This window comes from Anticarsia gemmatalis, chromosome 7, assembly GCF_050436995.1.
Source record: "Anticarsia gemmatalis isolate Benzon Research Colony breed Stoneville strain chromosome 7, ilAntGemm2 primary, whole genome shotgun sequence".
Classification (NCBI taxonomy): domain Eukaryota; kingdom Metazoa; phylum Arthropoda; class Insecta; order Lepidoptera; family Erebidae; genus Anticarsia; species Anticarsia gemmatalis.
This window is the reverse complement of record NC_134751.1, coordinates 10,604,871-10,712,614: the sequence shown is the minus strand read 5'-3', so window position 1 is coordinate 10,712,614 and position 107,744 is coordinate 10,604,871. Positions and strand designations below refer to the sequence as shown.

The window sequence follows — 107,744 nt, the reverse complement described above, 5'->3', positions numbered from 1 at the left end:
CGGAGGATACTTACAACAATTTGGACATGTCTTATCTTTTCCAATAGTCCTATGTTACCTTGGTATCGCGCTATTACTTGAAGATTTTGAGAATCTGTACCAAAATTCCACGATCCGCCTAGCACGCATTCTGCCGTCAACAAGACGATGCAAGCGCTTAAAATTGTATGAAGCCCCATTGTACTACAGGAAGAAAGCAAGTGTTATACCGCATATCGCAACGAGAATTTACATTTATATACGTCCAGTATAATGATCCCATAATGATGTTGTTATGGTACAATTGTTATTTCGATTAGATGCAATTACAAGCATTACGCCGAGCAAATTAATTCGTTCTGGATCCATGTGTCGTTAAATATTTTAATATAGAAATCTGCTATCTTTTGCGTACGTATATGGTAGTTAAAATTATTTGTACTATTGGGTTTTCTTTCTACGATATTGTTCAGAACACAAAACTTGATCTAATATCAATGTAACTCAAGGTAGTTAAGCACGTAACGATTGAAAACATAAATCCTGAATATGGTGATCATAGGAAATTGTGGTAAGCTGAGGGGCTATAGGTTTAAAATTACTATTTACTCGGAGAGTCTAATCAAAATATCCCTGTTTTAATTTACTGAGTAAATTTCTGATCAAGTATGATAATTGCAAGGCTATGAAATTAAATATTGTCGTGTTACTCAAATATTGACATAATTATGTTTTTTAACATTATTAAATTAAAATTCGATTTCAACTGGAATGTGGCAATAATTTCTGTGAAATTACATATTACATTTATAATGCGACTAAATAAATTATACTGGATCATAATTGCCTGTAATTATAACAAGTAAAAAGCTGTAAATTTAAATTAAATCAATAGTAAACAAATTGATATTTATTTTAAAAAGTATGAAGAGTAGATGAGCTAAACAAATATGGCTTATATAATCTGAGTTTTCTCTCTGTAGAAAGAAGAAGAATTTCCTTAACGGAAAAATCCAGGGACGGGGCATAACTCTGATTTCAAACCCGAAGGATCTGTGTAGCACAGAAGCAACATCAAACTGTATATGCGTATTAGCATACTAGAACTACAGCGTATTAGCGTAACTACCTACTTCACATTTGATGTGGGTAAATATCTACAGAAGAGTCAGTTATTTTATATGGACATCTCTGTTCAATAATCTTGTCGAATATTAAAACCTACAGCACTTTTTATAAGCGTCGACAAGTCATGATAATAAAAAAAACTTCCGGTAGACGATATTCAAATAGCCTTCAAATCGCTCGAATGACTTTTGTTGTCAGAAAATATTATTAAAATTCTACCATCGTATTTTTATAATATTGTCAAAAACTGTTAAAAATACTTTTTAGAATGAGAAGCAGTGGTTTGGTATTGTTCTCCTGTGCAGGACTCCTTCTCGTAAGTTCAACGCAAAACAAACCGACTTCGACATTCGTTATCGTATAATTACCCCTAGGTTTTTTGCGCAAATGTAAAAACTTGAACCAAGATATTTTGTCATCTACTCCACTGTCGTAAAGTTCAATGTGTTAACGCAAACATCTTTGCGAGATACTTAAAATTATTTTTGTCCTTAACTAAAAAAAAATCCGTTCTCACATTTGATTCGTAAATCAGAATCAAAACCATTTAGAATTTGTATGAATTATTTCTGTAATAATCAGAGTGGTGGCACGATCCTCGGTGGCACTGTGGCATGGAGCCTGCTCCGCATGTCGTATTACTTCTGGACGTCGGACCTGGGCGTGGAGCTCAGCACGAGCGTCCTGTTCATGGCTGGCTCGCTGCTCTGTCTGCCCACCTGCTGGCTGTCCACACTCGTGCCTTATCACAACAAGTCCATGGCTATGAGTGCCACGGTAAGATGTGTTTGAAATGTTGGGTCTACTTTAGTGGATATGTCCACTACATGTGTCCTACGATACATTTCGTTTATTTATTCATAGCCATCTACCCCATACGGTACAAGGCTCAAGGGAACTATAGAAAATTACCATTATTTTTGCCTGACTGACAGCTATTTAGGTGCAAATCCATGGCTTATTTTGCAGTGGTTACGGTATTGAAAATGAATCGAATGAACTTAGAAGTTTAGAACTAGGGCACACAACAGTTTTCAGCGTTACCCGTTGTGAGATAACCTTATCGTTGAATAAAATTGGTTATAATGGTTTTGTGTGTATTACTAACGTTCTTATATTGTGATTTTTTTTATCAAAACCTGCTTTAAAAATATTGATTGTTGGGCACACAGCTGATGGGCTTGTTAAGCGTGGCGATGTTACTCCTGTCTCTGGGCATGTCATCGATGAGTTCCCTGTCGCGTGCTGTACGTGATCCAGCCACGCTCAACTCCAGCATGCTACGCGCTATGTCCATTGACGCTTTTGACCCCGCAGTACGGAGTTCATTCGCCGCTATGCAAATGGAGGTACTGTCTCATTCACTTTAACGACGCGTAGGGCAGAACTTATTGCTGGTAGAACAGCTTTAAAGTTGGAAATATTATCATAAGATTTTTAGACAGGCTGTAGAAGAAACCTGGGACTTGATATGTCGTATAATATGTCGGCATATCAATTGCTATTGCTTAAAAAACTAGGTAGCTACTGAATATTTCCAATAGGAAAACCCCTCTAGCTCAAGAATTTCCATCAATCATCATGGTCAATCGCCATGGTAAGTTAGCTGCTTTAGTGTAATCTTCATATTTTACAGTTTAATTTTTATGGGTTTGGTAAGTGATTGTATAAATAGCTTATATTGTAGCCAATTACAGCTAATGACAGTCTGAGCGTATCTGAAACTAAGTTATAGGTGTGAGTAATTTTATTTATTTATACGCGAGTATAATCGCGATCGTTAATGTTTCGTTCTCTATAGTTGAGGTGCTGTGGCGTAGAGTCTTACTTCGACTGGTACCGACACCGTCGTTCGCTACCACCTGCCTGTTGTGGTCGTGCTTGGAACGGAAAAGTAAGTCATTTCCACAAATTGACATATTGTGCGAGGGCAATCGGTTAACTGATCTACTACTCGGGCGATTGAAGTTTAATAGCTCCCGCCGTCGCGCCCTGCCCTTCTCTCAAAGCGGACCTAAAGTTATAAGATGTAGCGTAATGTTTTAACTGTTTGGAGTAGCATTGTACTTTGCTTGTACCGTGAATACCGTTATTTTATTCTACAAACTGGGCGCTTAGGTTTACTGTATGTTTATATGTGTGTGTGTGTGCAGCGTGGGGACATTTGCGATGTGCCGCTGTTCAGCATGGGCTGTCTCCGTCCTGCGCTGGTTGAGCTTCGCTATTTCACCAACACTCTCTCCGCACTCTCGTCGGCACTCGTCATCGTTATGGTAAGCATAACATTTAATTCATACATACACTAGAAACCAGGTGCGAACAGGCATACGGCGTAAACATGCAGATGTCGCTACTGCTGGGGCGGTAGCGGATTACGTTAAATATCTAAACAGGCGGTAATAAATAATTTTGCTAAGCATACATATTTAGCTGTGTGATGCCATCTTTAGTTGTTTTATATGGCAACGATATTTAATTCAGGCGGTGACGTTGTTCGCGGCGGCGTACATGCTGGTGACCGATGAGGTGGAGCGAGCCAAGGCGCGCGCGTACAAGTTGTCCCCGTCGCCGCTGCGCATCGGCATCGCGTGCCTCACGCCGCCCGTGCACGCGCCGCCGCCGCCGCGCGCCTCCTACATCGAGCCGGTCATGCCGCCGCCCGTCGGTAACGTCATCTAAAGGCAACCACTTCTACGTCCCGGTCGATACTGATCGCCGTCCGTCCGGTCCTTGTGAGCTCACGTAACGGCGTTATAAAATTTACTGCAAAAATTTGACGTTCATGATAATTCACAAAAAAAATTAAAAGTCAATACATGTCTGTGAAAATGTCGTCTCTAGCTTATTTTTATCTACCTTGTTTTGATGCTCCCCTATACTCGTAATATAGCTACCGGGCTATTTTGTAATAAGGTTGGGTAATTAAATTAAAGAAAACGTTTCGAGGATATCTTTTTAATCGTAATTTTTTGAACACAATACAACATGCAAGCATCAAAATGCTTTATGAAAATTAAGAAACAATCATATCTTTTTCTATATTTGGTACCTATTTTTGGTTACTTTCAAATTATACAAGAAAAAACGATCTCTATATAAAGACAAACAAAAACTATAATATATTATGAAAAATTTCGTACAACAGGGCGCGGGCGCGGGCGGGCCGGAGCGAGCCGCTAACGCTATACTCACATTACGCTCGGGCCTGGGGCGCACTACGATTACACCTACGTAACATAATCATACTCTATACAAACGTACGTACTAATGATTTTACAGTCGTCCACTACGAACTTCGTTAGGCAAATATTAGGCGCATTTACATGAATACTGGTCGGACGTGCGCCCCGGCGACCCGGCCCGGCCGCGCCGCTCGCTACACAATATACAGTCTCGCGCGGCGCCGGGCCCGCCCGCCAAACGCCAAGCGCCGCTCCTATTTACAACAAGAGCTAAATAGTTCCGGTACTAGGATAATAATTGAAGCGATCGACGTACGCTCTCGGCACACTAGCTACTTTTTGCCTGTACACGCGTTTCAGCGAGCCTTCGCGCAAAGTCGCGATATCACTATCGTTCCACTACAAAAACAAGCTCACACCCCGCGAGACCGAGCGTCGTGACCGGAACGACCGGCGTCAATCCCGGTCGCGCCCGGCCGCGAGCGATTCACCTTTACGCCCATCGCGACACTACAGTCTCGCCAAATCACGCCCGAAAAAGTAGCTAATATGCAAAGGTTCTTATATTTTAAAATTTAGAATGGAAGGTGCGGCGATGTCTCGCTCGGGCGGGCGGCTCGGGGCCGTAACATTAGATCTATCTAGAATAAATATGTTCTGGCGGAGCGAGGCTCAGGGCGGCTCTAGCGCCGCGCGCCGCGGTGCTTGCGGTGCGCCGCGCGCCCGCGCCCCCACCACGCCGCCGCCAGGCACAGCGCCAGCGCCCACGCCCGCGGCCTGCGACACACACCGTCACACCACATAGCACACGCGCACGCACACGCGCACGCACACGCGCACTGCGCCGCCACCGACTCCCACTTATATGTACACCTTTACCACTCACTATCAATCTCGGTTCGGCGCAGTGCGGGCGGCATATAAATCCTTTCTTAGATTTTAATTACTCTGATAAAATTATATCTACGACTAGCACTACCTGTACAAATATGATACAGATAACTTAGTTACTTATCATTCAGGATCAACAATTTCCAAAAACTTCGGACTACGATGGAGTAAATTAAATCTTTAATAGTAATAACTAGGTCCTATAATCTAGTGGGGGAATGTGATAGAATAACTGAAAGGCGAGATTTTCATTCTTTGAATGGAAAATTTCAAGGCAAATTAAAACTTGAGCATGCTGAAGTAATCGATCGATATTAAAGCATAGAGAGAATAAGAGATGATAATGATTAAAGGATAAAACATGCAACATAAAAATGATATCTAGAATGATAATGTCCTCGACTTAACGATTATATATGGAACTAGACGTAAACAGTTGATACTTTCATTTAATCTACAAAGAAACTCGTCAAAGTCATCAGACGATGACAGGAATTGATGGTTTTAGAAGTTTAAACCGAGGACGAAAGCATTCAAATAAACACGTGTTAATATAGCAAATGAATGAATGAATAAGAAGAGTGGGGATGGTTACCGATGCACACAACACGCGAGATTGCTCACCAAAGTAGCACACTGCCCGCCCTGCAACAAGCGTAAACGATGCATTCACACACGGACCGCGCGGTCGCGCCAAGCGTCGGGTTAACGCCACACTCGTAGCAACATATTAATACAAGCACCCACACGGCGCAGGACCTACACAGAGCTCGATGCGCTTTCTCCAAGCTATATAATGAATCGTTCTAGCTTATTCATTGATCACCAATTTCATGGAGATGGCAATTCAAAACAGTGAATCTTTGCGTCGTGAGGTTTTAAGAGAGAGGGATTGAATCTCGATTGCAGCTATCTTCGCCTAATGGAAATTAGGGCTGATTAGCGCAGGCGGTAAGTAAGTGGTAGTAGGAGCTCTGTGTTCCCGCGCGTGTGTGTATGTGTGTGGCACGTACCGAGCAGAGGCAGTGCGGCGGCGCGCAGGCCGCCAGCTCCAGGCGGCGCGGCGGCGCCAGCGCGCCGTGCTCCCCCGCGCCCCCCACACCCCCCGCGCCGCAGCACCCGGCGCCCCCGTCTGACCCACACTCGGGCTCCCAACAATCTACCTCACCCAGCTGAAAATATCACAATATAATTATTATGCACTTTAAATAATTACACTACGCAAATAACTCGGTGATTCACTTCGTAACGTAAGGCTTTTTACGCCATCAATCATAAAATTATATAAAAAGATATATCGGTATGGAATTGGGAACGAATTGTCTATCAGGTTTAACAGTTGCGAAACAATTTAAAAGATTTCCTGGATGGTTTGTTACCGAGACTTATCTATAGTCAAGGTCAAACCGCGGGTATTGTACAGGGTATAATTTTGTGTCCACATTTAAGATTCTCTTTACATTTTGTATACTCACGAGGCACTCGCAAATCTGGCACTGGTAGAGCCAGCGCTCGCCACTGCGGAAGGTGACATGGTGCATCTCCTGGTGGCGGCAGTGATAGCGCGGCTCGCAGTGCGGACAGCACGATGCGGGGGCCACGCCCGCCGATACCGTGCTTTGTAACTGGAAACATGAACATAAAACGTTTCTTAGTTGCTATTCACACGTAGAATTTTAAATAGAAATTATTCCGTAAAAACTGGAAACTTCAAAAGCGCCATTGAAATACCCAGTGCGTCGTAGTGAAGATAGGAAAACTATTGAATACTTCGAGAGTTGAGAAGAAGTTCAAGATGACTTTGAACACAAAACGGGCTGTGATAAGAAATAAGCTGCTGTTATGTGTGTATGTACCGCAGTGGTGTGGTTGTCGTGCAGATCGCAGGCGCAGGGCGCGCGCGCACACGTGGCCACGCCCCGCGTGCACGAGCACACGCGGCACCCTCCCGCCTCCGACCACGACTCTCCATCAGCCATTATACCTCCTTGCCATGAACAACCTACAAAATAAACAAGATACCATCTTAAATATGAACATTTGTTAACTCTTCTATGTTTGGCTGAAACTTTGTGTCAACAATACATTGGCTGTTAACTTTCGCCACACGGTCAAATATCTTCAAAAATGACTAAAAATACAATATACTACACATACATGCCCTAAAAGACACATATTTAACATGCAACATAGGATGCGAGATTGACCAGTTACATTTTATCTACAACACAACGTAGATGGTCTTAAATTTAAAACCTTACCCGTCCAAATGTAAATCAGATTTTAGAAAACGAATTTTCTTAGCTATTGAAACTATGCAAAAACCTATGCTAAAGTAAATAACCCTTGTAAGACGACCGTAATGGCTTTCTTTGGCTTCGGCATAACATAGATAAAGTGGAAACTCACTTAATTCACATTCATGGTCGTCTGGATCACATTCACACGTGAAACCACCATCGACGTTAACGCAGCGCGCGCTGTGGTGACACGTGTGGAAACCTTCAGCGCACTCGTCGATATCTGGAAATAGAGTTTTATATGGCATTTAATTAATATTTTCCGCACAGGGATACATCGAATTTGATACTTGTTGGAGTCATAGCGGCAACTTATCATCTGGGTAGTAATGATGATGATAAATATGAGGCGCTCTAGATAGCATATAGCCGCTGTCGCTACATAGGGAAGATGTCACGGTATTTAAGCCTTACTTTAAAATGAAGATAAATTGCTCGGTTACGATTGAACTATAAGGATGCAGTATCGTGCTTACCCTGGCAGGCATCGAGCAGCGCGTCCCGGCGGTACCCGGCGGCGCACACGCAGTAGAAGGAGCCGGGCGTGTTGACGCACAGCGCGCGCGGCGGACACGCGGGCGTGCGCGGCGCGCGGCACTCGTCCACGTCGCGCTCGCAGCGTGCGCCGCCGAACCCGCCCGCGCACGCGCACTGCTCGCGCGACACGCACGCGCCTCCGTTCAGGCACCCGCCCGTGCAGATCGCTGCGCATACATACTTTTCATCAACATGTATCCTAATATTGTGAGTAAGCGCTTGTACACAGAACCGCGAATAGTTTATGATTCGCAACGCAAACATGGAGAACGAAATCGCTGTGATGCTATTTCATGCTGCATGACGTTACCCTTCTATGTGATGACCATTCATTCGTAATTTTTAGCGATGCGTGCGTCTATGCTCGTAGACTTTTACGATGCGACGTCGCAGCACAGTTTTGTCTACAAGCGTATAGCTTATGACGAAATGGCTAATTCCAATGGGTATATTACACAAAATACTACCCGACATGTATAGCATCCGTAAGAAAACGCAATAACTACTAAGCAGAGGTAACATACGTGTGCATTCATATCCATCGCCGGTGTATCCCTCTCGACACCGGCACGTGTAGGAGCCGGGCGTGTTGGTGCACACGGCGTGCGCGTGGCAGCCGTGCGTCTCGCCCAGGCATTCGTCCACCTGCACGTGATAAGAATTTGTTAAACCAAATAAATAGATTTATCACCACGATCTTAAATAACCGATTACAATTATATTTTCGAGTTTTAAAAATGAAGTTTGGACTACTTACTTCTACACAGTTAAATTTGTCTCTCCGCGTGTATCCCGGCAGACACTGGCACACATAGCCGCCCACCACGTTGACGCACCGCGTGTTCGAGTGACAGTGGTGCCCATCCAATCCACCCGCCCTTTGGCATTCGTCTACGTCTGAAAAGTAAGTTGGTTACACTTGAGCAAATAAGTTGTTATAGAAATTGTCTTTTAGAATTTGAGTTCTTTTTAATATTTAATAGACTGTTGGAAATTCAACAGGAAGACTTTGTTCTTTATCTAGTTATACTTTAAATTAAAATGTTACCTTGACAAGAGAGGCCATCGCCCTGGAAGCCCTGGTTGCACTTGCACGTGTATTTCGTGTTGAGATTCATGCACGTCGCGTTTTCGTCGCACGAGTGCCCCATACTGCAGTAGTCCACACCTGACAATATATAAACACCATAATAGTAATAAAAAACGTTAGCAGATCGAGCAGGAGAGGTCAAAAATAAGAGTCAAAACAGTAATCAATTGTACTACAAAAAGCAAAGAGCTTATTTGGCAAGCACTCGGCGAATGGGTATTTATCCAAACTTGAGAATATAAGAAAAAACGTTTACGTGACAATTTCACAATTTAATATAACAAGCAATTATCGTAGGTGTAAAGTGGCCGGCATTGTCGCACGGCATTAATTGACACGCCACCTCAGGAGTCGAGTGAACTTTAGTTTGCAATGGCATATGGCACTGACCTGGACAGAACTTGCAGCACTCTCCGGGCACGGTGAACTGGTCGGCGACGTCACAAGGTAGCGGCGGACACGCCGCCTCCGGGTCTACCCTCGTACATTGCATGTTGCCGTCGTGACAAACGCACTCGGCACATTCTTTCGGCGCGAACCGCTCCCCGTGTTCGTACAAAGTCCCCTTCAAGAGACATTGCCCTAAAATCGTAACAATTACAAATGTATATCAATATTATAACTTACAAAAAATCTTAGTTTAACTTAAATTTCTTATCATGATTCGGTGACTTCTAACATATTGGAAAACAAACAATCGTTTTTTTGTCTTTACTTACTTAAACATGTCGGACAGCATTCTCCCGGATGCAATACCGGATTCTTACACTCAGCTCTATCGCACTCGACTGGCCTGCACGTTATCTCACCGTGCTGGAATTTAAAATACCTATATTAGTAGGTACACGTGTCATATGTAGAGCATGCACAATGTCTACAATATAAACAATATTCTTACCACACAGGAGCAGCGATTACAGTCTCTTTGCCAGGTGGCACCGTCAGCGTGGACTGTGCCGTTAGAGTAGCACGACTTCTGGCAGTCACACTGTTCGAGTCGTGCTAGTCTCGCTTCCGTACCAACCAACTGCAATAATTAAACATACTCAATATTTAAAACTGTTAGTTTAGGGTACTTTTTAATTTAAGCTTTATGAATGCTATATGCACCTTGAGTGAAAGGTCATGGATATGTGTAGTGAGCTCCTGAACAGTTGCCTGCAGCAGAGCAAATTGGCCGCACGTGGGACATTCCGAGTCGAGACCCGGACATTGTGCCAAGTAGCCGTGCGGCCCGCTTACCAGTCTTACTTCCTGAAGAGTACCCTGAAATCATAATTACCATAACATTTATGTATATGATGATAATCAACCAAATTAATACGTCTCACTGTTCTTTCTTGTGTTATGTAAATTGTACCTTAAATAAAGAATGCTTGCTATTCCTTTGCCCAACCCATAGTGCGAGCTGTGGTTGCGTGAAGTTCCTGTCAGGCGGTGGGATGAGTCGCCTGTAGAGTGGATGGCAGTCGACGAGTAGCGTGGCCTGCGCGCCTGACACTGCGAGCGCCAAGCGGTGCCAGGCGCCGTCAGCGAGCCGGAACGGGAAGGTTTCGACGCGCGCTGCGCTGGCGCCAGCCGCCACGTAGTGCAGCCGCACCTCGTCGCGCCGCCCGCTCGACTGCACCTCCAGGTACCTGCGCACCGCCACACTGATGCACTACACATCGCACACCGACCCCGCGCTCGCCGGGCCCTCGCAAACTGTTCCGAGGTACACAATAAACAAAGCAAACAACACATACATTCGAAGGGCGACGGGGGACGGGACCGGCCGCGAGCGGACCTCGGCTCGCTCTACATCTCAATATCGCTCGGCCAGGATGGGGGACCATGTACCTCGGAACGAATTGCGTTCGGTGTCGACAGAGACGCTATGGTGTCTGATGATAAGTCGCTCCGGGCGCCGCGCGAAGGGGCCCAGTGCCCGTTCGCGTGACGCCGAACGCCGCAGCGTGTCCGCTTTCGCAGTTTATTTTAAGGGAGTTTCGTCACCGAACGTTAAGTACGACTCCGCGAGCGGCGTGGAGCCGACAGGAGCGCCGAGCGAGGCGATAGACACAATACGAGACAGTAAGGATTCCCATGTCGCTTGGAATGCAAGTGCGGACGAGCTCGGCGGTGTCCCCTCGGTGTGAGCGCGAACCTGCGTTGCGGACGGCCGCACGACTAACATCAACATCCAGTGAGAGAACATCGAGAGACGGATTGTGAGGGGGCGGTCGGACATATACAGAACACAACACGTCAAGACACAGAACACAAGACGGACGGCGGTGGACGAGGCGCGGGGAGCGCATGCAAGCCGGCCCGTCCGCGCACACATACATCCATGCAGAGGTGACAGTGAGCGCAATCAGGTCAACGGATGGATCGAGGAGGACATTCCGAGGCACAGGACATTCCAAGATACATGATTCTCCCCTAAGCGCGCGCACGCATGCCGCCGGCGCCGGCGGGCGGGATGCGTGCGCGCGCAGCGATGTTGAGATCTAGAACTCACCGTGCGGTGTGGAGGCGCGCCGATCAGCGCCGGCCGCGCGCCGTCCCCGCTTCCTCGCACACGTCGCGAACGCCAGTGGCTTGTCGTTCCACTACTCGATACCAGATGAATATATAATTAAGTCGTGAAATCGTAACTTTAACAATATAATTATCGAAATGTCAAGAAGTGTTATCGGTATAAAATTGTGCTACGCGGCGTAGCTGTTGCTACGAATAATGCTACGCAGGATAATATTGACCCTTTTCATTTCATCTTCTTGTTCATTAAATATATTTTAATAACAGTTACGTTTTACTTCATTTAAACGACAAAATTACATCCGTATCATAAATAGTAATATATAAATAACACATAAGCAAAATCGTGCGGCAAACTTAAAATTATCTAAAATAAAATAAATACATCGAGTTGACATGTGCGAGCTACTCTCATACCTGTTGTATCCATGTGAAAATGACAAGATGGTGCCCGAGTTAGCGGGCTCCTGCCTGAGCGCGGCGAGCACTGTGAATTCTGGCGAGCGTCGCAGGAGCTCCGCAGCACGCTCAAATGCGACGCCTTCTACTTGCAGCGATCGAGATTCTCCTGCGGTAACCATCATACAAATACAGGCTTAGTAAGACTACGCAATGGTACATTAACATATTTTAAATATTAAAATACTTAGAATTTTTATTTTCTAGGCGTGTAAATATATGATAAGTCCTATTACACTACAATTATATAACGGTTGACCCTAATTAAATTTAAATGTAAATATAACCTGAGGTCAGCATAGTTAAAACGGTATAATATTCGGTACTGCAGTAAAATAAATCAGGCAACAATCAGCTGGTATGGTGCCTACTGCCTATGTGGTATCGTGATCTCGAAGTCCTTGACTGGTAACGATCGTAGCGCGTTGGCAGCCTTCCAACTTTATTATCTTAATTTACTGATTTCTTCGGCTGATTTCATTGCATTCCACGAATTTTCTCTACACATACAATTCCACTAATTTTGTATTATTTCTCCCGTACTCTACATGAAATTTCGGAATAATATAAATGCCATTATTTTTTTCAGTCTGTATTCGTCATATAACTTTCGATGAAATTAAACAGAATATCATGCAAGCATGTTGTATGAATGTCAAAAACTTTTGTTTACATCGTTTCTAGACACTTCAAACACATCATATATTCAAATTAGGTATAATATCGCAATAGATTTTTTAATTCAAGTAGCCTAGGTTATTTCTCGCTGTCTACGAAATGGTTTGTAGCTATATTCAGACACGAAATGTTAACTGGCGCATACTATACGATGAGTCCGATTAAGTCAAACGTATTTCATGAATAACTGTCTTTTAGCATAAGTATACGGGATAAGTATATACTTATATAGTATCACCTAGTTTGACACTATTAATAGCTCCAGACCCGGAAAAAAACATTTATCATCATAGTGCCGCGCGACGATTTTTCATATTTTGACACCTTAATCGCATTTCAAGCAATTTAGTGATTCACCATACACTATTTAAAGAAAATTTATAGAAAACTGGCGGATCGACCCGACTTCGTCCGGGTATAGTACAATTTTATCCCGAATTTCGATCTCATCGATCCCATAGAAACCTTGTCCCGACAGTCACAAACATATTAAAAAAGTATTATCCAGTTTGGTTTAGTTGTTCAAAAGTTATGCACAAACCGATTTCGGTGATTCATTCTTTTAAAAGTAGATATAGATTACTGCAATACAGAAGAAATTAGTTTTAAATATAGTTACAATCGCCCCCTCGTATAATTTCCTGAAGAGGATTCGTGAAGGGGTAGCGTGGACAACGGGGTGGATAAAAAATGATTTGATAATTATGGCTCGGTTGTACGTTGACTCATCCCTCTAATTAAATTAAAGCATTTTTTTTATACTAATGCCACTATTTCCGCTAACAAGACAGACCAGTCACAGACATGACAAAAATCATAGAAGACAAATAAAAATATAATATCGATAGGATCTGATTTTTCCAGTGTATAGTCCTTGAAGGTTCGATCACGCCCAAGTGTATTCTTATTTACTTTATATATTATTTAAAGTGTAACGTATTTTGTAAGAAAATGACTTTCGACCTATACGGTTTTTGGCCATTAGAACGGATTGTGTGAGAAATTCTATTATTTTCATCTACATATATAGTAACCGTCATTGAAACATTAAGCACATACATTAGGGAGATAAGGGGTACATAAAACGTTTATATCACTTATCGGTTATCTCAATATTCGATTTAGCTGTTATTATATAACCAAATGCTGCAATAAGTCAATCGTATGGAATGCTCTAGATCTTGCCAAATACGAGTTTATCTGAGTTTAGTGACTGAATTTCCAAATGCATTAGCTGCATTGCAGTACAAAGCTCTACGATATAATCTACTTCAATTCTATAGAGAGAAATTTGGTTCTCTCGAAGTCTATTTTAAATTTAAATAAAATGCTGCAATCGGTAATACGTTTACCAAGATTAACGTTTAATATTTTCATTGCTTTATTCCATCCATTTTTATTTTGCAAAATAAGAAACCAGTTTTCAGAAAAATTCCCCCATACAGAATGGGGTAGATAAAATCAATTGATTACATTTATTTATGCTTTGCTTAGTTTTATTTGATGTTATGTGTCAGCAATAAACTGCAGACATCACGAGCGGAAAATAAAGTGCGCAACACAGTGAGATTTAAATCACAGAGGGTCGAATAAGATGACGAAATAATATCTCGAATGAATGACGTGATAGCCCCCTGCGGTGAGGGTAAATCGTGCGGAAGGGAAGCCCGCACCGGAGGCACGCGACTCACCCAACAAATATATATTTTACAGGCGTATCAACCGAGACTTCAAACTAATAAATCTGTCATTCAAAACGTCTTTGGTCTACTAATGCAATAACTTTATACGATTCCATTATGATCAAGTCTATATTTTTTCATTACACTAATAACAGTTATACAGCAACGGCAAGACAGATAAGTACAAAACGTAGTTTTTTCTTGTTCTCCTTTGTTAACAAATGGCTGTCGCGGAGCACAATGCGTGAGGGTCGCGACGTGCCGGCCGGTCACGTGACCGACTTGTCACGAAGATGTCAAACAGCCGGGGGTGGGTTGTGTAGAGGGAGTTTTAACAAGCAAGCGTGTCGCATATTCGTAAAACATGAGTTTCATCATCCTTATAAATCAATCCCCTTCAATATCAGTGCTTTGCAGCATCATGCGATCATAAAGAACTGTTTTATACCAATCGCATCTAATAAAACAATTTAGAATTCGGTGCCTTTCATGGTTATCATATTTAAAGTATATTCAGGGCATGACGGAATATTCAATGCGGTGAACAAGTTTTCAATCTCCATATCTTGAGAAGAAGAGACGATAAAAGCGAAACTTTCCGACTAGCTGGCGAGTTCGATGACTCGGCGCGCCCGCACCGCCCACACGTTATCCCTGAGACACACCTACGTTATCCCCGCTAATACACTCGTGTTATTGTACAAGATTGAATGAAAACAATTACAGAGGGAGACAATTCTCTGAATTCACTGAACAAGCTGAGATTACGTAAGCCTTTGAGAAATTGTGCTTATGAATTCGCAAATCTAAGTGGATTGAATGCTTAATGTGTTTCAGTGTTCATTGAATTGATTTCGCTTTAATAAATCTGTCTTAATACTATAATATTCCACGCCAAAATCCTCTATGATATAAAACATTTTCAAAGCAGCCGATACTCACTCAAAGTGGTTGGGGATAAATTAAAATGAAACGAAGTGTCTTTCGAAAAAAAGAAGTTTCTTGATTTGATGAAATGGGGATGTTCAAGATCGATTTACTTCTTTCTGTTATCAAATAAACCCTATTTTTTTCTTATGTAACTTCTTTAAATCTATCCTAAATATCGTCGGTCTTATTCTAAATATTCAATTTTATAATAATAATATACTAAATACACTTGCGTAAGATACCTCCGGTCCTATAAAAACAAAGATGGAAAACATCTGTTTCGTGCAGGTTCGTTTTCTATGAAAATAATGAATAATGTATAACCTCTCCGGGCTTTGTCCCATCTCCCCTTGCCTAAATTATTATTTAATATCAATTAGCTCACGCTGCTCCAGTCAATAGACAGTTGAAAAATCAACCAGTTTGGTTAGAGCCTTAGATTTGTTTACCATGTAAGGCAACGTTCGAATTCTCAAAGCTCTGATTATATTGGTGCTTACAACCCTAGGTTGACTTAGCGAGGGGTAAGTGAATCTTATAAAACTGCTTCATATTTCATTCGCCGGTTGCTGAAATAACATAAGGGGCGATGCTGTATTATGCAAAAACTTGTGATATCCTTGTTGGTTTATGAAAATTATTGAAAAATATCTTCCTTCGCGGTTTCTCATGAGCACTATTATGCTTATGATGTTAAAACATAAAAATCCGTAGCATTTTTCACCGAACAATTTAAAAAGTAAGTCGCATTTTCATTGACTTTGGTGTCTTAGTTTACGCTTTACTTTTAAATACCTAAGTAAGGATCAGAATTCGTACCATAGAGAACACGTTACCTAAGTCGATACACACTCATACCTCTACACTGGCGCACGGCAGTAAAGTAATAAAGCTATATTACTTACGAGACTGCTCGTATTTCATTCCATTTACTACATATTGCGAGAAAGATAAATAGGTCTCTACGTTTTCCGTTTACAAATAAATAATTTGTATTTTTGTTACAATTGGAAAGAAACATCATCGTAGGTATGTTCGAGGATAAAATATATTATTATACGCGAATGAGTGAACTTAGTTGATATATATTTAATATCATTTAAAACGTAGAAGATAGAGAGTCAGGTACTGTCTCTGGATAAAAAAAGTCACATTCATACCGTTGGTATAATGCCTAGCTGGTAATATACAGTGTAATGATATACATTTTATAAACATACAGCAACGCCAACGGCAATAAAATTAAATAATAACGTGATCAGTTACAAATATTTTAAATTACCTAAAACTAATAGGCATGTAACGCAATAAACCTGTCACAGGACTGTTGTGGTTTAATTATAAATCACGCGACGGTCGGCAGATATCATTCCGGCCGCACAAATATTTACAGCTCTTTGTGTAAACACTCATTGTGTCGTCCCCCGCGACACAGCGGTGGTGCAGTGGATATATTTTATTGCCAATCGTTTCGCACTTCCTCACACGTGCCCCTGTCTATATACGCATAGAATAAATATCATGGCACACTTTCAAATTTTAATCAAATTTATGATAACATTGTCCTTAATGTTGTACTTGATCACATTTTATTAAAATCGTACGATTACTATTAGCAATTTTGCTATTACTGTACATTTTTGAAGCCATCGTTGGTGTAAGCAAAAAGGTAAAGTAGAGTTTCTTAATATTGATTTGAACATGTCAAGTTTCTTAACACTACCAACACTTCCCATGGATTATAGAGCAGCGTTTCATGCGGGTCAAACAAACTGTAAGTTATTAGTAACTCTATACTACGGCAGAGGGTTGTTTATCATTACTAAATAAGCTAATCACCCCCAACACTTTGGGATTATGTCAGCCCGCTTTTGTTAAACCAAAAATCTCGTCACTTCAATATATCTACATATTATTATATGTTCAATAACATTCCTCAATTCGTCTTCGCGGCGTATGAAAAAAAAAGACTAATATATGTATAAAAACAAACGTTTTTCAACGATTTCCAAAATGATGACAACATTATTTTCATGTTTCTATTAATTAATAAAAATAAAGGTGTTGAAGCGGGTCGTTACTATCATAAGTTAAATTAATTACTTATTTTTACATTAACGTCCATTATAACAGCGTGGACAATTAACTATAACGACAAAGAACTTTCTAAAAAATATATTTATTAAAATATACGACATATTCAACCCCCAGAGAAAGTAGATACTCGTATAACGATATACGAATTAATTATAAATACGTACGATATTTTTCAATTAACTTTCCTAAAAAATACAAAAGTAATTATGGTCTACGAAAAACAAACTGAAAATAACTTTAACACTTTACAATTTTCACTCCACATAGGAATGTTACCTAATGAGTATTTCTTAAAACTTCAGAGTATTCACGCAGTGTGGGCGCCCGCGCCGTGCTGTAATTATATCTTGACCTGTACACGCAAACCGTATGATTTAACATCACGGTTATATCTACATTGAGTACTTTAGATTATTAAAACTTTTTGACTCAAATATAGTTAATGACTCGTTAGGCATTCCAAGTGGTCAATTAATAAAATTAAAAGAAAGCACTTTAAATCACGTTAATAAAACGCAGTTAAGGTTACAAAAGTATTTTTTTAGAAAGAAACGATAGCGGGGTGACTTACAAAAAGTTGGGTTAACTTGATAACATAAATAAGTAAATCACATCAACAAAAAGCTATAGATCAGTTATCGGGTATTCATTGCCAATATCAATAAAATTGTCTAATTTAAAATAGTATAATTGACCTTAAACATATATTAATTTTAAAGTAACACCTGTATCAAGTCTCCCTGTTCAATTGTATTTAAAACACTTTTACATTTCACATCTGCGCTTTCATTTTGAAGGTACTTTATTTATGCCTATATATATTTATATGTATGTTATGTTATTCAACTTTGGAGATTGAAATGATAATGTTTTCTTAACTACAATTAATACAATTCGTGTTGGTCGGTTCATTTAAGTAACAATTAAATAAAAGTGTTTTTCTTTCGTATTTCTGTTTGTATGCAGTAGACTGATTGTTAGTTTTGTGGGCACTATTCCAAATTTAGTTTGGTATGCCACAAATCCACAGAGAAAATCTTAAAAATCGTTTAATGCAGGGTACCTATTGTACCTAATGACCTGGACAACACAATTGTATTCTTTTAACTACAAAACAAGTGACCAATTCTAGGTAATTTAACGATACTGCAGTATAAACTACACTGTAAAGCGTATACAAAATATATTTTTCTGAAGATATAATTCTTTACTATATAAAAATCGTAGTAATCAAACAAATTCAATGTACAACAAGCAACGTAACTTACTCACGCGTACTAACTAGTCTAACTACTAGATACTCGTAGGAGGCGTATGCGTAAACTCGGTGAAGGGCGCCTCATTTGCTCTACGCAACGAGTGTGTATGTTCTTACGAATAAGAGTCAATACACCTGATGTAATCAGGGATGGAGGAGGACTAATCTGAATTCCTGGATCCGTGAATAATGTTGATGTTCCTTTGGCCTAATTATTTATATCCAGAAATATAAGTTAACTGTACATTTTTCTTACTGTAATTGTACATCTTGCTGGTCATGGTATTTATGAAGAAGAAGGAATAGAATGTAGGTACTCAATGTACGGTCATCGATAAATTTTGAATGCGACGTACAAGTTATTATTAACTTTCATTTTAGTAACTTCATTTTCATAATGTAGGCATCGTTAAAGTTTGATCAACATCTAATTTGATGGCTAACGATCGACTACAGAAATAAACTTGTTTTGGTAGCCAAACCTGTCCATTAAATTGAAGGGTCGTTATTTCATAGAGAATGTGTTAAGAAGTAGGTTAACCTATAGCCATCCCTTGTCAACGGTGATGATTTCAAACGAACCGAAAAATACTTTGCTTTCTTAGCCTAGATTTGTTGCTAGAATATGTATGTGCTACGGGGACGCCTAACCTTCTAGTTCACGAAATGTGGTTTAGTTAACTAATTTTAGGGACCTTTTATTATAGAATTGAATACCAGCCTCGTTAGTTCATCAACAGTAACTCGTACTCGAAATAGAAAAATAAAATTAGTAGCATAAGGATTTCACGATTACAACATTTACAATATGTATTCACAAATTTACTTAACGAATCGGAAAACACCTAAACTTACTGAATTTTGTGACAAATTGATAGATTATCGATCTTTGACAAATCCATTTCACATGCACCCTTTTAAACTTTACACTCTTACCATGAAACTTCACAGAAAGCTCATGGTCAATGTATGAATTAAAAATAACGAATGTAAGTTCAAATGGCGGGCCGTATTATGAGAGTGGGCACGCAAAGTGAAATTTTCGCGTGATTACGTTTCTGTCGCGCCGCACGATCGGTTCATTGGGCAAATGAAGATCACTGCACATCAGTGACGTGTATTTAAATTATATTATAAACAATAGAAAATTGTTCGGTTATATCACTAAGGATTGGAAGGCGTGCAGATCTGCCGTAATATTTTCTTATTTTTTTTTTATAAGTAGGTACTAACTATTAAACATCAACACAAGACTTTAATGTTTTTTATAAATACAAATCTGTTTTTCTTTCCAGGAATATACAAACCGTTAGTTATAAGCGCGATAAACAACGTTAAAATAGTTAGAAGTCATCAGATTAATAATGTAAACGATGAATATAGTCTGAGCATGCTATTCCCCGCAGCTATCAACAACGATGCATGCATTATGTCATGTGTCGCTTCCACAACAATCCGGGTTATTCATTAGCGCTGTCACTGTCCTTGACACCGACGATGCTCCGAGCCGTTAGACATGCTCGTCGCTAATCCTACCATTACGCCGACTGTCCGCCCCAGAACACTGCCTCTGATTGAGCCTTTGTGTTCACACAAATTTCTATTTTCGTAAAGGCTATTAACTAAAAAAACTAATGTCATCTCTCGCGATGTTGTTTATACTGCGGATTACTTTTTTATCCTAATGTAACATTTAGTCAATGAGCCAAAGTGTTTTCATGAATGGTTCGTATTTCGCAACAATGTCGAGCGTCCCTAATCCCAGCGCTTTTGGCGTTTGACACTTGAACCAGATCGTCGAGACAATATGGCCCCGTCGGTGATCCCCACAAATTAGGGTGAACACCCTTCGACAATTACACCATTGCACGCAACTTGCTTAATGGTGAGGATTAGGTTACCCGTAAGTGAAATGCGAAAACGGTCCCCAAAATCGTAGGGCTGCTAGAGAATGCATTGTGACACATAAATTAGAAAATCGTATTTGTAACATTATATTCATATAGGAAACTGATCTATAAAGGGAGTGTTTTATTACCGTTACAGCAATACGGGGATATAATTTATTTATATAGCTAAGTAAACACTATTTGTATGCATCGTTTAGTTGAAAAAATAAAAGAAAATGCTTACATTACTTTATAAATTCTATTAATTAACAAACGTCTCCATAGATAGATGAATTCTTATCAGCGTATATTAAATGACAGCCCTATAGAGTTGTGACAGAATTCAAGGCGATTTAGAGGCAAGTTAATCACTATCCGCGGTGAGGGATGGTGGAATATTTGCCGGCTGGATTACTGGCCCGTCGCCGATAATGGACTCGCTCGAGCGGGGACGGCTCTACGACAATACGCCTCTACGCCACTACGCCACTACGCCACGCTCTACGGATTACAATCAATTTACATCGTCAACTTCAAACGCTGTGATTCGCTTTGGGACCATTAGAAATAAAAGGCGAAGGGTTCTTTTCCTTTATGTTTACAGAAATTTCTAATTTGAAACTTTCCTTGGCATTCTTATCGGACTTAATATGATTTTGAATCAAGTATGTTTTAATGAATACAACCCCATAAAGAACCCTCAGTAACAAATTTCAAACTTTTATTACGTAACATTCCATAACCAAACTTCAAATAATATGAGCATGGGGTTTCATAAACATTATTCCCCTAACTCATATTTTGTTAGAGAAACATGTTTTCAAGCAAAGATTTTTGCCAGTCAAACATCCGATCAATCTCGAAACTCTCATCTAAAAAATGACAGGGGAAGTACAATAGACTGTTCCCCTAACAATAACACAGCTTTGCGGAAGTGGGATCAATCGTACACATTTGAAACATTATTCTACATCGCTTCTACAGTTCAAAAGTTCAAGAAAACTGCATTTTCCATTACGTAGAGCAATTTACTGTCAAACTGAGGTTCGAGTCCCGATAAGATTCGTCACGAACTAGTAATCAAATTAAAACTTTGCGATACGATATCGCGAGTGATACGTAAGACTTATTACGTAGAACATTAAAATGTAAAGAGGCGCGCCACGGGCTTCGCTAATGGACGACTCGTCTAAGTGCAATGGAATGGAATTGCACCTGAATGTATTGCATTCACACGACTGCCAATGTTTATAGTCCATTAACGTACAGTTCGATACTGCTAGTCTTATAAGAACTACGTTTAATTGTATTTACAAGTTTATTTGGTACCAAATGAGAGTATTTTGGGAAATATTAACTATTTATATAATCTGTAGCCTGAGCGGCCATTATAAGATCACCGAATCGAGTATTACTGACTTATAACAATGGATATTTTCACACATAAAGACTAAATGTATTTACAGCACAAATGTATGAAACAGCTTAATAACTCGTTTGTAATGAAAGTATGTTACTATTGTTTACCTTCCGACCCTCCTTTATTTGTCTTGTTCTACGCTTAATGGGAACATGGCGACCATTACTAAAGCCTTAATACCAACAGTTAAATAATCTGCACTTGATGACGTCCTTTTACACGTGAATTATGCATGCACTATAAATATAAGTAGCTATTATGGCTGCCAAAAGTCGGAGTCATAATTCAAAGAAAAGGCTAAATTTTGCTTGAAAAATTCTGTATAAATTAACCTAATTTTAATCCGTCCATAAAATTTATACGTAAAAAAAGAGAGGAAGCCATATTCTTGACTATAAAACTAGTTACAAATGTAGATTATTTAGTAGATTAGTAGACAGAGTTTTTAATTGTTCTGAGTGAGTTGGACATTTTGATTGATCTAGACTTCTTCATAAAACTGTTGAATTTTTATAAGTTTTACTAATTATTCAGTTTTTAACCAAAATATGAAAGTTTTATTACTTGTAGCTAGTAGCTAGGAACTCCCCAAATAAGTCTTAGCCATTTTAGAAGCCGACCCACGTCAAGAAAAGTACTATCGTACATAAGAAACGAAACATCGTTTTACATTTAATTCCAGTAATTTACAACATCTATGATGAATAATTAAACGCAGTTAAAGCTTGAGAGACATTGAGGCCGGACACAACGAAGTAGCTACTACTGAACATGTAGATAGCTGCAGTCGCTGACACGAGTGTCTCTACCAAGTCAAGATACGAACGAAACACAAATAAATGTGTGAAATATTCACGTTTGAAAACACCACAACTGTAGAATGCAGCAATAAATCTACGTGTAGTATTTTGACAGCCACTACTAGCATGTTTTTAGTATTATTTGCATTAACATCAGCGTTTAACACCCTTATGTTAAGATGGTTGCCAACAATGCGGAGCATAACATCAGCAAAATTGGGGAATACATTATACAATAAAAAGCAAAATAAGTCCTTTGCTAAAAGAGTTATCACGCACTGTAGACTATCCCGCAGTAGCTTTAAACCGAAGTGAATTGTCTAGTAACTTAGTTAATTAACTTGTTCGCCAGTCGACAGTGTTTAATGGCTCTAATAGTGTCTTCTTCTTCTTATCGTATGGTTAGTGGTCAACCTAGTGTCAAAGTTGTTCAAGCCGCCCGGAGGCCTTTGACGTGGCTTTACGACTGTTATCTTAATTGACAACAACCGGGACCTACTTTTTACGTGCCCTCCGAAGCACGGAGACGCCTAGTTCAAATACCACTATGCGGTCACCCATCTATAGAATGACGGCGCCAAGGTTTGCTTAACCCATCGTTTAACGACTGGTGAGCGCAACTGGCTATGGGCGCCTCACCCTAATAGTGTCGTAGGGTAATAAGAAAGATGAAGTTACCTTGTAACGTGTATGCGGTGCGCTGCGGCTGCATGCCCGGCGTGACGGTGACGCCGGCGCGCGACGTGTTGTGCAGCGACAGTGCGCCCAGCAAGTCTAGCTCGGTGGCTGGGGAAATACACATAATATTAACAATTGCAAAACATAAATAAAATATTGTAACCGATAATTTAAACCTACAGTTCTACACGTTTGAACATTGGACACCCACAAAACTAATATTAAATGTTCCCAACTTCGTGAGTGCTCACGGAAAAGAATATCTCTCGTTACGGTAAACGAAGAGAAGAGAAAACCCTATGCTTCGCTTTGCTTTTAAGCACCTTGTTCAATATACAGCAGATAATGACCAACATTTTATGTTTAGTGGACTGTTAGTAAAGGAAAAGAACAACCGTATTTTTTACCGTAAGATGAAGAAATCATTGAAAGGTTTTTTAAACGATTTTTACTAATAGTTAGTACTATTTTCAGAGTTAGTTTTAGTATTATGTAATATGTTGAGGTAAGCGCGGTGTAAACTGGGCGAAGACATTCCGCTAGTTGTCTATAAAACAAATGTTGGATAATCATTTTGGGTTCAAAAGTTCAACATAACAGATTTATTCTTACTTAAATTTATTCCCGGCACCCTATAAAGTCTCGACTAAATGTTGTAATAGATCAATATAAGTCAAAGTATTGTTTTCTGTATGTAATGAAAATTTACGACCTAATAAAAATGTAGTGGCCTACATTCGTACAATCAATATACATATAGCCCAGTGGAACATTCCAAAAATCGGAGAAAGCCGCAGCCTCGACCGTATCGATCTGTATAAATACCGACCTATTACAATACGTTTGCTTATTAAAACTCTAAAACATCCATGTAATTCTGTGCCCTTAAAATGAATGGCCCACAATACCCATGAATTTACGACTTTGACAGGTCAATGCCATTTGGCAGATCCAAGAAAATTTATGCTAATTTATATTGCGATAACAGTATTGGTTTTGAGATGAATATTAAATAACTAAAGTATTTTATACACGTAAGTGTGTGAAGTACCATCTATCACAAGTAACCCGGTCACGTAGCTCGCTACAGCTCGTAGCCACCGCGCGCCGACGTGAGCTACAACTAGGCTACGAAACATTTTGGCTTACATAAACTACTATAAAATTAAGCCACAATGTTGCCAAGTTTGTTTTATATTTCGTGGCATCTAAAATACCGACTCTACGCTAGATTTAAGCTATAAATTTTAACCTGATTTTTAGAAATAAAACACACGAACCATATAATTTGAATTCAGTTTTGTGAACGCGTTGCGACTTCTAAATTTACAAGTAGTGAAAACATTTAAGCTTTACACGATGAAAACGCTGTGTAACCTTGAAAATCTCTGAGGCTGTAAATGTGAAAAGTTTAATCAACGGAAATGGAGTCTACGTTGCGAATTAGCGGCATAACGCTCGCAGCTTTTCAGTTCCGCTCTATACGAAATGGCTATTGACGGAGCGTAGTTATGAGTTAGCTCATTGTTTCCTTCTTGTTGTCATATTAATAAAAAATCTTTATGTTTTGTGATACGTTATATATTTAAGCTAATTGTTTTATAGTTTTAGGAAATATCTAATAAATTTTGATTTTATAAATATCTATGCATTTAGTCCCTACCAGTTTCACAAAATCTGAATACCATATTTTTAAATGCCTAGGGTGATTTCTGATCCTTGTTTAATTGTTGAAACTGGCCTCGGGTATCTTTTTAAATGTTTAGAAGGCTACTACTCTAACAACCACATTACACTAACTGGTATAAAATTATGACCACTTCTGTCTTTTTTACCAATAAAAAACATTTCAAAGTGCATAAATGGTTAAAATGTAAAGCACCGCGTTATATGAATAAAAATTTCGCGCTCTTAATTTCCACTTTAATTAAGAAGCTCCACAGATTGTGTCAAGAACTCTTGTGTAGCAGCACAAGCTCCAATTTGCGACGCCTATGTTACAGAGTTTATGTTAGGGGTGAACTTAGAAAAATATTGACTCAAGTTTTTAATAAATAGAAGAACTAATAAAATAAATGCAAGAAAAAATACAAATTACTGACTCCACATTTTTTCAGACTGTTTTTGCCATCACAAATTCTTATAAATCAATCTTCTCAAGTAGCGTGTAGTAAAAATAATGATCTGCTAATATCTATTAATTAGTATGAAAAAGAAATAAATCGGGTTCTTATCTGCAAGATGAGCACAGAGTGATGGCAGCCCTAGACGGGAGCGAGGGTTGGAGGCGCCGGCGCGTCGCGTTGACGCCGACACGTCTGCCCTCCTCCCGTCACAGATACGGCTTACAACATAAAAAGAGATGCTCCAGATTGCCTCGTAAACTGTCTCTCTGTAGTCTTTCCGTGTTTGCAGTCGACCCATAACTATCATTTAGATTTATTTAGCTATCTGCTTCGTTTGATATACCTCTTCTTTATCAATGTATTATGCAAGCACTCCGGATTGCTGACTTTTCACTTCACAATTCAAAACCTAAATCTTGCAATGATACTATTATGTACATAAAAACGCTATTTTTCAGAAGTTGGCGCTCTGCCAGAAAACGCGAAGATGTGCCTTCTGGGCTTCTGTTTCATTAAATTTTCATTGTCGGGGAACGTGTAATTACAACGTATGGCTCTCTGTTGGCTGGTTAGACATAGTACGTACTCCTTCGGGAATGCCCTGGAGCGAAGTATAGGCCTATTTAATTTATAATATGGCGTATATAAGGTATAAATTACTCTTACGGAATTATATTTTGTGTATCAACAAAAATAGGTCCCACCATTAAAATTTCTAAAAGACACGATATGTTAGATACTTTGTCGTATGACGAAAAGACTGTCTGTCTGTTAGTAAGACAACTTCAAGACTTAAACTAATTTCTTCATTGTAACGATCTGTCATCAAGTTAAGCAGTTCCTCGCAGTGCATTATTTGCAAAACATTTTATAAGTTTTTAACTAAAATAAAATACATACAGGGATTGCTGAGAGTCCTTGAATTCAAGTCCCGCTTGTTGCCACCAGGAATCAGTAAGGCCGGTATAAAGGAGAATAAAAAGGGGTTCACGGCTAACAATCAATCAAGGACAAAAACCGGTCCGAGTTCATGGAAATGAACATAAAAGATTAAACTAATCGTCTCAACATGTGTAATGCTCCAATCAAACCAGAAATGTACAACTTTATATCAAATGACTATCGTCTATCCGGCTATCTATCGAGCTCCATCCATTTGGTTACTGCCTGAAAGCCGTAAAACGTATTTTCCACGCGATCGTAAACACTTCTACTCCCACACTATTCGGTTTAATAGTACATCGCTACTAGATACCATAACGACTAGATAATGTTGCATTAGTTTTGTAGAAACAAAACACGCCTATGCAATCCTCGACCCTATTGTAACGCGTCAAGGACGACTTTAGGAAACCCAAATATGCTTTTAAGAGAAATGCAGTTTCAGTGCAATTTATGACTCGGAAATTGCGATAACCATTAGTATACTGAACGATAACATTTTAATATACTTCAAATTATGAGTCGTTTGTTGCTAACTAATCGAAAATTCAACGATATATGGGAACGACTAACAGGCATTTGATGTAGAATGGTTACGTGGAAAGGCGATCATTACGGGCGCGTTCGAGCTTTTCAACGTTTTATTAACTCGGACTAATTGCTCGTGTAATTTATCAAAACAGTTTGAAAGGTTGGTGGTAATTTGCGATACATTAGACTGTAAGGATCCTCAAAACAAAAAGTTTATCTAGGCGGAAAAGAGCCGTCTTACGGCGACTGGTGATCAAATTAATTAACAAAGTTTTTATGAATACAGTTTCAGTCGAAGCGGCCCGGTATGCGAAACAACGTAATAATACAATAATATTTTAGTAATATACGAAGATGTTATTTTTTGGTATCTAGAAAATATCAGTTGAAAATGACTGAAGTCAAATAATATCACGCAAAAAAATTATTGACATTCAAACCTTTTTCTAACAATAAAATTGTAATAATTTTTAAATATATTTTATTAATGCTTATCTCGATAGTTGTCTAAAGTCCCCTCACAAATAATAGAATATTTTGTATGTGTCCTCATGCTTGGTACCTAGGAATAAAACGGTCTTCTAACCTTATACGAGCTGTTCATAATAAAAATCTTTTTATTAAAAACGAACGGTAACCAGTGTGCACTGGCCATAAATAGTCGAAAAACTGCGTACACCAGCCATTAAGTTTATTTTTTATTAACTTTTTCACCGTCTAATGGCATTTATGAATTTTTTTATCAAATAAGCTCCAGACTATTAAAAAATTGAGAAGTATTTATACAATAGTAAAAAAATCTGATATGAAATTAAAATATTTGTTTGTTTATCATCTTGTAAGCAATACAATACATTAGTGCAACTTAACATAAAATCCTTATTTTCGATTAAAACATAAATTTAAGAGTTTTGTTATTGTAATTTAACACCGTGTTATTAATAAAACCACTCGATTGGAAGGTGATCAGTGTGCAAGGGCTAATAACAATTAATTGAAGTCCCTTGTAACATGAGACGGCACGCGTAGGAAACCTGCCGTGTTGGCAAAACGACCATATGGAGGTGGCAACTTAATGATAGTAATTTTATGTAAAACCTCAAAACACAAGGGGTCAGCTTAAGTAGCCATTTAATACACGCTTCTTGGAATACGACGCAAACAGTAGTAGCACGGAATAAGGATAGGGTTATGAGTCGTTTAAACGAAAATATACATTTTATTTTCACCAAGAGACATTCTAACTCCCCTATTCCAGTATTCAACGGTATTCTAACCTTGACTTGCGTTCCAGTGAAAGTACCGTTGCGATTCGTACTAATAAAACTTGGATCATTTTGCCAAAATTAAGTAGCTAGAGAAATACCATTAGGCCGTAGTAATTACCAATTCAGTGAAATAGAAAGCTCTTTAACAAATTAATAGGAACAGAATTTGACCTGAACTTAACTAGTTGAATTTTAACGCAAATAAGTCTAAATTACGTTACCGGCTTTCTATAAAAACTGTAAGCTAATAGCGCCCACTGATGTAAAAAAAGGGCTGCCGGCAGCCGTGCGGCGGGAGCGGTAGTGTGACATATGTCAGCCGCGCGTGCCTACCCTGCGTGTCTACTCAAACCTCCAGTGTTATATGTAAGTTACACTACTTAGTTCAACATGAGTACTTAAGACGTCTCTTTATCCTGCCAGTAACACGCCTCAGACATGCGTAATCCCGGATTAATTCAAGGACGAGCAAATATTTTCTGTACGAAAATTCTTACTTAAGACTCGGCGGCACTGGAATCTTGCCAGGTAGTCACGGGGTGGATTGCCTCATACCACAATGGAACCTTAAAACTTTGAGCGACCCAGGTGTTCAGCCCACCGTTATGGGTATTCCTTTCCACGGAGCAGAGCCGTGACAGACAGATATTATTAATACATTGCGAGTAATCATGTTTGCCGACGGCAGCGTTAACACGCTAAACCTAAATAAAAGTAGGTTGTACATAACTCTTTATAAGACTGAAACAACCTTGACATTTAGTTTCGTATAATTATTGATTACATTGTACAGCGTATGTAGTAACAATCTATATCTATTCTATTTTGAAAATGTTTCTTGTCATTGGAAATTTATTAGTAAAGAAAAAAATATGTAGATAATTGTCAAAAATCCAAAATACAGCAAGTATTGAACAAAATATTGATCTGTCCCAGATTGATAACCTGTAGATGTTGTGTTGACATGTCTAAGCAAAACAAATATTGTGCATGTGAGGTGTAAAATGACAATCACGCGATACATGTTACGAAAATTACAACGAATCTCAGGGCTTCCCCATCAGCAATACTAAACATCGTACGATGCCGCCACTCGCGCAACAATGCTGACTGTTGCAGAACTCGACACTAACGTCGTACAAACACTTGTATTCTTTTAAATTGTTACCTCATACAGATAATTAGCCGTGTCAACTGTTGCAGCAGATGTCGATCCACGTCCGACAAATCATACGATACTGCATTTTTCTTAGAAATTGTTCTGTCTGACACCAATAGCCTTTTTGCCTAAATCTTGATCATGGAGAACTAAAACGGCATTTTTCTACCTACAGTTATGTTACTAAAGTGCTTGATTATTTTAGTAAAACTCACAATATATTTTTTCATCGTGATGAAAGTACGTATTACCAAAATTGAACCTTCATCATCCAAATTAAAAGCACAGCTAAATGAAAATCTGTTCGGCTAATTTAATGCATTATGCATGTATGTTGTTGGATTTTGGAATACACGTTCGGTTAATAAGGTGGTAGCGGGCGGCGGCGGTCGTGGGGTGGCCGGGAATCGAACCGGTGCGCTGACAGGTGGCGGACACGCGCCGCTGGCCGCCACCCGCTATAGACCACGCGCCTCGTGCCGTATCGTCGCTCCGAAACGACTCTAGGTGCCACCAATATCTTTTTGTATGACATGGCAACTTCATAAAGATATTTTGACTAGGAAATTTCATCGTAATTTTCACGCTAACGGCTCACTATTACTTGGTCACATATGGTTCACGGTCACATGTCAACCATTGAGATATTGTTTTTTTTTGCATCAACATATTTTAATCATAATACGGCATTGAATAAATGCAATACTACAAGACTGAGATATTACTTCGTTCGTAGGTACTTGAATACATTGGGTCGTTCATAATTCAAAAGCGTTTCTTTCGTGACAATTCTAACGCCTTATTTGAAATTCTGATATCTTGTGTCCTTCGCGTACCCTTTGCAGTTATGTACTCAACTGCTTGCAAAAAACATCCGGTGGAATAAGCGAGTATTTACAATAAACGTGTCGTAGGTATATCTCGTCTAAACGTTGATCCATATTACATAGTGTAGACAGGATTAGATATGCACCGCTTCAATCGCACACTACAGCTATACATATGTATACTGTACTTCACTGTAGGCTAGGAATCCTTACTACTTATGCAGGTTATCGTAGAACTGTATTGAAAGAAAGACGTTCACGAATATAATCGAATGTTTAATACACTCGAATTGCAATATGCACGATAAAGACAAATAAACATCGGATAAATAAGAAATTAAAGATGCTTGAAATATAGCCCAAATCTTAGAGGCCAATACAATAAGTATAGTAGGTACATGGAATATTTATATTCCAGACCTTGTCTTTTTGATGATTTGTGAGTAGCTGAGCCAGCTTTCTTAGTTGTATAAACACAATGTATTTACATAACATATAAGTTCTCAGACTTACTCACCGCACTTCAGAAAATGTGTCACCTAATAGGACTTTAATTAGTTCCCAACAAATTGATATTGTACGAAAAAGTTCTGTTCCTTACAAAATTATAAAATAAAACATTAACTCCGGTTTCTGAGGTACATTTAACGGTAGTTTATCTATTCAATAGCGTCAAAACTCATACAAAAAAAGGCTATTAAAAAGCTAAACTACCGTTAAATGTACCCAGAAACCGGGGGTAAGTATTTAGATACAGTCAATATGATACACCCACGTAGCACCGGTAATTCTGTGAAGGGTTAAATGTGTACTACAATGTAATACGCCTTGAACTTTGTTTAGTCATAACCTTCTATAATTCGACTAGGAGTGTCTTTGACATTTTGAACTTGACAGTGGACAATGCGGCTAGCTGGGCGCGCGTCTAATCCTGAACAAACAGCACGAGAGATAACACCCGATATCGTCGCACGTGTGTACAAACCACTATTATATGATATTGTACACATTCGTCGCTTCCTGCACCTTGAGACGCGACATATTGGACACTCCATTCAATACCTTGCGACTGTATTTACTTTCGGTAATATAAATGTATAACTCTATCTCACATTGTATCACGCAGCATAGGATAATATATTGCTTAAAAATGTTATGACATATCTAATAAGTATGCAAGTGAAAGTCATCTACGTTTATCAAAAGAAGTCATGCTTTTCAGTCAAAATAACAATTGTTAATGTGAATTATATGAAACATCGCGTGGGAGTAAGCAATAAAAGAAAAATGTAGCACCTCAGCAACAGCAAATAAAATAACGTTTTGGACAAAGATCGATATTATAAGTTCAATGTTACCGAGCAACAAAATTTGCAATTTATGTAGGATCATCGCTTCAGACAGGATCTAAAACAACATTTTTCGTCTGATAGACTATATTTGAATAAATTTATAGACCCCAGTCGCGAATTAAATCATGAGACGGCATTATAAGGTGTGGGGATTGATTGCACGTCAAATAAAATGATAGTGGTGTATTGAGTAAACAGCGTGCGATATCTACGAGGTAAGGAACGTGGGTAATGCGGCGGTTGTTTAGTGTGGGGTGGCGACAACCTGTCGGTGTCGGTACCAACAACCCTCTCTGAATACATTCCGACCCTCGCTCGTGGACAATTGGCCGACCTCATTGCACTGTTCGTAAAACAAAATTTACAAGTGTAATAAATCTGTTCGCTACAATTGCAGTCATTAATGCCGTGCTTCCCTCAATATCTGCAAAGTAATTTATTTTCATCACTTCGACGAAATATCGATTTGCAATGCAATAACTTTCGTAGTTTTATTTTTTCAAGGAATAACGTTTACATTTTATGGTTATGTAGGTATGTAGTAAGACAATGCTGAACATTGACAGTCGGTATAAGGGAAAGAACTAACACGAAACAGTTAAAAATGTCATTTCGAATACGCTAGCATTCTGCTGGCAGACGTCAGGTGCTTATCTAACAGTTCATCGCAAGACGACCGCGGGAAACGACTATGTGGCGCTCGAAAGAGAATTAACAAGCTTAGTCGTTAATTATGAATTAACACTACATGTTATAATAATAAGTCGCAACATTTATTCACGTTCTTCAATCAGCTGACATGATGATCAGAGTTCATTGCAGAAAAAAAATCCACTGTTATATTTTATAACCACCCGAAAGTTACTCTAATATCACAGTTTTACTGTAACCAGAAGCCAGATAATCCAAAAATTAAATTAATTTCAAGTTTATTAAAGTTAAAGAACGAATTTCTTGATGCAATAAAAAAAAATAACAAAGAGTATTTCAGGGAATGCTACTGAAATAACAATTAGTTTGTTATGCAGCAAACATGTAATAAGTACCATATTTTCCTTTCATATGAACTACACTTGAATTTTAATTACGTCAACACGCAGTTCGTAACCATAACGCGCTATAACCGAACAAACGTTTCCATAAAGTAATAAAACACTATGCTACGTTGTTTTATACAGCAAACCTATACCTAGAAACTAGAAACGTTGGAACAACACTAGTCATTTCACTCCAGACCGATATAGCGATGACGATACACCGATAAAATGATAGCTACGCACCGGCAATATTACATTAGAATGAGACACATCAGGGAATAGGAAACCCGGCCTTGAACCCTCTGGGGAGCAAAATTCGTTCCATTTAGCGGACACCCGCCGATAAGCGATTCAATTTTGTCAAACGAACACTTCGCGGATAATAATATCGATCGCGTGATGCGACGTGATGTCATAATTGATAAGATTAGCATTAGGGAGCTTTTAGGATAAGATTTAGTGCTGTTCATTCACAGGTATTGCAATATTTTTGTTGAAGTGGAACGTGCGCGAAAGTAAACTACAAATTTACTACACGCGTGAAAGACGAAAATGAAGCTTTTATTATAAAGTCATTTCATAAATAAATAGGGTTTTGTAAATAATGGTAAGTGAGGTAAACAAGCGAGGCGAGTAAAGACGACCTAATTGTGGTTCGTAGCCATCCATAATTTACATGGACGTGGTCTACGATTTACGTAGTGGTGGTAGTGAGGTAGTACGATGTGTGTATGTTCGGGGCATACGCTTAATTATGTCTGATCGATATTTGTACTTTTCGGTAGCTGCTGTCGCCCGGTAACGGGACCACAGTAAAAACATACTTTTTTCCAATAACAATATAGCGGATCTAAATAGGTAATTCTAATGATAATTTAGATCAAACAAATTCATAGGATTTCATTTAAAGATCTTTTAAAAGATTTTAGGTCTTGTACACATAAAGTAGACTTTAGCTTTTATACACATTAAAAAAAAACAAAGAGAGAGAAACGAGAGCGAACATCGTATATAATTATCGAAATAAGTTTTAGTTAATATGTAGATTAGATATGTTATGTAAGCTCTCGCAATAAATCTTAAAGAAATTGCTACATAGAGTTAGTTAGTTCAACTTTAAAATCGAACGATAATCGAGCGACATAATATATTACAAGTGTTAACAGTTTTCAGAATTATTAATCTGATCGCTACTATTGTTTTATAAGTTTGAATGCCAAGTTGCTAAGATTTTTAAAAGTTTTAACTTATTTTCAAGTGTGGCCGTGAACTGGGACGAAACTAGATTTAGTGGAAGCGCCGCATTGCGCTCAATGCGACACCTGCAATCTCTCGCTGCGTTATCTTACTGCCAAATTATAAAAGAGCATCATGTTATGTTACATAAATACAAAACATCTCAATGCCAAACGCAAAGAAAATAAGCTTTATTTAATAGAACGACAGAGGTTAAGCGACAGACATGATTACAGCACTTGAAGGAGCATTCAATATGCATGTAAATTGGTGCAGTTAACTTGTGGTGAGTAGCGAAGGTTCCGCGCTGACACCTGTCCGTAGTGTCCATATCGCCCTGGAAATAGATCGCATTTACGTCACCGACAGATTTACAAAGAAAATTGTATTCACCGTGATTTTTCATGGAAATGAAACGCAAGGCGCCGGTATATCATGAAATATTTAAAAGCAGGTTCGCTACACTTGTCAGTGTCATTGCCAATGATTGAATAAAATATACCATTTTAAAATGCTTTGAATTAGGCATGTAGACGATTCAAATTCAATACGATATACTACCATTTTCATTATGCGGTACTGTTTATAATTCAGGCTGAGTGGAAAACACGAAATATATATTTAAAGATTTATTGCAGCGTACATTGCTAGCATATACCGTAAGGCAATTTGATAAAATATAATAATTATTTTCTTCAATGCTGAAAGCACCAATTTACTTATGTTTGGCTATTAAGTAAGCTTGTCATAACATGTGGTCCAAATAACTATTAAAATGTATATTTGATTGATTGATAATATACATTACATGCACGCACAATTCCGACTTAAACCTTGCGTGACCCATTTTATGTTTGAGAAGCGTGTCAATCATAAGTTTGTGAGAATTGTCGTAAAACTAGTGTAATATTCGACTACAACTGATAATAAAGTCATGAAGGTAACATAGACGCACAGTACATCTAGCAAGTAGAACGAAATTGTCAAACTTGCGTAACAACTTCAGGAATTATAGTTGGTAACTTTGGGAATGTACAGTTTGCGCATATAGGCACGGTCGACCTCTGAATATTTTACTGGCTTTGTTCCACCAAACTATGTACAAATATATTTTCATGTTACACACAGCACTATTTTCCGCTAAATAAAAGTTGAGGCATGGACTATTTCACCTTTGAAATTTATAAAGAGCACCTCTACAAAGTGCGCATTGTTGCCGCGTCAAGCTACGCAGTATTTCATAATGTTACTTTTATAATGCTGCAGACAATTAAATTTAAATTCATGGCTAAAATATATATTTATTTATGGTTTCTAGCCCTAATCTTATAATATGCAGGAAAATAATAGTTTATACGAATTTTCTGAAATTGTAACTGATACCTTACACTCTAGGTATAAGCTTGATCTAACATCATTTTATACAAATAAGATGGTATTCCATGTCTGCACTCTTCAGTTCTACATCTACATGTAATTCATAAGTCAGTAGAAGTGATAAGAATATAAATACGAACATCTGTAGCTTATCATAATGGTTTTATTTTACATATTTGAGTAATGCAACCGTTCATAGGGAATATAGAACACGACTGTTGTACATGTAGTAGTTACGTTTGAAAGTAAAGGTCCCAGACATCCCCGCAGCGGCGCAGCGAGGGCGGGCGGCACGCGATCTCTGCTTTTAATTTTATTATTCCAGTACAACGAACGATGAACTTTTAAGATTTTACTTTCTTTTTCTGCTATTTATTATGAAACTATGACGCATGACAACGAAGACGACTTAACTAAGTTTGCATTTGTATAAATTTAACTTAGTTACGTCATCATTTTTAGATTAGATACTGCATATTCTACAAATGCTATTTCAAGATGGAGCACGAGTTAATTTCAAAACAAAATTATTTTACAATTTGGATAAATTTTAGCCATAACAGTTTAGCGATTTCGTGCAGTCGAACTAGGCAGATAGGTAAATTAAAAACAGCTTGGTAACAGGTACACTCAGTGTTTCTTGCAGATATTCTCAAACATCTCAGTTATACAAACACATATATCTACAAGCAAATATACTTTACGTCTTATGGCAGCAATAAAAAGACATGGCGATCCCGAATTTATTGCTGAACGATCATTCAAATCGATTATGTTTGTTTTACTGTGTTTTATTACTACAATAAAGAAATTATTATATAAAAAAAGATACGTTTTATTTTCCTAACGTTGCGTTTTTGTAATAAATTAACAATGTGGCAATTTTGAGTTCGTCTATAAATTTGATTTGTTATATAATGAACTCTCTGTAACTGTATTTTGCAATAAATCTCATAGGATCTGTTTAAAATAGATCAACGGTTTTTTTAGTATACATACTTATTATTAACTAACCTTATATTAACTATAAATTGGTGCGATATCTACTAAATGCCAAATCATCAAGACTGTGTGTACTCTCATAAGATACAGTTCCTATATTAGAATAGTGAGGCAAACCTAGTTTTATAATTTCCGTATTCAGGCTGTTTTTCTCTCTCCATTTGTTTGCTTACTAATCTAACCACAATACATGTCATCACATCATACGAAAAGATTATCACAATAATTCTTTAAAAAATTTAATCCCTTTCAAGTAAAAGAGGGTGCCGAATATGCCAAAAAAAATATTTTGTTCGACCGCACGTTCACATTTACATAAATTTGTTTCACGAAACATGAATTTCCGGCGAACCAACGCAAATTATATTGATGTGGCTTTAGCAACAGCAAACATTGATCCTCCGCCCCTTTTAGCAAAGCGTGATAATTTAAACCCTCTACAATTACCGGGGTCTTTAAATTGTAACCGTGAAAGCTCGATTAAAATCTGTCTCATTAGTTTAGAATTATAGTTTGGTATGGGAAATACGAAATAATTTATTTTACGTTACTAGGTACATTGATTGAATAATAGTTGAGTTTCCCGGGATACATAATAATCCGTATAGTAGAACACATTAGCGTTAGTGGTTCAAAGCCAGTCGTCCCATATTTAGTCCGAGGGGAGTGACGAGTCATCTGTCAATAACTCGAGAGCGGTCAGTCCCGATATTTGTGTATTTGTTCCAACGAAACTTTCCCACGCCGAAAGCTTTCCAAGAAATTATTATCTGGATACAAAGTTACAAACTTCGATTTAAGTTAAACAATAAGCAAGGAAAATTTAATATTTTGAACAACGTTTATTTGATATACAGTAAACAGTGATCTACTTCATATGATTAATTCTACCTATACCTACTCGTAATAGTAGCGTATTAAACATTGAATGCTTTTTCTATTAATGGATGGAACATGTTTGCTGAAAAGATGAATTGAAAAGCTGACTCACGTTCATATGAACCGGAATGAATGAAAACTTCTTTATATACATAATGCTGTATCAGTGTTTAATAAACATCGTACTCTCGCATGCATTTTGTTTAAGACTAATACTTAATGTATGTAGGTACAATTTAATAAGTAAACTTCTAAGATAAACATGACTCATGTCGTTGACTTCAATCTATAGAGCGAGAACCTCATCGTTGTGAGAGCAACGATGGTGATCCTAGCCATTCTTTAAACCATTTCCACGAAGACAACGCCCGAATAAAAACTTATTTTTACTTGGTAGAACAGAAAGTTTTCGAGAAGTAATCAATAGACTACATCGAATAAGTTGGTGGTTCGCTACTCTATTCTTCGTGGAAATTGAAAATCAGTTATGCAATTCTGGTTCATGAACTAGTCCTAACAAGAATTAAGTATTTTACAAATTGGCAATGTAGTTTCAATGTCCCTTCTTGCATTTATGTCTCATTCACGGTTCTCAAATACTTGAACATTATGTAAAGTATGCGATAAAGGCAGCTCAATGTTTATATGTCACCTGTTTGCGGCAAAGTACAATACGGTTATCTACCAAAGGATTATTCTCTTCAAACAGATTTAGACGATAAGATATGTTTGCACATTAATAACAGTAAGTACTCCTGCAATATGGCTTCTTGATAAAATTAACATACGCTTCTAATACATCGACTACTGAACATACTACGATAATTTCGTGATATTATATTTATTAGATTCCTTCTATGCGTGTAGGTTTAGAATTTAACATCAAAGATTTTCCAGTGCCAGCTAATTACCTTTTTTTAATACAGTTTAGTATTGTTTAATTCGTAAATTTTTGATTATAAGTTATTATCTGATTTATTAAGATAAGATTTAACTGATTATGCATACTAAAGTTTTGTTGAAACTAATGTGACATCATAAAAATATAGTGATCGCGTAGCAACAATACCATTAAACAATAAAAAAAACTATTAAGTATCCAGATCCTTAAATTCTAATCCAATTTATGATAGCGTGACACACATATCCTTGCCAAAAGTTTTTAAAGGCATTATAAAAGCGTATTTCATTTCGTAGACTTCGTTATATCATAAACGTTAGCCAAGAAATATAGTAGATATATTTATTTCAGCAGAATCAAGGCTCACAAATACATCTTACTTCAGTAAGATCTTGATTGTACTGGCTCTAACAGAATAATCCGAGATTGTAATCCTGTAAAGTTAGCAACAGTGTAAAATTTGAATGAGACGAGCGCAGAGCGAGCCGAGATAATGAAACTTCAATGAGCCTCCTTCGTAACAGCAAACTGCGAAACGTATGTATACTCAAGGTAATGTTAGAACAAGTATCTTCACACCAATCTTAATTTTTAATAAGGTTGCTGAACACATCTCATATTATAGCAGCACTTTCACAACATACGGCGCGGTGGGGTCTATTTTTGAGTGGAAAAGTTTTTTAAGTAATTGATATAAGCTTTAAGTAACAGTTACCTTATTTAGTGGTTACTTAAAAAAAAATAAGCTGACTTAAATCTTCATTTCATTCAATTTAAAAACGAGTTTGATATCGAATCCGCAGTATAAAAATGATCCATCAAAATTATATTACATTCCACAACGCAAGAAAAGAATAAAGATATTTTATAACTATGCGGCCTGAAAAATATCAATTCATGTAGTTCGTTGATAAACGAGCAAAGGAAATGACAACCTGTCTCTGGCTGCCCTGCTAGTCGCGAGACAGATGCTCCAGTTTGATTTTACAAAGTAACGCTATTAGTTCATGCCAGAAAAATGTTGGAAATGTTATTCAACTGCACTTTATTTAAAATATTCACAGCTTCAAAAAATGTATAGTAATTTACTTCAATAAAAGCGCAATTTTGACCGATGGGCTTATTTCCTTCATGTCTTGCCTAGTTCCCGTGTCAAAAACATAGCAAACGTTCTTGCAAATAGGTTTGATATTTCTTGAGATATCAAGCAAAGAGATCAGGCGCGTATTACTCGTAACCGGCGGTCCTGTACGACAAGATGTATGGATGTGAATGGAGTATGGAAAGTTTGTAAAGATCATACCAAGTAGGGTTCGCTGGTCTTTGCCTACCCCTATGGAGAAAAGGATGAATTTTATGTACGTTACGTATGCATGTCTACTAGTACTCTCATTTGAATACACTTTTTTTAAATAAACGATGTATGTGATTGATTGATAGTAACTCATAGGCATAATTATTATATGTAGTGAACACATTAATAATGATGCCTATGAGTTATTTTACCAATGAAAAAATATCGTAAAATTTAATTAATTTAAAGCCTATATCAAAGTATATATCAAAGATGAGGCGCAGATGATGGATGACGATCGATTGGACTTCAAAGACTTCCTTCGTCAATGTACAAAAGCTTTTAAACTATGACCAACAACAAAATGGAACTTTTTCGTATCTCCATCGCCCTTTGGATATATTACATATAATCATTAACGTGTTATCAAAACTGACGCAGCGTGGAAAATCCTTATAAAACACAAATGTATCAATATTTAAATGGTATTTGTTATCGGTAACCCTACTGATTGAGGATAAAGATAAAATTATGTTTTAATCCAATTAAGCAACGTAGTAGTCAAGTAGTAGTAGGAAGTGGGATATACGTTAGTTATTTCCACGATAAATTACCCATTACAATATCATTTGAAATATTAGGTAAGTATGTCAGGCTTTTATTTGAACTTGATATTATATTCATTGTTATATATTAATGTCATATCAACGATACATAATATTATACTCAAAAAGAGTTAATCGCTTAAAACTAAATAAAAATAATTCAGAATTGTAAATCATTTATCACGATAATACGCGTTGAGAAAATGATAATGTCCTAAAATTGTAATTAACACTGCAGCGCGTTGAAGTCTTTTAAAAGAGATCGAAATTTAAACTTGTTAGACTTAACAAAAAACGGAATTAAACATTCAAGCATCATTTGGAACTAATATTTGACAATTAAATTTGTGATAACTATAAGACATTCATATTAGTTCTACTAGAATAAATTATGACACAAAATAAAACATCCCTAAAATACTGTTTGATATTGACGTAATGCAGAGAACTAAGTAGAGATCGGTGTGTTGGAAGATATCGGCAGGTGTTGCCGGTGTTATGCATGCTTGCACTGTAATCCTGACTTCCTTAAGCCACAGTGGCGTGATTATGATCAATATTTACGCAGATGTGTCACTATTACGGTGCTCGTATTACGTAATAATATCAACGTTTGTTTAGCTATTGGTCGAAGCAAGGACGACCTACGGCCTGCTGAATAGTGCCGGTTGGTGACAACCCCGAGCGCACTGCATGCGACACTCCACTCTGAACAATTATATAATATCTTAATGAAACTGATATTTAGCGCCGCCGGTCAACAATAATAATACTTCAAGTGTCACCTGTACTAGATTCCAATACTACTTATTTATAAAAAGCATAGTAAATTTTCAATATCTGGTCAATATTCATGGAAAATTTATAAGTAAAATACAAATTAAGTTACAGACGATCTTTATAATGTGTAAATAGTATGCGATTAATGAATAACTAACAAAACTACCTCGTATTTATGAATATGCTACGAAAAGCATGTAACGTTCGCGAGACCGGGGGAAAATCGTGAAAAGTCATGTGTCGGCCAAATCAGCCGTTCTGGAGGTCACGCCATGTGAATCAGCTGATCGGGTGAATATTCGACGAGAACATAGACGGAAAGATAGGATATAGCGTACTCACCGGCTGCGGTAATCAGCCACCACCAGCAGCAGCAGGCGGCCACGAGCGCCCGAGCGCCGGCCATCTCAGCGGCAGCGCATGACACGCGCGCTCTCGCCGGCCGCCCCGGCGGACTGAGCGCCGCCCCGCACGATCGATGCTCGCTCGCGCCTCTGCCACACGCACCCTCCTGGCGGCCCCACCCCGCGCCGAGCCCCCGCTACCATTTTCCGAGTTTCCTTAGAGAGCGCGCGCGCTGCCCTCTTTTCTGGCGGATCGCTGACCGCCCCTAATTGATTGGGCCCGTTCACTTGCCGAACATGTTTTAGGTCAGTTCAGCCGCAGAGCCTTTGCGCCCGACTCTTCGGATACCCAGATAGAAAGATCGGAACTAAGTAGCGCACTCTATGTAGGTGCATTGCATTATGAATTAATAACAATAACTATCAAAATGAAAAATACATTTAATCTAATTTAAATACTTCAATACCGGCCTCTTTCCGTCATTCGCTTAAGTTTAAAGTGTACCTAAACATTTTTTTAACTTAGGTGAAACTTTGCTCGAGTTAAACTTTCAAAACTTTGCGTTGATTACCGTGATATCAAACATAAATCTGAAACTTTTTCTTTACCGTTTTATTCGTATGGATTGCAAACAAAACTATAAATTTATCAAGGCTCTAAGGATTTATAATTAAAACTATAACTATAATAGTTCTAGAGGTAATTTTTAGATCCGTACTCGTATTTACAATAAATTAATTTTGATAGTTAATGTGAATTATGTTGATGCACGTCGATCTGTGGCGGCGAAGTAGTTTCACACTGAAGCCTTCTTTCAGAACTTTCGGTCTTTTCTGAGCGTAATTCTGGATTGGATATTAATAATTACGAAGGTTGATAGAACAAATAAATTACATGACGAAACTTTGTACCGATGTCTGAGATCTGTTGAAACAATCGTCATGGGATTTGAACGGATGCTATTTTTTTATAACTTATTTAAATTAGTTAGTTATTGCTAGACCTGAACCCAAAAGAAGCTTCTGCCTGGAATTAAAATCGTTAATCGTACCCTTGATGGGCCCTAACAATAGTAATTAAACTGATTTTTGCAATTAAATGTTTTCAAAATATTGTGCTGATAAATGTTCATATTGCATTCTTATGGAAAGAGTGCGAACATTGGACGGAGTGATGCCGGGTCGTTGGGCTTTGCAATTTTTATTACAACTAATGTTGTATAAACGGATAGTACAGAAAAGGAAGCGATTGGCAGATTACAATTGTATTTATATAACTTGACTCAACAATTCTTGCCGACAAAACACCTGTTTTATGTGGCTGCTCTAAATAATTTATATTATGACTACAGTGTTATCTAAAATAACAATGTTTCAAAGATTGTTTAAAAACGTAATGTATGTGTCAAAATGACGTAACTATCTGACATTTGTGACAGTTTATTTCGCGTAAGGTGTCAGGGAGCCTTATTCAATCAAAAACAATAACAAAATTTAAACATATACGTTATCTGCCATGATATTTAAAGAGTAATAAGTTTAACATTAGGACAGTAAAAATATATATTCCTTATTGAATATTATGCTTACGTAAATATATAATTTGGCTTTAGACCCTTGAAGATTTCTACTAAGTTTAAGTAGTTGACATTAGAATCACAACAAACAAGCAAATGAAAGTAAAGCGTGGTTATTACGACGTTTTTGTAAAAACGTGTGCCAAATATCCCTCAAGTGTTGCAGTCAGACACTACGATGATGGAGTCTATAAAAATTACACTTACTCCGAACTGTATGGAGTGTGTGAATACATATCTCAAAATCTTCAACAACTAAAATGTAACAAAGGCGTAATTGGATTAGTATCTGAGAGAAATATTATTATACCATGTATGATCGCAGCGTAAGTATCTATGGGTTAATACAGCTACAATTAAAAACTATCTTTTCTACATTTGTTTCTTCTAATGTTCCACAGAGCTCACAAATGTTGCACTACCTTCATGTTTGTCGACCCTGCTCAGAATATAGAGGATATAGCGAGAGAAGTCGACTTTACCATAATAATAACCATCAAGGACACCACAGATGAGGCTACTGCTGAACTATTTGGTAAAAAGCCAGAGAGAACAGTGTCAGTATTTAACATGACCATTAACTTTTATAGCTGTAGTTTCCCTCTTGATTCAAGCAGCAAACATGTGCCACAGCATTCCTTTATAGCTATGACATCTGGAAGCACAGGGGAACCTAAGCACATACAAGTTCCTATACAATGCATCCAACCAAATATTGATGATTTGACCAAAATGTTTAACATAACACCACATGATGTAATATTTTTCTCAACACCACTTACATTTGACCCCTCTATGGTTGAAATATTGTTAGCATGCATGAATGGAGCATCACTCCTCATTGCACCAAACTCTGTTGATATATTATTCCCAGAAAACAAGCAACATTCTATTACATTTTGGCAAACAACACCATCAAACTTCCTGCAGTTTTCTAACTCAGATATCAAAAATAAAATATTATCAGCAAACTCTACGCTGAAGATACTGGCTCTTGGTGGTGAACCACTGAATAGTATAAAGAGACTGAAGGAATTGAAGAACAAAGACAATAAAACTAGAATATTTACTTTATATGGAGTTACTGAGATGTCCTGCTGGGCATGTGTCACAGAACTTGATCTTGATAAAATTAATTCAGACAGAGAGGTTCCCCTTGGCACTTGTCTTTCAGAGACACAGCTCGTTATTGATAGTGGGAAAGAAAATAAAAATACTGGTAAAATTATATTAGGTAAGTGAATTATAACAATAAAGAAATTCTAGTCAAAAATGTATTTTGATTGTCTGAACCTTATCCTAATTTTCTCTTATTCTATTCCAGTTAGCAAAACTAGACAATGTATTATTTTAAACAAAACAAAAGGCAATGATGAAGAAAATTCTCTTAAGTTTGTGGACACTGGTGACATTGGCGAAAATAAGAGTGGTACCATTTATTACAGGGGTCGTAGAGATGATGTTATCAAACGGTTTGGTAATAAGGTAAATCTACAAAGTATAGAGACAACTATCATGCAATGTCCAAGAGTGAAGGCATGTGCGTGTGTTTGGCTTCCTAAGCCATCGCTTCTTGTTGTATATTTTTCATCAGAAATCCTGAACTGTCAAGAATTGTCTGACTTTTTAAAATGTAAACTTGATGATAAACATTGGCCAGACAAAATTATAAGGGTAGACAATCTGCCAACAAATAGTCACGGCAAAATTTCAAGGCAACTGCTATGTAAGATGTACGAAAAAACTACTGGAATACCCCAGACACTAGATTCTTTGAAAGTTATGTTGTTAGCTGAGTTGAAAGAAATACTTAATAAATACTTTACATATGATCAGATAAAAAATAAGACATTTTTCGCTATTGGGGGAACGTCTTTCTCGGCAGTAACAATGTGCAATAAATTATCAATAACATATCCACCATTTGGAAAGCTGATATTACCCCACTTGATGTCGCAACGTAATACAATCGATGATATAATGCAAATAGCTCAAAAAGAAATATTTAGTGATGAATCAAAGCCAAAGCGACGCATTAAAAGAAGTAGATCTGACAGTGAGGCAGCTTTGATGTTATCTAACGTGGACACTGCAGCTCCCAAAAAACCTAATATGGATTCGCCTAGATCCATTGAGTTTATCAAAATGTGGACATATGATACGGGAAAATGTGTTGATGCGTCACCAACATTGTTTAAAACGCAATTGTAAGTACCTATATAATTCTCATTGTTTTCAGTCAATTAGTACCTACCTACTTAAATGTAGTTAATTGCACGTTACATGCTTGTTTAATATGACTGAGGGTTCAACGCGTCAAACAGTTTGATGACCACAGCCAGTTGATTGCTATCTAATATCTGCACCGAAACGTTAATAATTAATATGCTATTTGGCTTGAAGGCTTAATTTTACCTGTTGTATTACCTTCTGTGATCACCCGTAGCCAGTTGCGCTCACCGTTCAGTAAACGACCTGTGGGTTAAGCAACCGTTGTCGCGGTCATTTCATAGATGGGTGACCGCATAGTGGTATTTGAACTGGGCATCTCCGTGCTTCGGAGGGCACGTAAAAAGTCGGTCCCGGATGTCGTATACTAAGATAACAGTCGTTAAGCCGCGTCAAAGGCCTCTTGGGCGGCTTGAACAACTTTGACACTAGGTTGACCACTAACCATACGACAAACAAACAAACAATCACTGCCGATTTGGGGTATCGGTAGAGTATTCGAATGTCGCTGAGAGGTCACGGATTCGAATCCCAGGTCTGGTCAAATAGTAGTTTATGAGTTTTTCTGACATTAAATTGTCAATGATTAATGTTTACCCGAAATTAGGAAGTCTATTCTTAAGAAGTCTACCTTTTTAATAGCTTAAGCAACCAAACTAAAACCAGTTCTTATTTCAGTAATCTGTATGTTGCTGTGGGAAGTCACTCTGGTAAAATCATCGTGGTGGATGCATTGAGCGGCGAGTTACAGGGTCTAGTGGATGTAAAATCCCGCATAGAGGCTTCGATACTGTGTTGTAGCGATAACTACGGCGTGGTAGGCGCCTACAACGGCACTGTCGTTTGTTTCTCAGTCGACGGCGTTAAAGAAATGTGGAGAGTCAATATCGAGTCTATGGTCAAAAGTAAAGGAGTGTATCGCGATGGATGTGTGTACATCGCATCCTATGATGGGAATGTCCGGTGTATTGAGATTAAGGTAAAAGTATATAATAGATACTTGTGTAATACACTTGTTACAGTAAAAGTACACTAGCTATATAAGTAATCTTTATGAAAATTGCTGCAAAGCATTTTGTAAGCCTTCAACAATAACTTGTTATGCATATGTAGTGGTAGGCAAAGACCAAAGAAAGCGTCTGCCATGATCTGTAGAAATAGGTAGGTACCTACCTACTTATAATACATTATAGGTACCTACCTTAAAACTAACTATATTTTTATTATATACCTAGGGTATATAATAAAAATATAGTTAACGAAATTAACAACTCTGCTTGTATATCGAGCCCGGATCTCCCGGTACGCATTCCTCCTGACCAGTTAGATAGTCCGCAATTATGTTAATTATTTAGTAGATAATGTCTAGCTTTACTTATTGCTGGAATAGAACATGATGCTGATACTCTGATTTTAATACTATACTGATATAAGTAGGTACTTTAAAAACATTATCTCTTTTCAGACTGGTACCGTAATGAAGACGATAAACATTTGCGAGCAAGGCATATCAGCGGACCTGGTGCTAGCTAAAAATGAGTATGTTCTGTTGGGCACGTTATCAGGCGTATGCGCAAGCATACACGTTGATACGAATGTGGTGACGTGGCGCGGGACACTCTCTAGCCCTGTGTTCGCCAGCCCTGCCCTCTACGATGAAGACAAATACGTTGTATTTGCCGAAGTTGGCGGCGATATTCACTGCAGGACTGTTGAGAAGGGTATCAAGGTCAGTATCGAGTTGAAAGCGATTTTCAGTCTAACTCTAGATAGCCGGGAGTTAGTCACGCATCAAAATTTATTATTATCATCAACTTCGTTATAAGTACATTACAGATAAGCAAATTAATGAGTTGTGATACTAACTTTTAAAAATATATCTTTTAAACAAAACATAATGATATCATAGCGAAACAGTTCACGAATCGTATAATATAAATTTGTTACAGATCTGGAGGTATCAAGGGGCAAAAGGAAATATATTTTCGTCACTGTACATAAAACGAGTAGATAAGATTAAATGGCAAATTGTGTTTGGATGCCACGACAAGATGGTGTATAGTCTCTGCATAAAGAATTTTCAACCAACTTTGCTATGGAAAGCTCAACTCGCATCTCCTGTTTACTCCACTCCATGTAGTTTGGACGACAAACATTTACTGGCTGCTTCAAATAGTGGAAAATTATGTGTCATTGATTCAGAAACTGGCAATGTAATAGAAGAGTATCAATTACCAAATGAGACCTTTTCATCTCCAGTAGCATATGGTGATTACTTTTTTATTGGATGCAGAAATGATCATTTGTTTGCAATTCAGTATGTTTTGAGTTGGTAAATTTGATTCATGGCTCTAGTCAATATAAATTGTTGTTATTAAACAGAACTACTATATTAATGTTAAAAATATGAGAAATGTTCCATTATTTACCTAATAGTTTGTTTGAAAATAAAACCCAATTTATAATTATAACTTTTATTCATGATCTTACACAACATATAGGTATAATGAGCATTCATAAATTTTGACATATTATTACAAGTATGATATGGTTACAGAATCAAACAATTACCAAATTGGAATGCATAACATCTGGTACAATAACCTACCACTTGTGCAGATCATATAGCTTTATTTTTTTAAAAGCAGCCTTAAATAAAGTATAAATTCCTTTAAATAATTATAATTTTTTTGGCAATAAAATGCATAAATCATTTTTGGAACCACTGGGAGCATTGTACATACATTATTTATTAATACTTGATCTACTGCTGATACATCTAAGCTCTTAAAAATCATTAACCCAACTTCCCTATAGAATATTGTTATTGTTGCCAGAACAGTTCTTAAACAAATATAAAATTAACAAGCAATGTACATAAATATGACATAATATTATCATTATTCATTGTTCTTCCTCTCCAAGTTCAACTTTAACTTTGGAGAAGTCAAAGTCTTCTCCTGTGCCATACTTGTATATTTTAATCACATCTAAGCAAGTAGTCTCAAAATGTGTAGTAGCATCATATGACTCAGATACAAAGATTTGGCTCTGAGTGCCATCATCAATGGGTTCATAGTAGTCTGTGACAGAAACAAACTTCTGCCTGATGGGGCCTAGAAGATCTAGACCAGGCTTAATTTCAGATTCAGGATCCTTAGTCTCAACAGTTGTAGACACCATAGCAATAAACCAGCCTTTAGCAGCAACTTGGTGAGTGTAGGAAACCACCGATATATAGATATCAGAATGCCTGCCTACTTGCTTCTGAGGAATGATGATCTGAGTAGATAAAGCATCTTTTGTGTTAGGTATGGGATGATCCAACAAACAGATGCAGCGGATCACCTGACCCTTCTTGCGGACACGGTCAGGAACATAGCTAGGGTCACAGTACACTTGCTTACACTTAGCTACTTCATTACCTGAGCGCACTCCAACAACCTTTCCTCCTTCTCCAAGAACAATTTCATCAATAGGTTTGTCCAACATGTAAGTGCCTCCATAGATAGCAGACAGGCGAGCAAAGCCTTGGGGCAATTCACCTAAACCATACATGGGATATAAGTAAGGAGACTTTCCATATCTAGCAAGAGAGTCAGAGTACAGTTTGATACGCCGGATAGTTTGGATGGCAGGTTGCTGGAGGTAGTTATCATTGAGGTACAGGGCCAAAGCATGCCCAGTGAAATCTTGAGTGTTCTTATCTAGACCAAATTTGTCATAGAGGGACTGCATGTTGGCCTGGCTTGGGTCAAAGTCTTTCCAGGTCTTAGCGTCATCCTCCTGGAAGTCTTGAACGTAAATTAGGAAGTTACGGAACCGCCTCTTCTCAAACATGCCCATGAGATCAGATGCCAGGGCCTCCTTTTGATCGACAGGAACCTTAGAGATTTTTCCACCCTTGTAGACATAGCTACCTTCCACCGACTTGAACTCCAAATATCGGGTCACACCCGTGTGAATCAGTAACTTCACGAGAAGGCCATTGGCCATCAGCAGTTTAGGAATTAAATCTACATTCCAGTCGCGGCCTCGACCGTATGTTTCATCCGGGGCCGGAGCGTTGAACTTTGCGAACAATTCTTCTAACGGGGTAATTGACGCAGATTCTCCACCGTAGTACTTATTACGATCAATGTGCAATACCTTTTTCCCGGATACGGAAAGCATTCCACTGAGAATGCACTCCTTCAAACCAGTTCCAAGAACTATCGCGTCGTATTCTTCATCCATGTTGAAAATTACAAGGAAAGATTTTCCAATACGAATTCACAAACCGGGAGGTAAATGTCAAAATGTCGGAAAGAATATGGCCGACACGATGACGTCGACGTGTGAGCTAGAGATATTGTAGTTTGTTACTAAATAAGATTATCGACTAAGACCAATTGTTGAAAGTTTGACGTGTATTACTAATTATTATAGGTAACAATCTTCTACAAAGCATCATATTATTATTACAAATTGTTATCGATGGAACAGAAGCATGTTACTGTGAACGTAGAGTTCAAGTAAAAAACCTTCCCAAAAGCGGCAAAAAAGAATAGGTATTTCTTTTTCCAGGTACCTACCTACAATAAGAGACTATTGAGTGTAGCCAAGGAGTTAAACTAAGTCGATCATTCTGTAGGTATTATAGATTCGATCATTTGCAGTCCATATCTCATTGTGAATTCTTCCAATTACCAATATTAAATAAAAAGGTACCTATCTGGTTCATCTATTTTGATATAGTAAAAAACAAAATTATTTTAAAAGTTTGCTTAAATAAATGCAATTTATAATCATTTGATTTAATAGAAAAATTAGTTTAAATTGTTTGTCAGGACCCTTAAATTAAATATCTAGTGCCAGCTGACAAGTGACACGTACAGACATTTAATTACTTGGCAACTCGGTAATAAAAATAAAGGTGTTGTCAACAGCACACTATTTTGGTATTTATTCGAAAAATAATCTGTACCAAAATTATGATCAAAATCGGCCTTAAACAGTTTAAATGTTTTGTGTTATAGCCAGGACATATACTTGGCAGGAGTTAAAAATAATTCAACTTTGGAATTATTGTAAATTAAACTTATATAAATAACAATCTTTTGTTTAATATATTACTACCTACGTGTCTGGTATGGCCAAAAGGGATTGCGGCTGTAAAGCAGAGGTTTGCAGTTCGGGCCTCAGGTTTTGTCAAAAATATTCCTGGGTTTTTGGTCAAGAAATGTTATGTGAATTGTAGCGATATGGGAAGTGGCTTGTTGTCGCATCAGTTTAACGCCTAACTTCTAGCTTCCTCCTACCTCCATACGACCTACCGGGTTATGAAATTGTACTCAAACCGGAACACCATAATCATAAGTTATACGTCATAAGTCCTGAACAGTAACCTGATTTGAATAAATCGGCCACTGTAGACAAATATTAGCGCAGCGATTTTTTCTTAACTGTAGCTGTTGTTGTACTTAAGTTGAGAGTAAAATAAAGAATAGTCAAAATTTTACCCAAGTTTATTATTCATAAAGATAAGAATAGGAATCGTATATGATTGCTATCTAAAAACAATTAATTCAAAAACCCAAAAAAATACTACTAAGTACTAACCGAATTACTTTTTTTGCTCGAGAACACTGAGCGCAAGGCAAGCAAAGCAATGAACAAATGTCAGTCATTGAGTTCAGTCAGTCATTCGTCTCGTCTTTTTTTGCTTGTTTTTGAGTTCCGTACTCTGTCGTGTTTATAAGCACTGTGGTGATAAATTATTAACAAAATTACTTTTGAAAGTTCTGAGAATGTCCACACAATTCATTTCAAAATTTTACCTTACATGTTGTGTTTTTTGCAAATAAGTATGTTAGTGATGTGTGAATCTGTGAACAGGTGACTTCCTACCATATGTTTCAATTCGTACGGCACATTCTTCTTCAATTACTATTTACGAATAAATCCATACGCGGCGTGGCAAAGGAGCAGTTTTAAATGAACGGTAGAAGAAGTGGGGTGAACACCGTTCAAATGAATAAAAATGTCAACAGAAGGAAGCGGAGAGACTCCCACTGTGCCATGTTTACCCGGGGCACCAGAGCAGACTTACCTATTTCCCAAAGCGAGCAAAGGGCACTCGAGATCTATAAGTCATGGAGGAACTCCTATGCTGGCGGGGAACCCGACAACCGCTCGACCGCCGCTCAAATCTGCCTTGCGAGGCCATCAGCGCGCGCTGTCGCACGGTCAGATCGGCGAGGGTGGGCGGCCTGCGTCCGGGCCCGGCCACAGCCGCACCGGGAGCAGAACAGACTTCATTCTGCCGCCCGGCCACCGCGAGCCGACCGTCGCCAGCGCACAGCCGCGGCTGGGCTCCGTACGCGTACATCAGCACTCTCGTCAAGCTTCTCGTTCAGAATCCATCTACACAATTCGCCGCAACTCTGTAGCGAGTCCATGGATGAAAGCCGCCTTTTGGTTGTTGCGACGGCCGCCACCAGCTGTTGACAACCGTCATCTTTTGATTACGCCTAATCACCTGGTGCCAGACAAAACACCACTTAAAGACCATCCAAATGGACATAGATGCGACAATAAAGTTAGAACTACTAAATACACACTGCTGTCATTCCTACCTAAGAACTTATTTGAACAATTTCATAGGATTGCAAATGTGTACTTTATATTCATAGTGTTATTGAACTGGGTGCCAGCCATCAATGCATTTGGTAAAGAGGTGGCAATGCTGCCAGTGTTGTTTGTGCTTGCTGTGACTGCCATTAAAGACTTGTTTGAAGACCGCAGAAGAAATCTCTCAGATAAAAGAATCAACAACTCCTTTTGTAGAGTGTATAAAAAGTAAGTACCTACATATTATTCATGATTATAGTGTAAGACTTGAATGAAGGACAATTTGTTTGCTAGAGGAACCTCTGCTGTTGAATAATTGGATATTAAAAGGCTAAACCTTAAACCCTTGGATATTGAAAGTAGTAAGACACTACAATATATAATACTAAATTACTGGTTATTCTTTTCGGAAATAGAATAATCGCAAGTAACAATCAACATTGTAGTAAGCCCCTACCTAGACAGTTTAAAACTAGAAAATGTAATGAGCATAAAATGACATTTTAATACATTATCTTGATAATGTAGGTAGGTTACACACCTAGCTTATTCTGGAAATTTCATTGTTTTCTAATGTTAACTTTTCTAATGGTGTATTTTAAATCTGAAGCTAAATCGGAAATTCTACATTACTGCTGGTACCATAGTATTTCTTTCGACACTTTTAAAACTATCAATTGTAATTTGTTTTCATCAATGTGACAATCTAATTACTTAATTCCAAACAAAAACATTATTTTGAAGACTCGCGTTGATAATGATGATAAACCTGACAATCGGAGACAGGTCCCATTAAATAAATTGTAGTTGGTTATAATCTAAACTGTAAAAATAATAAAGATATCAAGATATGCCTAAACGGAATAACAACATGTTCACTTGAAATTTCTATAAATTATATTCAATCATACTAGCATAAAGGTAGTATGTAGGTCAGCACATTATAACAGTAGTAGGTATCACTTTCCTCATTCGTTGAACTATATAGGTATTCTTTCTCTCATCTTTTGAACAAAACTATAAAAAAGGCAGTCATTGTTCTCTGATCTTTCAACAATCACTAAACTATGACATGTATATCTATCAGTGGCACATTTTACCCAAATCACAATATTGTCAAAACATTTTTGCCCATTCAATAAAACGGATATGGGGAATCCCCAAGTTGTTATTATAAAGATAAGATTACAGTTTCTTCTTATTCAATGTAACAATATTATTTACCCTCTATGGAATGTGCTTTATTCAATTACATCTCCTAATGACATATTAATATTATTAGGTTTATACCTAACTTAATATATTGCAGTCTTGAAGTAATATAACAATTCTATAAGTAGGTACATACTTAGTTGTCTGTCTGTCACAAAATTTAATTGTGATAGTAAAGTCTTATGCATAAATAAAAACTAAAATTTTACTGCAACTGCACTCATATTTCATATTTCATTTGACAACTAGTATCTATACGTCAATTTCATAGCCACTATGCAGTACATTACTGCTTTGACGATCAGTATTAATTACGACAATTTAGGGAAAAGAACAATGTACAGCACCGTAGCTTTCAAACAGTTGTCGACTGAGATAAACAATAGCCCCCCGATATGATACCTATTTACGAAGCGTATTTAGTCCTTGAGGGATGAAATCACAGCTGATGGAATTTCTAAGTATAAAATCCGTTTTCGTCCCCTTCAACTACATTTCTATAACCTATAAAAGGGTTCCAATGGGTCAAGAACGATGTTCACAAAGTAAAATATCACGCACGAAGGTAATCTAGTATGGTCACATAAGTAATTCATATGGTGTACAGTAAATTTCTTATGATGTTGTACTACACGAAGTAGAGGGGCGTTTGACCAAGCCACTAATAAATTACTCGTTTATTTACTATAAGCACACACTGAAAAGATCAAACTTGAAATTAAAATAAATAGAGCTTTAAACATGGTGGTTTTACTTTGAGATATACAAGTCCAATACATTAGTTACCTACCTATATTAAATTTAGATGCTAACTGTTTCAATTTAATTAATTGTCTTCTTCCATTTTCCGTTCTTTTCTTTCCATCTCATGGAGCGCCCGTCTGCACAGATCGAGTAGGGTACCTACCTTCGTTTTATACTTTTAACAGTTCTGTCCGGAGCAATCGGAACTTGTTAGCCTTCGTTAGACACAAGTTATAGGAACTTGGTGCCGACTGCCGACCGGCATCAGCTGCCTGTGTAGTAACCAAGTCTACGCAAATGCGCGATGACGAATGACAATCAAAATTAGTTTCTGATACAACTAAGAGAACAAGATATTAAACTTGGGTTCGATTATTTAAGTACTTCTTATGCAAACTTTGCTGCTTACATCTTCCTAACTATCCTAACATAATGTTGAGGTGTGTAATGTTGCACAACGCAGACACCGAACTAGTTTCTAATGCAGTGACTCATGGTCTATTCAAACTAATAACCATGACCTACGCGGCCTCTGACATTATAACATCACGAGAAAGCCCTAACTATCGTATCGTTCTTACTATATGAGAAAAACTTTAATTCTGTCTATTCGCCGATCACCAAAAAAAAGGCATGAAAAGTTAAGTTGATTTTTGGTTAGATCTTTGCTACTTCCATCTCAGTTATAAAACTTACGTAATGTATTTGTTGTCATGCATTAGGTACTACTAATCAATTTTTGAATATTATCGATGATTGATAAAGACTTGTAGTTTTGTCGACAAAGACTTGTCCTCGAACTTCAAACCAGCTTTCACACCAAATCTCGACTGTGATACAATTGATTGGATTGAGATTGTAGAAATAATGACGGCCGCAAGGTCGAACCACAAACTATTGTATGTATTTCAAATATAAGTCCAACCATTGTATGTAACTACGGTTTCCTGGTTTTACGAACTCGACTCCACTAAAGTTCTATAATTGTCGATTTTGTTGCGCAGTTGCAGTTCAAGGAAATAAAACATTTAAATCGGTGGTACGGGTACATAATTTTTGGATATAAGTGTAATGTAATCATGGCTAGTTATCGTCCCGTGCGTAGTGGCACTTTCATACCTCTCTGTCTGGTTGAAGCGTCGCGCTCGCGCAGCGCCAGTCTCATTACAAAAAACAAAGCGTACAATTACATTGTATCAATTGAACACAACTAACTCATAATACTTTCACACTTACATAGTACGTGACGACTATCGGCCGAGTTAATTGTTATTGACACGCAAATATTGTTTTAAACAGACGCGGGGCATTTGACACGCACTCACGGTCAAGAAAATATCCTGTGCAGTAAACCGTAAACATCAATACCTATGTTGAAAAACACCTTGAATAGAAAATCCTTGATTAGAATATTCTAACCACTTGTTATTAGTATTACATTAAATGATACTAATTTTCTAAGTCACGTTAATTACTCTCTTGCCTCAGCGAATCTGCTTGTTTTATTCCATAAAATTGTTCATTATTGGTCTTAACGGCCAATCTTTGGCTTATTTGATACAATAAAGTTGCAAAACAAGCGCAATGTGCGTAGATTTAATATACTATGCTACTGTGTCTTATACCACAGTAATGCTATTATAAAAGTGTGAGAAGGATCATTTTCTGAAATACAGGAAAGTGTATTGTAAGGAAATATTAGCAGCATATCAAAGTTAAGGCTGTTCAGAAATACTTTTTATTTTGTAATAGTATAAACAGAAGTAACAATAAGGAATATTTTATGACACTAACATTTGTATGACTGAACCATTCATGAATGGCCATTAGCGAGGGACAGTGATTACGGTCCGAATGAATATGTAATGAGGGTAGTGTGGGGTAGACTGCTGGCTCCGTAGAACTGGGTCATTGGTCAAGGTCCATCATACAGTGTCTGTCCAAAAGTCCTGAATAAAAACGTCGCGTGCATGTCACATTTAAATTACAGTAAAATAGGACATATCGTTATAACTAGATATATTTTATACATTGTATAAGTATACGTCGTGCTAACCTAACAATGCTGTAATTAATTTCCAGTTTTTTTTTATGACGGCGTGCTCGTGAAGATTATATTTAAGGTTATTCAACACAAGAATTAACTAAAATTGTTTTTTTTTTAACTTTATACTAAAATGCTTATATGACATAGTTAGGATCCATCCATTCATTCTACATAAGATGTAGTAGGCTTATAAGTGCGTAGGAATTTGGATAGTACATAAGATTATATTATATTAAGAATGAATAGCATAAGCAAAAAAACGCTAGATGGCGCTCAAACTGTAAACATTGCCCTTTATTCGTTCTGTTATTTTTTTGATTAATAAATTAGTAAATAGACGTTAAGTGTTGTAATTTGTGCTGGAATCTGGTTACTAGCTCGAGTTATACAAGTGACAGTGTGGAACACGTTATAACTGCTGTTAAACCATTAATAAAGTGACCTAAAGACATTCACCTACGTAGTGTTGTGTGAACTAATTTACATAGTATTCGCAAAGTGAAGTACGGTAATAACCAGACAAATACAATAATCTTGAAGTGACAGTGAACAAAAACCAAATACAAACTAAATAACTAAAAAAACATTATCTATAAAATTGTGAACCATAAATGTCCGTTTTTTATTCAAATATAGAAGATACTACAATAGCCACCTAGTGGAAAATAGACACGCCGCTAATAACAGATCAACTGGAATATTTATGTTAATACTGCTATTCATCCATAGAGGTCTCTGTCAAGGAAAAAAGTATAAAGTAAACAAACAATATGGATCACTTACGCGACACCTCCAACTCATCTCCCATCACAACAAGTCCAAATTCGCCAGATACTGCTCAGAAGAATATAACTATCCGTAGACATAAAATGAATATCCCAACTAACAATTCGTTTGATGGTCTCCCGGAAGAATGCGATGAAAGTGAAGATTTACTATACTCTTCCTTAAATTCATCACCAACTCGCGAACTAAATAGAAGCACTCCCGTAATTTCAGCCAACATTATAGAAGACATAAGCGAAATGAGAAATAAATTATCTGTGCTCCAAGAAAAATTATTAAGCGCGGAAAACGAGATAGAGAACTTACTTCTAGAAAATACGAAACAAGCAAAGCAAATAAGTGAATACAAGTTAAAAATTGATCAATTAACACACATATGCAAGCAAACTTCAACTAAAAAACCAAACACACAACAGCGCAGGCTACTACATAAAACTAGACTGGACTTCTCCGATACCGACCATGAACTGATTTACCGACATAACCAACATGATACAACAATAACGCCATCTAGTAATAAATGTGAAAAACCACAGGACTTCGTTCGATACTCAAAGCCAAACAGCTTCATAGGACAAACTCTCGGTTCCCCAAAACCAGATGGCGTAACCTGTAATGAGATGGAGACTAAATCTGACGAAAATATACAATCTCAAAATTTTACTAAAGATCAACGCAAGAGACCAAAAGTATGTATATTAAGTAATAGCCCCTCACATAGTTCATTAAAATTTGTGGATAACATGTTCAGTCAATGTGATTGTATTCGTTATATCTTGCCAAATTGTAACACAAAACATTTGCTTCAAAACATAAATAACAAGTTGCATAATTATGATATGAGCGACTATTGTTTTATTATGTTAGGTGAAAAAGATTTTAAAACTAGTACATGTAACTACTCAGATTTGATTACAATTATAAGGGAATCCCTACTCCATGTTGTAAAAACAAATATAATTATACTTACTCCCACCTATGTATGTGGTGCTCCAATATACAATTACAAAATTGAATTGTTTAATAACCTATTGTATTTAGAACTCCAGCAAAATACATATGCTTTCTTCTATGATACAAATCTAAATGTTTCCTTGGACATGTTCTCAGTAAACACTGGAAAGTTGACTGCTTTTGGAATAAGACATATATATAACAACATTTTGTACAACATCAACAATGATTATATGCATTTTTATGGATACCCGGTAGTTACCCCCTTCCCGACTTCTTCCTAATGATATGCAGTCTACGTTTTTTCTTAAATAGTAACCCTTCAAAAAACAATAAAAAAACGACAGGAGTTACTAAAAATAAAGCCAATAGTAACAAAAAAAAACGAATCAAACGAATAATGCTGTATTATCAGAATGTACGTGGTCTTCGATCGAAAACTGCTATGTTTTACAACAATATGAGAACAATATCTAGTGATTTTATAATTCTCACAGAAACTTTTCTGAATAGTTCGGTCAACGACGCGGAACTATTTCCACCTGAATATGTGGTTCAACGAAAGGACCGCGAAGGCGATGTCGGATGGGGCGGTGTTCTATTGGCCGTAAAAAATTCTTATACTGTGAAAAGAATTACTAATGTTGATAATCTATCTAATGATAAAGAAATAATATTTGCTACCGTTACGTGTAAAAAAATTAAATTGTTTGTTTGTGTGGTTTATTTGCCGCCAAGTTACAGTGATCAACAATATCTAGATGTGTTATCATGCATGGAAAATGCTATTTCTGACTACAGTGAATACTCATGCTTAATAGTTGGTGATTTCAACTTGAAGTCGTGCAGTAAGAATGTTACAACTCAATTTAATAGTTTTTTAGAATTTTGTAAGTTGCGACAGTGTAATCATGTGTGCAATAAGTATGGAGGCATCCTGGATTTTGTACTAACTACTCTTAATTCAAGCAATATTGATGTTAATTCTGAAACTGAGCCTTTAGTACCTATTGACGCCTATCATCCTGCTTTAGAGATATTTCTCAAATTACCTATAAACGTAATGAACAATAGCTCTATATCTCCAGGTCACCAATTAGCTACGGAATGGAACTTTCGTAAAGCAGATCTTATTGGACTTTACACTGATCTTGCAGGCATAGACTGGACAGAGCTAACGGATCAGCAGAATTTGGAATTGAATGTAGCTGTAGATATATTTTATAATAAGCTCAACGATGCTATCAGCATGCGGGTGCCCCTAAAATCAATAAACCATTTAAATAAATATATATATCCACATTGGTACACTAAAGAGATAATTCATTATATAAAGTTAAAATATTTTAATTTGAAAAAATATAAATGTTTGGGTTTACAATTCAACAAAGAATTATTTAAATACTACAGAACTAAAGTGAAGCATCTTATACATACCTCCTATCAAAGTTATATGCATAATGTTGAGAATAATATAATTAATAACTCATCTACTTTTTGGCAATTTGTTAAAGATAAACGGTCCGATAGGAATCAGCTTAAGGAATTTGTATACAATGATAAGATAGTAGAAGGCCAAGACGCCGTTGATGCGTTCGCACATCATTTTGCTTCCGTTTTCCATAAGGAAACCCCATTATTAGATCCAAAGATAGCTGAGCGTAACAGTAGAGACATTGGTTTTTCAACACAAATAAATATCGACCAGATAGGTATAGATGAAATAAGAAAAGCTGTACGTCGCTTAAGAACATCTGCTGCCTATGGACCCGATAATATACCCGCTTTTATAGTTAAAGACTGCCTTTCTGCACTAGAGGAACCACTTCTTTACATATTTAATCTCTCTCTCCACAATAGTTGCTATCCTAGTCGATGGAAAGTTTCAAGAGTAATACCAATACCCAAGACCGGAACATCGGCTGAGATTTCGAATTTTAGACCCATTGCAGTCCTTTCCGTGTTTGGTAAACTTTTCGAATCTGTTGTTAATGATAATATATTTAAACAGGTCAGTACTCGCCTAGATAACTCACAGCATGGATTTAGACCCGCACGTTCTACCTTAACTAACCTTACTAATTTTGTTGATTTTATAAATACCAGAATGACCGCCGGATGTCAGATCGACGCTGCATATTTTGATTTTAAAAAAGCATTTGATTTAGTTGATAATGATGTCCTTCTCACAAAATTTAGCTCGATTGGATTTAGTTTCCAATTGCTTACGTTTATGGCTGACTATCTCAGAGATAGGAAGCAGTATGTAAAGTTGGGCAATTTTGTATCGCAGGAGTACTACACTCGATCGGGGGTTAGTCAGGGCAGTACCCTGGGACCAACGCAATTCTTGATAATGATAAATGATCTGCCCAAATGTGTTACAAGATCAGAATGCCTGATGTTCGCTGACGATCTAAAGTTGTACACAGCCGTCTGCGACACCAGTGATTGTCGAAACTTACAGGATGATATTGACGCTATCGCCGAGTGGGGTTTGGCGAACAAATTATCATTCAACATTTCTAAATGTAAGACAATAACTTTTACTCGTTCCCGTACTCCCATAAAAGTCACTTACGAACTGGCCGGTGAACCGCTCGAACGCGTCACTACAATACGAGACTTAGGACTGACTCTCGATTCTAAACTTAACTTCCATGAACACGTAAAGAAAATCTGTAAAGAGGCGAATAAGTCGTTAGGTTTTATAATGAGAACTTCATCTCAATTTCAAAATGTTCACGCAATAAAACTACTCTACAATGCATACGTACGCAGTAAACTAGAGTATAACGCAATAGTATGGAATCCACATGAAAAATTGTATAGTGTCATGATAGAAAAAATCCAGCGTAAATTTGCCCGCTATGTTTATAAACGTGTGCATGGATATTACCCATATTTGTATCCCTCGATGTTCGTTTCAGGAATGGTTGGCATGGAAACTCTAGAGCTTAGGCGTAAATTTGCTCATATGATGCATTATTTCTTGTTGTTAAATAACAAGATAGACAATCCATCGGTACGTGAGTCAATTCACTTTAATGTGCCCGATCAGTACATGCGAGGTGTAGGAAGACGCCAGCATCGTCTATTCGCCTGTCCGCCATCATGGCGCTCGGCACATGCCACCAACAGTCCTACAGGGATGGCTATAACTCTATTAAATGCATTCCTACAAACCAATCCAAATGCAGACATATTTGCTGACAGCAATACGAGAATGATCTCAAGTATATCTATATATTTAAATAATAATATTATATAAGTTGTGATAATATATTTTAAGTCTGATTTATGGTGTGTGTATTGTTTATAAGGTATTGTTATTTTTGATTTGTTATTGTTTGTGCTACTTAGTATTGTATATTATAAAATGTTGTATGTAACTTAGAATAACATATAAGCGCTTTGGTGAACACTGTAAGCTTGTACTGTTTAATAAATAAATAAATAATAATAATAAATAATAAGCATGACGTATAAGCTGATAACGGTATCAAGCGATGATGAACAACATAGATTATCTCATTGAGTTGATTTGACGCATGTATCGGTATCTTATCTACGTACCTTCTACGTTGTGTGCTGACGCACTCAAGCTCTTAACTGTACTTATATAAAAATTAGCTGATTCTTGTCTAATAGTCATAAAGAAATTTGTCGTTATTTGCTTGACCGACTTATTAGTGAACAAGATGAACACGTTATCTCTATTAGTCCGACACAAATCTCTTAATCACTTCATTACATCCACAATATTGAATCGTAATATAGAATTTACGCTTATCGTGTCCTCAGACAATCATTGTCCACCATTCGAGTCATGCAAGTACATTTACTTGCTTGACGTGTAAGAAATACTGGTTCTTAAGACTATAATAAATCGATGACGTAGAGGTTCGGGCACGTAAAAAAGAATCGTGCAGAGAAAGTATTACTATAACTACTAATTATAATAAAAAATGGAAATAGCCGTAATCCAATAAAATGAGAGTTTTAAAAACTAACCAAACTGTTTATTCCCTTAATCACGTGTGTCAATAAAAACAGTAAATGCATTTTAGAGTAATATATTACAAACCTGACTGGAATATTTCAGTCGTATACTCGTGGCTTCTTTTTATTATCGAGTTACATGTAAATGTTAATTACCATGACGTCGGAATACAACCATATTGTTATAAATATTCGTGCATAAGGGCCCTGGGCCAGAATGATTCGTCGAAATACGAACTACGTTTCTATGTCAGCCGATCGTTTCCTTACTTCCAAGAAATCGTTAAAAGTGGCACGCCGGGTAATACCATACCTGCACACTGCAACTTATGAATATAATATATTTATAGTAAAAAACGATCAAACAATGATTGGAAAGCTTATTATTACTACCAGGTATGGAACTATGGAAGCTGTGACAGTTTTATAACAATATCTAGTAATCAATTGTGAGAATGAATGGCAAAGCTTTTGGTCTTACAAACAAACTGTCTTAAGGTCAAACTAAGTATGACGAAGATAAAAAAATAATTAGAAACTTTTATCAATTTACCTATGTAAAATTTAAATTGAATGAATCACACTGACAAGGCAACTGCAGTTAGATACGCCGAATAACTGCAATATTTAAAAACTCATAACAAAGGAGCTATATCTAGCTGAATAATGCTTAGCTGGTCAAAAATCCGAGAACTCCGTGTAGAACCATCACACGTAGACATCGTCATTGAAAAATATTTGCATGTAAAAATTTTAATGACGGTATAAATTGCACTCTATCGGTGTACCTAGGTTATATTCGTTTTGTAAAATTCCGCTGTGGCACGAAGGTCTCAATCACATAAGTAGGTGGTGTAGTAGTAAAGTCCAGACAAGATACCATAAAAGTTTTATTTGCACCGCAATTTCGCTTTGCCATATAGACTTAAATTGCGTAGTATAACAAACGCTCTGTTCGTTCGGTTCTTGACACCTACGCTGCTTTTGTTGTGTATTGTTTTTAAAGTTAATTAAGTTAATTTGTTTATGCCTAAGCTGTCAATGCCGTCTGAACTAAGATAGATCATCTCCGCGGCTTTGGGCTTGTTTAGGGATAAGGAACTAAACCAGTCATTAGAAATGAAGGCTCAACTATACCGATAGCTATGGTTATGACTATTGCAGTAGGCGAAAAAAATGGAGACTTATTCCAATGACATTAAAAAATGGCTTGATCTATCGAATAAATTACCTATAGATTGAATTTGTTATAGGTCAGGACTATAGATTGGTAAACTATTGTAGCTTAGTACAATATACGCGTTACTTGGCTACGAATGAGGAAAATACAGCTTACTACAAGGAAAATATGAACACGTTTTGAAAAATATCAATACATTGGCACACGCGAATCCAGAACTAAATAAAAGAGCTTAGTAATAAAAGTCACTCATTTTGAGGGCAGTTCACCTTGACGATTACTATTTAAATAATTTAATTGGCGACTAAAAGATATTTTTTTGGTATAGCCTAACAAAAAAAAATACCTTTATTATTATGAAAAGGAAGAACTTCTACTTACATTATTTTCGTTTTATGTATTTATGATTAGATTTGCATGTTTCAACTGAAAATTCCAAAAACAGAGGTTTTCAAGCTATATTATTATTATTACTGATAGTATACAACATAACACTTGTGTAAACTTTACGGTCGTCAGAATTAAAAATACGACCCATGTTTTCATTATGTACTCAGCCTATGCAAAATGTTCTACTACCAATAAGAATGTATAGCTCTCGCGAATGTTTTTAGTACATAGTACAGTTCAGAAACAAACCAGTGCAATATTACAGTTACGTGTGTATATCTTTTTGCATGCGATAGAGATACCTAGTTCGAAAAGTTTTTTATGATATGGAGCTTATGATTACGAGACAAAATTGTAAATGCATTAAAAAACTATTTAAATCTTATGAATTATTAGTTTATAAAAATATGTCGTGTTCAATAGGCAAATATTAGCAAGAAAGTTTTGGATTTAGGTAGCGAACTTTATTTTAGATCTTTTCAATTTACCAATGACGATTAATGCGTTAGAAGTGGTTTCACGTTAGCGGCTAATGGTAAAATTTATCTTTTTGAAGTAAATAAAATACCCCAGTAAATGTAATATTTACGAGTGTGTGCTACGAGGTTTTGTTTTTAATTAAGAACTGAGGACAAAGACTGACCATGTTTGTCGATGCTTTACGTTTTTTTTATAGTGCGATCGTAATTTCACTGTGACTTGACGAAACGTAGCGTCGTTACCATGAAAAATTACTGAACACACAAATCTATAATGTGTTTATTGTTAGATTAAGGGCACTTTTTCAATTCTTACTACGATCCTATTGATTTACGTCCAATTTAGAAATTCCTTTTCTATATAACTAAGCTATTACTGAAGGCAAGGGTAGGTAATGTACATACTTGCCATAATACCTATTTAATAATGTAATAGGTACATTATTATAATATGCGAATAACTAGGTATGTAAACGTAAACACAATAGACACTCTCATTGGAATCAGCGTAAAATAAAAATGTGTTAAATAAGTAAACATTTCAACTTACAAACGCTCTGAATTTTCCTTTTCATGTCACTTCCTAATATAAATGTTTTTGGCCTTTCAATATTTGATGTTAAACACATAAATGCTTAAATATTTAATTTGAATTTATCAACCTAAAATATCAACGTACACGTAATATTTAATAAACATAAATTTACCTTACTGTAAAGTACATAGATCGGTAGGTATAATGCTAAGCTACGTGGTTTGTGGCCAACTTTACTTATCAAATATGGCGATGATTATTTGGTTTTCCTTAAAGGAAATTTTGATTATAAGTTTCAATATTTTAATTGAACATCTTGACATGTTTTACATAAAAATGACTTATCGTAATGTGCTTCAATGTACTGCATTTTAATGGCATCATGTGCACTATTTTACTTTTATACACTTGTAAAGTAATGTATCATTTTAATAATTCGCCTATAAGGATTATCTTAAAAAATGTTAGAAGTACTTCGCATTAAAACATTGATATTTATCTTCTTCTAGTCCTTACCCTGACCACAATAGAGATTTTGTGCCGTGTATGACGACAGTTGGCGACCTTTTAATGTTCAGTCAATGCCTCGCTAGCCTTCCATCAAACCTTGGGTTTTCACACAAGGCCTGGGGCTACCCTAAAATGGCGTTCATGTATATTTTTGTATAGAAACAGGTGCTAATGACCTAGACATAATATGTAATATATATCAATACATAGTAAATGCTTTACTATACCTATCCACGTATACTTGGTCAGTTTTTATTCAAAGTGACCTCTATATCATTCATATTAAAGTCGGTTACCTCGATACCCAGATGCTTTATGCGTATTTTTTATAAAACTGGTTATGTTAACGTTGCATTTTCTAGAAATGCAAATAAGAATACTGAGAAGTCGGACTTCTACTTAATGATTTTAATATTGCTATTATCTGCTTAATATTAACATTTTGATGAAAGAATGCTTGGGCGGTGTTAATATGAAGCCTAACTAATGAAACCACTAATTGCGTGCTTCACATTGGCCTTGACGATACGACCTTACACGGCCTACGAAGTAAGGACATTGCCATTTCGGAGTTGTTCAACGAAATATTTACCATTTCTAGGAAACACCCATGTTTTACCGTTTTCATGAAAATAAATATTATATCCAAAGTAAACTTTGCTACTCTACCTACACCTTTCACCAACGCTAACCGTTGCATTAAAAATGTATTATTTGTTTTTCTTTTATTTTGGCATTGTCGAGCAAGCAAGTCAAAAAGCCTGAATATATACAAATCTACAATAATAACTTTAGTCCTTTTCAATCTTACAGATTTATGTTATTTTAACAAAAAAAATGCAAGCACTAAACCTTTGTGAAGACCCCTAACAAATTTTCGGAACTCAACGAGTACATAACATTTTTACAGACGAGCTATTATACAGTGGCATTCATGTAGGTGTATTATGTGTATTCGTGGATGAGTTTTATTCGGTACAATTATTACAATAAATTATATTTGATACACCAATTATTAACAATTGTTCTTTCATTGGGTACATTAAAATGGACTCAAGAAACGTCACTTTAGTATAGTCTGTTGAATATGTATTTTTATAGCAAGTCGTTTAGCTTGTTTGTTAGACGAGCCTGGGCATTTCCTCATATTGAATAATAGACGTTATTTTTACTTAGCGCTAATTGTGTATTGACTGTAACGATAATTGTTTCCACTCGCTTCTGCTAATCACTTCGCATTCCCATAATATCTCTACGTCAAACTTGTTTCTTTACTCACAAATTAGTGTGGGCGCATGCACGAGCTTATCTTTAAGTAATTTCTGATGTGATGTGTAAACTAGGAGGTGCAGTTTTATATCCAAAAGATTGAAACTACTTTCAAATATGCGTCATCTTTATGTTGTCATTCGTTTAAATCAAGATATGTCTAACGTCCAAGTTAGAATGTGAAAAAAAGCGGTAACTACCACTCCCTTTTTCCTTACATGACCATCGAAGTTGCGGTAAACTTTACTAAGTCTGGGATTTATATTTAAAAAAAAGGTATTTCTTGTGTAGAAAAGCCCTGAATTTAAAGTTGTTGTTTGTTACGTTTCCGAAATTCTGTCCTATCCCTCGTATAAATACTTACCTATTATATTACGTACGTTTTACTTATTGTTCTACTCAATCTACATTAATTCGGCTCAAACTCGACATATAAATGCTGAAAGGGAACAATCCGATCATTCAATAATCACCCAGCCTTCAGTTAGAATATATCTAGTCCCCTTGCCTGTAAACGAAGCGCTCGCTTCTTGCTCGTTTGAACAATTTGAATTATCAAAAATAATTAACATAGGTGTTTCATTTATTTATTCACTCTCCGTTAGAACGCACGCCTTACACGTGGGGACACTTTTGTGGAAGAACATTAGCCTTAAATTAAAACGAAGGATATCTTTGCCGACTATTAAGAATTTTGTTCCTTACAATTTTGTTTGTCTCGCGTCATCTTACATGTTGTCTTTCCCATTCATATATCGTGATGTATAACCAACTCCTTTTCAATTAATGTACCAAATAGTAAGTGAATTAGTAAATTTAATTAATATCCTTTGCTTAGCCCCACCTAGCTGGGCCATGCCCCCATTGTTTGGGAAAACTAGACCTTGACTGAAGTCGGACATTCGACGTAATTGTTATTTTTTCCGTGACTGTACTTTATGAACAATTGATTAGCGCTTGATTGGCTTTCTATCGACTCATCAGCTGTAGGCGGTGTAGCACGCTATAATAAACAATGTATCTGCTCATTTCTTTTCCATTAGACCTGTATTTGTAAATAAATCAATTTCGTATTTACTTTATCGTTTCTAGAAGAAATAATAAAATATGAATCTGGGTGTCTCAGTAAGATCACTTACTGAACTTAATTCTGAAATTTTTAAATTTCAAAGCTACAGACAAATTTGTTTTGTACTTATCTACAATCATACATCATCATGTCATCATTGGCCGGATAAGAGACTCACCTAAACTCATTGAGGAGCTTCACCGATATTTTTTTTGATCCTCTAGGACTTAACGACGTAGTAATCGAACAATTGAACAGCATTGCCCTAGAGTTGTATAGGAACAATCCAAGTTAAATCCTAGGTTTAAATTTATACTAAGTAGGAGTATAAGTACATTCAGGACTCTCCACTGAACTTGGCCCTTGATTAGATATCAGTTTTTAGTCAGTTACTAACTTTGGCTCTCATTTAACATTGATGTTTTAGTGGAATTGATTTTAGTTTGGCTAGTGCTAGGCAAACAATCTTCGACTATCGAAACAGATGCGTCGTACTCCACTGATTTACCAGAAACTAGTTTAAAACGGTGATCTCCATTATGTTGCAATTGTTTTGCTAGAATATTCATGACAATCGTCGCATGCGGCAAAGTGAATGGTGACCACGAATTACGATGCACGGTCAATGTCAATCGATGCAGTTGGCGTGCGAAGCGTACCCTAGCGACGTGTCCACTGTCCAGGTCACCTATAAATTTTTCTTCGTTCCGGTAGCAACTATCTAGAATCGATAATAATGTGACGAAAACCATTACAATACCGCCATTGGCTATCAAAAATGTTATAAAGAAGCCTCGTTCTCGTTCAACAGACAATTTTGCCGTTTTGCTCGTTTCGCTACTCAAGAATAGGTGTTCCACTTTCGCTAAACAGCTGTTTTATAACGGTTTTCAATCAGTGTCGGATAATAAATTAATCTAATCATCACTTCAGTAGCAATGAAGTGAATAATTAAACCAAGTTTATATTTTTTTTATTATAAGTCGCCTTGAATCGTGGTCCGAATTAAGAATTGACGCAAGAATCAGGACAAATTACTTACTTTAGTGTTCAAATTGGTCTTTAAATGACAAATGTTATGATGGAATATTAACGAGCTGAATGGTCGACGAAGGTCTTTCGAACCCGTGGCGACACCGGCACCGGGGCAAAGTAATAAAATTTATATTGATGCTTATGTTTATGAGCTCCGCGCTATTGGTACTGATTTTGCTGTAGCGTACGACCTTCAAATGAGACTTCGAATATTTGGAAAATACGGAGGTGCACATATTGTCTATGCCGATGTCGTATCAACAAAAACAATATTGGCGCATTTCCAATATTGGACGAAAAAGTTGCTCCATCTTTATGCAGATTTATCATTCCTACTTTCCTAGCGCTAGAGTCCAAATACCTCCACTCACCAATGCAAATAATGTTTTGATATCAACATTTTATCAAGTTTATAACCAGTATTTCAAATTAAAGCGACATCATAGACGTAAATAAGCTGTACTTTTGTAGATTTCAGCAAAAACCGTGTCGCGAAGTAGTTAAATTGTCATTGTTACATTTATAACATAATCTCTATTGTAATAGTCGGAACTAGTTCCAAGTCCCTGAAGTGACTGAAGGTTACTTAGCATCCGGTTTTAAAACTCGAGGCACAATAAGTCTCGCGAGGCGCGGGCTTGTCGTTTTTGCCCGCAAGTGTGACTTTGTGCTTCGATGCGAGGCCGGTTGAGATCTCGAGCGGCCTGTCACTTCCTGCTGATTACTACTACTAGAAATATATATTACTGTACTACCAGAGACTTCATTTAATATATCAAATAACTTTATCACGGTACATTGGTAGTTCTCTACATCCTAAAAATATAGGTAATAACTAGCTCATAACAAAAATGATCGTACGTAACATTGAGCGCTTCAAGTTCACTGCTAACTACCGGGCTGAAAATAAAGCACAGTATTAAATCGTTTTTAAATCACATTACAGATTTTTTAATTCCTAGCCCTGCTTTACATTGACATAAGTAATATTGTGTAGTGCCCCCTTGTTTTATACTAATTCGAAACCAACGAACTAGTAGTACTACTAGAAGTAGGTCCGCAAGTTATGGGTAGCTTACTATATATCAGATGGTAATAATTTTCTATGGTAAATCCATCTCAATCATTGAATTGTCATTAACAGTCGCTATAAAACTACGCTTTAGCTATTGTTCTTACGTTTGCCTGAATGCCTGTGTGTTCCCAATACTTTTTTCTGACTTTCCATTTCATTTTAATACTGTGCGTAGGTATGTCGTTATAAGTAACTATAATACTTATTTATTTCATTTTGCCTATACGTAAGTACGCACCAATTTATCGAAATCGGAAACGCTATTTACTATCGTAATTGCGTTGTGGGTTTATAGTCTTTATATTACCATTATAAGATATAGTAGTACTTTTACTTACTTACATTTCGTTTGCAAGATATAACCAATTGCAACCCAAACTCGGGCAATAAGGTTGACCTATAGCAGATAGGTGTGATTCTCATTTAGCACTTAATAGAAAATATACTAGTGAGACCATGTTTTCGATTCAGTAACATTTTATTTACAACCAAAAGCTTAAGTCAAACTGGTATATGTGAGGCAGTAGCTATAGTACGTCTCGCGTTTTAGTTGTGTAATATTAACACACATACATAAAGGTAGTTCCTTCATTCATCGTGTTGATCTTCCGCGAAATCGTTCCGCATACGATTGGATCATGGATTTCTCCACTGCGCACGCGCCCCAGCACTCGACAGAAAAGAAAGCGAATAGGTAACGGTACTGTGCGACTCAGCATAATTACTTGTATTTTGTATAACCGCGACTTGACTGCCGTGTACTTTGCTACTAAATGTTTCAAGTTCTACTAACCTTATAGTTTCACTATCACTAGTGCTGTCGGCAATGCCCTGCTCTTTGATAGCACATTCAAATGTTTGATTACTTGCAATGGTTGGATTCGTAACAAATAAATATTCTATAATATTTTCATTAACTCTATCAAGTCTATTTATGTTCAACTATGAACGTGGGTTTTAAACAAATCACGCCATCTAAGTATATTTTCAAGGTGCATTATATCCAGTGAGAAGTCAGTGCGTGGGAAGGAGGTTAATGTGATCCAATATCAGTTATGTCACATAATTTAATCAAGTGTACTTACCTAGGACTTAAGTACTTACGTTTATATGGGTTGTGCATCATGCGATACACGTAAGTCAGATAAGTAGTATTAATTATCAATCAAAGATCGCGATGATAACAGAAATATCCACCGAACGATCTAGCAATCAATCCAATACAAAATATACGATGTGTAGAAGCCCGTCTTTTGATATTAAATGGTTTGTGAGTCTGCGTGTATAAAATATTAACCCCTTACGATCATATCATTTTTGCTAGAATAGTTAAATAGAGAGTTTTAACTTCCACGGCGCGGATCATTCTGGTGGCCTGACTTTGGAGGAATATAGTGTAAAAATATAGCAATTTCCGTCGTAGATAAGAGTATCCTTAAAACAACTCCTTTCATGAAGGAAACAAAGGTAAAGCCACTACCTTTTAGCTTTACCAACACCAACCTCAGAATAATACTCTAAATAAAATAGTTTTAAAGCGCCTTGCATACACTTCTACTACAAATTATCTTATCTTATCTTATCTTATCTTATCTGGGTCGTTCTAAGTTATGAGGTAATTTCAATGTCAATGAATTTTTTTATATTTTTAATTGATAATTTATTTAAAATAAAGCTGTGAGATTATCAAAGTCAGTATCTTCTGTAAGGTCACTAAAATTCACCGATGAAATGTTTTTAATTTAGTCACAAAAACGCCTTAAACATGAAAAATTTATCTCCCCTGGTCTGTCCTTTAACCGATCATGTTAATAAATTAGTATTTTTAACTATCTTTAAATTATTAAATAAATTAAATTGTGTATTATTTAAAAACTAGACAAACTAAATTAAAGCAATGAAAAAAATAAAAAAGGTAACATTTAGATATTCATAAAATGTTTAATATTGAAATTTGTCCCTCATATATAGCATCTCTTCCCCTGGCGTTTTGTTTTCATTAAAAACTCACGACTTTTAATTTCGCCGCGTAAATTCTGACCTTGAGCACAAAGTTACTAACGTGAAGTTGACAGCAAGCCGTCGGCGCGAATGCGCCCGCCATATGGTTCGCTATTACACAGACGCCACTTGGTGAAAACTGTCGTGGTTCAGTGAGTGTGTTCTTTCCCCTGGTAAGATTTTATTCTTTATTATAAGCATAAATATTTTACTTTCTTCCTAGAATTACTGTAATGTATGCAAAGAATCGTAATCTTCCCGTCTAATAACTTGTTACAAATATTTAGACTTTTATATCGATATTTCGTCGAAATAGTATCTCCCCTGTCTTCTTTCCCCTGCCGCTTAAGGTACCAGGGGAGATACTTACTGCTCAGGGGAGATAACTGCTTCCTGCTTATGATGCAGTTATCCATTATTTAGTATCCGAGTGTATTTACCTAGTCTGGTTTTAGTTTAAACATAAATCTTGTTATTTTAAATGTCGATTGTACGAGTGTTTATCGTCGCTTTCATCCTAAATATCTCATACCAGGTAGTGTTCCTCGAAACTCTTATTGTTTTTGTAATAAGTAAAGGAGCAGTCCTTTTTAACCCGGTTACCTTATAGAAAAACGTCGATGCCAAGTTACCATATTTTGGTTACAGATTATGGCGGCACGAAAAAAAATTACGCGTAAAGAACGCTTAGAAAAAAAACGTGTAGCGGAAAGACTGAGATAACAAAAAATAAAAAATGACCCTGTGAAATATGAACAGCAAAAGATTAAAGAGCAAAAGAAATATGATAAGAAAAAAGAAGGACTAATTAAAACTGTGAATGAAATGACACCTAGTGAACAAACAAATTGATTTTCGTATAATGTCATGTTTTTGTTGCTTTGTAGGAATGAAAGATTATTTTATAGTGAAGTCTGATGGCTGTTGAAATTAAGTCTGATTAATATTAAATAAAAATGAAGTTGATTCTCAAACTACCACTGTTATTTATTTCATAACACAACATAAATGTCGCTCCCCTGTCCTCAGTATCTCCCCTGGTCAGTTATAAAATGGTAAAAAATTAAGATTTTGTCTGGCTGTTGTCTGGATATGAAGATAATAAGTGTTTTGGTAAGAAAATACTGATACTACATTAATTTTTTATCATTTTTGTCATGCCGCCTCTTCTAACATCATATTACCTCTTAACTGAGAATGACCCATCTACACATTACACATATAGGATGAAGTTTGATCTATTTAACGGGCGTCATGTATCCAGGTTGCGATGTAAAATATCAGCAATAATTATTGTAGAATTATAAACTATTTATATCGAAATAAACAGCTCTATCGTTTACAATATCACGACTCCTATAATCAAAGCGGTCAAATGAGTAAAAATAAATGATTGTCTCCAGGCATGACTTGATGTTTGCGTGTTGATGTAGAATACGTGAATGTCAACAGTATAAAAAATACACCGATTTATTGCTCGGCTATTTGTCACTTATAAACTCTTTATATTATTGAATAAAGCTTGCATAAAATATAATTACGATACGGCCTATAAGTGAGTAACCGAGGAATCTATCGGTATCACGTTTACAAATAAACTCATGCGGTAACAGTGTGTCTTTGTTTAGGCATAATAAATAATTTTAATTAATGTCATTTTGTATAGTATAATAAGTATGTATCATTGAAATGTGGTACGCATGTGTTTTTATACATCTTCCTGAATTTAAATAAAATAAATGTTAAATAGGTGAGTACTTTTTGCGTCATAACAAATATTAACATGGCAATATGATGCCCACATGGTGTTTGACATTAATAATATGTAAATTAAATACTATGAAAATCATTTAATTCTTAAAGCAGTTGTATTATAAATTATATTATGTGACATGTCTTTGCCACCATCATTGCGATTGTTTTAACTGCACATAAATCTATCCTTCTCGTTCGGAACAAATTAAATATTCTATGGTATAAATAAAAACACATTTTGCTCTTAAAGCGTTCAATGCAGACAATATAATGAAGCATAGAGTGATAGAACATGTAGTTGCTTAGCAGATATAATGATATGATTATTGATTTTACTGAGATTTTAATTTGTAAGGTACAAACACACATATCACATCAAAGTAGTGTACGGTAGTCGTTGCATCATATAATTACTGGAGCGTTTTCTTGATTGGCCTGCAGATAATGTTTTACCGGCAATCTACAATTGTCTATTGAAACTCAATTCCGCTAATAGACTACACGTTCTGTGGAGATGTACTGATTCATTCTTTAACAGGCTTGATTGGACATATTTTTTGTGCCATCTTTTATAATAAATGTGCTCTTTGTGAATGTTATGAACGTCTTGAATGCTATCACACAATTCTACTGAAGCTATTTATTTTATGGGCTGAATGTTCTAGTATTAATCTGGCCATTAAGTAATTTATGTGTTGTGGGATTTGAGCTTTTTTGTGCCAATGCTAAAAACATAACATATTGTCGAATCGTTGAGTGCCCAATGATCAGCAATATTCACATTTTGATATTATCACCCGCTCCTTCGTATTCCCCAGCGAGATCATTTTCTTATTTTTCGTAACCTTCGAGTGAGAGGTAAATTGAACCGTGTTTGATACAATTCCAAGAATTGATCGTAATAGAATGTAATGTACACGTAGACTAGCAGAAGTACCTAATCGAGACAAGAGCAGTGAACGACAAACGTCGTAGTGTGGTTGATAAAATCAAATGGGTGCGTTGTATTGTTCTTCACAATGTTTAATTTACATGTCCTTGCCAAATCTCGATATTTGATAACAATTTACTGCCACATTTTCATGTGTTTTACGTAAACGTATAACTACTGTATCGAATATTAAAAGTATTCGTCGGATAAGCGTTTCATATTTGTAAAAAAAATATGTAGGTATGTACGTAGTGTTTATAGAGTTTTTTTTTCTTTAATTAAAGCAACTTCAGTATAAATTTATACATACTTATTATACTAATATTATGTAAAAAGAGCACTCTCTATGAATACGTAACGACATACTAAAAGTTGTGATACTAACTTAACACAAGCTTAAACGAATATGTGAAACTGACCGAGATTAAAACACCTGAATGTGAATACTCATTTACCATTAAATGTTATTGACGTTGCGATGTTGCGAATTAATGGAAGTATCGATTTAAACATTGCATTAAATATTTGTTGTTGAAATTCGCCATTATTCACGGCTGCGTTGACGGAAAACCTTGATTTCTAAACAACTAAATGTTGATTAGAATCGGCAGGAACTTAATAGTATAGTCGAACTACAAATAGCGCCGAATATTCACGACCTCTTGCAATTTGTTAGGATTTAAACAAACATCTATTTTGTATCAATGTCTAATGATTCTGTAAATATTATGATTATATTACATTCAATTTTTGTTAAAATTGTATGACTCCAACGGCTGTTTGAAAAGTTGCCAATATAAACATATTGTAGAATTATAAAATGTTGCTAACTTCTACAGATTAGCGCTTATTTGTTCGAGCGGCATATTTTTTACGTAAAAGCTCATTTTAATGTGAAATAGGCCATAATTATAAGGTAAATGATATACTCAAAGTGTATAATAACATGGATGGCATATTACTGCATTCTGATAATTATAGCGGGCGATATGAAAGTGTATGTTATAGCAGCCATTAAAAAGCATGTGGTTTATCGACCATCATGTCTGTATTGACGGCTACTATTTTCCATAAGTGCTTCTACTATGTATAAATCAACGAGTTGGTTGTTAAAACTCGTTAAAAATATATTGTACCTCCACAATATAACTAAATAATAAATAGCCACTCAGTGAGTACAAATAAGTAATACATGTTCAAGTTATGCAAATGTCTCACTCACTGACTATATTTTGTAATTAGTTGGAAACAATAACCTTATCCATAAACAGACTTTTGTATTAAAAATAACAGATGAACGCTAATTAATGTAAATGCTCCTAATTAGCGTAGGTATTTGCTATTTTAAAACGTTTTGATTTTTTCATAATCAATCAACCAAAACTTGACAACGTGCAATGTTGCTTTTTTGGTTGAATTTTATAAAAAAATGGCAACAGTTGCTAGTCTGAATAAATCTTTAGAAGTGATCAAAGTGTAAATATAGAGACATTGATCGGTCGGCATTGAATTTACAACTCGACCGAGGCCGCTTTCTTATCAAAATATAGGAAGTTATGACGCAGACTTGGTATTGACGGCGAACAATGCCCGAGGGGTAAATTGTACACGTGCAATCTCATGAAATAAATTGGCAAGTTGTGATTTCAACACTTCGATGATGTGGACGTCAGATGAAATAAATTTAGCCTTAGCTCTAACTTGCGTTTGTAACGTAGCTAGGATTTAAAATTGTCCATGTACACTTTATTCATTCTTAGACTGCAACAATGGTAGTCCAGCGCCTAATTATTTATTTAATTAAAGTATTAATCGACACGCTGCATTATACGTAACCAATCTGAACTCTACGCCGGTCTTATCCATTTATTAATGGTTGAGGAAAACAACCAAATGACTGGTTTTGTACATAATAAAGCTATGTTAGGAAAGGAGATTCCAAGAGTATTTTCAGGCCGCCACTTGTCGATGCTGAAATGCTATCTTGTTTCATTCAACATTCGTTGATAAGATAGATCTTTGACGGCAAATCGTATTAATCTGACAAATCCCAATGGGTAAATCCGTCGCAAGTTTAGAACAGATTAGTATGGTCAAGATCTGGATCTTATTCGTTATAATCCAAGAGATTGGTGACGTATAACTATTGTTTTGAGATGTTTTACAAAACTAAGTGACATCATTTTGGAGACTACGCGTTTTGTAATTACGCGAGATTACCAACAGGTTGCTAAGGCCAATAGTGAACGTTTCGACCTTCACATTGCCAGCACCGGCCAGATCCATGTCGTCACTACTTCACTGCTTTCGCGCTACTACAATTATTTACCGAACACTGGAATCTTAAAACTAGATATAGTGTATTAAGATCGTGAATACCTTGCTCTAGAAAATATTAGAAAACAAATCGGCCTAGGACATCACCGGTGACGCAAAATACAACATACAAAGTTACAATAACAAATAAACAATTTAAAATTATTGTATTTAACATACCCCAACTACAATTCATTTCTGGCTTATCCCGGTAGGAAACCCGTGTTTCATGTAATAAACTCGACATTATCCCTATAGCTTTTTAATTAACCTGATAATATAAAGCTAGTTCTGTTATGATAATAAATCTTATGAAACATAACATAATCGACTGTTGTATGTCCGTCTAACCGATAAGAAAGAAAGAAATAATATATTTACTTATATTATAAATATTCTGAACACTTGTTTCTTGTAAACCTTACCTTGGTGTATCATAATTATTCATCACAACAACAGTCGCAGAAGACAAAAGAATCCTAAGAATTCGTAACACTGTTCATTTAATATGTGATAAAAAATCACTAAAACAAACAGTTCTATCAATTGTACGTTACCACTGCTGGCCCATATGTATATAGATCTCAGGCCGGATTTGCAGTTAGCTACGAGCCGTCTCAACAAAAAGATAAATTACACCTCGTACGAGCTGCGCCGGCGCACACGCTGTTCCATCTCATTGATATGATTAAGCTGTTATACAATCATTTTTATTATCTTTACTGAAGCATTTTCCTCTATAAATAAAAGTGTATTATCTTCACATTTGTTTTTGAACTTTATCATACATATGATTTGAAGAGGATTTACTATGATGACTGTGATCATGTTTTCTTGTTAAACATGTGTCTTACATACTTAACATCGTATTTTTCTTATCATTTTTCAAGCTATGACCTTAGTCGTTAAAAGTAAATGATTGTACCCATCAATAGTTAATCGTTTGATTGGATCTGTATTTAATATAGCTTATCAGTTATTGTTTCAAGTCATTTACCATCTAATTTATTGGGCTGTTATCGATATATCATTATATACTGCCTAATATCTGTGTCACTCTTTGATTAAATTCCAGTAGATACAGATAGGTATTATTTCCTGGGAAGTGTTTTATCAATTTTTAATGATAGCCGATCTAGTGATTCTGGAATAACTCTATTTACTGTTACCTTGGTCCGTATCTTGGCTTTACCTCTATTTTCACAGAACATCCAAATGCAGCGGCCTCAATAATGATCTCTAGTCTTCTTGCTGACTAACAGGATCGGATTGGATATCTATTAAAATTTGTTCTTAATGCTTTAGTCTCGTATCTACTAGTCGAGTGCATTTGATAGTGAAGAGCATTTAGTAAAAAAAAAACCGAGAACGCACGCTCTATGTTAATTTCAACTTACCGTAAGCTATCGGTAAATAGTAACATTTATCAGTCTAAGGATCAAGCGGTATTCAAACTTTTTAATAACAATATGTAGAATTGTAGATCATATCAGCTCGTTTGTTGATGGCTTTTCAAATATGATTTATCTATATTCTAGACACATTGTTTTCCAGTGTTTTTGAAGCTGTTCAAACACTTATTGGAGTAATTTTTGTTCGATGATTCATGGTACTTTTAATAGGTTTACAAATCGTTTGTCGAACGTCTTACATCATCAACCGATGAGACAATATATCTGTAAACAAATAATTTTATAACTTCCTGATATCAATAGCTAAAGTTAATAAATATTTTTTCTTTTTCTAGAAAGCCAGATTTATGGCTTTAATTAAAAGTCACTAGAACATCGCGCTTAATTACGGACGACGATGTTTTTAATTGTAGTCTACGATTTACACGTATCGTATTTCATAATGTGTCCATTGCTCTAGTGACAGGTTGATGTCAGCATTTATTATGTTTCTCTGCCATTTTGTACTATTAGTATACGTGGGGAATTGTTAGATATTTTACCAGTTTGTTTTAACAGATATGTCCATCGGATATGTATCTGAAATATTTATTTTTCTTTTGATTTATAGCAATGAGTATCATAGTCACATCGTGAAATAAAATACGCATCTTATCGGTCACAAAACACATATCAACTAAATTCGTTAAGAATATAGGTACGAATATATAACTAGTAAGTAAAGGTGCAGTTTATTCGAAATTAAACCTCGAACGCTCTACTAGAGACGTATATTTAAAAAAAGCGAAACAATAGGCCAGTGTTTAAATTGCAAGTAGTTTATTGTTCGTACGAAATTAAAAGTAAGCAAGTATTATATTATGTTTGGAAACACGTCAACTGCTTTGTTTTATCTTAGTTTATTTAGGTGTTCGATCAAGTTAATGACTTTCGTCATTTGCCTGCGATAACTTGACGAGTTTTGTTCGATGACGCTTGAGCAAACCATTAAATTCACAATAGATTATTACATACTCTCGTGTTCTTTGATTAAATCAGTGGCGCTGTTATTGCAAGACCTTGGTCCGTCTCTGTCTATGACCTATTAAAATCACTCGCAGAGAGAGATGAAGTATTTACAAAGTCAATAGTGTGTTTTGCACAAGGTAACGCAAAATTGCATCGAGGACCATTTATCTAAACCATAATAACGTGTCATTTTATTGGTTAAATAAATATAAACTGCGGCTAATAGTTGTTGCATTGTCTGTGACACAGATTCTCAGCCATCATTCGTCAGTCGACTGACTCGAGCCGTGCTTAAAATATTGTTTATCTTTCACAGTATTGTTTTAATTCCATTATGATTTCGAAGAACTGAATGTTTGGGAATATTTTATTTATCACCGTAGAATAACAAACAAGCATACATATTTAATGAAAACATAGGCATCTCGTATTCTTTGCCGTTAATTTAAATTAGGTACAACTTACGAAAACATTTGGTGCGAGTTTGGTAGGCTTTAACACTAAGTGTTGCGCAATTTCTGTTAGTTTAACGACAGTTAGGACTGCTTGTATTTAGCATTGTTTTGGCGATTACTCATACAACACAGTCACACAGGTCACGACGGAATTCGGCACACTTTCCAATGTTACTTCATTGTTTTTTAGTCACAGCATCCGAACTCAGGTGATTACCACAACTGATTTATTATAAAAATAAACCGCTATTTTTGTTATGGCTGTATGAAATACTAATAGCTCCATATTATCTATTTGCAATCATTTTTATTGTTTGCGATTTTGCATATTGATTTTGTTTTGCATTTAATACCATTCGATGAACAAGAATTTGCGTGACTCAAAAAGTCGGTAGGTCCTCAAAGACAAATGTACATTATGAAAAATGTGGGAAAACTGTCAATTTGTCGCGATATAATCGCATCAGTCTGACTCGTCGGTTACTCAAAACATAGAAAGTCAAGCCTCGGGCAGATATCGTTCTACAATCTTTATTCTTGACCTGTTGCTTTTACTCACGAATTATTTGTCGTAGCCGTGAACAAACTACAATGGCGTTCTAGCGATAACGTCGCCGTTGTCGAAGATTATCGTGCTTTTATAACATATGTGTAGAGAGAGTTTATATGAAACACGCATATCTATGTTAACTGCCATAGTTAAACAAGTGTGAGTGTGTGACGTAGTCTCACCACTTTTCTGACGTAGGTACACGTAATATCCTCATTTCTTGGCTGTCTCGCTGTCGCCATATACCTACGTTAAGTCTTTTATTGCATAATAAGGGATACGACGAACAATCAATGGGAAGTCAATTTTCACACGATGTGGCTTATACTTGCCTGTCATGATTTGTCATGGTGATTATGCAACTACTGTTGAAATAGTACCTCTCTCTGGAATATTGTAAAACATTGACAAGACGAAATAGATATTTGAATAGTTCTTTGTGATAAAGAAGTTTGAAAAGTATTCGAGGGGACTTTTAAATAATAAACGTTTTAAGGGACTATATGCCGCCGTAACAAAATCGTAAAGATAGAAGATAGCGAGAGGGACTCGCTGTAAGAGTGTATTTGGTCGAGAAACATAAGACTCTTTCTAATATCGTGGACGTGTCTGTTATAATAATAGTTAATTGGTCTTTCCTAATATAGTCGAAGATATTTCGATACTGGTCAACACTGAAACAGCTTGACTCAGTGCATAATAATGTGGTAGAGCACGTGGCGTGCACTCATTACTATAACGTGACTTATACGTGCACGAAAATCTGTTAAGCTGTTAATAAATCTCGATTATTGATTGTTTCTATTTCTGTCTCGCAGATCAGCGGAGCGATACGTACGAGTGAAATGGAGAGATGTGCGCGTCGGAGATCTAGTCCACTTATCGAACAACGAGGCGGTGCCCGCCGACATGGTGCTGTTGCAGTCATCGAATCCCCTCGGCATATGCTACCTCGACACCTGCAACTTAGATGGAGAGACCAATTTAAAACAAAGAAGTGTTGCACCAGGGTTTAAAGAAAAGGTAATTGAAGAATAACCATTGTTGAACTTCTTAACTAAGTTACTGGATTAATAATGTAGTTGACCTACCATCACAATGCTGTTGTTTTTAGTTTTTGTTTACGGTGCGTGCAAACGCGAAACACTACAAAAAAGCAGAGCGTGGGAACACTTTCTCCAATAATTGTAAAATTTAAACACAATTGACGTTGTAGAACCGCGACCCACTTCGTTAAATTGTTTGTATTTCAACTAACACAGATGATATCTGTTTTGTTTTACAGCAACAGGAATTTAGTCCAGTAAAATTCAGAAGTATCGTAGAGGTAGAACGACCGTCGACCAAAATATATCGATTCACGGGAAGTATAACTCACCCCAATGGCGCACGAGTGACTTTGAATTCTGAAAACCTTCTATTGAGGGACTGCACTATCAAAAACACTGACTATGTAGAGGGTATCGTAGTGTACGCGGGACATGAGACCAAAGCGATGCTCAATAATGGTGGACCAAGATATAAGGCTTCAGCTTTAGAAAAAAGAATGAACACTGATGTGATATGGTGTGTCTTAGTACTACTTTTTCTTTGTTGTGCCGGTGCGGTCGGCTGCAAAATCTGGTTGGACCAATTTTACAACGTGGATTACAAATATGCACCCTTCATTACTAATGTAAGTAAACCGGCGTACGAGGGATTGCTCATATTCTGGACGTACATCATCACGCTGCAGGTCATGATACCGGTGTCATTGTACGTCACGATAGAGATGACTAAACTGCTACAAGTGTACCACATACACCAGGACGTCGAAATGTACGACCCCGAAACGAATACGCGAACTGAATGTCGAGCGTTAAATATTACCGAGGAGTTGGGCCAAATTAATTATTTATTCAGCGACAAAACAGGGACACTGACGGAAAACAAGATGGTGTTCAGGAGGTGTACTGTCAACGGCGTAGACTACGATCATCCACCGGGTCCGCCTGCAGAACCTTCCGTCGAACTACCTCCAATCGTCACTCCTATAACTAACGTGTCGCCAAACAGACGAATGCTTCAACATGTACTCGATAGTAACGATGCACAACATACACAGAAGGTATTGACCGATTATACATCATTTTTTGGTATTTATCAGCGTTGTTTAGTGATATGGTTTCAATAATGTGACAATGTTACAGGTGCGTGAATTCTTGCTCATCCTGGCTCTATGTAACACAGTTGTAGTAAGTCAGCCTCACGTGGATTCGATGCAGTTATCGGTATCAACATCTGGTGAACAATTTGGCAACGACAAACCTTCGCGTTCAAATGGAACGTTACGATCAAACGACAAGTAAGTACACCTGTTGCGTTACTTTTATTAAAAGCTATTGATGATTACAGTATCGGTTATTTATAAACTGTTGTGAACATTTCACTTACTACCGGATATCATGCGATATCGATAAAAACGTTACTCAGATACTTGAAAATGGATAGATTATAGCTGGAATCATAATCAGATAACGCGATAGGAACCATCGTAAAAAGATTTGCCGGAATATTATGAATCAAATGCAAAAGAGTGTTTTATTTTAAACTTCTGACAATCGATTAGGAATGTATGTTAATAGAGGTATTTTTATGGGTAGGTACGCCCGCCTGACAGAATCTCGTTCAACGACGCCGTCGCCGCCCCCGACGGCTTCTCCACTGAGGATAAGACTGCCAAAGTTACCGTTTGGACATCGAGAGGACACGGCCAGCACCAGCGAACCGAGCACATCGGCTGAACCAACGGTTTGTAAACTAAATACTTACTCAATGTACCACTACTGACACAGACCAGACTACATACAAATTAAGTGGCATTACTATGACAGTCACTACGCAATTCAATTTAAAACAGTCAATTTCCGCACAAACGAGACTTTGTGTTTAGGCACTTCAACTTCACTTCTACACATCCAGTTAAGCTAATGTTTATGGTATTACGAAAATAAAGTTGAATATTTTTATTTGTATCCTATAGCCCTCACGTTATGAAGCGGAAAGTCCAGACGAGTTAGCACTAGCGGAAGCTGCTCTTGCATACGGTTACGAACTCCGCTCTCGTGCACCTGATGAAGTGGAACTGGGCATTCGCGGCGAAGTCACTAAACTGAAGGTGTTGAGGGTCCAGCAGTTCGACGCCACAAGGAAATGCATGTCCATCGCTGTACGACTACCCACGGGACAGGTGAGAATATAATACCGATGCCTACCTCGTTTAATTAATAATAAAATGTTTATTTCATATAACGTAAAGTAGTTCGTATATATTTTTCAAGGTTCAATTTACTTTTACGAGCGTTTTTAATGTCCATGTTCCCGGAGGTCCAATACTCTGACGTCTCAAACGGCCTTAAGGGCAGTTATGTTAAATTATAAAATTGCTTATATTGTTTATACTGCTGGTGACAGTATAAACAATATAAGCAATTTTATAATTTTTATCATAATTTTTTTGTTAGTTGATTACGTAAACCATTGGAAGTAATTCCTCATAGTAAACATAAAAAATTTGAGTGACAGCTCTAACTAGCCTTTATTTTATGAGTATTGAATGTCTAAAATCTACAATTTTATCTATATCCATTCTAAATGATAACATTCATATGTTGCACAATTTGTTACATCCTATATCTGTACAGATAATGTAGATAAGTTGCACAATTCCCGTTTTATAAAATTATTTATATATTTTCGTAGGTGGTGTTGTATGTAAAGGGGGCTGATAGTACGGTACTAAATGCTTTGGCACCAGCCCTCCCTGGGTCAGCGGAGGCGTCCGCTTTAGAAAGAACTCGGTCGTTGTTGTCCGAGTATTCGCGGGCGGGTCTACGGACGTTGGTGATGGCGAAGAGAACCATGCAACCAGCGCTGTGGGAGGAATGGCTCGCTGGACATGTGCGCGCTGCTGAGAGCCTTGAAGGTAATTTGCGTTTTAACTTTAAACTACACGCACAAGTTTATCTTTTTTAATTTATAGGATAATCTTTTGGGTGTTTAAAGTTTATAGACTTAACGATTAAATAATTCATATCTCTTAGCAAATAGTCTCGTAAAGTAAGTATTTTTTGTTGAATCACTATGACAATGAGATGCGTCATGATTACAGGTTTGTCAATCTTTACAAACCTTTCGAGAAGTTACAATTCTATAGCTCCGGCTTAACTTATCGAAGTGCAGGCTTCCGACTCCGATAGTCTCGATAAATCAGCTAGAATTACGCAAAATTGTTCAAATACAATGTTGATTATAATCTAAACACAGTTATATTGTGCTCTTTCTCTCTCTAAGATATAGCGCACGCGCGCGAACTGATAAATTTCATGATGGCACTTTAAAGAAATAATAAATCTTTGATTATTATTTTCTTAAAAAAGCAGTGTCATAATGACCAATCCATGCAACACACCATACATCATGAATTATCTGGTTATTTTTTATTGAGAGTATAAATATAACAATATTTTGATTCGCCATATGCATTCGCTAATTGAATTGATAGTCTGTTTTTTGTAGCAAAATCATAAACAAAATTATGTTATTGTAGTATTAACACATGGATCACAATTACCGTTCAAGCAAATTATACCATTATGAGATTATTAATTGTATTATTTTTTCCAGCGGGTCGTGATAAACGTCTCCGGGATTCTTTAGCACGCTTAGAGAGTGCATTGACCCTGATCGGAGCGACTGGGGTTGAGGATAGGTTGCAAGAAGCCGTGCCTCGTACCGTCCGCGCGCTCTTAGACGCCGGCATCGTGGTGTGGGTGCTGACTGGCGACAAACCCGAGACCGCCATCAATATCGCGTACTCCGCCGCTCTGTTCTCACAAAGTGATCGGTTGCTGTACCTCATGTCCAAGGATAAGGTAAGAGACTTTGTTACTCTTCTTTTATTAAGTTTCCTTAGACTAATTTTCGAAATTTTCTATAGATTGATCTGACATTTAAAATTTTTGTTAAATTTATGTCCTGTGACATAAACATTGACTTTTTAGTCCTATATTTTTCATAAATCATATTACGAAGAACCGCGTAGACAACTTATTAGACTAGCAAACTTTCTTTATCTCTTTCTATATTTTCTTATTCTTGCAACCGTAAGAATTTGTGAGAACAAGTGAAGTAAGAATGTGGTGAAACCCGCAGGAGCACGCGGAGTCGACGATCAAGAACTACCTGGAGGGGCGCGCCAGCATCGGGCCGAGCGGGCGCGCGCTGGTGGTGGACGGGCGCACGCTCACGTACATCCTGGACCGGCGCTCGGGGCTCGTCACGCCCTTCCTGTCGCTGGCGCGCCGCTGCTCCGCCGTGCTGTGCTGCCGCGCCACGCCGCTGCAGAAGGCTTACATCGTCAAGGTTCATACCATTTTTTTTTAATAATTCGAATATTGTGGCTGACTAACACCTCTCTTATTGAGGAGACCTTTGCCCAACATTCGGATATTAATGTGTTAAATTGGTTTTTATTATCTAGATTTAATAAATTATGTTACGACTTACTTTTTATTCCTTTTTTGTTTTTCAGTATTAAAACTGTTCCGTTGATATTTATATAGCAGTTAAAAAAAAATATACTAAGCCTATTATTTATAAGCACAGATTGTGGCTCTAGTGGGAAAGTTTAGGCCATAAATCTACTCCGTCAGCCATGAACAAATTGAAGACATTACATCTCGTAGTGAAAGATCTATCAAAATGAGATCTAGTTTTGAACGTTACAAATGAACAAATATTTTTTTACTGATTTATTTTAGGCAGTGAAAGAAGAACTGGGCGTGACTACGCTGGCGATCGGGGACGGCGCCAACGACGTGTCCATGATACAAACTGCCGATGTTGGCGTCGGTACGTATTCCTCTAAACTTTCATATCTACAGACAAGGACAGAAAATGTTGCATCTTTTCTGGGGTAAAAACCAAAATCTGAACGGCTTTGTACTGTTTATATGAATAAAATAAATGTAAACCATCTAATCTATGAATACAAGATTTGATATCGCTAATTAAAGAACTCATACGCTCGTTATTTTATAGCCACATAATCCATCATCATTTTATTGTATTGACATCGCTCGTTTAATCTACTTATATTATTATTGTCTTGTATAATTGAGGATGTTATTATGCGATAACAAACCGTGTCAACAACAAATTCAATAATTGTCAGAGATACGTAAAACTATTAATAATATGTCCTTAGAGTGTTCTTTTTTAATGACGTCATTCTATGATGACGTTGACCTTTTGATTTGGCACATCAGATAGAAACGAGAGATATACAATATTGTTTGATGTGCGTGTTGTTAGTGATACATAATAACATAAATTAATAAGATAAAAACAATCGCATCGTTGACTCATCACGCATCGAGCTTTTGTATTAAAATAGCAATTAGTAATTAAATCAAAACATGCGATTCGTGTCGCTTTTGTTGTGAAAATATTGTTTATGAGACGTTTTTGTTTTGTATAAATAATACTTGAAATAGAGAATAAATCAAAATAAATGAGTGAATTATGAAGTAACTCTGAACATTTACTACAAATGAAGTCTTTGTCGTGAACAAAATTGCTGTTTATTTGATGACGCTTAGAAAAAGCCATGGTTTATTCTGCCTAATGTATTGGCAGGCTACATATTTCATCATCAGCCTAGTTTTTTTCCAAACTATGGTGGAGTCGGCTTCCAGTCTCACCAGATGCAGCTGAATACCAGTGTTTGACATGGAGCGACATGGCAGGCTACATATTTGAAGATAATAAATAAACTCATAAGCTTGAAATGGTTCTCATCACATTTTCCTTCAATTTAATCCTTAACCTCAATCGTGGGAGGCTAATGGTTATAGTTGCTATCTACTTTTGATGAGGGAGATAAGTTTTATGACATAGGCATTTAATGCATTTTTGATACTGCCTAGGTGGTCGAGAATATTTCGGTATATATAAGATCTTCATAGTTTATGAGTTTTAGTTTAAGAAATGAGAATGATGGGATTAAAAAAATATACTTAAATCGAAATGGGGGCTTGCGTATTCTGTTGCAACTGTGGGTTTCTTAATAACTTAGTAAAATTCCCAAAAATAAATAACCTGCAGTCTGTAAAATTGAATTATCCACCTCCTTAAAAGTAAATAACATAGTTTAATTTGTCATTTGTCGATTTTGTCGCAGGTCTATCGGGTCAGGAAGGTATGCAGGCGGTGATGGCTTCAGACTTCGCGCTGTCGAGGTTCAAGTACATCGAGCGACTGCTGCTCGTGCACGGACATTGGTGCTACGATCGTCTTGCCAGAATGATATTATACTTTTTCCTTAAAAATGCCGTAAGTGACACCTTTTTCCTAACCTAGGGAGCAACCGTCAGAAAAAAAATCTTTCGAATGAACTCCTTAACTTAATAACTGTGTGTTTCGCCGTTGTGTTTAAACGATAACAACTGGACCGATTATATTATTAAGGACACATGACAGAAAATCAATATTGTTATGAATATGAAGCATTGATTTAGCTAATTCGCTTCTTATATTATGTTGAGGAAACAACAAAACGTGCTGCGATTTGTGTGGCTTCCCCTCGTTTAAAGCTAAGTAGGGATCACGCGATACGCGTTGACACTGTTGACTCATTCGTCACCGCTGCCCACTCGCTCGGTATTCCTATAACCCTCGCGCAATGTCGCCGGCTGTGGCGCAAAGGTTAAGGTAACCGCCACCCTTCTACAAAGGGTATCGTCAATACCATTACCACACTTAAAATCATTGAGATTTTTTATTTATAAGGTACAGACATTTCTTACGGCCAATTTCTTCATTAAAAGTAACAGCCGCAATATAGGTAAAAATGACAATCAAATTTGTTTTTTCACGAATTGACCGATAGTTCTATGATGAAATTGTCAAATAAAAGTCAATGGCTGTAACGGTCCGTTAGTGAGTTATAAATCATATTACTAAGAAGTTCGTTCTCTATCTTAGCAAAATTGATCAAAATCATTTTATAACCTCATAAAAAGAAAGTAAATTGTAACTAAAAGCTAAGCACGGCACAAAGTTGACAATCGATCGTTCAATAAATATTGTATGCAGTTTTACGGTGCTTTCGATTCCTGTAATCGCTGACGGAGGTATTCATTAATTCATCGCCAGTTGTTTACAATGTCAACAAATGTTATGATGGCGTGTTGTGTACCTATCTACTGCTCAAATGATTGTTTTGTAGTAATTGGACAATTTATTTTATGTACTATCGAACAAACTGAATCATGACCCACCATGTGCTCATTTTCTAAAACACGTATATATACGTGTAGGTCGAAATTGGCTTGAACCTACGTTTCCTTGGTAATGAATTTGTTATCTGTCATTATTGCGACAAATCTTTGTGCGCCAATACAATAATGCTTTGCTACCGTTTTCAACAGGCTACGTGGCGTAGTGGGTTGATGTTACGACTGCGACGCGTCAGGAGAGGGTTCGATACCTGCTCAGGACATGGTTTATTCGGCCTTTATAGGAAATAATGTAACTATAAAAATTAAAATAATATAGGGTAACCAGCATAGTTATTACCCGGTTAAGGAATTGATACACAATTTTGGTCAATAGTATCTTTATTTAGTAAAACATTGACTTAAACTCTATTATAAACGCAACTTTAATATTCTTTCTAAAAGAACATCAATCCTTTGTTTCAATTACTTTATACTAATTCAATATAAAACACTTAAAAACCAGAAATACTAGCGAATACCGTTAATTCAAATGTGTTATCCTTAACAAATATTGCAACAAACTTACTTTTTCTTTTCGAACTACACAGTCTACACACCTATCGCACAAACGTCGGACATGAGTTCTATAAATTAAAAATGTTACCAATATTCTAAAAGTGACATATATCGCAATTAATTTGAACTGTTTACTTTAGAAATAAAAATAAACGTATTATTCCTTAACATTGGCAATCACTGTATGATGGGCAATGACTATAGTGGTTACCCTAATCGTTTCACAGATTTCTAAATGACGTGCTATTTGATATTTGACACAAATAGGTTTTTTCGTAGTGAAAAGAGTTTAAACTATTTACATTCTAGATTCAAATTAAGAGTGATTTATCGAAAACGTATCTACGTACTGTAATAACAAAGGTCAAAGTTGTCTGTAGTCGTAGATACATAATAACACAGTCGTATGCATGTTTAAAATGTTGTAAGTGCAACTTTGACGTTAAAGATGAAATTCTTACTGTTTTGACGGTGTCAAGCGAATTATCGACAAAATGGGTCATGATTCAGTTGGTTCGATAGTACGTTCACTTTTATAAAAACGTGGTTCTTTAGCTAATGTCATGATAAGGTATGCATGAAAATTGTATGTAAAGACCAAAATAATGGAAGTTAACTTCCAATGCTATTAGTCTATAGTCTGCTACTTTGTATTTCTACAATTTATTAATAACGAAAACTACTTTTTAAATTCCTTGAACATCTGTTCCTTGAATGTAGTCTTTTAATAAAATTACACTTTCTGGTATGAGTATAGTAATCGTTACTGAACTAACAGCCCAGCGTGTGTATTATGGTGTTAATCATAATGTCTATAATAATAAGGTAATAAGTATGTGGTTTTAATGTAACTATGTAACCTCCGTGCTCTTTCTTGTACAGTCACCTGAATTGTATGTGCATTTGGTTAACCGTTTATTTCCACAAAAAATGTTCAGACCGTAAAATAATAAAAGTAACGATAAAAAAAATATCGAATTTGTACAAATATTCATTAAAATGTCGTGTTGTGGTCAATATTCCTTAACCTCTTACATATAAATTGATTCATATGTAATTCCTCTGCCTACTGGGAAAAAATATATTTTATTTTTAAGGGGTTTTTGAAAGTATGTAACCAGTAAGGTATCAGTAAAAACATATTTATCAAATAGGGTTTCTGCATTTTTAATACAAACCACATTTAACCAGAAACACATTTTTTAGAAAAACCTCTACCATAGCTTTTTTGGACGGAAAGTTAGTTTGTATTTACAAACTAGCATAGGGACTATATTTCTATGATTTAGATAATCGTTTGAAGTGTGGTTAACGAACATGCATCCATACTAACATACAAACTTTCGCATTTATAAAATATGACTAGCTAAGCTTCTGCCCGCGACCTCGTTCTAAATCTCGGTTAAAGCAATCTATTTGTAAATCTAGTTTTTACCTATCCATATATCAAATTTCATTAGATCCGTTTAGCAGTTTTTTCATTCCAGAGTATAAAACATACATACATCCATCTTCACAAACTTTCGCATTTATATTATAATTAGGAAGGAAGTAAAATAAGTATACATTTTTAGAGGCATTATTTCCTTGTTTTTTCAGACATTCGTGTTCCTAATATTCTGGTTTCAATTATACTGCGGGTTCTCGTCCATGGTGATGATCGACCAGTTACACCTGATGGCGTACAACCTCATGTTCACGGCGCTGCCACCTATCGTCATCGGTGAGTACCATCATATCACTGACCAGTATTCATCCATTGCAGATGATCCAAGTGACTTGAAATAAACTGCAGTGGTTCTTAACTAGTGGTCCGGAAATCAAAATATGGTCGGCGAATGATGTTTAAATTTTCGGGATGATTATTACACTTTATTTTTAATATACTTACATTAGTGGTCCCTGCTAACAAGAATAAAATAAAAGTGGTCCCATACTAAGAAAAAGTTGGGAACCCCTGAGATAAAGGAATACCTCTAGTGAAGGAACATCTTCGCTTGTAGAATAGACATTTGCAGGAATCACAAGTGCGACCGCATTTTTGGCAGATGTTAGAGCCTGTGTGCGATGGAGGGTTTTATGGAGTTTTGAGCCGTTTTTGAGTCAAGTTGACGAACCAAGCGGTGTAGTGAGTAGAAATGACATCAGCTGGTGTACTTTTCCATTTATTACATTGAGTATTCAAGTACATTATTAAAAGCTATCTAGATATGCTGGCGTATGATCGAGTAGTTGATGCTTTCAACTGACAGATAGATTCAAACAAATTGAAAGTGTGAAAGTGATTTATTAAGGAGTAGGTGTTTTAGGCATGCGTTTGGTTAAAAATAGTTCTGTGAAGCCAGAAAATTTAAGAAAATGTGCGATGAAGATGTAGGTACCTATTACTTAATACAGATAATAACATTTTTAATATTACTTAAAAGTTATTTAGACTTTAAAATATATGAAACTGTCTAGAATAATAAATGATTTCCTATTTGATTAGTCACAAGTATTCTAATTAACTAAAATACCCGGTTAGCTAAATTGTCATAAAAATATGCAATAACAATGTAGAAATGACTAATACAAAGTGACTACGACTTTGTTCATAAATGTTTATTAACGAGTATGGCGTTTCATCGATATTATGGAGGTTTTTGTATTAGAAATTTCAATTTATAAGGTAATACTTATCCAATTAATGTGCAATTATACTTTAATCTATTAACCAGCCTAGATAACAGGTAATGCTGGTATATTACATTAACTTATTTCAACAGCATTTTGGTTTTGTATTTCGGCAAAATTCACTACACTACCTTTCGATAGCGTATACGGGCATGCACGTTGACAACAAAACGCACAGTTAAAACAGTCAAAACGTCGATATATTTATGTATGCAAGCAACTTCTCACACTCTTTCTTTGTACCCACAGGCGCATACGACCGAATAGCTCCGGCAGCCTTACTAATAGAACGCCCAGGGCTGTACAGTTCGTCACGGCGCGGGCTCGCGTACCGCACCCACTCGTACTGGCTAGTACTGCTGGAGTCCGTGTACATCAGCGTCGTGATCTTCTTCACGGCGTACTACGCCTACTGGGACACCAGCGTCGACCTGTGGAGCTTCGGCATTTGTTGCATGACGTGCTGTCTCGTCATCATGTTGCTGTATGTCGCCATTGAAACTAGGAGCTGGGTAAGTTCCACTTTTATTCTGTAGTATAAGATGGACTAGTGGATCCGACAGAGTTATGGAAGCTAGTAGTCCTTTGCCAAAAGGCGTATTGAATTCAGACACCTATTATAAAAATCCCACGGAAAGGAAATAAAGGACAAATAGACATTATTATTATCGTGTAGTGTGAACTATGTCATGAATGTATCATGACACATATGCTACAAGACTGAAGACTAAAGTGACTGGATTTGGGTCTAAAGTCAGATGCAATATCGAGACGAAATGTTTGGACTGTTTTAAAGAAAAATGTTTTTTGCATTTCATAAACCTTGACAAATAATTACTGTTACTTAATGATTAAAATATTTTAATGTTAATATCTTCTGCATATAAAATGTTTATTATAAAATGTACAAGGAAGTTGGATGTCTAGCACGTTAATATTATTATATAAGCACGTATTTATTAAATATTTTTATCCCATTACTTTATTTTAAACTAAACTTATATATGAATTCATCAATGGTTTACATGCAGCTTTTTTATTTAAAACTTGTAAGTGGCTGTAACAGGATATTGCATGGAATGAGTTTTCATTATATCTATTTATATTTTGTTGATGTATTCACTGTGACGATTGTTTTAATGCACAGTGTGTTTGGAGGTACGCAAATATAAAAATAATTAGTTTTTTCGTGAGTACCAGTAAGTACGTATCGACATGTTCGTATAATTTCCTTATACTAAATTCGTTTATCAACGTTTCTGGGGAAAAATATAATACTTTTACAAAGTGGATATTATTAAATAAAAATCCCATATTAGGCATTATATCGCGAGTTCGATACTAACGAAGTTATTAGTGTCGTGATGACCTCAATCTTCAGTAGTAAACTAGTAAAATGTGCGTATTTAAAAAATATTCAGGGTGGATATGCAGGTTTAGCCGGCTAACTAAATGTTAATATTACCAGGCAGTGTGGTGTTAATTAAATGAACAGTATAGCTGATAATTAACGAATAAATATGCATTGTAAAAATTAAAGGTTTATAAAAATTCAAGAACTACTGATACATATTATAATTAAAATAATTCAAGATATTTGCTATTCATTTATTATCAGCTATTATTTCACCTATCACCACTTTCAAGGAGGATTACAGAAGACTGTATATTGTTCTATTACTAGCACTTAACGCTTATGCAAATGACATTATCACCTTCATAGCACAAACGCAAATTAGATTGTGTGAAATGTGCCATTACATAGAACGTTTTAGTACTATGAAACATTTTACAAGCACTGAGTATACTGAGACGGATTTCGTTGCTTGATTTGCAGATTTTAAAACTTATTTCGATGTAATATCAAAGAACGATGACGAATGTCGATACGATAATATCGATGTCCTGTCGTCCAAGTGTCAAACATTTGTACAGTTTGACATTTTACGTGTGGGTTACCAACTCGATGATCATCGATTGGTCCACATCGGTATGCGGAATCCGTCTGTGTACAAAAGTGCAGTCTTGAATAACAGTGTTCCGTAGATGCATACGGCAAGAGTGATCTAGATTAGCACATCACTGTTTTATAGCGGAATTAAAAATATTTAAGACACTTACTCAAATTAGGTAGATAAACCGAAGAAAGCGCCCTACTTCATTACCCAATCAGTAACATAACTGATTGGGTAATGAACGGATTTTATTTTGAACAAAATTATGTTTAAAAATAGTACAGCTAACAGAACATTAAATAAATGGATATCGGGTCATAACACGTAATAAAATGATGTCAATGTTGTATACTTGTAGACGGTGATCCACATGCTGGCGCTGACGGGCTCGCTGATCTCGTTCTTCATCCTGACGCTGATGTACCAGTCCATCTGCGTGGTGTGTCTCGGGCTGCCGTCCACCTACCACGTGATGCAGAACGCGCTCGGCGACCCCATCTACTGGCTCGTCGTTATCGTTTCCTCCGTCGCCGCGCTCGCGCCCAGGTACAACCCTACACCTTTCCTTTCCATCTGTCACGTCAATCTTAAGACCTACCCACATTATACTAAAATTATTTGACAATTAATAAAGAGGCTGTGAGTTTCTCACTAGTTATTTCATTCGATGTATTAAGTATATAAACGATTCTTCAACTGTCAAATGTCATTATTTGATTCGGTGAAATTTTAATTCGTGTCGCACCAATTAATAGTAACGATAAGAGCGAGTTAATTGATCGTCAATGAAAAAGCAATTATTTTATCAAATCAAATCAAATCAAATCATTTATTCATTTAGGTCAAGTGCTGACGCTTATGATAGTCAATGATACAGAGAGTGAATTTACCGCCAGTTCGGAAGGTAGGGCCAATGAGAAGAGCTGGCAAGAAACTCCTGGCCACTCTTTTTAATCGCCAAATGATTTTAACAATATTTATGCTGGTATAAAACATTGATGATGTAAGTAGCTGCTACCTACCAACACTACCGAACACACTTTGGTCATAACATAAATTAAATCAATATATTAAGGTGCTAATCAACAAGATATAAATAGTATTGGAAGCATGATGGGAGCATCTACCCACATAATAATATAAATGAAATCATAAGAGGCATTTCAAGAGCATACTGTGGTAAAGGAAGTAGAGTTAGTGAAACGTAGTTGCTTAAAAAAGAAATTATGGCAGTCACCACACCCAGGACGACCAGTCACCCCAAGCAGCACCCGTTCACGAGTATGACGCGTGGACCAGCCATCACCCCCTTCGCACATATTAGAGGGAAGGGGGTGACCCGGCACACGACGCCGCCGCAAGCAATGACATTTTAGTGAGCATGACGAACCTTGGCATGGGAGCCCACCATTTCAATGAAAAAAAAGAAAAATGAATACCACTGAGACTCGTGCAATACCTCTCTGTTACAGAGTTGAAATGACTGATTAATGTTTATACAATGCAAAGATGTATATATAAATATATAGATATTTAATCTCGATTTCTGTAGAACGCGTAACTAACTAATCCCATGTTTTCTTATCCATTAAGTAATCGTCAACCTTATAATAACCCCTTTTAATAAGATGATCTTTAACAACTACTTTGAATTTTTGTTGGGGAAGATCCATAACACTGCTAGGGAGTTTGTTATACAACCGAACACCAAGACCTGCAAATGAGTTGTGTACTTTTTGCAATCTATTGCAGGGACCTACTAATTTGTGCTTATTTCTGGTATTAATGTTATGAATGTCACTATTCTTAGCAAACGAATTTATGTTTTGTTTGATGAACATCAAATTCGCAAAAATATACTGTGATGCCACCGTCAGTATGCCTATTTTCCCAAATACATCCCGCAGAGAGTCCCGCGCTCCTAAGCCGTAAATAGCGCGAATTGCTCTTTTTTGAATTACGAAAATTGTGTCTATATCAGCAGCTCTGCCCCAAAGTAGAATACCGTAGGACAAAACGCTGTGAAAATAACCAAAGTAAACCAGTCTTGCCGCATCTACACCAGCAAACTGTCTTACTTTTCTTATCGCATAGGCTGCGGAGCTGAGCCTGCCCGCGAGCTTTGTTATTTGGGTGCCCCATTGAAGCTTATTATCTAAATCTATACCTAGGAAGGTTGCGGAATTGACCATTTCTAATACCTCACCATTTAGAACTACGTTCGTACCTAGATTCCTAGCGTTGGGCATGGTAAATCTAATGCATTTGGTTTTCCTTGAATTTAACAACAAATTGTTGGCTGTAAACCAATTGAGAACCTGTGTAAGAGCACCATTTACATCGTCAAAATCAGTTTTCTTACGATCTACTTTAAATATAAGCGACGTATCATCAGCAAATAGTACGATATCACACAGATCCTGTACCTGATGTGGCAAATCATTAATATAAACCAGAAAAAGGAACGGACCAAGGATAGAGCCCTGTGGTACCCCGAGACTAACCGCAGATCCAGTGGATCTTGACCCATTTATGTCTGTATAATGCACTCTCTCAGACAAGTAGGATGCAAGTAAGTCAAGTGCAACATCCCCAATTCCATAGTACTTAAGTTTATATAAAAGAGTATTGTGGTCAACACAATCAAACGCTTTGGAGAGATCGCAAAATACCCCAATAGCATCCTGCGACATCCCCCAAGCATCGAAAATATGCCTAATAAGTGTGACCCCTGCATCGATGGTAGATCGACCCTTTGTAAAGCCAAACTGTTTGCTGTGGAGTAAATTATACAAACTGAAATGGCTTTCTAGTTGCTCTAATATAGCCCTTTCAAATATTTTGCTAATAGCAGGCAAGATGGATATTGGCCTAAAGTTACTGGGCTCAGTTTTACATCCGTTTTTAAACAGGGGAATTATCTTACTGTGCTTCATTAAATTAGGAAACACACCTACAACTACACATCGATTAAAAGTTGCAGCTAAATGAGGTGCTATTTCAGCGATAATACTCTCAAGTAACTTGACAGAAATACCCCACAAGTCCGCAGTATTTTTGGAATTAAGCGACTTGAATACTCTGATTACGTCAGAGGGGTTTATATACTTAAAATAAAATGAGACATTGCACTGACTCACATTGCTCCTAAGTAATGATTCTGCTTTAGCGGTAGAGGAATTTAAGGAACTAGTCGTAATGACTGGTATGTCAGAAAAATAATTATTAAATGTTTGAGCTACGCCTAGGCTATCTGTAATAACCCGATTGTTAACATTTAACTCGAAGTTGTGATTGGGTGGTGTTGATCGTCCTGTTTCATTATTAATAATATTCCAAGTTGTTCTTATTTTGTTGTTGGAATTTTTAATCTTGTTGCTTAAATACAAAGACTTAGCAGCAGCACAAGATTTTTTAAAAATTTTTGAATAATTCCTAACATATTCAAGAAAACCTGGATTGAAATTGTATTGTTTCATGGCATACAGCTCATACATCCTAGCTCTACTTTTGTAAATTCCTACAGTCGCCCAATCGCAAAATTTCAGTTTTGTATTTTCCTTAGCGATCGTTTTTTCTTTAAAAATCGTATTAAACTGAGATTCAATAACGCTAAACAAAGATTTATAAAGATCGTCTGGGTCATTCTGAGTAATATCAATGTTGGAAATCTTGGCGGCTACCTCATGATTAAACAATGTCAAGCGGTTGTGTGTAATAGGTCTAAAAGTTATCGTGTTAGATTTGATAACATTAGATTTGATAACATTCTTCCTAGAGAAGACTGCGTTCAGCCCACAGTGGTCTGACGTTAAATCGTTAACTATGACCCTGTCTAGACATACGCAGTTGCTAAACATATTGTCCAAGCATGTGGCCGAATGTTCGGTAATTCTAGTTGGATTATTAAAAAGATGTTTTAGATTAAATGATTTGAAAAGAGTAATCAGTCTGGTGGTAGTGATGGACTGCTCCAATATGTTAACATTAAAATCACCACAGACAACCACATACTTGTTACTAACACTTAAACGCTTTAATATATCTTCAACTATAGTTTCAAACAAACTGAAGTCACTCATTGGTGGACGGTATATGCATACTATAACATGCTGCTCGAGTTCTACACAAGATACTTCGGCAGTGCGTTCTACTGACAAGCTAACTATATCCTTACGTTCTTTGCATTTTATGTCGTTGCTAACTAAGATCATTGACCCTCCATGTATTGCCTTCTTCCTACTGAATGCACTTGTCATAGAATAATATTGATTATTAAATATCAATTGGTGCGACAACAACCAATGTTCGGTGACACAAAATACGTGTGTGTCATGTTTTTTCAAAAATAATTCTATCTCTAATTCTTTGCCGGATAAACCTTGTATATTTTGGTGTACTACGTTCAGAAAACCTGCCTGTTTATCCGTTGTCTTGCTTAAGCGTTTAAATTATTGTTGTGCTTTGTTACATTATGCGTAACAGTGTCCTTACAAACTAAATTATCAATAATATTAATCACAGTATTGTTAGTAAAGCGACTAGACAATACTGTTTCGTCCTTAAACCTAGGTTGTGTTATATTGCCTATAACTAAGTTAATATTATATGCTAACAAACTAGCAATTATATGTCGATTTTTACAAGAAAGAAACATTCTTTCTTTAGTTAAATAAAAATTACTAATAAATTTATTAGTATCAAAAAACAATAGTCTATCACTATGATGACTTGTTATCAAATGTAAGATAGCATTCAACTTGTGAATTTGTCGGTTCTCATTCTCAGATAGTGAGTCAGAGTAGGGGAATGCACATATTATTATTTTTCCTGAATTAATTTCTAATAAGCTACTAATACTATGTATAATGTCCGCCTTTCTTAAACCTAAACTATTACCAATCATAAGAATGATTGGAGTGTCTACATCTAAATTCATTGTTTGGATTTTTTCCACTATTCTGCCTAACTTAAGGTTTTGGTAGCAGTGGTTGGTCACTTTATAGTTAATATTGTTATTTAAAAGTGATCCAAAACCAATACCTATCCTATCTGAGAACATTAATGCTCTGCTTGACTTAAAACTATTCTGGTTTGGCCTAAAACTCAACTTATGTTTTAGTGTTGCACCACTAGTCATATGTTGGGACTGCTTAGTACAGGGCTGTGACTCTAAATCACTAGTAAGTGAAGTGGCCTGAGAACATTGTGAACAGCGAGAACTATTATACAATGACAAGACACGTTCTAAGTTTTCCTTGCCAACCTTTGCAATCTCATCATATTTGAGTATATAGTCTCTAGTCTCCTGTTCATAGTCTAGTGTCATTTGAGATAACCTATCCTGTAAAGTGGTGATTGATGTCTTCAAGTCCTGAGTGTGTTTTTCATACAACACTTTACTTGAAATAAGTTGTTCGCTACAGGTGTCTAACTCTAATAATAAATCCCTACGTTCATTTGTCAATTCATTGTTATTATTGATCAATGATTTGATTTTATTGTTGTACCTATTGAGATTAAATTTAATTTTCTTAATCAACCTACAGACTTTTGAATATTTCTTTAGTTTATTATGGCTCCTAATCTTTAAAAGAAGATTTTTTGAGCGTTTTACACCTATCAATGACTGATGACCAGTACCTATAAGCTCTGAGTAAAGATTATGAGTGGAACTACTCATAAACCTGACTGTCGAGCAAGTGGGTGGAGGCGATCGTAATTTAATGTTCCTGTCAATAACTACTTCTACAATTATTGTTAAAGTTAATCGGTGGAGATGATAAAATCCGACGGACGGTAATAAAAACGAAAGCATTCCTAACCGGCACGTCGAAAGTGAGTTACGATGCGAGGACCTCAATAACTCAATACCTATTATGATTTTGATTTATGATTGAAAGTAACGGCTATGATGTTCCCCGCAGGCTGGCGTACCACGGCATCCGCAACACAGTACGGCCGGGCACGCTGGGGCGCGCCGTGGCGGCGCGGCGCCGCGCGCGCCCCTACGCCGCGCACTACCGCTCCGCGCCGCCGCACGCCACGCTGTACCGGTACGTGTGTGTATATATATATATATAGGTAACACAGTACGGCCGGGCACGCTGGGGCGCGCCGTGGCGGCGCGGCGCCGCGCGCGCCCCTACGCCGCGCACTACCGCTCCGCGCCGCCGCACGCCACGCTGTACCGGTACGTGTGTGTATATATATATATATAGGTAACACAGTACGGCCGGGCACGCTGGGGCGCGCCCCTACGCCGCGCACTACCGCTCCGCGCCGCCGCACGCCACGCTGTACCGGTACGTGTGTGTATATATATATATATAGGTAACACAGTACGGCCGGGCACGCTGGGGCGCGCCGTGGCGGCGCGGCGCCGCGCGCGCCCCTACGCCGCGCACTACCGCTCCGCGCCGCCGCACGCCACGCTGTACCGGTACGTGCCGCCACTGTCAGTGTCGCTCCCTACACACGCGTGTCGAGTCGACCGCGAGCGCTAACGAGCCCCTCGTGTTGCAGGTCGACGGACGAGGACGGGCTGCAGAAGCCGCAGGCGGAGGTGGCGGCCATCACGTGACGGCTGGCGGCGCGGCGGGGCCCCCTAGCGTTACCTCTGCGTTACGTCAACCTAGGCTGTGATCTGTCTTAGACCTATTGTTATATACCTAGACTAATATATTGCGCTTTTGTACGCCGAGCGGGACCAACGCGACGACTCTCACCGTGACGAACTGTCGACGCTTAGCGCGCTCACCGGCTCGCGGAGCTCGCGACTCGAGCGGTAGGCGTTTCGTGTTCTTTACTCACTTAGCGGGTGTGTTCTCGTGAGCTGAGTCCTCGTTTAAATCTTCATTTCTTTGTAAATATTCTATCGCAAGTGTTCAGAACGAAAATGTTATATCTTACCATATCATCGAACTCGCTTCCGATGTTGTTAGTTACCATATTATTATTATTATGTATTATGTAAATTGATTTGTGTAGTTTATTAGTACATAGTACTTAGGAGTCGCCGCGCCTCTCACGCGGAGTGAAAGATCTGCCAATGTTATTGATGTCGTGTACCTATAGTTTAATTTTAATCAGTATTTTGCGTGTCAATGTGACTTGAACATGGATTTAGAACTGGAGAAGCACGTTTTAATACTTAAGTTTACGCATAACGATCGTAGTTTTAAATATTTTGAAAATGATAAAAACTTCGGCTACTTTTTACGATTCCTACAATAGTGCTAATATCATGTCTCTTAATCGATCATCGACACAGCCTCTGTTCTGGTGGCGTGTTCAAACTATTCTAAATCCATGACAATAATTATAAACATCACGATTCGTCAGCTCATGTATTATAACGTAAACGTCTAAACTTAATCGTGTACCTTATGTTAACCGCTTAAAGCCGTCGTTTATGCCGCTTCATTTAAAACACTGTGTTCTGTAGGGAAATCGTTGTATTTTGTCTAACAAAATGTTTAAGTGTTAGAAACGGATCGTTGTTTAAAAAGGTAGGACGTTTACTAACCCGTTTGCCGGTATTTAATTAGCTGTTGTCAAAGTATTCATCGTTACTCAATACTGTGTTAAAATAGGCGTTCAATCGTTAAGGGTGTGATTGTGTTCGATATATTGATTCATCGTGTATTTAGAATGGCTCGGCCAGCAAGGTCTGTGATGTGTCACCATGCGTCGACTGTCTAAAGCCCTACAAACTAATGACTCGTGAGTATAGCATAAGTACGTTGTTGTATGACCAGAGGGTGACGGGCAGATCCGTGCAAAGTATACAGCAGCGGACTTGTATGGTCGAGTTATATAATATAAAGTATGATGTCGTGGCAACGTACGTTAACGTGATTGTTGAAAATCTTATATTGTAGGTGTTTACTAGTGTGTGATAACGGTTGACTTCCTTCTCAATAAACGTCGATATTTATTCATAGAGAATTGCTGCCTTGCCTGAGACTGCACCCGATATTGGGGCACACCTTATAGTAGTCGCGGGAAACACATTCGACAGACTCTCACGTTCAACTATCGAGTTCGAATATCTAGTCATCTTAAAGTAACTAGAAAGACTGGAGCGAAAGAGCTTTTAGCAAATTGGTAAATACGTCTCAGTATTAAGTAATGTGCTCCACTACGGCACGCTTTGTTCGCGTTTCTCGTGTCAATTTATTTATTCATAATACATTCCATACAAGTACAAACAAATATTTGTTGAGGTTCGTGTAACAGCTGAGCACACGCTCTTTTTGGGAGGGTGTACAGTACAAAGTGACGATACCTCATACGCAATATTATTTTATCGTTACGCTTAAAGATTTTTGAACAATATCTTGCATTTTTTTGCCTTAGTTGTTTTACTGATATATAATTTAATGTCCAGAAATGGAATGCAGTTTAAACTGCAGTTTTGCTTCATGCGGAGTAAACGGAAGCTCCTCATAGAGGTTGTTAAGTGAAGTAATGTCAATTGTTGTCCAATTAGCGTGTTTACAACAAGTGCCTTGAGCGTGGTCGTCGAGCGTGTTCCTCGCCGCACTCTGTCTACGTGAATAGATGATTCCTAAAAGATTTAACTATTTTTACTATCGTTTCTAGTTTTGTACATAGAAACAAAATATATATTTCTATATGAATGAGATGATTGTTACGTGTACAGTAGGATATTTTTATATGAAACAAATCTTTGTGTAAATAACTTGTATGTTCTAAGACTGTTGTTTATTTTAGAGCTTTTAATTTGTTCAGTTAAATTAAACTACGTAATAGGGTATTGTGATGAACACATGTATTTTCCAGTCATTTTGTTATCATGCTGACGATGTTCGAATAGTTTGTGTTTCATGTTGTATCTTGCCATGTGACAGCCGATGTTTCTGTAGTATTCTGTGCGACGAGTGTAACAACCCGTAGATCGCTACATAGCTCGTTCCTTCAATGATTCTAATTCGTGTGGGTCTATGCAACTAGCGCGCTATCGCCATTTAAATTATTATTGTACTTACTCGTAATTAACCTGTTTCTTGTTTATTGGCGGTATTTATTCATTAGAATTAAAATTGGACTAGTCTTTTCAACGAAATGTAGATTTTGTTAAAATTATAATGCCCACTTCGGAATTATCAAGTAACGTTATCCATATTAATACAGTGAGATGCTGGCTCTTAGCAGTAAAGGGAATGTGTGTGAAGACTATAAATATTATTATATGGATCAACTTTACTCGACGGTCTGAAACAGGCCCTTAGTGTTATGAAAATGATTCTTCCATGAAACTATTTACGGGGTAATCAGCCTGTGTAATCGTTGTAAACTATTTTTCTGTTGCTTTTTCCACTTTATATAAATTATGAAGATTCATACTTATACTAATATTATGCATTTATGTTTTGTGATATTGTCAAAACAAAAAACTCTTATAGTCGCTATTTAAAAGTAAGCACGGCAATGACTAGAAAATACATCATATAGATGTGTTGTTTTATAATAATAACAAATTATTTAATTTCATTACAAATTTTGTTTTATTTGTTTCCTCATTTTGTCTTTTAAGGTTATCAACATTCCATACATTTACACTCAGTTGTGCGGTGAATACGTTTACATTGTTACTACAAGCGCCATGTGCTTAACGATAATAGTATGTATACATACATAATACAATCACATTCCTGTCTTTTGCAGACATCGACATTGCACTAATGATTTACTGAATAATATTAACATCAAATGCAGACATGCTAAAGCTGCTCCTTTTCAGCCTAGCCATTTCGAAACTGAACAAAAATGTTACAAAATTGACTAGTATTCTACCCTTTACGATACAGCCACAATGAAAACATCAATCCCAACATGGTTATACATTGGACAATAGAGATATTATCGTTTACCTACTTCAATTAAAGCATACTACAATAAAAATAGTTTTTCAAAAACATCAAAAATACGGAAGGCTTTCACGTTAAAATCTACAGCAGTGGTTCGTGACGCCACTAACGCTGTGTCACATAAATCAAATTACTGAAAACCGGAGGTTTTAAATTTTTTTTCTGAAGTTTAGGCTTACTTTTCCCCTATGCTAATGACGGTCGTATATTACACAGCAACATCTGCAACGTGCAGTGTTCCTACGTTCGACCGATGACAGCGTAGGTAGAAATCAAGCCTTAATGTGTTATATAATTTCGCAGATTTAATTATAATCACTATCTCTATTGTAACATGGCCTGTTAGTATATCTCATAGCACTGACGACTAGGATTCACCTTATACATTGATATGGCTTTTGAAGTAGAAGTCATGATGTTAACCTATCAAGAATAGTATATAGGTCTGCTTATAAAAACAATGGAAGAGATGGGACGTTGGAAATAAAAAAATAATATAAATCTAAGTGTAACGCGCAATTTGTTATAACAAAGAAAATGAAGTTATTTTTAGTATTAACTAGTTAGTACTCATATGTACGTTCAGCTGCAGCTGCAGCAAAACAAAAAGAAAGTACCCGAATTACGAACAACAATCATAAAAGTGAAAAAAAAAACAAAACTTGAAAAATAAACTCTGTAATAGGAAAATAATATCTTTGTTGTATTAAGACTCTCAGATTACATAAGTGTATTCCGAGTATGTTGGTAAGTTATTAAATTATAAATCATAATAAAAAAAAACTATTAACAAACCTACTATGTAGATCTGTATCGCTTTTCAGAATAGCCAATAAAATAGTAGCAGAGTTTAACTCCAGTTAATTAGAAGTACAGTATATTTATACTACATATGATGGTTGGTATACATATGTATGTAATATTTTGCTACAGGTCTACGTCACAAGCTTCGCCGCAAGTATCGAAACGACATAAATATCTCAGTGGTACAAAATATCTTCAGTAATATAATCATGACAAAATATTGCGTAACAACCTTAGAACGGTTTGAATATTTACAGCCAGACCCATTAATATCACATATTGAAACAGTTTTATACAATTTCTAAAATCAACCGTATATTGATTGATGTTTTGATCTATTGACACAAAAATAACATTATTATTATATTATCGATATCGGAAGCGACCTGCAGCTACATTTATATGTGTTTACTACTAAGCTGCCGTGATAGTTTGATTGTAGCTTGTTGATAAACATTGATTTTATATAACTCAATGTTTATTTTAAACCGTATGCTTATCGCCAAAAGTACGAATGTTGCTTCTTTCAACTAGGTAGGTACTTTATTTTAGTAGCTATATTATTGACTTCACTATGTTAAAAGGAACATTTAAAAGTGGAGTCCAAAATATTATCTTCCATTACTCATTACAATATGTTAACAATCAAAACACTGTTTAAAACACAGTTACAAAAGAAGGCACTTAAGTAGTTCTCAGAAAGGAAGTATCTCAAAAAACCTAATAAGTACCATTAGGTAAAAGTTGTAGGTACTTCAGATATGCTCATTGGATCGGGTCTGGCTGACGGTACATTGAATTATTGCACTATAGTAATCATTATCTAACAAAATTGTCAATAACAATAAATTAAACAATTTCATGTAAGTAAAATCACAGTATCAGTTGTAATATAGCGTTGACTATGTCGATGCTAGGTTCGTTCACGACTACGATGTCGAATTTGTTAAGATAGTTGTTGAGGTTACTCTCGTGGTGTCCGAGGAAGCCAACCTTGATGATGGCGCTGCAGTGCTCCATGCCCTCGGCCATGCCGGCGTCGCCGATGTTGTCGCCCATGAGGATGACGTTGCAGCGCTGCTGCACCATGTCGTAGTACTCGGTCTTCTTGATAGCTGTCTCATTCTTGTTGTATGTATGGATCACTTCACCCTTGATACCGACTATGCGATCGTCCTCATCGAAAGCCAGGAAGTTTGACACCACCTATAAAAATTTAAACACTTATTTTACTATCACGCCTGCACAACGAATACGCTTTTTGTCGGGTCGTTGGGTCAGCTTGATATAATAGAAGAAGGCATTGCCGGCCCTGTAAATCGAACCGACGACAGAGGGAGTTTATGACACTTTATAATACTTGACATTCAAAATGTTTACTTCAGTATGTAAGTATGCTAATGTGTCGAAGAACATTAAACCATATAATTTATGAATGAAAAAAAATGCTGGAAATGTAAATGTATGGCTATTTTTATTCGTCAATAATATAAATAATTCATCTGAATTCTGATTATCTACTAGACGCTACCAGATCGACTAGATTTTTTCGACTCGTGTATTCGCACGTGCGTTTTTTCTTAAAAGGAAGTTTTAAATGTTGTAGTACAATGTAAACTTGTGTAGTTATGGTTATGGCCTCAGGTTACAAATGTACTTTGGACATAAGTACAGGTAAAACAATTGAAAGTTGATGCCAATAACTGCCGACTTATGAAGAATTAAGTAATGACACACTACAAACAAAAGCAAAATAACAAATATAAATTGCAATAATTATAGTTGTTGCCTTCATTTCTGATGTAACTGATTCGAATAATTATAAGGCCTACGATTTTTAACACACTTAATTTTTGTATTTCATTACTTCAGGTATGTCTGTAACACAATGTTAGAAAATGTAATTTAATTTTACGCAATAGCTTAGCAACAACCAATGAAAAAAATTAAATGATGCAAGGTTTCTCAGCATGAAAGCTTAAAACTATTGCACTAAAGTGATGAAATATTTTGACTAACAACAAGGCTGTCTGATGTAGATTGTAGAATGTTATCACTTAAGCAGGAAACTAGAATTAGGTATGTATTATTCTTTAGACAATTACTTAGAAATCTAATTATAGATCGTTTTAAAGATTACAATTAGAAGAATACTTAAAGTTGGTTGTGAAAGTTTGTTATATTATAATGATAACACTGATTACTTAATGGATGTTATCAAATTTTTAGCTAGGTTCTTTCGTGCACATCTTTTAGCAACCAAATTTAATATTATGTTTACATTTCATGGAAGTGAGTAGTTTTGACAAAAAAAATTGCCACAATTTCTACATATTTATTATGTTTAAAAACTCAAAATCAAACACAAAAATGAATAGACTAGAAATACCTTGACATGAGGAAGTAAAAAGTTTGCCGCAGTGAGAGCAGCCGTCACTGATTCTCCGAGCCCTGCAGAGAACACCAACACTGGCACTTGTCGCACTCTACTCCACTCTATCATTTCTGCCACACCTTTCCTGCATAACAAATATAACAGATTAATAAACCTATTTTTTGTGTTTTAAACAAAACTATTTTGATTACTGGTCAAACCAAGGTCCTCCACAAATAGAAATCCCTTTGTGGATTCTGTTATTTTGATGATTCACTTAATGAGTAACAAATGATTTTTTTATGATGGTCATAGTGATGTGATTGGACTGTCATGTGACGTAACAGAAAATAGTACATTTGAAATTAAGACACACACACCTGAAACATTCTATCATTTTTCTGGCCGATTCCATCAACTCATCTCTAGGAAGTTTCACACCCCTGTAAAAAAAAATCGACTTTAGATTATAAGTATAGCTAGTGCAGCTACACATAAATAATTACACATACCAAGTCTGTTGTACACAATGTACATTAATTATTAGATTCTATATATTAGTCTCATTAACATAGCATCAGAAAACTTGTTTAAAATAAAAATATATTTTTTAATGATGATGACACAACTTATAGAGTGACTTACTTGAGTAATGCATGAGCTGCTGTGTACCAGTCAATCATATGTTTGATCTTCTCCTCCGTGCTCATCACTGGATCTGCCTCAATAGGCTTGTAAATAGCTGACAGCCTGTTGTCCTCATCTTTGTAGTGCTGCGGTATCGATGGACACTCACGGAACATACCTGTCATTCAAAATTATGTCATGATAATATAAAGATATTAGACATGAGGAAAATAATGTAACAATACTTACCAAAACTAGTCAGCACAGTCTTCCCATTGTCCATTTTATGTCTTGTTAGAGTGTGATCAAAGTCCGTTACTATCTGCAACTTACTATGTCCATCTTGAATCATTTTATTCACTTTTTGTAACAGTTCCTCTTCATTCCTCAGGTGAACATTGTCTTTTTGAAATGCAGGTATACTGCCGAAATTCGCTAGTAATTTCATGGCTGTAAATATCTAGAAGACAAACAAAATATACATTTTTAAATCCTGTTACACAAATATTTGCATAATTTCATAAATTTGTCTATAATCCTTCATACATAAAAAAATATCATAAGATCTAATAAAAGTATTCATAATAACTCGATACCTGAAGATAATATAATAAAGAAGTTGAAGAGTCAGATAATTGACACTCGAGATAATTTTTGAATAATATTTCACACAGCAATATTTTGTAACGTTTAAAAGAATAAAAATAGGAAAATACACAACCCACGATCGACCTTGATGGCTTAGAAAGAAAACTGTCAACTAGACAGAACAGTCTAATGTAATGTCATTTGTGCAACAGTCAGCTGTTTTTAATGTTTTTTTTATATATTGAAACTCAGTTATTTTGGTTCGAATTTTTCAATTTAAAGAATAATTAAATAGGCATAATAATTTAAAGAATCTATTGAGAAAATTATAAAATAAAAATATAGTTTCTCACATTTAAAACTATAGAAATCTGTATTTATTCACAAATTGAAATTGTATATCTAAATCTAAGCTGTGAAGCCCAAGAAAATGAAACCGAAATCAACTTTGACTGTCGTCTTTTTCTATTAAGCAACACTCACTGACTGGACTCTTTGTCTGGAAGAATAAGATGATTATAAGATAATTTTGAGAAACAGGACTTTCACAAAAGTTATAGATGGACAAGTAAAAGCAGGCTCAAAGCAACAATGAATATTCTCACAACATATGAATTCCGCGTGGGAATCGAACCCACGACAGTCTTCTCCATCGGAACCATTATTTTTATTGTAA

At 36.6% G+C, this 107,744-nt stretch overlaps 6 protein-coding genes across 9 annotated transcripts; 3 read left to right on the top strand and 3 right to left on the bottom strand.

Moving 5' to 3' along the window:
• Positions 1–984: 984 nt before the first annotated feature.
• On the top strand, positions 985–4,057 carry LOC142973983 (uncharacterized). 2 transcript variants are annotated; one of them, XM_076116034.1, is made up of 6 exons: positions 985–1,128; positions 1,690–1,884; positions 2,280–2,456; positions 2,909–3,001; positions 3,261–3,380; positions 3,589–4,057. In XM_076116034.1, the coding sequence occupies exons 1-6, from the start codon at positions 1,123–1,125 to the stop codon at positions 3,784–3,786; spliced, it is 789 nt and encodes a 262-aa protein (XP_075972149.1). In that variant the 5' UTR covers positions 985–1,122; the 3' UTR covers positions 3,787–4,057. The 2 variants fall into 2 exon arrangements, with proteins under 2 accessions (XP_075972149.1, XP_075972148.1); XM_076116033.1 differs by lacking the exon at positions 985–1,128 and adding an exon at positions 1,273–1,423.
• On the bottom strand, positions 4,053–41,337 carry LOC142973982 (protein kinase C-binding protein NELL1-like). 2 transcript variants are annotated; one of them, XM_076116031.1, is made up of 18 exons: positions 41,180–41,337; positions 23,522–23,629; positions 12,048–12,198; positions 10,468–10,744; positions 10,218–10,373; positions 10,006–10,134; positions 9,827–9,920; positions 9,498–9,689; positions 9,066–9,185; positions 8,775–8,914; positions 8,542–8,662; positions 7,957–8,184; positions 7,590–7,703; positions 7,037–7,182; positions 6,656–6,805; positions 6,194–6,352; positions 5,776–5,825; positions 4,053–5,066 (listed from the first exon to the last, which is right to left on the bottom strand). In XM_076116031.1, exons 1-18 carry the CDS (start codon positions 41,241–41,243, stop codon positions 4,973–4,975), a joined length of 2,493 nt encoding a protein of 830 aa, XP_075972146.1. In that variant the 5' UTR covers positions 41,244–41,337; the 3' UTR covers positions 4,053–4,972. The 2 variants fall into 2 exon arrangements, with proteins under 2 accessions (XP_075972146.1, XP_075972147.1); XM_076116032.1 differs by having other exon boundaries at positions 5,805–5,825.
• A 1,288-nt stretch (positions 41,338–42,625) lies between these two features.
• On the top strand, positions 42,626–47,452 carry Aasdh (Aminoadipate-semialdehyde dehydrogenase). Its single transcript, XM_076116027.1, has 6 exons — positions 42,626–43,084; positions 43,160–43,992; positions 44,083–44,965; positions 45,666–45,966; positions 46,453–46,716; positions 46,937–47,452. The coding sequence occupies exons 1-6, from the start codon at positions 42,855–42,857 to the stop codon at positions 47,321–47,323; spliced, it is 2,898 nt and encodes a 965-aa protein (XP_075972142.1). The 5' UTR covers positions 42,626–42,854; the 3' UTR covers positions 47,324–47,452.
• Gdi (GDP dissociation inhibitor) lies at positions 47,446–49,312 on the bottom strand. The gene has a single exon (XM_076116029.1). It carries the CDS (start codon positions 49,221–49,223, stop codon positions 47,892–47,894), a length of 1,332 nt encoding a protein of 443 aa, XP_075972144.1. The 5' UTR covers positions 49,224–49,312; the 3' UTR covers positions 47,446–47,891.
• A 132-nt stretch (positions 49,313–49,444) lies between these two features.
• Positions 49,445–102,299, top strand: LOC142973978 (phospholipid-transporting ATPase VD). Of its 2 annotated transcripts, none has more exons than XR_012959537.1 (16): positions 49,445–51,827; positions 80,133–80,337; positions 80,600–81,421; positions 81,504–81,658; positions 81,957–82,104; positions 82,337–82,543; positions 83,056–83,278; positions 83,980–84,227; positions 84,508–84,717; positions 85,116–85,206; positions 86,537–86,688; positions 89,751–89,874; positions 91,074–91,336; positions 93,138–93,325; positions 98,707–99,221; positions 99,305–102,299. XR_012959537.1 is itself a non-coding variant. In XM_076116026.1 (16 exons), the coding sequence occupies exons 1-16, from the start codon at positions 51,010–51,012 to the stop codon at positions 99,360–99,362; spliced, it is 4,041 nt and encodes a 1,346-aa protein (XP_075972141.1). In that variant the 5' UTR covers positions 49,445–51,009; the 3' UTR covers positions 99,363–102,299. The 2 variants fall into 2 exon arrangements, 1 of the variants encoding a protein (XP_075972141.1); XM_076116026.1 differs by having other exon boundaries at positions 98,707–98,835.
• A 1,038-nt stretch (positions 102,300–103,337) lies between these two features.
• On the bottom strand, positions 103,338–107,232 carry cN-IIIB (cytosolic 5'-nucleotidase IIIB). Its single transcript, XM_076116030.1, has 6 exons — positions 107,077–107,232; positions 106,730–106,940; positions 106,499–106,658; positions 106,234–106,296; positions 105,869–105,998; positions 103,338–104,685 (listed from the first exon to the last, which is right to left on the bottom strand). Exons 2-6 carry the CDS (start codon positions 106,926–106,928, stop codon positions 104,353–104,355), a joined length of 885 nt encoding a protein of 294 aa, XP_075972145.1. The 5' UTR covers positions 106,929–106,940; positions 107,077–107,232; the 3' UTR covers positions 103,338–104,352.
• Between the last annotated feature and the right edge of the window lie 512 nt (positions 107,233–107,744).

Coding starts and splice junctions, on each gene's coding strand:
- LOC142973978 (XM_076116026.1), top strand. CDS start 51,010: ATGTCAACAGAAGGAAGCGGAGAGACTCCCACTGTGCCATGTTTACCC. Junction 86,689..89,750: donor ACTTTTTCCTTAAAAATGCC/GTAAGTGACACC, acceptor TTGTTTTTTCAG/ACATTCGTGTTCCTAATATT. Junction 93,326..98,706: donor GTCGCCGCGCTCGCGCCCAG/GTACAACCCTAC, acceptor TGTTCCCCGCAG/GCTGGCGTACCACGGCATCC.
- LOC142973983 (XM_076116033.1), top strand. CDS start 1,376: ATGAGAAGCAGTGGTTTGGTATTGTTCTCCTGTGCAGGACTCCTTCTC. Junction 1,424..1,689: donor CCTGTGCAGGACTCCTTCTC/GTAAGTTCAACG, acceptor TGTAATAATCAG/AGTGGTGGCACGATCCTCGG. Junction 1,885..2,279: donor CCATGGCTATGAGTGCCACG/GTAAGATGTGTT, acceptor TTGGGCACACAG/CTGATGGGCTTGTTAAGCGT.
- LOC142973982 (XM_076116031.1), bottom strand. CDS start 41,243: ATGGCCGGCGCTCGGGCGCTCGTGGCCGCCTGCTGCTGCTGGTGGTGG. Junction 10,745..12,047: donor TTTTCACATGGATACAACAG/GTATGAGAGTAG, acceptor GGCGGTGCGCAG/GTACCTGGAGGTGCAGTCGA. Junction 6,806..7,036: donor ACGACAACCACACCACTGCG/GTACATACACAC, acceptor TCATGTTTCCAG/TTACAAAGCACGGTATCGGC.
- Aasdh (XM_076116027.1), top strand. CDS start 42,855: ATGAAAGTAAAGCGTGGTTATTACGACGTTTTTGTAAAAACGTGTGCC. Junction 43,085..43,159: donor ATACCATGTATGATCGCAGC/GTAAGTATCTAT, acceptor AATGTTCCACAG/AGCTCACAAATGTTGCACTA. Junction 45,967..46,452: donor TCCGGTGTATTGAGATTAAG/GTAAAAGTATAT, acceptor ATCTCTTTTCAG/ACTGGTACCGTAATGAAGAC.
- Gdi (XM_076116029.1), bottom strand. CDS start 49,223: ATGGATGAAGAATACGACGCGATAGTTCTTGGAACTGGTTTGAAGGAG.
- cN-IIIB (XM_076116030.1), bottom strand. CDS start 106,928: ATGAAATTACTAGCGAATTTCGGCAGTATACCTGCATTTCAAAAAGAC. Junction 106,297..106,498: donor GCAGCTCATGCATTACTCAA/GTAAGTCACTCT, acceptor TTTTTTTTACAG/GGGTGTGAAACTTCCTAGAG. Junction 104,686..105,868: donor TTTTACTTCCTCATGTCAAG/GTATTTCTAGTC, acceptor AAATTTTTATAG/GTGGTGTCAAACTTCCTGGC.